The sequence below is a fragment of the Myotis myotis genome, unplaced genomic scaffold (assembly GCF_014108235.1).
Source record: "Myotis myotis isolate mMyoMyo1 unplaced genomic scaffold, mMyoMyo1.p scaffold_m19_p_12, whole genome shotgun sequence".
Classification (NCBI taxonomy): Eukaryota; Metazoa; Chordata; class Mammalia; order Chiroptera; family Vespertilionidae; genus Myotis; species Myotis myotis.
Genome location: NW_023416316.1, coordinates 47,944,640 through 48,072,598, shown reverse-complemented (window position 1 = coordinate 48,072,598; position 127,959 = coordinate 47,944,640). Strand labels below are relative to the sequence as shown.

General features: G+C 37.6%; 2 protein-coding genes and 1 non-coding gene across 4 annotated transcripts; 2 read left to right on the top strand and 1 right to left on the bottom strand.

The window, feature by feature from the left end:
- The first annotated feature begins 16,197 nt into the window (after positions 1–16,197).
- Positions 16,198–20,823, top strand: RANBP6 (RAN binding protein 6). Of its 2 annotated transcripts, XM_036331096.1 has the most exons (2): positions 16,198–16,436; positions 17,493–20,823. In XM_036331096.1, the coding sequence occupies exons 1-2, from the start codon at positions 16,242–16,244 to the stop codon at positions 19,557–19,559; spliced, it is 2,262 nt and encodes a 753-aa protein (XP_036186989.1). In that variant the 5' UTR covers positions 16,198–16,241; the 3' UTR covers positions 19,560–20,823. The 2 variants fall into 2 exon arrangements, with proteins under 2 accessions (XP_036186989.1, XP_036186988.1); XM_036331095.1 differs by having other exon boundaries at positions 16,198–20,823.
- Positions 20,824–23,451: 2,628 nt separating this feature from the next.
- On the top strand, positions 23,452–126,749 carry KIAA2026 (KIAA2026 ortholog). The gene is made up of 8 exons (XM_036331098.1): positions 23,452–24,124; positions 49,945–50,145; positions 71,046–72,472; positions 86,285–86,364; positions 94,200–94,289; positions 108,598–108,713; positions 120,998–121,185; positions 122,459–126,749. Exons 1-8 carry the CDS (start codon positions 23,538–23,540, stop codon positions 126,085–126,087), a joined length of 6,318 nt encoding a protein of 2,105 aa, XP_036186991.1. The 5' UTR covers positions 23,452–23,537; the 3' UTR covers positions 126,088–126,749.
- Positions 85,454–85,555, bottom strand: LOC118667859. Its single transcript, XR_004971435.1, has one exon. It is a non-coding gene; the product is annotated as a U6 spliceosomal RNA (small nuclear RNA).
- Positions 126,750–127,959: the final 1,210 nt, after the last annotated feature.

Below are 127,959 nucleotides of genomic sequence, written 5' to 3'. Positions count from 1 at the left end.
AATAAAGATAAATTTAAAAAACAAACAAACAAGTAATAGCATGGGCACTGACCAGTTCGCATGGATGCCAATCATAGGAAATCTGTGTGGCTGTATCAGCATCTAAGTCCTGGCAGTGACCATGAAATGAACAGGACGGTGTACTGTAGTTGCAGGAGGCAATAGCTATCATGCTATATAGTCAAGCATATACGTTCAAATTCCAACCCTACTCTTTATGGAGCCTCAAGAAGCTTTCCCTAGGCCTCAATGCCCCAGTCTATAAGATAATAATAATAAAGTCCCACCTACAGAGTGTTTACTAAGAACATTAAAGAAGATAATTCATGTGGAGCATTTGACATAATGCCTGACACATTGCAATAAGTCCGAGCTATTTTTATCTTATTTAGCGGCTATTCTTTTTATCTTCGTTTTCTTTTGGTTTTTTTTTTGCAAAATTCTTATAAACATTATCAAGCATTTCATAAATGTTCAGTTCCTGATAAACAAAGATCTATTTTAATTGGCCTGGAGTACAGCAAACTAAATTTAATGAAGACTATGTTAGCCATCTTTAGATAGAATTAGCTCTCTTCTTAAGGTATTTGTTTTTTATTTTAATAAAAAAAAACAAAAAAAAAAAAAACCACAGGCTCTGGAAACTAACTAAGTAGGTTTGTAGCCCAGCTCTTCCCCTTCCTACCTGGAAAAACTTGGGCCAATTGCTCTCCATCTTTGAGCCTCATTTCTCTCATCTGTCAATGAATATAATCTAAATCACTTACTTTGTAGATTCAATTATATACTTTAGAACATTCATTGATTTTCAATTTTTTTTTCAGAGAGAGAAAAAGGGAGAGGGATAGAAACATTGATGAGAGAGAAACATCATCAATCGCCTGCCTCCTGCATGCCCCCTACTGGGCATGGACCCCTCAACCCGGGCTGTGCTCTGACCAGGAATTGAACCAGTGACCCTTGGTTCCCGGGTCCACACCAACTGGGCTACTTTTGAACATCTAAAACAGTCCCTGGCAGCAGGGGGAATCATTCAGTAAATATTAGCTTTCATTGTTTTATTTTATGCTATTTCAACTCCTTTGTGAAGTAGAGATAGTATAAATTATAAACTTAACAAATAGGCTACTCAAGAAAGTTTTCACTACTTTTTCCATTACACTCTGTTCTGATTTTTTTTTTAAAGGCATAGATTCTGTAAAGAAATTGTTCATATTTATTTATAGTTGTACAAATAAGGATTCGAAGGGATTCATACTGTACTCTGATGTGTAGAAAACACATAATTTCTTTTTTGGTGTATAATTAATCTTTATATGCTCCAGTGATAGGTTGAAGAACAAGGGAAGTAGCCAGATGTTTGTATGACTGCCGGAAGCTAATTCCAGCAGGTCATAAATGCAAGCAGTTCATCAAAAGGTTGGTGGACCTTGAGCCTTCAGCAAGGGCTGGAAAATACATATTATTGCCTGTTGGAAGGGCATTTTCCCAAACCTGAAAAGGATGTATAAATGATTACTTGCTGTCACACAGCTGAGGGCATTTTAAATCTACATGTTATTGCCTCCTACTGGCCAAACACCTGAACAGCCATAGGCAATTCTCCCAATCTGACAATGGATTCTGTATACTAAACCTTGCCTTTGATATGTATATCTACTTTGCCTTAGGACAGTTTGTGTTAATAAAAAGCAAGGGGTCCTGAGACAAGGAGGACTTGGTTTCTCTAGCTAAGTCTCCTCTGGCTCCCCAAAATGCCTTCCAAAATTATGTTTCGCCTCTAGACTCTTTAATAATTTACCGCAGGCCCTTCTCCAGATTCCTAAACCCTTCTAGATGCTGAGAAACACACACCGGCATTATATGACAGCAGAGGTGAGATAAATGTCTCAAACTCTTGTGGTGGCTTCTGGATCACTGCTTGCCTGCCACCGAATGGCTGTTCAGGAATGCTCCCTGGTGAGTCCTGAAGGATCACGGTCCTAGTTCTGTGCATTCTCCTGCTGCTGCACATGGTGGTATCTCTCACCTTGATCAGAACCTGGTGGGACTCCCTAGATGGTTCACCCAACTGATGCTGAAGATTTCTTGAAAAGCCGGCCTTTCCCCTGTTCAGCGCTGACCTGTGGTGCTTGCCTAAGCTTATGCCTTTTCCTACAACAGACTCTGTGGCAGGCCCATCTTCTGCGTGCCCTTTCAGGGGTATGCAGGAAGTTTCCATGCAGGCCACTGGGAACCAAAGGCAGTTCAGAAAAGCTAAACTCAGACCCAGCCCTGTGCAGTCCATCTGTGCCACAGAGGTCTTTGCTGTGGCTGTCTGCAGGTTGGTGCAAGAGCTCCCTATGGAGCCCCGAATGTGGAATGAGGCAAAGCTTTCTGCCAGGGATGGTCTCACCCAGTCCAAAGCTCAGAGAGGGGAAACTAGGCCATTTGATCCTCACCCCATATCTCTCCTCAACCTATCTCCCTTCTTTTCCCTCACAATTCCCTAGGACCATACCATGGTTATTGTATGTATCAACATGACTGGGCTAAAGGATGCCAAGGTAGCTGGTAAAACATTGTTTCTAAGTGTGTGAGTAAAAATGTTTTTGGAATGGATTCGCATTTCAATTGGTAGGCTGTAAAGAAAATCGCCCTCACTGGATGTGGGAGGGCATCATCTAATCCATTACTAGCCTGAACCGGACAAAAAGAGGGAGGAAAGGGCAAATTTACTCTTTTTGGTTGGACTGTGACATCCATTTTCTTTTGCCCTCGAACATCAGACATTGCTGCTCCTAGTACTTGGGCCTTTGGGCTGGAGCTTAGACCATCAGCTTGGACTTGAACTGAATTACACCCCTGAATTTTCTGGTCTCTCCTTGTGGGACTTTTCAGCCTCCCTAACTGTGTGAACCAATTCCTATAATAAATCTCCTTTTATACATATCTATACAAAACCTACTTATTTTGTTTCTCTAAAAAACCCTGACTAAAACAGGCCAGAAGGGACAACATTCAAACTTTTCACCTTCTCTAAGTCATATCCTTCTTCCAGATTCCAATCTCATGACTGAACCTTAATGGTCTACATGATGTAGGAGGGAAAAATCAGTTTACCAATGAGACAATTTAAATCAGAGGTAATCCAAAATGTTACTTCCCTACCCCTCGCCCCCGCCCCCCAACACGTGAACTGAATGTATTAATCATTGGGTTATCAATTACTTTTGGTTTAAATAAAAATGCAGTGTATTACTGTTAATTGTTTCTTTTATTCAAGAGGATGGAGTGCTACTCTTATTTTGACAGAAAGTATGTTCTGACTCCACCTTATTCTTGTAAAACTAAAAATAGAAATGTCTTCTGTTATTTTTTCTTATGAAAAAATGTAAAAAAAGGGGAATTTCTGAGTGCTAAGAAATGTTCCCTCCCCCCTGTGGTTAGAGCAGAAATGGAAGTATTTATGCATAAAAAAGGGATTTTCATTTAACCTTTAAAAAATATTAAATCCCATAGATATATATTTGTAACAACCAGGAAGATTTTCTTTTATAAGTGGAGATAAAACAGACTTCTCAAAACAATTATCTTCAAGTGGATTATCCTATTTAATAAAAGTATAATATGCAAATCAACTGAACGGTGGAATGACCAGTCGGTGGGGGGGCGGGGGCAGGGCAGGTGAGCAGGTGGCGCCAGGCCAGCCAAGGAGTATGCCAGCGGGCAGAGGAAGGAGACTGTGATGCAGGGGGAAGGGCATTCCCTAATCAGCCCCCCCCCCCCCCCCCCCCCGTCCCCTCTCCCACCTGTCACCTCCCGCAGAGGGAGGCCAGACTGTGGCTTAGGCCTGCTCCCTAAGCCATTGGACACCCCCTGCAGGCTCCCAGACTGTGAGAGGGCACAGGCGGGGCTGAGGAATCCCCCTGAGTGCACGAATTTTCATGCACCGGCCTTTAGTAGATAATAAAAATAAATAAATCTTCTTATTTGAAAGATCTAAAAAGCTAATTGAGAAGAGGACAAACTTTCTTTCAGCCCCTTCGACTAAAAATGCTGAAGGAAAGTAAATCTCTTGTGTTTCCTAACTTAGTTCTTTGCTGACCCTTTCACCAATCCCTTAACTCCAAATAAAAGGCCAGAAGAGTCTAAGTCTCATAAAAATATATTTTTAGATCTGATAGAAAAGTGTTGTAAAATCTTTTCCTCACCAAAACAGTTTAATCTAAATGAGGATTGAGTAATACAAACTCAGCATCACACGTTCTTCCAGTTTATTCATTTCCTGTGCCTTACAACATCCTCCACATCAGCACGCATCCCTCTCTTATGCTAATTCTGTGGCTTGGTGTGTATTCTCACAAATAAGGCTCTGATAACCAAATATTCACTTATGTAGCCTGTCAGCATTTTATTATTTTATGTATGTGATCATTTTCTTTTTTACAAAAAATTTCAAACATATACAAAAATAAAAAGATCACTTTGCTTTAACAATTATCACATAGTCATCTTATTTCTTCTATGCCACCACCCACTTCTCACCACCACCTTCCTCCTCAGATTCTTTTGAAGCAATTGGTTTCAAATATAGGTTTCCCCCACCAAGTACAGTGTTCCTATGAAAACTTTTAAAAAATTTTTTTTATTTCTTGATTTAAAGGAGAGAAAGGAAGGGAGGAAAAGGGAGGAGTAAGGGAGAGAGAGAGAGAGAGAGAGAGAGAGAGAGAGAGAGAGAGAGAGAGAGCTATTTGTTGTTGCACTTACTTATGCATTCATTGGTTGTTTCTAGTATGTGCCCTAACCAGAAATCAAATCCGCAACCTTGACATATCCTGACAACACTAACCAACTGAGATACCCAACTAGGGCTCCTGTGAAATCTTTTGTAAGTCAAAATGGTGTAAAGCAAAGAAACTTATTAATTTATATGGAAATATTTTTTAGCATTCCCAAAAACATAACCTACCAAATCACATCAAATAACACATAAAACCTAAAATAATACTAACATGTAGTTAAAGCAGGAATGCACAAAATAAATTGAGATACAGCACAGAAGCTCACAGACACAGCTCGAAGCTATAGTGGCATCGTGATGGGAAGGAACTTGGAAGGCCACTCTTGCTGCTGCCTCTATAATGGCTAATTGCAAATCAAATGCTGAACGCTATTTTCGCCTTTTTTTTTTTTTTTTGGTAAAATCAAAAATCCTTTTCAGATTTGTTTCAGTTAGTGAAAACCAGTAGTAATGTAGGTCTTTCATAAAAGCGAAGTGATGTAACTTGAACTTGCAAAAAGTTGAGCATACCTGTATATATTGTTTTTGCTAACATAACTAGCTCTGTTTCTTCGAGGTCGTCGTGCAATATCCATCATATGATTTCCAGTTTCTGTTCAGGAGTTGGATTTCTACTTTTGAACTTGCCATGTGCATCTGATAAATGATTGAATCTAGCTGGAATTCCATGCATATAAAGAATGATGTCTACATACATAAATCCAGAATAGAGCTAACAGGGAAAATAAAACCCTGAAAACATGGGCAAGAAAAATGATACCACAGTGAGAGCTCTGTATGTTGAAGAAAATATGTAATATTGTGTAGAATAAATGTTTAGGGAATTGGTTGGCTAACAGGTCCTCAAAAGCTTGCATTTTTGTGTTAGATACTACTTTAAAATAGTAAAAACCCATTACAATACACATTTTATGTACTAGATAATAATGGATTTGCATTTTACCTGTTAGAAATGAAAACTTTCTCTTAAAATTAAGATTACTATAACTATTTGTAGCCACATCACCCCTTTGTTCCTCAAACTTCTCTAAGGTAATTTGTACTCTTGTTCAAAGAGCTTGACTTACTCGTCCTTACTCTTAAAACAATAGCACCACCCTGTGGAAATATGGAAATGTTTACTCACACTAGAACTTTTTAGAACTGTTCTTAACATGCCAAGTAACTCTTTAGCAGTCTGGTGAAGTTTTGGATGTCTTCTCAGATTAATGTTTTTAAATGAAGAAAATACAATACCAAGAATTACAAAAGAAACCAATTATATAAAAACATGTTGTAGCCAGGTGTTCACGGACTCCAGTTAAGAAGCTATAATAAGAGACTAGGAACATAAAATTATGGTTCCTTCAAAAGCAACTCCTCTCTATTATTCTTCTAATTAAGGATCTTTATTATAATTGAGTTTTCAGATATTCCTTCAGAAATTACATAATGGGTTTGGCTTAATGTCTATTAATATTTGTCTACATGATATATATTTTAAGAAGGTATTGGAGACTGAAGAGGAGTTTTTCGGAATAAAAACAGCCTGAACAGTGGAAAAATGTTAGGTTTTTGTATCCAGGTCCTTTAAATACTTGAAATTTGGATACTCTTGGCAAGAAGAAAGAATTGATTTCACAGTACTCCTGAAAGTGTCATCTTCACCATAAGGGCTTACTCTGTGAGCTTTTACGGGGCCCACAGTGGGCCAAGGTGGACAATTAATGCTATTATACAGCTCTGATGGGTAAATTCAGCTACGAAATGCCCAGAGTTAAGTTCCCTCAGAGGGCCAAAGAAGTGGCTCCAGCCCAACTGGCATGGCTCAGTGGTTGAGTATGGACCATTGAACCAGGAGGGCTCTGGTTCGATTCCCAGTCAGGACACATGCCCGGGTTGCAGGCTCAATCCCCAGTGTGGGGGGTGTAGGAGGCAGCCGATCAATGATTCTCTCTCATCATTGATATTTCTATCTCTCTTGCCCTCTCCCTATTTCTCTTAAATTAATAAAAATATATTTAAAATCTTTAAAAAGAAGTAGCTCCAGGTACCACTGCAGGGCACCTTGAGGACCCTGTTGCTAGTTAGGTGAGCAGTGGCTATTGGACTACAGCTCTCTGAAATGGGGGGGTCGAGGAAGAGACTGGGGGTGTGGGAAGAACGACAATTAGCACTGCAGATTTTAGCAATAATAAAGACTTACCAGAGGAAAACCAAGATGGCGGCATAGGTAAACACCGGAGTTTGCTGCCTCGAACAACCACTTCAAAAATACAACTAAAAGACAGAACGGACATCATCCAGAACCACAGGAAGGCTGGCTGATGGAAATTCTACAACTAGAAGGAAAGAGAAAAGCATACCGAGACTCAGAGGAGGTGTGGTGCAGAAGTAAAATACTAAGGTACAGAGGCGCACACGGAGTGGGCTTGCGGCTGAGGGCGCGGTTGTCATTTTCAATCGGGAGGGAGTCTCAGGCTCTGAGCTCCAGTTCCAGGTGAGTCTCTGGGGACCCAGACTCATGTGGGAGAAGCAGGACTGTCTGGCATCGGTCGGAACTTGAGGGCAGCTTTCTCTTGGAGGGGCTTGCAGCGATTGCCGAGACACTGAGAAGCTGGGCCTCTGAGAGCAGCCATAACTGCTAGCCCCGCCCTGTTGATCCCGTGGGACCCGCCCCGCCCAAGCCCTGCAGAGAGGCTTTTGCTGGTTAGCCTCAGGCAGAGGCTAGATTAGCACCTCCATAGAGATCCAGGAGCCAGTGTACCGAGAGGTCAGAGTGGGACCATCCAGTTTGCAGCTCCATGGAACCATAAAGGACACACTCAGGGAGCAGACTCAGTGAGCACCAAAGCCCCATTGAAGCAAGTCTTGCCCCGGAGGGGTGTCTCCAGCACAGAAGTTCTCCCACTGCAGACACAGCTGATTCTCACAGCCAATTGGCCTGGAGGTCAATTCCTCCCAGTGATACCTACAACAATCAAGGCTTAACTACAACAAGACTATGCACAAAGACCACAAGGGGGTGCACCAAGAGTGTCCTCCTGAGGTAATTAGGGAGGCTGAGCCACTGGGCCCTAGAGGACACCTAGCACAGAAAGCCACTCTATTAACACAGGGAAGCATAAAAAATGCGGAGACAAAGAAAAAGGACACAAATGACAGAAATGGAGGAAAGCAAACGACTGGATATAGAGTTCAAAACCACACTTTTAAGGTTTTTCAAGAATTTTCTAGAAACTGCCGATAAACTTAATGAGACCTATAAGAAATCTAATGAGACCCTCGAGGTTGTGATAAAGGACCAACTAGAAATTAAGCATACACTGACTGAAATAAAGAATATTATACAGACTCCCAACAGCAGACTAGAGGATCGCAAGAATCAAGTCAAAGATTTGAAATACGAAGAAGTAAAAAACACCCAACCGGAAAAGCAAAATGAAAAAACAATCCGAAAATAGGAAGATAGTGTAAGGAGCCTCTGGGACAGCGTCAAGCGTACCAACATCCGAATTATAGGGGTGCCAGAAGAAGAGAGACAGCAAGATATTGAAAACCTATTTGAAGAAATAATGACAGAAAACTTCCCCTACCTGGTGAAAGAAATAGACTTATAAGTCCAGGAAACGCAGAGAACCCCAAACAAAAGGAATCCAAAGAGGACCACACCAAGACACATCATAATTAAAATGCCAAGAGCAAAAGACAAAGAGAGAATCTTAAAAGCAGCACGAGAAAGAAAGTCAGTTGCCTACAAGGGAATACCCATACGACTGTCAGCTGACTTCTCAACAGAAACTTTTCAGGCCAGAAGGGAGTGGCAAGAAATATTCAAAGTGATGAATGCCAAGAATCTACAACCAAGATTACTTTATCCAGCAAAGCTATCATTCAGAATTGAAGGTCATATAAAGAGCTTCACAGATAAGAAAAAGCTAAAGGAGTTCATTACCACCAAACCAGTGTTATATGAAATGCTGAAAGGTATCCTTTAAGAAGAGGAAATAGAAGAAAAAGGTAAAGATACAAATTATGAACAACAAATACACATCTATCAACAAGCGAATCTGAAAATCAAGTGAGTAATCTGATTAACAGAATGAGCTGATGATTATAATAGAATCAGGGGCATAGAAAGGGAGTGGACTGACTATTCTTGGGGGGGGAAAGGGGTGAGGGGGATGCAGGAAGAGACTTGACAAAATTGTGCACCTATGGATGAGGACAGTGGGTGGGGAGTGAGGGAGGAGGGTGTTATGGGGGGAAAAAAGAGTAACAAATGTAATAATCTGAACAATAAAAATTTAATTAATAAAAAAAAGAAGACTTACCAAATATTTCAGGTTCTCCTGGGCATATATGGCAGGGTTGCACTTTCCAGCTCCTTGTAGTGAATGGAGTCATATAATAGGTGCAGGCCAATGATTTGTCAGTGGGAGTGACATGTTTCTCTTCTGGTTTAATTGTCAATATAAGACTGCCCAGAATTTTCTTTCCCACTGACATAGAGAAGGATAATATTCAAGATGGTAGCTACTCTGTCAGCCTGTATTCACAAAGATATATGCACCGCTATGCCTATTGCAGCATTATTCCTGGTGGCCAAGACATGGAAACAACCAAAGGGCCTTTCTATAGATGATTGGATAAAGAAGAAGTGGTACATATATACAATGGAATACTATTCAGCTATAAGAAAAGGAAGATGAAATACTGCCATTTGGACAATGTGGATGGATCTTGAGAATATTATGCTAAGTGAAATAAATCAGTCAGAAAAAGCTAAGAACCATATGATTTCACTCATATGTGGGATATAAAACTGAAATGCATAGACAACAGAATGGTGGTTACCAGAGGAAAGGGGGTGGGGGAGTAGTAAAGGGTAAAGGGGAGCAAATATATGGTGACAGAAGATGATTTGACTTTGGGTGATGGGCACACAATGCAATATACAGATTTTATATCTTAGAAATGTACACTTGAGACCTCCATAATCGTATTAACCAATGTCACCCCAATAAATTTTTAAAACATATTTTTATTTATTTCAGGGAGAGGAACGGAGATGGAGACACAAAGAAACATCAATGATGAGAGAGAATCATGAGAATCATTGGTCAACTGCCTCCCACAAGCCCCCTACTGGGGATCAAGCCTAAAATCTGGGCATATGCTCTGACCTGAAATCAAACCATGACCTCCTGGTTCATAGGTCAATGCTCAACCATTGAGCCACACCAACTGGGGTCACCCCAATAAATTTAATTTAAAAAAGAGAATGCACTGAAAGGATTATTTACATAGATGCAGCCAAGATTTAAAAAACATAGCAAAGCATGGGAGCTAGAAACCAGCACATACTGATACTCATGGTCTCTCACATTTCTGCACATCTCATTGTTGTTACTTCTTCCTGGTGGTACAATTTCCTCAACTTACCTAGAAAGTCAGATGCAGATAAAAATGTTTTAGCACTGTCCAAGCTGATCTCACCCAATATATTACCTAGTTCAACAGGTCTTATTTATATTTTGTCTATTACCTAAGAAGCTGTTTAAAATATTATTGGTAATTAATCAGATATATTGAATTTTGTAATCCTAATATTAGTATTAATAATAGTAGTAATAATACAAGTGACACTTTTTAAAGTATTTTATCTTTATAAGATAGTTTAATATCTCTACTTTGTCTATTTTCTTAAAATCACAGCTACTATAATTTACCATTTGGTGGATGCATGAACAAATTGTGGAGTATGCATATGATGTAATACTACTATGTTCATATGATGGAATGAAAAAGAACAAACAACAGAATGGGTGAATGTCAGAAGCATTGTGCTAAGCAAAGGCAGCCAGACACAAAGAGCACATGCTGAATAATTCCATTTACATGAAATTCTAGAAGAGATAAAGCTATAGAAACAAAAACCAGATCAGTGGTTGCTAGAAGCCAAGAGTGGGGAAACAAGATTGTCTACTGAGGGACACAATGGAACTTTTAGGAGTAATGCACATGTTCTATATATGATTGTGGTCATGGTTGCTTGGCTGTCAAAACTATACACTTATAACTGGTGAATTTTATTTCATGTAAATTATACCACAATAAATCTCACTTAAAAAGACTTCTTAGGAGCTATGAATGCATCACTTCTGGCCTGATAGATGAGAAAATAAACCACTTTATACTTTAAGAGATTTAATTTAAGGGATTGGTTAGACAGGTGTGAAAGACCTGAAAGAATAAATAAATAGCACTGAGATAACCAAAATCTATAACTAGAGGAACTATTACAGCCCCTAAAGCTGAGGGAACAAAATGGAACTGGTATCTGTAAGCTCAGAGAAAGGACCTCTCAGAGCTGTGGGTGAAGAAACCTCTGAGGAAGGAGTGCCCCTGGTTACTGCTGGTGTTTCTGCAAAGATGGAAGAGAATGGGTTTTTTGAGGGTTGTAAAAGAGAGGAAACTGCTGCCACCAGGAGGAAGGGTTACTGCTGGGGCAATCTAGACAAGAAAAGGAAAAACAGAAGGGATTCATTCTTTTTCTGTCCCTTTTCTATCCTCCAATCTCTAGTGTCTCTGTTGGCGGAAACTACCAGGCACCCAGCTGTGAAAAGAGAAATTTTGTTTCCAGAGTCTAATCTCAGCATCAGAGAACAAATTACAGGAGGTATGGATATGGAGCTGAAAGACGACAAGTAAATGACACCTCTCATTTATCCTACTTTTAATAATATTAAGATTAATCTGTAATTTCAGGTGGTTTCAGCCTAATCCCTCTATTATTAAATTCCCAACCAATGTTTCATTTAATGATTTTTAACATCCATTGCTTAGTGTTACATAGATAAATTCTTCCATTTGGGGTTATGACACAGCAATTTTCTGATTTTAGCATTCTTTGTGAATCTATTAGGTGGAATTCTATAAAGAAGGATGTACTCTCATCAACTAGTTAACCTGAAATACAGTTTGTACTAGAAAAACCTTGATTATATCTCTTCATCAATTTATAGAGTTTGTGACCTGATAACCTCCGAAGATGATTATTTTGGAGGTTTTTTTAATATTAGAAACTCATCACTTTTGTTTATATCTTTGATGTTTTTTTAATCCATGGCAGGCATTATTCTTTTTGATATTCAGATTGTCTCATTTTAGGCAAGTAGGAGCATTCATGGTATTTTTTTCTTTATTTTTTATTTATTCTGGATTATTCTTGTAAAAATGTCAAGTATGTCCAATTTAATTCTATCCCTCTCATTTGACTCTAAATCTCTCACATCTTGGAAGAAATTTGCAATTTATTTTGTTCTTTCCCCCTTTAGTAAGTTGCTAATAAACAGTTGCATTGTCTGGTATTGAGCCACCTTACAATCTTAAATGGCCTCTCGACAGTTCAAACAATTTTAAAAGCCAATTTTAATTACAAAATGTAACAAAGTTGTTTACCTCTAACCAAATCTGCAAGTCCAGTCTTGAAATCTTGGGCATTATTTCCCCCCTTAGGGGAGAAGAAAGAAAGGAAATGCCAGTGCAAAAAGTAAATATAACAGGATTATGCAATCTAAAAGGAAATACCTTAAGATTTAAATCAGTGTATGTTTTTCTAAAGTAAAATATCCAAATAATTTTCCTAATTTAGGATTCAGTTTAGCTCTTACTGTTGAAACAATGACTGCAAGTATAGCATGTGGGAGCAGCTAGACATGGATTCTGGGACTCACCTTCTTAAGGAAGCCTCTTTTTCCTCCAGAAAGAGTTACCAGTCTTTCGTCTGCATTAACACTTCGTTCATATATAGGTAAATAAATTGATAAATTACAACACCTCCAGCCAGATGCCCAGTCTGAAACTTGGGGTGATTTCTTAAGCTTCTCCTTCCCCTCTGAGTGCTATTGATGTGACTTCTTAAAACCTCTCCAATCCTTGCCCTCTTTTTCCCTCCACTACTCCTATAATTTAGACTTTTAGCTTAACTAACTTTTATCCTCCTCAACACCTCTAGTCTTCATGATATTATCAAAGTAATCTTTCTAAAAATTGATTATTTCACAGCCCTTGATTAAAATCCTTAAAAAGCTCCTTGTTACCTTTAGAAAAAATTTCTTAACATGGAATAAAAGGCCCTTCATGACCTTCCCTCTGTTTAACCATCTGTCTCCTTCCTGCCTCCTGTCATCCTCAGGCCCTCTCAAGTCCCGTACCCAATGCTCTAGCAGTACTAAAAATGGGCAGAGCTGGCTGTATTTGAGCAAAGATGTTTCTTCTATTTAGAACAACCTTCTTCTCTTCCTTCAAATAGTTAATGAAGATTCATTCTTCAAAAGTCAGCCCTGATATCACCTCCTTTTACTTGATTTCCTTCACACCCAAAGTAGATTAACTCCCTCCACAACCCCATGTGGTTTTAGGGCAGACTTACCATCACCACAGTGATCACTGTGCTATGTGACATTGACTGTCTCTCATGAACATTCTCATGCATTTCATCTTTACCCCAGCAAGCAACACCATCCTTTACTATACCCTCAATGAATGTTTGCTGAGAGAACAGATTAGTTATTGAATAATCTGAACCGAGCATTTTCCAAACATTTTTTTCAAACTGTTTATACCACTTTATTTGTACCACCACCAAAAATATAACTGAGTTCTCTCTTGTAACACTTCCTCATTAACCCTTGATATGTCACACTTTGATCGCCCTGGCCGGTGTGGTCAGTTGGTTGGAGCGTCATCGCGGGCACCAGAAGGGTCCAGGGTTCATTCCGGGTCAGGACAATATTGCAGGCAACCGATCTCTCTCTCTCTCCCTCTTGTTCCCAGCACTCTCCCCCTCCTTAAATCAATGAAGCATGTTCTCAGGTTAAAATAAATAAAGAAATAATAAGTAAAATGTAAAACACTGTGCTGGGTCTGTGGTGGCATCTCTTTATAGTTTTTAATATCTTTTTTCAATATATTTTTATTGATTTCAGAGAGGAAGGGAGAGGGAGAGATAGAAACATCAATGAGAGAATCATTGATTGGTTGCCTCCTGCATGCCCCCTACTGGGGGTCAACCACCCCCTCCCCCCAACCCAGGCATGTGCCCTTGATCGAAATCAAACCCAAGACCTTGCAGTCTGCAGGTGAAGGCTCTATTCACTGAGCTAAACCAACTAGGGCCAGTTTTTAATATCTTTAATGTGCTAATAGATGTAGTGTTAAGAGAAGCCTTTCCCTTTACATATTAGTATACTTATTAACATTTCCTGAATCAGCAACTGCAAAGGCCCTGCAGTTAGACTTTTTCAGGGAACAGTAAGAAAAGCAGTGAGTCTGGAGAAAAATGCAGAACTGTAGTTAAGATCTTGGAATCAGAACCAAAGCTGCCAATGGTTCTCAAATTTTGGTATTTATATGAAAATCCACTTTGTTTGTTAAAATTGAATACTCTGGGGTTGCATTCCCCGGAAATTCTTTTTTAATGTTTTTTTCTTTATTTTATTTTTTCCCATCACCATTTATCCCCCTATACCCTCTTCTACCACCCCAGCCCCATTACAATCACCACAATGTTGTTCTCTCTATGAATTCTTTTTAACTTTTTTTTTTTATATTTTGGTCAACCCCTCCACTCCCCCATCCCGACCCTAATCACCAGTACTGTCTGCCTATTCTTTATCTATGACCCAGAAATTCTGATTCAGTAGTTCAGAGCTTGGGACATAATATCTATATTTAAAAGTAATGATCTCAAGTTATTCTGACGTAGTTGGTTTTTCAGTCGACCGAATGAGAAACACTGTTTACAGATTATGGTTCCAACATTGTTACATATCACAGTGCAAATTATGAGACTGGCTACTTTGCGATTTTCTAACTTTGTGGCTATGTACAATAGCATTTTACAATATTAAAATTAAGCCCACTAGGAGAAGTTTAAGACCTACTTTGCAATAGGTGAAGACCTCTGATCATGATGCAAAACCAAGGATAATCATGGGCAAGTGATATGGAGAAAGAGCATTAGTGTTGCTTTCTGAAGAAGTGAATTTGACACTCAGCTGTGTCATCTTTGACAAATCCCTTAACCTCCCTGAGTTTCCATTTCTCACCTAAAATTATATTTTATTATACTTATCCTACCAACCTTGCAAACTAAGGTCAAAATGACAGAATGACAAAGTAATAATAATACAAAAATAAGATCCAGTCATTTTAGAGGAATAATTGTTTTTGAGTGACACACTTGCCTCAATTAAATAAATAATATTTAGCCTCAGAGGCATTTGTTTTTTGGAATACTCCTAGCAACTTCCTATTAAAAGGAAAACTTTAAGAGCATTTTACAGTTTAAACAACATTGCAAGGAAAACCTTGAGTGACATGACAAAGGATACAAAATTAATTTAGCGATAAGACCAGGATTCAAGTCTTCTGAAGTTCCTGATCGATTCGATATACTCCAGGTCACTTTCCACACCATACTTAGTTGTCTTTCTCATTCTTTATTATAGTCCATAGGCCAAATGATTCTGACACGTAGCCGAGTTTGAGCACCACTGCTCTGCTGCATTAGGTGTGGTGGTGGGAATTCTTTTTACCTTTTATTGCACTTACTTGATAAACAACTTTATTGAGGTATTGCTAGTATTCACATACCACACAATTCACCAATCTAAACTGTACAGTTCAATGATTTAGTGTAATCACAGAGGCGTGCAATCATCACCACAATCAATTTCCGTCTTCATCACCCGAAAAGAAACCCCATACCTGACAGCCGTCATCCTCCCTTCTCCCCTCCTCGCAGCCTCTGGCCATCACTAATCTGTAAGCCCTGCCTATTCAAGACCCCTCCTATAAACGACACCACACAATATGCGGCCTTTGGGGATCGTCTTTCACTTAGCCGGTTTTCAAGGTGTGTTTATTGTTTTAAAATTATGCAGTGGTTCTCAACCTTCTGGCCCGTTAATACAGTTCTTCATGTTGTGACCCAACCATAAAATTATTTTCATTGCTACTTCATAACTGTGATGTTGCTGCTGTTATGAATCGTAATGTAAATATCTGATATGCAGGATGGTCTTAGGCGACCCCTGTGAAAGGGTCGTTCGACCGCCAAAGGGGTCGCGACCCACAGGTTGAGAACCGCTGAATTATAGGGTAACTTGTAGAGACAGTTTAGAAATAAAGGGGGTGGGGTGGGATCACCCACAATCCCGTTCTACTACAATCAATGACATGCTTTTCTTTCCTTTTTCCCTCCTCTGCAGGTGCGCTTGGATCGGACTGGAAGAGTAGGAAGGATGCCCCTCCCCGCCGCCAGCTCCCCGCACCTCGCTCAGCTCAGCTGGGCAACCGCTGCCGAGGGCGGAGCGGCCCCGCCCCTCCCCGCCGGCGCCCCGCTTGCGTCACGGCGGGCGCCGCAGACCCCCTCCTCCCCGCCGGGTCGCGGCGGCTTTGACAGAGCGCGATGGCGGCGGCCGCGGCGGCAGGGGTCCCGGCGACCGTGTCGGGGAAGCCCGAGTTCTACCAGCTCCTGAAGAACCTCATCAACCCCAGCTGCATGGTGCGGAGGCAGGCCGAGGAGGTCTACGAGAACATCCCGGGGCTGTGCAAGACGACGTGCCTCCTGGATGCCGTCCGGAACCGGAGAGCAGGTTACGAGGTGAGACAAATGGCTGCCGCGCTGCTCCGGCGGCTTTTGTCCTCGGGGTTTGAAGAAGTCTATCCCAACTTGCCCGCCGACGTGCAGAGGGACGTCAAGATCGAGCTGATCCTGGCCGTGAAGTTGGAGACGCATGCCAGTATGCGGAAAAAGCTCTGTGATATTTTTGCCGTGCTGGCGAGGAATCTGATCGACGAGGAGGGCACGAACCACTGGCCGGAAGGTCTGAAGTTCCTGATCGATTCGATATACTCTAAAAATGTGGTTCTGTGGGAGGTGGCGCTTCACGTTTTCTGGCACTTTCCCGGAATTTTTGGGAACCAAGAGCGGCATGATTTGGATATCATCAAACGGTTGTTGGACCAGTGTATCCAAGATCAAGAGCATCCGGCCATCAGGACATTATCCGCCAGAGCTGCGGCTACGTTTGTGCTTGCCAATGAGAATAACTTCGCCCTTTTCAAAGACTTTGCAGACTTGCTTCCTGGAATCTTACAGGCTGTGAATGACTCTTGCTACCAGGATGACGACTCCGTGCTAGAATCCCTTGTCGAGATTGCAGATACTGTGCCTAAATACCTGGGTCCTTATTTAGAAGATACTCTGCAGTTGAGTCTAAAGTTATGTGGAGACTCTCGGCTTAGTAATCTGCAACGCCAGCTGGCCCTTGAAGTAATAGTGACCTTGTCTGAAACTGCAACCCCAATGTTGAAGAAATATACAAATATTATTGCACAGGCAATTCCTCATATATTAGGAATGATGGTTGATCTACAGGATGATGAGGACTGGGTAAATGCCGACGAAATGGAAGAAGATGACTTTGACAGCAATGCAGTTGCTGCTGAGAGTGCACTAGACAGACTGGCCTGTGGGCTGGGTGGAAAACTTGTCTTACCAATCACTAAGGAGCATATCATGCAGATGCTTCAGAGCCCTGACTGGAAATACCGACATGCTGGATTAATGGCCTTATCTGCCATTGGAGAAGGATGCCACCAACAAATGGAACCAATTCTAGATGAAATGGTTAACTCTGTTTTGCTTTTTCTTCAGGATCCTCATCCAAGGGTAAGGGCTGCCGCCTGTATTACGCTTGGACAGATGGCTACAGATTTTGCACCTAATTTCCAAAAGAAATTCCACGAAACAGTGATTGCAGCTCTGTTGCGTACCATGGAAAATCAAGGTAATCAGCGTGTGCAATCACATGCAGCTTCTGCGCTCGTTATTTTTATTGAAGACTGCCCCAAATCCTTGCTAGTTTTATATTTGGATAGTATGGTGAGAAATCTACATTCCATCTTGGTGATTAAACTTCAAGAGTTGATTCGGAATGGAACTAAGTTGGCCTTGGAACAGCTTGTGACAACTATTGCCTCAGTTGCAGATACAATAGAAGAAAAGTTTGTTCCGTATTATGATATATTTATGCCATCACTAAAGCACATTGTTGAGCTTGCTGTTCAAAAGGAACTCAAGCTTCTGAAAGGAAAAACTATTGAATGCATTAGCCATGTTGGTCTTGCTGTTGGGAAAGAAAAATTTATGCAAGATGCATCAAATGTGATGCAGCTATTACTGAAGACACAATCAGATTTAAATAATATGGAAGATGATGACCCTCAGACCTCTTATATGGTTTCAGCATGGGCTAGAATGTGTAAAATTCTTGGAAGTGATTTTCAACAGTACCTTCCACTGGTTATTGAGCCTCTTATTAAGACTGCTTCAGCTAAACCTGATGTTGCTCTCTTAGATACACAAGATGTGGAGAATATGAGTGATGACGATGGCTGGCAATTTGTAAATCTTGGAGATCAGCAAAGTTTTGGAATTAAAACCTCAGGACTTGAAGCAAAAGCAACTGCTTGCCAGATGTTGGTTTACTATGCTAAGGAATTAAGAGAAGGACTTGTGGAATATACAGAACAAATTGTAAAGCTGATGGTTCCTTTACTGAAATTTTATTTCCATGACAATGTTCGAGTGGCAGCAGCTGAGTCCATGCCATTTCTCCTGGAATGTGCAAGAATTCGTGGCCCAGAGTATCTTGCACAGATGTGGCAATTCATATGTGATCCCTTAATCAAGGCTATTGGGACTGAACCTGATACAGATGTACTCTCAGAAATAATGAGTTCTTTTGCCAAGTCCATTGAAGTAATGGGAGATGGCTGCCTTAATGATGAACACTTAGAAGAACTGGGAGAAATATTGAAAGCAAAACTTGAAGGGCACTTTAAAAACCAAGAATTGAGACAGGTTAAAAGACAGGAAGAAAACTATGACCAACAGGTTGAAATGTCCTTGCAAGATGAGGATGAATGTGATGTTTACATTTTGACCAAAGTGTCAGATATTTTGCACTCATTATTTAGTACTTACAAAGAAAAGATTTTGCCATGGTTTGAACAGCTGCTTCCATTAATTGTAAATCTAATTTGTTCTAGTAGGCCATGGCCAGATAGACAGTGGGGATTGTGCATATTTGATGATATTATAGAGCACTGTAGCCCAACCTCATTTAAATATGTAGAATATTTTCGGTGGCCAATGCTACTAAATATGCGAGATAATAACCCTGAAGTCAGACAAGCTGCTGCTTATGGCCTGGGTGTTATGGCACAGTTTGGTGGAGATGATTATCATTCTTTATGTTCAGAAGCTGTTCCACTGCTGGTAAAAATTATTAAGTGTGCAAATTCTAAAACCAAAAAAAATGTCATTGCTACAGAGAACTGTATCTCAGCAGTAGGCAAGATTTTGAGGTTTAAGCCTAACTGTGTAAATGTAGATGAAGTTCTTCCACACTGGTTGTCATGGCTTCCACTGCATGAGGATAAAGAGGAAGCTATTCAGACTTTGAGTTTTCTCTGTGACTTAATTGAAAGTAACCACCCAGCTATACTTGGTCCAAATAATTCCAATCTTCCCAAAATAATCAATATAATTGCAGAAGGAAAAATTAATGAGACTATTAGCTATGAAGATCCGTGTGCCAAACGCCTAGCTAATGTTGTGCGCCAGGTACAGACTTCTGAAGAATTGTGGTTGGAATGTATATCCCAACTTGATGATGAGCATCAGGAAGCCTTACAGGAGTTGCTGAATTTTGCTTGAAGCACTTTAATACCACTTGAATATCATCTACCATAAAAGCAACTCCAAATAAGTTTTGTGAATGGATTCCATTGTAATTGAGAGAACTGTTTTTTCCCTGCTAAGCAGTTTGTATTCCTTCCCCATGTTTCTCCAGGATTAGCCAGTGTTATAACCTTCTGTTCACCTTGCATGTTTTATCTTGTAATCATAGATCTTGGTGATGACCTGTGCTTCCACTGTCTTAGAATGTTTTTTCTCTTTCCCCTAGTTGATGTGAAGTATATAAATTGTTGCTATTTGTCTGAATTATTGATGCTGAGCAAGCATTATACTTGGTGTCAGGATGTCATACTGCCTATCACAAGATGCTAAGAGCTCACAGAGTTCGGACAGGAGAACTTCCAGGACAAACATCTTTGTAATTATGGGTGAAGAATATAGTGGCAGGCTTAGTCCTCCTTGATTAATAGTCCTGGTTTTCATGGTAATAGGAAAATGCTGAAATTGGGAGAGAGTTTTGAACTATTGCAGTGGATGTGGGGAATTTTCTCTATATTATGTATGAACTTTTTTACAATGCCTTCCTCAGAACTGGGTGAAACATCCACATTCTACTTCCAGCTGAGAGTTATGAGAACTTTAGAATTTTCTTAGTCAGACTGGTCTCTGTTAAGTTATCTAGGACTCTTAAGAACCGTGTTTACTGAAAAGGGTATCCTGACATCTAATATTGGTAGCATGTAACATACTGTAATAACACAGTTTGACAAATGGAAAGTAATATTTGTGGGAGTCATTAAATGTTATGTATTTGAGCAGAATATTGTATTGTGTATGTATGCTATTTTTCCCCTCCAAAGCAGCTCAACAAGAGGAGAAGACCTAATTTAAAGTGGAGTTTAAATAGATTTCTGTTTTGAAGAAGTTCTTAATAGATGCTATAGTAGCACTAAAGAGTATTCTATTGTGAAAATGAAAGGAAAGCAAAATTAATATTATCTTTAGACATGAAAATGTAAACAGCTTTGAGACCAATCATTTAGCATTAGATGTGCATTATAAGAAAACAGTACTAGAAATGTAGGGTTAATTATATTATTTGGAATGTCAGTCTTTAATGTTGAGCTTTTGTAGGGTAGAAAAAAGCTTTCTACTCAACAAATCATTGATCCAAAATTTAAAAATAAATACATCTATCATGATTTCCTGGTACTATTGTGAGTACTGTATATGTAAACTATTTAGCAAGTACTGGTAAGTGCTTAATAAATGGTAGCTATTATTGCTGTTGTTTGTACTTCTGTTTTTTAATGGTTTAGAATGCCTTTACATTAAAATATCCCTGATTTTCCACCTACCAGTTCAGATAAACAGGCCATCTAGGCCATTGTGGTCAGAAATATGAAGGTGAAATTGTAGGTATGCAATTCCTGTCCATTCCGTACAATTATTTAATTAAGGGGGGAAAGCAAAAGACACTAATTACAGTATAGTCACAATTTTAAGTTTATTTAAGATAAATTAAAAAATATACAAATAAATAGAAAAATCCCACCACAAAATATTAATAGAGTTTTTCTCTGGGTAATGGGATTAAATGACAATTTTTTTCTTGAAACTTACCTACAATCAACATATTTCTTATATATACATATTTTAGGTTCAAGGACCTAATCACAATCATCTTGGCTTCTCCATGACCTATGGCTTAGGTTCCTTCAACTCAGCCATACTTCTTTATCTTAATATTCCTTAATTAAGAAGCCCTTGATCAACATTTCTTGCAATTTCCTACACTCTTGTGCATGCACAATTGGAAATTCTGCCAGGTGACTAGTAATTAGGCCCCTGGAGAGTTTTGAAATATGACAGACCTAGATTTGAAATTTGGCAACCTAAGCATCAGATTCTTTATCTGTTAAATAGACACAATACCTAGCTGATAGGATTGTTGTGAGAATTAAAGGAGATAATGAATATAAAGTGTTTAGTACAGGGTTCAACAAATGCAAGCTAATATATTGGAGAGTCCTGAAATAGGGTTGGTGGTTAAAGAGGAAGGGGGTTATTTGCTGGTGTAGGGTGGGTCCAGATTTTTGGGATTTGTCAAAGGAAATGAGGGATGTCCAGTCAGACACTTTTTTGGTCGCCAGTTGCTGAAATAGTTTCCTGCCTTTGTACCTGTGAGCTGAAGTACATCTATAGGTTTTGAGGAGAGAATGCTGTAAGTGCCTAATAAATTGCAAATGTCTTTAAAGGTCCATATTAATGAGAAACAATCTCAAGAGTCAGAATATCTGACCATTTAGTTAAATAGCTGTTACTTTAAAAAAGGTATATTTCTCATTCTAAATAGAAAGTATTATGTGCATCTTTCAAATAGAACATGGGAAAACAGTAATGTCTGCTTTATGGAACCATTAATTCCTTTCTACCCACTTATTTTTAAGAAATGTGAAAATTAGTGTGAAGGATGAGTCCACTTTTAAGATATCTAAACAGTAATTATATAATGTGTAGTGAGATTACAAGGCCATGCTAATGACTACTTAATAGCTAACTAATGCTATACAGATTAGACTTGAAATATCTGAAAACTTTTTAGTCCCGAGGATATATTTTTTTAATGAGGTTCCATTCCCCTCTTTTATTCTTAGCAAATATCAAGAATCAAAAATGTGGAAATATGTTTTTTCATTTTAATGAAAAACATGAGGTTTCCAAAATAGGAATTGATGTTAAGAACTGGAGTTTCAGAAATCCGAGTTCTGCAAATCATCTTGTCTCTTGCATGTGCACATATGTTTCAGTTAGTCTAGTTATTAAACCTCCTTTTTACACTTTTCAAAATTCTAATTTATATTTAAAACCCGGCAGTCACAATGGGAAAGAAACTGTGTGCAAAGAAAAGGTAAATTTTATAGTAGGATAGGATTTACATTTTGTGTCTTCTTACTTTTCATCTGCTATTAACAAAAGTTATCTAGCAAGCTCCTTCGGGAATAATTTTAGTTTTTAGGGCTAGTAAGGGGCTATCGCAAAGAAACAATCCTCCCGCAGTTCTTGCTCTCCGAAGCCCTTCGGCCTCTGCGCAGGCGCCTGGCTTCCCTCGCCACTCCGCCCTTAAAATCGTCTGCAAGCTGATGACATCATTGGTGCGCGCAACCTACCAGATCTCGGGACCTGTAGCTACGCCGGAGTCCCTGCTGTCGCGTAGCGGGGCGGGACACGAGGGGGTGGGGCTGTCTCAATGCGCATGCGCATCGGGGATGGCGACGGCGACTCTTTCTTTGCCCCAGTGGGGGGGTGGAGTGGGGACCTGAGTGCCTCCCTCTTCTCTCTGCCCCTCCCCTTCCCTCCTCACCACCCCCCCAGCGCCAACCCGCCCAGCGGGGCTTCTAACTGACAGTTGTCGTCCAGCTCGGTCGGCGCGCCGCCTCCTCCTTGCCCGGGTTCCCCGCAGGTAGAGAGGGGCGGGAGGGGTGTGAGGGAGAGGAGGAGGAGGAGCCCGAGCCGCCGCGGCCCAGCGCTTCGGCCCCCTCCGGGGAGGCGAGAGGACCCGCACTTCGTCCTCGCCCCCTCCCCGTCCCCTCGCCGGCCCGGGAGGGGGTGGGGCGCCGAGGCCGCGGCGGCCCGGCCGGGCCCGGCGGGTGAAGCGCGGGCGGGGCGCGGAGGGGTGAGGCCGGCGAGGGCCGCGCGCGCCGCCGCCGCCGGGGGGAGGGGAGAGGAGGGCACCTAGGCTCTCCTCTTCTCTCCCCCATCCCCCGCGCGCCATGTAACCCCGCCCCGCTGGCGGCGAGCTCGAGACCCCCGCGCGCACGGAGCCGAGCCGGCTGCGGAGGAGAGCGAGGCCCGATGCGGCTGGGGCTGCGCGGTGCGGCGGCGCCCTGAGGAGGTGGCCCGCGCTCACGCGTCCCCCGGCGCCTCGAGCGGCCGCCCCGCATCGCCCAACCTGGTCCTGCCGGGGGCGTGAGCGCGCCCAAGACGCCGCGGGAGATGGAGCCGGCCGGGGAGGAGGAGAGGCCGCCGCCCGCAGTCGAGGAGGAGGACGAAGAGGAGGTGGCAGCGGCGGCCCCGGCCTCAGGGCCGGTCCGACGGAGGGGTGCCTCCTCGCGGGAAGACGCGGACGGCCCGGAGGAGGAGGCAGAGGAGGCGGCGGCGGCGGCGGCGATGGTGGTCGGGGGCAGTGGCTGCAAGGAGCAGGAGTTGAGCTACGAGCTGCAGCAGGGCTACCGCATCCTGGGCGAGTTCCTGCAGGAGAAGCACCGCGGCCTCACCGCCCCCTTCCTGCAGCCTTTGGGGGGCGTTGCCGCCGGAGAGGAGGAGGCGGCGGCGGCGGAGGGGCCGCGCGGCGGGGGCCGGGGCAGTCGCTCTGTCCCGCAGCCTCCCGGGCAGGGCCTGTGTCTGCTGAAGATGGAGGAGAAGTTCAGCAGCGGCCAGTACGGGGGCATCACCGAGTTCGTGGCGGACTTCAGGTCGATGCTGGAAACGTGCTACCGCCTGCACGGAGTGGACCACTGGGTCTCCAGGCAGGGCCAGAAGCTGGAGATGATGCTGGAGCAGAAGTTGGCGCTGCTCTCCCGGTGAGTGGACGCCGGCCCAGGTGGGACTGGCGGGCGGACAAAAACACACCCTCACACGTGTCCGAGGAGGGGCTGGGCCAGGGGCCGGGGGGCGCCGCTGATAGGCGCGGAGTCGGGGCTGGGGAGCCCTGGGAGGAGCGGCCGCTCGGGGCGGGGGCCCGCAGGGGTGTGGCGGGGCGGGTGTGGGAGGGCGAACCCCGCACCCAGGTGGGAAGAAGCGGAGAAGGGAGCCCAGGCCCGAACCAAAGAGCGGGCCAAGCTTGTAGATGTCAAGTAAAATGGTGCCCGTAGGGAGAAGGACAGGGGTAGGCGGAGGACAAGTTTCAGTGGGAGGGAAGTTGGATCCGTAGCTTTTAGAGAGTTTTTAGCGTGACAGTTTAAAAAAAAATGTTTAGGATGAAATGGCGTTAGGAAAATTAATTTTAGCTCGTGTAAAAAGGTGGTAGTTTCATACCATTAAAAAATAGTATCGTTTTTCTACCCCATTATCGGCCATCGGAGATTTGTGGAGTTATTAAATGGTTAATGATTACTCTGGTGTACTCCTGATCTTTTCTCTCAGCTTCATCTCAGGAGACTGAACTTTTGCAATTATAGTGGGTGCATCAACGCAAAATTGTTAATACGTTTAGATATTTGTGTGTATTCTACCACAAATCATTGGCTCTTCAGGTGGCACCGTGCTGCTGGTGTACTCCACCCATATATCTAATTTAGTAAGAGGAAATAATGGAGGCTACTAAAACGTATAAATTTCTAATAATTACGTAATTTATACACGCCAAATTAATTTCTCAAGTGGCAATTTTTTAGGAATAGAAAAATAATTGTTGCTGAAAATAGTTGAATGGTAGTCTGACTCTTTACTAGCTGAAGTGAACTTGAACAAGTCACTTTACTTTTTTGGCTTTAGTTTCATCATCTGTAAAATGGGGATAATAATAGTACCTACCTCATGGGATTGCTGTAGGATTAAATGAGTTACATGTAAAGTCAACAGTGCTGGTCCCATAGTGAGCCAAATATAAATGTTAATCTTTATAGTAGTAGTAGTTGAATAAAATGAATATTTTTCTCATATCTGAAATGGGGCATTCTACTAGTGTTTTTCTGGAGTAGTTGTTAATTTTTTGGTCCTTGATTTATAATTGTAATTTTAAAGTGATCTAATTTGTCAACTGGCTTCTTTATGCTGTTTTCACTACCATCAGTGACTTCTTTCATTGAAAACAGTAGGATTCTTCTTGAATCCTTTTATAAAGTAGAATTATTTGGTAACAATTATTCACAAATTTGCTTTGTAGATTACTCTATATACTCTTTTAGTGACATTATCCTTGTATGTAGTGTATTTGTTACCCTTGACTCCACAGTGTTTTGTAGTTATGACCGACATAAACTCAAGTTGATGTCACAAGATTTTAGATTGTGGAAGGACTCATAGATTTAATCTAATCCAAGTATCCAGTTTTATAGATGTAGAAATAGGATTTAGGATGAGGCAAGAGAATGGCTGTATGAAAGCGCTAAGAAGCAGCATATGGGTTTGAATGAATTACAGGTATTTTCAGAAGCATTGTGTGTATAGTAAATAATTTTCGAGTCCCACAAAAGAGCAAGGGAGACTATTTCTCTTTCACATAAAGGTATATAAAGGTAAATTTCTAAATGCTTAGAATCAATCCCAGGGGCTTATGCTCATTCTGACATGATTTAATAGCGTCCATACTTAGAATTTAAACTTATAAAGTCTGTTGTTTGTAAACATAATATATATGTGACATTATTTTAAGAGAGATAAAATTCTTGCATTTTAGTAGCAAAAAGTAATATGATGGTCTTAAACAGATAAAAGTTTTATAAATAATGGGTTTGCCAGACCACACTGGTTGATAATGGGAAGTCATTTCTTGTTATGTACTAGCCTACTCAATAAATGCTTTGAGTGGGCACAACTTTGAGAAAAAAGCATAGGTTGCAACTCTTCAGTATGCATTTAGGATATATAGATGTTCCAGAGCAATGTTCTGTAGACTGTCCATATAAATAAGATTTTCAGCAAATAGATGACCCAGATACCTTATATGTAAATAAGTGGTACATGGTATCTTAGTACTATAAAAAAAAAAATCATTTAGATATTATCACTTAAAGTATGTTGTGTGTTTTATTTACATTTTTATTTATTGATTTTAGAGAGAGAGGCAAGGAGAGAAACATCAATTTGTTGTTCCAGTTATTTATGCATTCATTGGTTGATTGTTATATGTTTCTTGACTGTGGATTGAACCCTCAACTTTGGCATATCGGGACAACACTCTAACCAACTGAGCTATGCAGCCAGGGTTCATTTAAGTTTTGTCCTGTCTTCTGTTAGATATTGAATTAGCTCTTATTTTCAAATGTACAGTAAGAACTTTACATCTGCTTTATATACTAGTGAGTCCTTTAGTGAGCACAAGACAAGTTAGATTAGGTTAAAAGGATGCTATATCCTATATAATAAAAGGCTAATGTGCAAATTGTCCCCTTGGGAGTTCAACTGACTGGGAGTTTGACCGCTCACTGTGATGTGTGCTGACCACCAGGGGGTGGCGCAGAACAAAGGAAGGCCCTGGCCAGCAGCTGGGGGAAGGAAGGCCCTGTTCGGCCCTGATCACCAGCCAGGCCTAGGGACCCTACCTGTGCATGAATTTCACTTACTGGGCCCCTAGTTAATATAGAACAGCCCAATGGAATTAGTACTTCGGACTCATTATATAACTTGAATCTGGATTCCTTCATCTGTGCTATGAGAGTGCTAGGCTAGATTTGTTGATTGTATATGAGGGTATCTGTCAGAGCAAGACATTCAAGTCCCTGAAATCAAAAGTTAAGTTCTCTGCTTTTAAATGGTTTATAGTTGAGTAGGGAAACGGAGACTTTAAAAAGATAATGATTCTGTAATGGATGTATAAACAAGGTACAGAGAAATTTAAGAAGGAGACATAAATCTGAAGGGAAGGGACAATTGAGAGGAAGAAGGAGAAAGGGGAAAGAGACTACAGTACTTACAAGACATCATATAGAAGTATACACTTGAACTGACTTTCTAAGTTGAATATTGCTGCTGGGATTTTTTTTGGAGGGTTTGAAATGAGCATTCCAGAATGCTGAACTTCAGTGAATGCAAGGTATGAAATAATATAATGTTTCTGGGAACTATAGTCTATATGGCTACAGTATGGTCTCCAGATAGTGTCTACAACCCAGGAGATATGCAGGGTGATTGATTGGGGTGAGGAAAGAAAATATTACAAGGTCAGTGTATTCAAACTAAGGGCCCGGAGCATGAAATTTGTGCACAGGTAGGATCCCTAGGCCTGGCCAGTGATCAGGGCCAATCGGGGCCTTCCGGCTGCCAGCCGGGGCCTTCCTTTGTTCGTGCCACCCCTTGGTGGTCAGTGCACGTCATCGCGAGCAATTAAACTCCCAGTCTCCTGGTCGAACTCCTGAGGGAACACTTCGCATATTAGCCCTTTATATAGAGAGATTTTATTTTATTTATTTAATCCTCACCCAGGGATATTTTTTCATTGCTTTCAGATAGAGTGGGAGGGGGGAGAGAGAGACATATTGATTGGTTGCCTCCAGCACAAGCCCCTATTGGTCCAGGGATGGAACCTGCAACCCAGGTACATTGCCCTTCAACCAGCAACCTTTTGGTGCTGGGTTCCACACTTTAACCACGAGGCAAAACCTGCCAGGGCTTGGCTTGCTTTTTGTAGTGTTTTTAATAGCACTATGTCTGTAGTTTATAAGTATAATAATATGTTAATATATGTTGGTAATATATACCAACATGTTATGCATATTTGTAATATAACTAGAACCAAGAAACAACATATCTATTCTCAGGAAGGTTATAGTTTTAGAAGGGATCTCATTCATTTGAAGCAACTGAAAGAAATATCAATTATCATTAAAAATGGGGAGAAAATAAGTGGAAAGGAATAGTGAATACTTAACAGTTAGGAAATTATGCACAAAGCTTTAGAAACTGTCAAATAGTAATAAGAATTTTTGACTCTGGCAAATTTTAAACCATGATGTTTTTGAAAGCTTTAAGAATATTGCTATATAGTCAGAAGATTGCTTTTTCTAGTTTTAAAAGGTTGTGGTTAAAGAAGAGGCATCATCAGTGATCCCAACAGAGCTAAACCTAAGTATTGAGTGCAGTGATGAAAGGGTGAGGGATTTTAATTAAGACATTTATTGAGTATATCTTAATACTGTGGTTCATTCTCAGATTTATTCCATTGTCAGAACACCTGGCAATCATGCAACTATTTGCAGGCTATCATGAAATATTGATATATTTGGTGGTATCATATGATTTTTTTTTTTTTTTGCTGGGGAGCCCAAAAGGCTTTGTAAAATTACAGGAGGAAACCCTTGATTGAAGAAGTTGTATTTAGTACCTTAGTTTTTCCTCCCTTACAAATGAGAGAACATAATCAGGATGGTAGATCTTGGTTCATTCAGCTCATGAAATAACTATATTACAAGGGTGCATACCTTGAAGACTACTGTGGTGAGCTTTATTATAAAGTATTAAGGGAGTGCAAAGGAGTTGTAACTGCAAGGAAGGAGGAAGGAGCTGGAATTGAAAAATACTTCATTAGATTTTATTCTAGAGGTTAAAGTTTTGGAGGGTGGATAGAATATTGATAGATGAAGTTGAGGAGTTCATTTAACAATTACTTGAACTATTATATGTTAAGTAAAGCCCTGTAGATACAGTGATAAATACGACATTATTTCTTATTTCAAGGTGGTAGATAAACAAACAATCGAAGGTATGGAGTCAAAGGAGTGCAGAGTATCCCAGAGGAATAGTTTATACCCAGTGATTAACTTAATCACTTAATCATTAGAGTATAGGATAATGAAGGGCTGTAGTGGCAGATATGTGTAGAAAGGTAGATTGGAGCTATAGAGAGTCTTAATTGCTTGCTAAGGAAGTTAGAATGTAGGCAGTATAGATCTATCATAGGTTTTAGCAAAGGGGCGACATGATTTTACTAGTATTGTGAGTTTGAAAGCTGACATGGAAGAACAGAGAATGAAGAAAAGAAACCAGTTAAAAGGCTATTGAGTTAATTCCATGAAAAGATAATAGGTAGTAGGAAAAAAAAGTGGATGAGGATATGAAAGGTATATTCAGCAGGTAAAATGGCAAGCTATTGGATGTGGGATGTGAAGGAAAGGATGATGTCCAAAATGAATTCAAGCCTAGGTGATGGTGGTGATGCTTCTGAGGGAATATGAGAGGAGGCATTTATTTGAAGATACTCAGCTGATAATTATGGGAAGGCTGCATATGTAGCTCAGCTGAGTGAGTAGGGCAAGATTCGAGAATATTTGATCAGGATTTAACCTGCAGAAAGGTGATGGTTGAAGAAACGGGAGTGAATGAGATTTCCCAGGTACGCTAGTTAAAATACAAAGGGGACCTAAAGGCAGAACTTTATATAAGTATTGAGTACATTTACTGGAAAGATGAAAGTTTAGAAGAAGATGATTAAACTGTGTATGATACATATTAAAAGCTGAAATGGTTAATTAAGAAGAGGCAGTTAATGAAGATGAAAAGAATTTATTCTGGAATAAGTAAAAGTTATTTTATATAGTACACTTATAGACTTTATTATTTTAGGAAATTTTGTTCCATTTGAAAATATTAATTTAAGACTGATTTAGATTTAATACAGTAAAAATGCACCAATAGATTCTAATGTGTTCTGCCTTCTTGTCTGTTTCTCATTGTATTTGTGCCTTTCTTAATCAATTTATAACTACATTTTTATTTCTAAGAAAAACTGGAGCAGGGGGAAAGAAAATCATGTTTTTGGAGAGAAGATTGGATCCCTTTCAGTAGTTGTGTTTTAGCTTTCAAGTCATCTGTAGGCTATGTCCCTGAACTTAGAGGTGCCCGGAATAAATCATAGCAGTTTTCATTTTCAAGAACAAATAATAGCAGTTTTCATTTCTAAGGAACTTGCATAGTGATATAAATCTTTAAAATACATATTAAGTTAATTGAGGTGCTTTTTTTAAAAATTGGGAATGAATAATAAACCCCAGTGGTAGTATTATTTATCACCTAGCCCTTTGTATATTATCTCCCACCTCGGACCTGTGAATATTCCAGAATTAATCATGCTTAAAAGCCAGGATATTAAGTATATACACTGAAAAAATACTTGGGCAAACCAAAAAAGTGTTAATAATGGCTATTGCTAAGTAGAAAGATCATGGCTATTTTTCATTTTCTTCTTTTAACTTTTCTATATGTCCTAGATTTTCTACAATAAGCATATTTTATGGTTAAAAGATTTTACTTAAAGGAAATTACTATTTACAAATTTGATTAAATTATGTATTGGTAAAATAGGGTTAACCATATGTATCACCGAAGTTGTAAGATAGTATACATTCATATTAAATGTTGTAACTGAGTAGTGGAACTGTAGGTGATTTTAAATTTTCGCTTTCACTTGATAATTTTTTCTACAGTTTTATTTTAATGTTCAAAATATAAAATCTACAGATTTTGTAAGTACAGTTTTAAGAACTTGAAATAGTGAGTGCTAAGAACTCACACAAAACTTTCATATTTAAGGCATTTGAGTACAGCTATTTGAAAGTACCTTCAGAAAAAAATAACTCTTCTGACAGATTTTATATTTCTTTTTTTAAAATATATTTTTGTTGATTTCAGAGAGGAAGGGAGAGGGAGAGAGAAACATCAATGATGAGAGGGAATCATTGATTGGCTGCCTCCTGTACGCCCCTTACTGGGGATTGAGCCCACAACCTGGGCACGTGCCCTTGAGCAGAATTGAACCCAGGACCCTTCAGTCCACAGACTAATGCTCTATCCCAGCGGTTCTCAACTTGAGGGTCGTGACCCCTTTGGAGGTCGAACGACCCTTTCACAGGGGTCGCCTAAATACATCCTGCATATCAGATATTTACATTACGATTCATAACAGTAGCAACATTACAGTTATGAAGTAGCAACGAAAATAATTTTATGGTTGGGGGTCACCACAACATGAGGAACTGTATTAAAGGGTCGCGGCATTAGGAAGGTTGAGAACCACTGCTCTATCCACTGAGCCAAACCAGCTAGGGCATATTTCTTTAAATGTATGTCTGGAAATTCATTTCTATCCCACTACAAGATAAAAAAAGAGAATACAGATTGTAATAACCAGTTTAAGGTAAAACTGCTTGATTAAATCTCTTGCTATATTTTTTGTTTTTAATATATTTTATTGATTTTTTACAGAGAGGAAGGGAGAGGGATAGAGAGTTAAAAACATCGATGAGAGAGAGAAACATCGATCAGCTGCCTCTTGCACACCTCCTACTGGGGACGTGCCAGCCACCAACGTACGTGCCCTTGACCGGAATCGAACCTGGGACCTTTTAGTCCGCAGGCCAACGCTCTATCCACTGAGCCAAACCAGTTAGGGCCCTCTTGCTATATTTTGTAAATACTTTACTAATATTTCTCTTTTGTGAGAGTTTAAACCTTCTAAATTAGAATTAGTGAAAAAACACTGCCAAGATATAATGCAGAAAGCGTTTGGTTTGTTATTTAACACATGAAGTATTTGGGGGATCTTCTCTTTCTCTTTCCAAAGGATATCCCCAACCCTCTCTCAGATACATCTCATTTGCTAGACTTAAGTTTTCTTTCAAATCTCAATTTATAATGACATTTGGGTTTGCAGAAACTTTAAAGGTAAACCGTTTTACTTAAATCTTACAATTTAGAACTACCCCAGTACATTGTCATTTATGGTATTGGTGTAACATTTTCAGTTGTATGAGATTGATATCAGAAAGAAAATCTCACCCACAGAAATGCGTACCATGATTAGAATATTGGGATTATTTTCCCTATGGCATCTCATATTTTATGTTTTGTTTATTTTATTAGCATCATGTGTTTCTCAAGGAACACAGTTTATCTTTATTTTTTTATTTTTATTTTTTTTCCCTTTTTAAAAAATTTCTTTATTGGATAAGGTATTACAAATGTGTCCTTATTTCCCACTAATCCCCAACCTCCCCGCCCCCTCCCCCATCCCCCCACTCATGCTCTCATCCCCCTGTTGTCCGTGTCCATTGCTTTGGCTTATATGCATGCATACAAGTCCTTTGGTTGATCTCTTCCCCTTACTTCCTCCCTCCCCTACTTTCCCTCTGGGGATTGACAGTCTGATCGCTGTTTCTCTGTCTTTGGATCTGTCCCTGATCATCAGTCTATGTTGTACTCTATATTCCACAAATGAGTGAGATCATGTGGTATTTATCTTTCTCTGACTGGCTTATTTCACTTAGCATAATGCTCTCCAGTTCTATCCATGCTGTTGCAAATGGCAATAATTCCTTATTTTTTACCGCAGCGTAGTATTCCATTGTGTATATGTACCACAGTTTTCTAATCCACTCATCTGCTGATGGTCACTTAGGCTGTTTCCAAATCTTAGCTATGGTGAATTGTGTTGCTACAAACATAGGAGTGCATATATCCTTTCTGATTGGTGTTTCTGGCTTCTTGGGATATATTCCTAGTAGTGGAATCACTGGGTCAAATGGGAGTTCCATTTTTAGTTTTTCGAGGAAACTCCTTAACTGCTCTCCACAGTGGCTACACCAGTCTGCATTCCCACCAGCAGTGCAGAAGAGTTCCTTTTTCTCCACATCCTCGCCAACACTTGTTTGTTGATTTGTTGATGATAGCCATTCTGACAGGTGTGAGATGGTACCGCATTGTCGTTTTGATTTGCATTTCTCATATAATTAGTGACTTTGAGCATGTTTTCATATGTCTTTCGGCCTTCTGTATGTCCTCTTTTGAGAAGTGTCTATTTAGGTCTGTTGCCCATTTTTTGATTGGATTGTTTATCTTCCTTTTGTTAAGTTGCATAAGTTCCCTGTAAATGTTGGAGATCAAACCCTTATCGGTGATATGATTGGCAAATATGTTCCCCCATGCAGTGTGCTTTCTTGTTGTTTTGTTGATAGTTTCCTTTGCTGTGCAAAAGCTTTTTATTTTGATGTAGTCCCATTTGTTTATTTTCTCTTTAGTTTCCATTGCCCTAGGAGCAGTATCAGAGAAGAAATTCTTTCAGCATATGTTTGCAATTTCATTGCCTGTGGATTCCTCTAGTATTTTTATGGTTTCCTGTCTTATGTTTAAGTCCTTTATCCATTTTGAGTTTATTTTTGTGTATAATGTGAGTTGGTGGTCTAGTTTCATCTTTTTGCATGTATCTGTCCAATTTTCCCAACACCATTTATTGAAGAGACTGTCTTGACTCGATTGTATGCTCTTGCCTCCTTTGTTGAATATTAATTGGGCATAGTAGTTTGGGTCGATTTCTGGGGTCTCTATTCTATTCCATTGATCTATATGTCTGTTCTTGTGCCAGTACCAAGCTGTTTTAAGAACAGTGGCTTTGTAATACAACTTTATATCTGATATTGAGATCCCACCTACTTTGTTCTTCTTTCTCAGGATTGCTGCAGCTATTCGAGGTCTTTTTTTATTCCAGATGAATTTTTGAAACGCTCGTTCTAGATCTGTGAAATATGCCGTTGGTAATTTAATGGGGATTGCATTGAATCTATAGATTGCTTTGGGTAGTATGGACATTTTGATGATGTTGCTTCTACCAATCCATGAACATGGTATGTTCTTCGATCTGTTTATGTCTTCCTCTGTCTCCTTTTTCAGTGTCCTGTAGTTTTTCGCATATAAGTCTTTTACCTGCTTAGTTAAGTTTATTCCTAGATATCTTAATTTTTTTGGTAAATGGGATTTACCAAAAAATGGGAAATGGGATTGCTTTTTTAGTCTCCCTTTCTGTAAGTTCACTATTGATGTAAAGAAATGCCTTAGATTTCTTGGCATTAATTTTGTATCCTGCTATATTGCCGAATTCATTTATTAAGTCTAATAATTTTTTGATGGAGTCTTTAGGGTTTTCTATGTACAGTATCATGTCATCTGCAAATAAGGACAGTTTTACTTCTTTTCCAATTTGGATGCCTTTTATTTCTTCTTCTTGTCTGATCGCAATGGCTAGTACTTCCAGTACTATGTTGAACAGGAGTGGTGAGAGGGGGCATCCCTGTGTTGTTCCTGTTTTTAGGGGAAATGGTTTTAGTTTTTGCCCATTGAGTATGATGTTGGCTGTGGGTTTGTCATATATGGTTTTATTATGTTGAGGTATGATCCTTCTATTCCCACCTTGCTGAGAGTTTTTATCAAAAATGGGTGTTGAATTTTGTCAAATGCTTTTTCTGCATCAATTGATATGACGATGTGATTTTTATCTCTCAATTTGTTTATGTGATGTATCACGTTTATTGATTTGTGGATATTGTACCATCCTTGCATCCCCGGGATAAATCCTACTTGGTCGTGGTGTTTGATCTTTCTGATGTACTGCTGGATCCGATTTGCTAGAATTTTGTTGAGTATTTTGGCATCTATGTTCATGAGGATATTGGCCTATAATTCTCTTTCATTGTGTTGTCTCTGTCTGTTTGGTATTAGGGTGATGCTGGCTTCATAGAATGAGCTTGGAAGTGTTCCTTCCTCTTGAATTTTTTGGAATAGTCTGAGGAGGATAGGTTTTAGTTCTTCCTTGAATGTTTGGTAAAGCTCCCCTGTGAAGCCGTCGGGCCCCGGGCTTTTGTTTGCTGGGAGCTTTTTGATTACTGCTTCAATTTCTTCCATAGTTATTGGCCTGTTGAGATTTTTAGATTCTTCCGGATTGAGTTTTGGAAGATTGTGTTTTTCTAGGAATATGTCCATTCATATTTTATGTTTTAAACTGCTCTTCAACTTTAGTGGTGGGCTGCCTAACAAATAGATAAATAAAGGGACACCAGTGTTCTGCTAAATACACAATTCCTGGTGAATTCAGGGTTTTTTCTCAAGTTTGTTTTAAAAATAAGAACAGAGTCCACTTCATTTGCACGGAAGGAGAGAAACAGACCATCTGAAAAACTTATTACATATAAATGTTTTCAAATCGAAGTGTAAATTTAAATTGTTTCTGTGCTAATCCATAGCTCAGTTTTAACATCTGAATTACTAAAATTGGAAGATAAATATATTAGAGTATAATCATTAAATAAAATTGAAGACATTTTATATTCTTCTTGAATACTTGTGCTTGAGGAAAAACAGGTTTAAAATTAATTCTCTTTGTACAGATAAACTAATTTCCTAGCTTCCTCACTTTCTGATTTGGTGCTACCTTATTGGTAAGCCTTTTCTGAGCACACTATTAAAGTAATATCCTTCTCCCTAGACATTATCTATCTTTTTAAACTTCCTTTGTTTTCCTTCATTTATTGCATTCTAACTTATAGTATGATTTAATTACACATATCTCTTTCTCCTTTCTCACTAGAATGTAAAATCTATGAGGGCTGGGGCTTTTTCTGGTTGGTTTGTTGTTTGACTTCTTTAAATGTTGACTTGAAGTTAAGCAGTAAGTGAACAGTTTTACATTCTATATGTTCTAAGGTCATTTTCAAAGGTTTGGAGGTTCATGTCTCTCAAAGGATGTTTCCCAGATTGCCAGCATTAGAATGGTGTTCAAAAGCACATTCCTTGGCCCCAGAATAACATATTTAAATCTGTTAATTCAGAATCTTAGAGCAGGGATTAGGAATCTACATTTTTAATAAACTCCTGAATGATTTTTTTTTAAAGTCTTTATTGTTGAGAGGATTACAGGTGTCCCCCTCTTCCCCCTCCCCCCAATTATCCCCCTTCACCTGGCTTACGTCCCGCTCCAGACCTTCACCTCCCTATTGTCTGTGGCCATAGGTAATGCATATATGCATGTAAGATCTTTGGTTAATCTCTTTCCACCCCCTCCTTCCCTCCTTCCTTCTGAGATTTGTCAGCCTGTTCCATGTTTCCATGCCTCTGATTCTATTTTATTCACTGGTTTGTTTTGTTCATTAGATTTCTTGTTCATTTATTTTGACTTATAGATTCAACTAGAGGCCTACTGCAGGAAGATTCCTGCAAGAATAGGGCTTCCTGTGGCCTGAGTGAAGCGGAGAAGGGAGCGAAACCACTGAGGCGGGCTTCCCTCCCGCCTCTGCCACCCTGCTGGCTTCCCTCCCATCCTAGTTGTCTTCAATCTTTGCTCCCCGCCTGCATATGCAAATTAACCACCATCTTTGTTGGGTTAATTTGCATACTCACCTGATTGGCTGGTGGGTGTAGCGGAGTGACACCAATTTGCATGTTTCTCTTTTATTAGTGTAGATTGTCGATAGATATGTAGTCATTTTATTGTTTGTTTTTCTTTCTCTTCTTCTTCTTAAAGAATACCCTTCAACATTTAATGTAATACTGGTTTGGTAGTGATGAACTCCTTTAGCTTTTTCTTGTCTGTGAAGCTCTTTATCTGACCTTCAATTCTAAATGATAGCTTTGTTGTAAATCCTTGCTATTCATCATTTTGAATATTTCTTGCCACTCCCTTCTAGCTTGCAATGTTTCTGTTGAGAATTCAGCTAACAGTCATATGGGTGCTCCCTTGTAGGTAACTAATTGCTCTTCTCTTGCTGCTTTTACGATTTTCTCTTTGTCTTTAAGCCTTAGCATTTTAATTGTGATGTGTCTTGTGGGGCCTCTTTGGGTTCCTCTAGTTTGGGATTCTCTGTGCTTCATGGACTTTCAAGTCTATTTCTTTCACCAGGTAGGGGAAGTTTTCTGTCATTATTTCTTCAAATAGGTTTTCAGTATCTTGCTCTCTCTTCTCCTTCTGGCATCCCCTTGATGTGAATGTTGATATGCTTGAAGTTGTCCAAGAGGCTCCTTATACTATCTTCATATTCTTTTATTCTTTTTCCTTTTTGCTCTTCTGGTTGGGTGTTTTTTGCTTCCTCATATTCCAAATCGTTGATTTGATTCTCGGAATCCTCTACTCTACTGTTGAATCCCTGTAAATTATTCTTTATTTCAGTTAGTGTGTATTTAATTTCTGACTTGACCTTTTTCATGTCTTTGAAATTCTCACTGAGATCCTTGAAAGACACACTAAGTTCCTTGAAGTTCTCATGAAGATCCTTGCGTAACCTTATAACCATAGTTTTGAACTCTGTATCCAGTAGTTTGCTTGGTTCCATTTCTTTCATTTGTGACATATTTCTTTGTCTCTGTCTTTTGTCTGTTTTCCTGTGTTTGTTTCTATGTATTAAGTAGCGCTGCCATGTCTCCTGGAATTGGCAGGGTGACCTGTGTAGTAGGTGTCCTGTAGGGCCCAGTGGCTCAGCCTCCCCAGTCACCTAAGCTGGGCACTCTAGGTATGCCCCTGTGTAGGCTGTGTACACAGTCTTGTAGTTGAGCCTTGATTGCTGTTAGTGTCACTGGGAGGAATTGACCTCCAGGCCAATTGGCTTTCAGGACCAGCTGCTACTACAGTGGAAGAGCTGCTATGCAGCCCCCCCCCCCGCCCCACCCCCCACCCCCCACCCCCCATGGAGCAGGACTTGCTTCAGTGCAGCTTTGGTGCTCTCTGAGTCTGCCTCTTGAATGTGTCACTTGTGGATGTGTAGAGTTATAATATGGTATGGTATGAAGCTGTTCACTGGATGCACGGTTCTGGGGGCCTCCTGGAAGGTGCAAAGTCAGCCACTGCCTGGGACCACCTGGCGGGAGCTACAGAGAGGTCTGCAGATAGCTGCTACTTGTATTGGGCTTGTGAAGTGCCCAGGCAAGGCCCAGCTGTGAAGCAAGGCAGGCTGACGCTAGTGCCAGGTCTTGGGCCTTTTTTTTTTTTTTTTTTAAATATATTCTATTGATTTTTTACAGAGAGGAAGGGAGAGAGATAGAGAGTTAGAAACATTGATGAGAGAGAAACATCGATCAGCTGCCTCCTGCGCATCTCCCACTGGGGATGTGCCCGCAACCCAGGTACATGCCCTTGACCGGAATTGAACCTGGGACCCCTCAGTCCGCAAGCCGACTGCTGGGAGCCGGTCCATGCTTGCTGTTTCAAGGGACCTGGCATATATGGCATACTGTTCTTAATATGTTTGCTCACCTTCTTGGCACTATGTGTTTTAACCAAGGTCTCTGAGAAAGGTTGTTTCCCCAGGTAGGGATTTTCCCCTGAAGTTAGGGAGGGAATAAAACCTCTTAACTAAATGCCAGGTGGGTAATTAATCACTTTAACTACGAACAATCATGCTTAAGCTACATAATCTTACTCCCTGGAATCGAGATAAGAAACGCCCTAACCTTTGAAATAGAGATTGATAGGATTGGAATCAACTGGTATAAATACAGATGTAACAAGACAGAACCTACACAGAACTAGAGACAGAAGAACTTCGCTGGAGAGAACATGGCAAAAGATCCTGGACTGAACCTGACTACAGAAATGGGCAAGAGAACCTGACTAGAACCTGGTGACTGAACCTGGCTGGAGAACCTAGCAAGAGAACTTGGACACAGAACCTGGCTGGAGATCTGAAGCAGAACCGCTCTGGAGATCCAGACCAGAACTTGGCTGGAGATCCTGGCTGGAGATCCTGGCTAGGCTGCTGATCAACTGAACGCTGCCTCCATGTCATTCCTTCTTTGCCGACTCCGTCCACACCTTTGGGGACCCCTGGACCCGCTGGGGCAGGACTCGGCAGCCGACGCTCTATCTACTGAGCCAAACCGGTTTTGGCCAGGTCTTGGGCCTTTTATTGGTAGGTTTGGAGCATGCTGACACCAGCTGCTGCATGTTTGAGAGATTTTAGCAAAGTCTGTAGCCTGAACCAGGACAAGCCATTCATATGTAAAAGCTGGTGCAAACAGCTTGGGTGGGGCTGCAAATTAGTTGGGTTGGGGTCTCAGGGAATCACCAGGGTGGAATGAACAGTGTGAGCCAGGCTGATGGAAAGTCAGACATGGCTGCCAGTCAGTTCTGTGACCAGGGAGGTCCCAGCACAGGAACAGTGACTCCTGTGAGCACCCCCTGTGGAAGAAAGTGGCCTCCAAGTTCCTACCCCACTGCCAGACAATCCAGTTCCTTCCCGTATGTCCTTGGGTCCCCCAAAGCTGCCTGGCACTGGAGATCAGAGGGATTGACTCCAAATAAGTTCGTGCTCTGGCCCTTTAAGAGAAACTCCTGGGTTTTCAGGAGCTTCCTAGTCCCGTAGCCACAATCTTCACTGGTTTTACAGCTCAAAGTTACAGGGACTTCTCTTCCCAGCTCTGGAACCCTGGGCTGAGGGTCTGGTTTGGGGCTGAGACCCCTAGCTCCTCACAGGAGGCCTTGGAGATATCCCTCCTGATTAAAAAAACACCACACATGGGTGTCGGACCAGCCCATTCCAAGCCTCCACACCTTCTACCAGTCTTAGTGTGCTTTCTTCTTCTCTAGTTATAGGACTTCCATTCAGCCAACTTTCAGATGGTTCTGAATTTTGATGGTTGTCCTGTATTTTAATTGTAATTTTGATGTGGGTGTGGGAAACAATGAGTACCGGCATTTACTTATGCAGCCATCTTACTGCTCTCCTGAATTGATTTTTATGCACAATAAGGTTTGAGGACTGATGTTTCAGGATATAGTTACATTGTTTCATGTTTGATTTTCACCTCACAATTTAGAATTTTCCTTACATTCAAGTATTTTTATTTTGCACTGCTTTTACACTTGTCAACCCTTAGTAGCATTGTATTTTGGGTTAGAGTTGGAATGAAGGGAAGACAGGAGAAAAGAGAAGCAGACTCATATGCTCATGTCTACATGGAATACACCTTGAAGAAGTAACTGGTAAAAAATGAAAGTGTTGTGGGGAGAGGAGAGTAAGGAGACATGATACCAGGTGTTTGAATTATTCCTCTGAAAAAGAATGGAGCCCTGGCTGGTGTGGCTCTATTGGTTGAGCATTGCCCTCTACACTGAAAGGTTGTCAGATCAAGGCACATGCCCAAGTTGCAGGTTCAGTCCCTAGTTGGGGTGTATGGGAGGCAACCGATCGATGTTTCTCTCTCACATTGATGTTTCTCTCTCATATTGATGTTTCTCCCTCCTTCCTCTCTCTCTCTCTGAAATCAATAAAAAAAAAAAGAATGGTGGGCCCTAACTGGTTTGGCTCAGTGGATAGAGTGTTGGCCTGCGGACTGAAGGGTCCCAGGTTTGATTCTGGTCAAGGGCATGTACCTTGGTTGCGGGCACATCCCCAGTGGGGGGTGTGCAGGAGGCAGCTAATTGATTTTTCTCTCTCATCGATGTTTCTAGCTCTCTATCCCTCTCCCTTCCTCTCTGTAAAAAATCAATAAAATATATTTTTAAAAAAAGAAAAAATAATGGTGGGACATTGAAAGTCATGAATTTGTCATAGAATATTACACAAAGCAAACTATTTTTAGATTAGTTTTACATTGTTTTAAAACTTTTAATCAGAGAATTTCTAACACATAAAAAAGCAAAACGGGCCTGGCTAATGTAGTTCAGTGGTTGAGCATCAACCTATGAACCAGGGGGTCGCCTTTCAATATCTGGTCAGGGCACATGCCAGGGCACATACGGGGTTGTGGGCTCCATCCCCCGTGGGGGCGTTCGGAGGCAGCTGATAGATGATTCTCATTATTGATGTTTCTTTCTCTCTTTCACTCTCCCTTTCCTTTCTGAGATCTAGACAAATATATTAAGGGAAAGGGGAATAAGCAAAATAGAAGGTTCGAACCCTCGTGCATGTTACCCAGTCCCAAACAATATTTATTTATGGCTGGTTCTGCCTCATCCATGTCTTCTATATACCTAACTTCTATATCTTTTGAACAGATCATTGACAGCAGATTATTCTATAAATGCTTCAGATTGTAACTCAGAGATGAGGACTCTTGTTTAAAATGTAACTATAATGCCGAATCAAACAAAAAAGAATTCTTAATAGCAAGTATAGATTTCCCTTTCTTTCCTTTCTCCTTCTCTCTCTTTATCCATACCCCTGTCCCCTTCTTTCTTGCAGTGATTTTGTTGGAAGAAACAAGGTTGTTTGTCTAGTCTCCCACAGTCTTGGATTTTGTTGATAGCATTTCATGTTTTGTCCTTTGTATTTCATATAAATTTGTGGTTGGTTCTAGCAGTTTGGTCGAAATCAAAAGCCTGAAGTTAAGTACCTTAGGTCCTATTCCCATCCGCTTGTACCTATTTAAACTTGTTTGTATGATCTTACATTACTTATCAGCTACTTGTGTTTCTCATTTGATTTTGGGGAGCAATGAAAAGAGATCCAAGGTTAGCTCTCAGAGCATTGCTCTGAATTATGTCAGGTAAAGTATTATATTAATTGACCTAATAGCCTTTTGATGGGTATTTTAATTTGTGATTCTCTTTTATAGTTCTGCATGAGTTCCAAGCCTTTATAAAGTTTAGAGCTTTTAACTGGAGCTCTAAACAGCCTTCCCCCACCCCCCACAGTATTCAAAAGTATGTGTGTGAAAGAGAGAGAGTGAGAGAGAGAGGGAATATGAATTTGTTTTTGTAGGAAGAGGGTGCAAAACTTTATTAGGTCAGTAGAGAGACATAGATCCCAAAAAAGGTTAAGAACCATATGTTTAAACCACAGAATTAACTAGTATCCAGTAAGTTATAATGATGTTTGGTTAAAGTGGAGAAAACTCCAATTAACTAAATGAAGAAAAAATTAGGCCTTTAACAGCCATAACAACAGAGAATCTAAATAGTACCTCTTGTATTATGCAAATGTTTATACTATTAGGTTTTTAAAGAGACTTTTTTAACTCTGACCTTTAAGTAATGGTTTTGTTCTGCATTAAGTTAGAGGAAGAATGTCTTGGAAATAGCTTTCTTGGTATTTAGTACATTGAAAGTCTTAATATGTGACTTACTATACTGAAGATGTCATACCTTTGAGAGTAAAGTGAGTTTAATTCTGGTTTTGCCAGTGACATTGTGTTGAATTAGACATGAGCTTTCTCCAGAATTCCATTTTCAGTCATTGGCCTTTAATTTTATCAAATTCAGAACAATTTTAAAACATCTTGAGTGCCTTCTCTATCTACTTAGAAGTCTCTTTCTATGTCTAGTGAAATTCTAATATTACTTAAGGCTCAGCTCAGATGACATCTCCTTTATGAAACCTGATGTAGAATTAATTGCTTTTTTCCTTGTAATCCATGAGTCTTTGTTTTGCATATGTTTATAGCTTTTTAGAAAAAATTATGTTAGGAATATATCTGTCTCCCTCTCTGTACTGTGTCTCTATTAGGGCAGAGGATATGTCTTCTCCACTACTGTATCTCCAGGGTCTTGGGCATACATAATAGTTGTTTGGTAATTCTTGAATTAATGAAATAAATGAGCATATGAAAAAAGATCAAATGATATATTTAATTAGATCAAGTAAAAATTCCTCTTCTTTAAAAAACTCAGCAGAGTTGTCATCTCCACAGGAAAACTTTGCACATCTCTTTCTCCCTCTTCTTTTCAGCATGGGTTCCATATATTCCTCTGTTCTTACAGAACCCACCTTTGGCGGTCATATTATTTATACTGAAGTTTTTGAATACCTTGATATTGGAGTTAACTGTTTGCATATCTATTTGCCTCACTAAATTTTAAGATTGAATTTGCATTTTTGTATCTCTTCAAGTGCAGAGAAGCTTAATAGGTATTGAATTGAATCATATCCTCCCTTCAGGGGTGAATATAGTATTTATATTAAATATGTATGATTAATGTAGTAAGACAGGTATAGTTCATTTTATTCAACATCTATATATATAAAAGCCTAAACGACCATCCGATCGGTAGCTATGGTGCACATTGACCACCAGGGGACAGATGCTCAATGCACAGGCATGGAAACATGGAACAGACTGATGAATCTCAGAGGGAAGGGGGGAGGGTGGGAAGAGATTAACCGAAGATCTTATATGCATACCAGAGGCCTGGTGCCAGGCCGAGGGAACCCACCGGTGCAGGAATCCATGCACCAGGCCTGTAGTGTATTTATAATGCTTATTATTTGATAGGTACTATGGTGCCGGGAGCCGGTCCATGCTTGCTGTTTCAAGGGACCTGGCATATATGGCATACTGTTCTTAATATGTTTGCTCACCTTCTTGGCACTATGTGTTTTAACTGAGGTCTCTGAGAAAGGTTGTTTCCCCAAGTAGGGATTTTCCCCTGAAGTTAGGGAGGGAATAAAACCTCTTAACTAAATGCCAGGTGGGTAATTAATCACTTTAACTACGAACAATCATGCTTAAGCTACATAATCTTTACTCCCTGGAATGGAGATAAGAAACGCCCTAACCTTTGAAATAGAGATTGATAGGATTGGAATCAACTGGTATAAATACAGATGTAAGAAGACAGAACGAGGAGAGACAGAACCTACACAGAACGTTCTCTAGAGACAGAAGAACTTCGCTGGAGAGAACATGGCAAAAGTTCCTGGACAGAAACTGGCCTCAGAACCTAGAGACAGAACTTAGCGAGAGAACATGGCAAAAGATCCTGGACTGAACCTGACTACAGAAATTGGCAAGAGAACCTGACTAGAACCTGGTAACTGAACCTGGCTGGAGAACCTGGACAGAACCTGGCTGGAGAACCTAGCGAGGGAACTTGGCTACAGAACCTGGCTGGAGAACCTGGAGAACCTGGCTGGAGAACCTAGCAAGACAACATGGATACAGAACCTGGCTGGAGATCCTAAGCAGAACCTCTCTGGAGATCCAGACCAGAACTTGGTTGGAGATCCTGGCTGGAGATCCTGGCTAGGCTGCTGATCAACTGAAGACTGTCTCCGTGTCCTTCCTTCTTCGCTGACTCCGTCCACACCTTTGGGGACCCCTGGACCTGCTGGGGTTGGACCCCGGCACTATGGAGGGATTCAAAGGTGAATATGGAAAGATAGGAGTTGATAAACTAAGTTGATATACAGGTCATTCCAGGCAACAAGAATAGCATGTTCAAAATACAAAGGCAAAAAAGCCACTGTACATAGTTAAGGAATACCAATAGTTTAATTTGGCTAGAGTATCCTATATAATAAAAGGCTAATATGCAAATTGTTCCTTCGACCGGGAGTTCAACTGGGAATTTGACCAGGGGGTGGGGCCGGCCGGCCAACCTCTCTCGGCCCCTCCCTCTGGCCGGCTTGGCCCAAACAACCCTAATCGGGTCGGGCGGCCAGACCCCACCCGTTCATGAATTTGTGCACCAGGCCGCTAGTAGTTATATATAGAAAAGTAGTGACAAAGTGTGACTGGGAAGGCCAAATTATGGAGCTAGATCATACAGGGCCCAATATGCTGTGCTGATAGTTTGATAGTCCATTTTAGTGAGTTACTATATTAAAAGTTTTTAAGCTAGAAAGTTAAAAGGGACACATATCTGAGATGAATTAGAGGAGAAAACTAATGTCAATTTAACCTTTTCCATCCCTTAATTTTCAGCTTCTCTCAATTTTAATTTGCACTTGACTTTGTTTCTCTTGGGTAATGGATTTAATGAAGGATTATATCAAAATATATCTGGAAAATTATTGTTTTACATTAAGCAGAATTCTAAAGTAATGCTGGAAAGAAGAGAAAGACAATACTTTCTTTTGCCAGATATTTAGATAATATGCTAGATTTAAATATATGCATAACTTAGGTTGGACTTAGTTGTTTTGTTTTTCTAATTGAATAATTTCTGTCTTCTTCCAGTTCTCAGGAAAAATATGTTATATACAGAACTTTACCCATTTAAGTTTTTGTCTACCAAGTTATTTTCAACAACTTTGTTTGCCAATAACTAAAACAATGGAATATGACAAACATAATTAAGAAATTGCAAACACATATTGACATCAGTTGCTTAATGCTTAATTTAACAGCTTGGTTTTTATAGACCCAAGTTTGTTACAGAAATATAATTACCAGAACATAGCCTTAAAATTAATAGCATAACGTCCTAAATAAAAGTTTCTAGAAATGACTAAATATAATGGTAGTTTGTGGTGATCCACAGACTACTGAATAAGGATGAAAACCACAGATACTCCAGTTTATCTAAGTCTTTGTTACTGTGCAATTGCCAATACATTAGTAATTTCTTCTACTTATTAATTCCATTATAGGGAATTTGTTAAAATTTAATTCAAAAGTTCTTAGTTATACTCAAGTGTTACTTATTTTTTAAAAAAATATGTTTTTATTGACTTGAGACAGAGAGAGAGAGAGAGAGGAAGAAAGGGAGAGGGAGAGAGAAACATCAATGAGAGAGAAACTTCAATTGGCTGTCTCCTGCACATCCCCTACTGGGGATGGAGTCCAAAACCCAGAGGTGCATGGGACAACACTCAACCAACTGAACCACACCAGCCAGGGTGCAAGTCTTATTTTTAAAACACTTTCATGGCAAGACTGCGTTAAGTTATAGAATAACAGACCTATTTTTTTATTAGCAGTTTAAATCTTTTTTCTAATAGTTAACATTCATTCATTCCTTTCCATATACTAAATACTAAGCAATCTACATGCTCTTTGAAGAAGATTTGGAAAATAATAGAAAACGGTCAAATATGTTATATAATAAAAGGGTAATATGCAAATTGTCCCCTCAACTGGGAGTTTGACCAGATGGGCCCCCGCGCCCTCCCCCCATTGGGGTGGGCTTGCCGGACCCTATCCGTGCACAAATTAGTGCACCGGACCTCTAGTTTAAAATAACCAGACAGAAGTAATCATCAGTTGTTAGCTTTTTTTTTTGGTTAATCCTCACCCGAGGATATTTTTCTGTTGGTTTTCAGAGAGAGTAGAAGGAGGGGGAGAGACAGAGGGAGAGAAACATTGATGTGAGAGGGACATGTCAATTGGTTGCCTCCTTGCGCTCCCACATGGGGGAGCTCTGCTCAGCCACAAGCCAGGCTGATGGCTGCCAGTACAGCAGTGGTGATGGGAGCCTCTCCTGCCTCCTCAGCAGCACTAAGGATGTCCGACTGCAGCTTAGGCCTGCTCCTTGCTGGCAAGTGGACATCCCCTGAGGGCTGCCAGGCTGCCAGAGTGATGTCTGACTGCCAGCTGGGGCCCACTTCCCCAGGGAGCGGGCCTAAGCCATCAGGTGGACATCCTCCGAGGGGTCCCGGACTGTAAGAGGGCATAGGCCGGGCTGAGGGACCCCCCCAAGTGCACAAATTTTTGTGCACTGGGCCTCTCGTATTTGTAATACAAATTATTAAAATTATTATGCATATAAAATACAACTATTGTGAAAATCTAAATGGTATAATTGAAGTGTAACTGTATTATACATGGACTTTTTTTTAGCAATATAGGGCTTAGTGTTTATTTTAGTAATTGTTTATTAATTGAAAAAATATGTATATCTAGTGGCAAAAATTAAATAGTTCAAGAGGTAATGCAATAAAAATGTCTCCCCTTCTCACCAGCCCCTTGGTCTCCTACTATCAAGAGACTATTGTGGTTACTATTTTCTTTTATTCAATTGGGTATCTAATAGCCATCTCACATTTTAAACGTATTCAAAACTGAACTTTTGTTGTGCTGGGGTCCAACCCCAGCAGTCCAGGGGTCCCCAAAGGTGTGGACAGAGTCGGCGAAGAAGGAAGGACACAGAGACAGCGTTCAGTTGATCAGCAGCCTAGCCAGGATCTCTAACCAAGTTCTGGTCAGGATCTCCAGCGAAGTTCTGGTTAGGATCTCCAGTCAGGTTCTGTGTCCATGTTCTCTTGCTAGGTTCTCCAGGTTCTGTAGCCATGTTCCCTCGCTAGGTTCTCCAGCCAGGTTCAGTCACCAGGTTCTAGTCAGGTTCTCTTGCCATGTTCTATCCAGGTTCTGTCCAGGATCTTTTGCCATGTTCTCTTGCTAGGTTCTGTCTCTAGGTTCTGTGTCCTGTTGTCTTGTTACATCTGTATTTATACCAGTTGATTGCAATCCATCAACCTCTATTCCAAAGGTTAGGGCGTTTCTTATCTCCATTCCAGGGAGTAAAGATTATGTAGCTTAAGCGTGATTGTTCGTAGTTAAAGTGATTAACTACCCACCTGGCACTTAGTTAAGGGGTTTTATTCCCTCCCTAACTTCAGGGGAAAATCCCTACTTGGGGAAACAACCTTTCTCGGAGAGGTGACCTTGGTTAAAACACATAGCGCCAAGAAGGTGAGCAAACATATTAAGAACAGTATGCCATATACGCCAGGTCCCTTGAAACATATGCTGTGCAGATGTTTCTTCCCTGCAGCGACTGTGTCAAGCAGTAAGGATGGACCGGCTCCTGGCATTGTTGTTTTGTTTTCCTTTACTAAGCCTATTCTTACCTTCTGAGTAAATGACCCCACTGTCTACCAAGTTGCTCTAGGCAGAAAAACTAGCTGAGACCTTTTCACTTCCCATATTAAGCATATGAACCAGTTCAGAGTTTTCTTCCTCTAAACTGTATTTTAAATCTTGTCTATTTTTTCCATCATCACTGAAGTACGGAATCATTTTCTCTTGCCTGGAATACTGCTGTAGTTTCCTGTCTTGTTTTCCTGCTTCTGCTTTTTTCTCCTATAGTCTGTTTTTTAACCAGCGGCCAGAGTGAACTTTGAAATATGTACATTAAGAGAAATCAGCACTCTGCTTAAAGCACTTCAGTGGCATTTATGAGCATAGAAAGGAGTTTGGCTTGCTGTTCTTTTACATACCTACCAAGCCATTTCTCAACTGAGGGCCTTTATACTTGTTCTTTCTTTTATCTAGAACACTATCTCCAAAGGTTTTTTGTTTGTTCATTCATTTGTTTTTGTTATGGTGGCTCCTCCTCCTATCACTACCTCAGAGAAATTATTCTTGGCTACCTCACAGAATTTATAATATCTAATTTTTAATTAGAACTTATGTACGTATTTGCTTGCTTACTTTTTATATATTTTTTTACTAGCATGTAAGCTTAATGAGGACAGGAATCATTATTTACCATTTTTATAGTACATTAAATTTCTATTGTATTTGGATCTTTTTCTTTTCTTTTTGTTTCCCACCCCCCGCTTATAAAACTTATAAAAATAAGTTTTTATTTTTGATAAATAATAAAGGATATTAATTTCTTTTTGGTCTTTGTTCTGAGAATATATTGTTAAAAAAGTAATTTATTAATTTCATCTTATAAGACTGAAGTTAAAGGATACAATTGAATTTCTGACTTTTTTACACAACAAATTTCCCATGTGACATACTATTTCCCTCAACTCAACTTATCTCCAGTGTTCTACATACACTGTGACCTCTGAGAAGTTACTGTGTTTCAGTTAATATTGTTTATTCATGTTCTCTTCTATTAGTATTGATGAGGAAGTGATTAAAATTACAGATGTAGTTAGTTCCCCAGTAAAAATTCTATACTAAAATGAACCCAAGTATATTAATTCAGCATACAGATGTAATGTTATTGTACATAAAAGAATCATAACCTTAAAAGTATGGATAGTTTAGCCTAAATTCTTCAGAATTACTCGAAAGCTAGTTTAAAAGTTCATTCCCTACCTAAAGCTGAATTAGTTAAAATATTATCTTCTTATAACAGAGAAAACACATAATAGTGCCATAGTTCAGTAGAACCTTGCAGCTATACCATTTGTGGGACCTAGGTGGCCTAAAAGTAAGATTGTTAAGTTTTTCTAACTTAGAGTAACAAAACACTGTAAATATAGTCCAAGATGGACAGGAGTTTAATTGTATTACATTCCATAAAGGCTTATGTTTTGGTGAACTTTTAGCCTGTTTTATATTGAAGCCTATAGGAAAGCAGGGAAATATGACTACAGGATCAACTTTGAATGTATATAAATTCTTCTCTAGGATATTGAATGCTTACTTTGAGTAGTGACTTGATTTTGCCATTGTAGAAACAACAGCATATACAAAACCTTCAGAGGCTCTGGCATTGTATACAAAGGTAGAAGAGCAGATTTTTTTCCCTCTGATGCTTTTTACAGTTACACATATAGATACAAATTCAGAAATATTTTTAGTCTAGACTTAAAACTTCGTTTAATGTAATGTTTCTTTTTCCAGTGTGAATGGTTTTAATCAGTTATTTAAAATTCATTAAGGGAATTTATGGACAATTAAGCAAATTGCTGAGAAACTTTTACACATCAATATCTTTAAAAATTAGGTCAGTATCTTAGTGTATTAATAAAATATTATAGACCAGGGAAACATTTGTGGTGAGATTGAAGAGGAATTGTTATATTCTTATAGTTTAGTCAGAAGATTTCCAAATTTATAATTAGATTGTAATACAACTTAAAATTATATATTTTAATGATTCATTTTTTAATAATTTCCTCAAAGTATTTATATATCATAAATTTTCTCTCCTAGAGTCTTTTTCTGTTGTACATTTTTCCACACCAATGATAGGTAGAATGAAATATATGAAGAGATATAAAGATAAGGTACATTTTAAGTTTGCTCACAGTAAACTTTCTTTAAAGAGGTAGTGCTTTAATAACTAATTTTAATACTTCAGTTATGTGTATTTTTTTTAACAAAGGGAAGGAGCTATCAGTGATTTCATGAGCTGAGTAAGGAAAATTTAAAATTATATAGGGAGGATAAAATGATCTGGAGCATAGTTAAGTTTGCTAAATACTTTTTATGTAGCTAGCAAAAGGAATTCTTAAGATGCTGGTTAAGGGGGCTTATTGCTTACTCAGGAGTTTTGACCTTGTGAATTGACTTATTCTTCTCCAAGGCACTTGAGAGAAAAGACAACGATAGCAGTTACATCTAGAGGCTATTATGGATTGGAGGATGAGAAGGGAACTGCATGTACTTCAACAAGGCGTCGGTCAACACCGCGAAGTTTGGCGGGCTTGACAAGTGGAGTTTTTGAATCTATAATGGTTCAAGTTTTGAGACAGGAAGAACAGCTGAGAGCAAAAGAAGAAAAAAGGTAAATGTTAAAAAAAATTAAATTCATGTTGTTCAAATTTCCAGGAACTACTTTCGAAGAGTAGTTGTGTAACTTCTGTGTGCCCATATCAAATTTCTGGGCTCATTTTAATAGTATTCCAAAATGCATTGCCACCAAAGTATGAATTTATAGTGAAATATCATAATGACATTTGTTTTAAAAGACAATTTTAGTTTTAGACCAAATTATTTTGAAGCAATACAAAAATAATTTTTTTTAAAGGTATTTTTATTGATTTCAGAGAAAGGAGAGGGAGAGAGAGAGATAGAAATATCTATGATGAGAGAGACTCATTGATTGGCTGCTTCCTGTGTGCCCCACACTGGGGATGGAGCCCACAACCCAGGCATATGCCCAGACTGGGAATCGGAACAGTGACCTCCTGGTTCATAGGTGTCCGACGCTCAACCATTGAGCCATGCCAGCGGGCCAAATAAAGTTTTTATAAAAGATTTCAGAATGCTTTTTACATTTCTAGATTTTATTTCAAATTAATTATTAATTTTAAATTAGGGGAATTTCATGTAGATTTGTATAGCTTAGAATAGACTCATAGACCTTTAAAATTAGGAGAAACTCCAGGGATGATGTAGTTCAAAATGACACACAGATTTCACCTCTGCCGTTCCTCCATTGGTATTAATTTCCTTGATAACTGTGATTATTCTGGGCTCATCAGGAAAGAATGTTGTGCTCAATCAGTGTTATCTTCTAGGATCTGGGAGCATAGACCGATGGCATTTATAAACGTTTTACTTATAATAAAAGAGAGTAGGGCCCAAACAGGTAAGTGAGTATTCAAAAAGACTGGTGACTTTTATACTAAATCAAGTCTCGAACTCTGTTAGGAGTGATTGCTGATATAATAGGGAACTGCTAATTCTACTCAAAGGCAATTGATAATATTTTTAAAAAATATTTTTATTGATTTCAGAGAGGGTGGGAGAGAGAGGGGGAGATAGAAACATCAATGATGAGAGAGAATCATTGATCGGCTGCCTCCTGCATGCCTCCTACGGGCAATCGAGCCCACAACCTGGGCATGTGCCCTGACCAGGGATCGAACCGTGATCTCCTGGTTCATAGGTCAGTGCTCAACCACTGAGCCATGCCAGCCGGGCCAATTTATAATATGTTGTTACTCCTCTCATAGTAATAAATGTAGCTTGCTTTGATATTTGTAGGATTAACACTTAACCTTGAAGCTTTCTACCACCATACTTTTATATTAGTGATTAATTTTGAACCCAATAGTGTGAGTAGATTGGAATGGCAAGAAATTAAAGAAAAGCAAGACTTGTAGGGAGGAGACTATAGTATTTTAGACCTTCACTACTGATGTCCAGAAATAGGGAGAGGTCAGATTGTTCTAGGAACAGTCAACAGGGCTTAGTACCTTTCTTGACATAGGGGGACCAAGGAAGAAACAAAGATGAATCAAGACATAATTGCAATAAAGACATTAGCAATAAGATTTTAAAAAGAGTGATTAACACATATTGAGAATGACTATTTGGCAGGTTTAGCCCTAAGAGCCTTACATATTCAACATTTATTCTGAGGCACGAAGAGATTAAGTAATTTATCCAAAGTCAGGCAATGCTTGAGCTATGGACAACATACAACCATAGGCAATTTGGCTCTAGAGCTTATGCTCTTAAGCAGTATGCTATCCTTGTAACTTGTAAAGTAGTGGAACCAGCAAAGAACAAAGAAGAGCTTGAATCTATGGTGTGGGGAAAGATCAGCAATCTTCAATTGTTTTAATAAGTTTGAAGTGTTGGAAACATTTAAGCATTCAAGTAGGAATGATTAGTAGGAAACTAGAAATATGACTGAATCTTTTTCTTTTCTTCAGTTTTATATATATATTTGTGTGTGTCATTGGTGAATAAGACCTGGGGGGAAATCCCTCTTTAAGTGTCTTAGTAACTATGATAATTTAATGGAATAATATGAATTAAGCTCTCTCTTTGGGTATAGTGTTTACTTTTTCTTTTAATTATATGTATTTTATGCGTGGAGTAAGAAATAAAATAAAATTATAATAAAGGCCCATATACTCACTTCCCAGCAGTTTTTAAAGAAATTAAGCATAGGTATAATCAAGCTCTCCAATATTTTTTCTGTGTTGCCAGAATAAACCATTATCCTGATTCCCATGAATTTTATTATTGAATTTTAACTATTCTTTTATATACTTTGTCAGATATATATATGCATTGCAAATATTTTCTCCCAGTCTGTGGCCTGCCTTTTCATTTTCAGTGTTTTTTTGAGGAAGAGAAAATATTAACTTTGAGTCCAGTTTTTTAAAAATTTTGTGCTTTTGATGACCTAAGAAATCTTAGCTTACCCAAGATTATGAAGATTTTCTTTTTCTCCCCAGAAATTTCAAGTTTTATTTTTTATGGTTAGGCCTATGAACCATTTGAAATTAATTTTTGTGGGTGATTTGAGGTAAGGTTAAAAGTTTATTTTTCTTCCAGATAAACAGTTGTTCCAGTATCATTTGTTGAAAAAAACTATTCTTTCATCACTGTATTACTTTTTCATCTTTGTTGAAAATCAGTTGAACATAAATACTTGTGAATCTTTCTAGACTTTCTGTTCTTTCCATTTATCTATTAGTCAGTACTAATGACTTGATTACTATGTTTTATATAGTAAGCCTTGAAATTTAGTAAATGAGTCTTCCAACTTTGTGTTTTATTTTCTGATTTTTTTTTTTCAAAATTGTTAGACTATACTAGGTTCTTGCTTTTCTGTGTGATTTTAGAATCATATTGTTAATTCTTACATAAAAACAAAAGCCTAAGGGAATATTGATTGAGATTGGATGTTATCGATCAGTTTCTGGATAATTGTTTAATTTTAATTTCTCTTAGAAGTATTTTGTAGTTTTCAGTGTTGTACACATTTTCCACATTTTTTTTTTCATTTTTTCCACATACTTGGTTAACTTTATCCCTACATATTTCATATTTTTGATGTAATTGTAAATTACTTTTAAATTTCAATTTATAATTTTTGTTGCCAATATATAGAAATACAAATGAGTTTAGTATAGTGAAAATCAAAATACTTTTTGTCTATTTCTCCTTTGACTTTGAAAGATTTTACTTCATGTAATTTGAAAACTCTGGTATTGGATACATACATAGTTATGATTCTTATATTTTTTTGATGGATTGGCTTTTTTCTTATGAGTGTCCCTTTTTAATCCCTGATAATATTTCTCACATTTTAAAATATTTGATGTTATCTCCACTATTGGCTTATTAGGTATACATCATTGTTTGAAAATTATTTTTAGTGGCTTCTCTAGGGTTTATAAAATGTGCCTAACTTACACAGTTAAGTTCGAATGTTATGTACCATTTCACAGTATACTACTTTTTACCTCTTCCCATCCTTTATGCTATTGTTGTCATACATTTTACTTCTACATGTGTTATAAGCCCCAATACATTGTTATTGTGTATGCTTTAAATAGTTAATCTTTTGAAGAAATTTAAGAAAAAAGTATTTTATATTTATCCATACATTTAGCCTTCCCATGATACTCTCTGGTGTCATTTTTCTACTGCCTAAAGAATTTCCTTTCACATTTCTTATAAGTCTCTTAGTGATGAATTCTGAGCTTTTATTTTGTGTTGACAGGTTTTCTGTGGGGGGAGAAGGGTATATTTTTGGTTGTATTTTTTTCCTATCAGCACGTTAAGCATGGCATGTTTTATTTACCATACTAGTTTTTAAAAATATATTTTTATTGATTTCAAAGAGGAATAGAGAGGGGGAGAGAGAGATAGAAACATCAATGATGAGAGAGAATCATTGATAGGCTGCCTCCTGCACGCCCCACATTGGGGATGGAGCCTGCAACCCAGGCATGTGCCCTGAACTGGAATTGAACCATGATCTCCTGGTTCATAGGTTGACATTCAACCACTGAGCCTTGCCAGTCGGGCTACCATACATAGTTTTCGAAGGGAAGCCTGTTCTCTTATCTTGTTCCTCTATACATAATGTATTTTATTTCTCTGATTGATTTTAAGATTTTATCTTTATTACTAGTTTTCAGCAGTTTAATTGTAAATGTGCCTTTGAGTTTATGTGTGCATGTATTGATTATCTTGATTAGTGTAATTGGTACTCAGGAGAGAGTTACAAAGAAGAGACTGTATTGAGATGATACCTTCTTTTGAAGGGCACTGCTCAAGGCAACCTCACAGAGAGGGAGCCATCGAAATAAATACTCCTCTGATGAGGTTGCCTATTGATGGATGATACAGATAAACTATACAGTGATGGGTAGAGCATAAATCTGAATGCAAACAAGATACTTGGTATAAATATCTTCAAATTAATTACATCTAAAATTAACTATGAAAACATGATTTTTTTTCTTCTAAAATTTAGTCTGTAATGCTCACTATCTTGGAGAGTGGCACCATTGATTTTCTTTTATAATATGCAAGTTAGGAACTTGGGATTCACACATGACACTTTCTTTTCCTTCATATAGAAATCGAAGTCATCCCCAAATCTTGACAATTTTATTTTCTAAGTCTCTCTTGAATCTGCCCACTTCCCTCTATCTTCTCTGCCTCAATCCAGAACCTTCATCTCTCCCTTAGACTGCTATTTTTTTCTCTTAATTGATTTAAGTGGTTCTGCTTACCTCTTTCCAGTCTATTTTTCACATAAAAGATAGAATAAACTTTTCCAAATGCAAGTTTGATCATGCCACTTACCTATTCCATTGCCTACTATCTCCCCAGAACAAAACAAGTACAGTTGACCCTTGAGCAACATGGGGGTTATGGGCGCTGACCCCCCTACACAGTCAAAAATCCAAGTACAGCTTTTATTTTTTTTTATTGATTTTTTTTTTTTTTACAGAGAGGAAGGGAGAGGGATAGAGAGTTAGAAACATCGATGAGAGAGAAACATTGATTCAGCTGCCTCCTGCACACTCTCCACTGGGGATGTGCCCGCAACCAAGGTACATGCCCTTGACTGGAATCGAACCTGGGACCCTTGAGTCTGCAGGCTGACGCTCTGTCCATTGAGCCAAACCAGTCAGGGCCCAAGTACAGCTTTTGACTCCCTCAGAGCTTAACAACGAATAGTCTACTGTTGTCCAGAAGCCTTACTAATAACATAGTCAGTTAACACATATTTTACATGTAATATATACTGTATTCTTATATGTAATATGTTATATGTAATATATACTGTATGTTATATGTAATATATACTGTATTCTTGTGATATAGTAAGCTAGAGAAAAAATCATAAGGAAGGGAAAATACATTTACAATACTATTACTGTATTTATCGATATAAGTTTACAGTCTGTTCATAAGGTAAATTATCTTTCAGTACCTACATCAGTATTGTCTTATATGATACAAAACACTGTAGGTGTTATATGTATGCCTAACACTAGACATCAAAATGAAGAGTATGAAAAAGAAATTCATATTTATTTATAGGTATTACTGGTAGCCCTGCACACAAAGCCGTGCGCCAATAGCTCGCCAGTAGCTCACTGCCTCCCTCTAGTAGCTCTCAACCCGCTGCCCCACCCTCCTGTAGCTCCCCCCGCCCCCCTCATAGCTTCCTGTCCTGCCCCCTCCTGTAGCTCTCCGCTGCGCTGCCCTGCCCGCTTGTAGCTGCCCCCTTGTAGCTCGATGCCCCACCCTCCTGCTGATCCGGTCGTTACTCGCTCAGTCGTTACATTTTACGGCGTAACGACCATTTGCATATTACACCTTTATTATATAGTATGATTCATATATTGATAGTAAAGAAGCAGCAATATGATTTTTTATGGTTCCTTTGTATAATTTATATGATCACTTCATAGTGGTAAGAAAATCTCCAGAAAATATTCCAATATATGTATTGAAAAAAAATTTGCTTGCAAGTGCACCCATGCAAACCTTGTTGTTCATGGGTCATCTGCGCACACAAAAAGTTTAATGGCTGAATATATAAGACCTTTCACTTTTGGGCCTCAGCTTATCTCTCTAACTTCATCCATTTCTTTTCCTCATTTTTGATATCCTAGCTATAGTGGCCGTTTTTCCCTCTCTTCAGTGCCAAGAGATTGCTAACTTTATGTGCATCCAAATTCAGAGTTCACATAAAAACCCATGTAAAATGTATGAAGAATGGTGAGACTTTTCTTTTAACCTGTGTTTTCTAAATTTCCTAAAATAAGGACGCTTTTCTTTTATAATTGAGAAGTATTAAAATAAGAAGTATTTATATAAGATAATAAATAAATATTTATATAAGAAGTATTAAAATTTGTAGTGTGCCCCATAGATAGTGTGACAGGCAGAATTTTTGAAATGTCTTTTGAACCTATCCTAAGATTTCTTTGTAGTCCTCAGAAGGAAAATGTGACATTTAGACAGCAACATGTGGTATAATACATGGGACTGCTAAACAAAGCCTCCCTTTGTACAAATTTCCTTACCATCTATAATGATATCTGAAATTCTATCATATCAATTCTGTCAATCTAATACCCTTCCAAGAGGCAGACTAGAAGAGATTATTGATAGTGTAAAATTAGGTCTAGAAAGGGACTTTGAAATCATTATAAGGAAGGGTCATACTGGAAAAGGTTGCAAAGATTATTTGATTACTGTAGTTGTGCTTTAGCCTTGGGCATAGGCTTTAAAAAAGAAAATTAAAATCTTTGATATAAGATGTGTGAAGATAAAATTTCCATCCTAGTTAGGTTAAAACAACTTTTATATTCAAGTTGGCAGCAAGCTGAATAATTGTAATACATATTTTAATGTGGTAATACTTTAGTTGTGTGATGGGCATTTGATTATTATTTTTTTTAAAATATATTTTATTGCTTTTTTACAGAGAGGAAGGGAGAGGGATAGAGAGTTAGAAACATCGATGAGAGAGAAGCATCGATCAGCTGCCTCCCGCACACCCCCTACTGGGGATGTGCCTGCAACCAAGGTACATGCCCTTGACCGGAATCGAACCTGGGACCCTTCAGTCTCCAGGCTGACGCTCTATCCAGTGAGCCAAACCAGCAAGAGCAACATTTGATTATTTTTAGCTGATCACCTGGGTAGATACAAAAAGTAAATTTTTTTTTTTTTTTAAGATATTTTAAGTCCAGAAATTAGGTCTCTGATTTGTGATCTGTTCCAGGTAAAGGAAGGGAATCTCCACTCTGTATTTTAATTTTTATACAGTATTTTCCCTTTTTTGTACAATATATGCCATAAAATAATGTGGTTGTTTTTTTTGTTTTGTTTTGTTTTTCTTAATCCTCATCCGAGGACACTTCCCCCGTTCCCCCCATTGATTTCTAGAGAGAGTGGAAGGGAGGGAGGGGAAGAAAGAGAGAGAGAAACATGTATATGAGAGAGACACATCAATTGGTTGCCTCCCACACACACCCAGCCCCTGGTTTGCAGGAATGAACCTGCAAACCAGCTACATGCCCTTACCTGGAATCGAATCTGCAACCCTTCTATGCTTGGGCTGACGCTCCACTGCAGTAATTTTTTAAAAATATCAGATTTCAAAAATCCTGGCATTCCTTCATTGCTGTCTTTATTTGGACAACATTGGAGATGGCAGATGGTTTGTGTTGAACAAAGAGGAATAAGTACTGAATATGGCTTGTTAGTCTTGCCATGTTCAAGTAAATGCATATAGGACACCAGGCATTTTTGAGGCTGATTGGTATAGAGAGGCACTATTGAATTAGGAGACAGCAACACTACTAGTCAGAGTTCTGGGGAAATGAACTGAAAGGGTAGTTAATTTATAGTTGCTGAAATAGTCATTAAGCGACTTATGACAACACTGCATTCTGTTTATAATGGTGACCTTGAGCCATTACAGAAAATTAAATTACATTTTATATGCCTTGTTTAATAAGCAGGAAAGTATATAATACTTTAGTTTTAAAAAATTTGGTTATAATCAAAAGTTAGCTCTCATGAAGTAAATTTCTTTTAATGTGGAATATAACATTACTAGGTAGCAGTTTTGATCAGTAAAGTCTACTTTAGCTGTATTGAAAATAGTGGATCTGTTCACCATTCTTTTTCGCAAAATTATTTGGTTTACCAGGTGAAATAGTGTGTGTGTTTTTAATACTCTTGTTTCATATATTTGTATAAACTTAATTGGTATTTTATTGATTTAGAAATCACGATTTAAAACAAAATTTTTTTGTGAAATAAAACGATGACTTGTGATTGATTTATTTTCAAATCCTCTGTAACATTAAATAACACTGACTTAATAAAGTAAACATTCATTATTTGTAGACCACCCAGCATTTTTGAACATCTTCCCTACATTTTGGTAATATCCCATATTACAAGTCCTAACTTCCCAAAGAAGCCAGAAAATTTGTATTCTTATACTCACAACTAAGGTAAAGGAATGTGTCCAGTCATATACTTCACACTTGATATTGCACAGGAGCAACATCAGGTGGCAATCTTGGGCAGGGGAGTTTAATTTTTGGCACAGGTGGTGGTGGGAACTTTTGATTGTTCTAGGTTTCTAGTATCAGAGGTGCCAAGTAGTGGTGGAAGTCTAGTATTTCCTGGAGAAGCTTCCAAAGAGTGTTTGGGATTTACATATTCGTATCTTCTATAAATTTGGCTCTCTGATCCTTAACAGCTTAGTAAGCTCTCTGCTAATCTTTAAATAAATTCCTTTTTTGCTCTAATGAACCAGACAAGATTCTTTTGTTGACACCTACGAAAGAAGCTTGACTGAACATTTAATCTGAATGGTTGGTTTTTCTAAAATACAGTATTATATATTACTCATTTTAGAAAATGAAAATACATGTATTGCTTTCCCTTTTCATGCCATTAATATGCATACATTGCATTAGTTCCTAAATTAATGGATTACTTTGGATTAAAGCTCCTATGTATATTTTGTAAACTCTTAAAGAGTGGTGTGCATGCTTTCACCATTTTGTATCCTCAAAGGACTCTAATGAAAGGCGGTAGCCTCACTTCAACTCACCTGCAAGTCTATGACTTAGAAATATCTACTTTTAACTTTTAGCCATTTCTTCTTATTTCCACATTTCTAAATACAGTGCATGCTTATATTGCTGTTTCTTCATTTTTTCAATTTGCCATTATCTATGACATTCATCTGTAGAAGATGAAGATTGAATTCTCTTTAAATTTGGAACTTACATGCTCAGTTTCTGTTCTTAATTATGATCTCTTCTTCCTCATCTATCTTACATATTATTGTTGATTAATAATTTGGCTCTGTCTCATTTTTACCTCCAAACTAGGCAATTATTGCTGTCTTTTTATAATGTTTTTTTTATCCACACGATTAAGAATTGATTTGTTCTCCAATCCTTTTTGAATTTTAGAACTTCTTCCTGTGATTTTTTTTTCCTGAAGTATCCTATCTAATAAAAGAGAAAGATGGTAATTGGCGTACGACCGCTACCCTTCCCATTGGCTAATCAGGGAGATATGCAAATTAACTCCCAGCCAAGATGGCAGCCGGCAGCCAGGCAGCTGATGCGAACAGGGAGGCTTGCTTGCTTCAGCGACAGAGGACTCCAATGTTCCCTGCCTGACTTGCTGGCCACTGAGCTGCAACTCTAAGCAACTATGTTGCAAATATAGAAGCTAAAAAACCCCCAGAAACCTGCTTTACTCAGTTGGGCTTCAGCCATCCGGACCGCAACATTGTATCAAATACAGACGGTAAACAAAGGCCAGAAACCTGTTTTCAGCAGCCGAGGCCTCAGAGCTAAAGCTGGCCCAGAATAAAAAAAATAAAAAAAAGAAAAAAAGGAGCGGTTGAGAGCTTCAGTCACCTGTCAGCCTGAAAACGGCCCTCAGCCCCTCAGCCAGACTGGCCAGGCACCCCAGTGGGGACCCCCACCCTGATCCAGGACACCCTTCAAGGCAAACCGGCCAGCCCCACCCATGCATCAGGCCTCTATTCTATATAGTAAAAGGGTAATATGCCTCCCAGCACCGGGGTCAGCGTGACGGGGGCAGCGCCCAAACCCCCTGATCGCCCTGCGGCTCTGTGCGTGACAGGGGGCAGTGCCCCAACCCCCTGATGGGCCCTGCTCTGTGCATGACAGGGGGCAGCGCCCCAACCCCCTGATGGGCCCTGCTCTGTGAGTGACAGGGGGTGGCGCCGCAACCTCCCCATCAACCCTGCCTTGAGTGTGACAGTGGGCGGTGCCCCAACCCCCCAATCGGCCCTACCCTGAGCGTGACTGAGGGTGGCATAAAAACCTCCCAATCCACCTGCTCTGTGCATGACGGGGGCAGCGCCCCAACTCCCCAATTGGCCCTGCTCTGAGCCCGACCAGGGGTTGCACCTAGGGATTGGGCCTGCCCTCTGCCACCCGGGAGCAGGCCTAAGCCAGCAGGGCGTTATCTCCCGAGGGGTCCCAGACTGCGAGAGGGCACAGGCCGGGCTGAGGGACCCCATCTCCCCCCTGAGTGCACAAATTTTTGTGCACCGGGCCTCTAGTATACTATAGAAATTTGGATAGTTTCTATTACTATCTTCAAGTTCACTAACCTTTTTCTCTGCCACACCTAATTTGCCAGTAGTCCCATTCAGTATATTTTCATTTTAGTTTTCATATCTAAAAGTTTGATTTGGGTCTATTTTATATCTTACAAGTCTCTACTTAACTTTTTGACCATATGGATTACTTTCAATGAATACTTTATTTGCTAATCTAGCATTTGTTTCCTTTCTGGGTCAGTTTTCATGGATTGATTTTTCTCCTCATTATAGGTCATGAGTTTCTGCTTCATTGTATGCCTGGTAGTTTTGGTGTGGATGCCAAATGTTGTGAGTGTTATATTGATGGGTGCCAGGTATTTTTATATTCCTATAAACTTTTTTGAGCTTTTTTCTGAAATGTAGTTGTTACTTATAAACAGTTGGATCATTTTGTATCTTTTATGATTTGTTACTTAGGTCCAGAGCAGTGGTTCTCAGCCTGTGGGTCACGACCCCTTTGGGGGTCGAACGACCCTTTCACAGGGGTCGCCTAAGGCCATCGGAAAACACATATATAATTACATATTGTTTTTGTGATTAATCACTATGCTTTAATTATGTTCAATTTGTAACAATGAAAATACATCCTGCATATCAGATATTTACATTACGATTCATAACAGTAGCAAAATTACAGTTATGAAGTAGCAACACAAATAATTTTATGGTTGGGAGTCACCACGACATGAGGAACTGTATTAAAGGGTCGCGGCATTAGGAAGGTTGAGAACCACTGGTCCAGAGAATGCTCTGTTCAGTCTAGGACTAAGTTATTCTTTGCTATCAAGGCATGACTTTCCTATTTTACCCAGTGTCCTATGCATTATGAGGTTTTTCTAGTATGGCTGGTGGGAATAAACACTATGTTTTCTAATATTTTGGGTGTCTCTCCCCCTTCCCCCCACTTAGCCTTGTGTTGTTTCTTTACATGCGTGCACTAATCAATATGCTGAATATTCAAGAGGGACCATCTGTACATCTTTGGTGTTCTCACTTTATGCAGCTCTCCTGTTGTTTGGTACTGTGTTCTGCAGACCCTAGCTGCCTTGGTGTAGATATGGACTGTTGGCTCCTTCTCAACTCAAGAAGTCTGGTGGGCTCATCTGGATTTTCCCTCCCTATGTCACGGCCTCGAAGTTCTCTCAATCAGCTGCAGCAGTTGTTAGTCTCACCTATCTGTTTCTCTCAGAGAATCACTATCCTTTGCTTGATGTTTAGTTTTTTGAAAACCATTGTTTTATCTATTTTTTCAGGGTGTTTTTGTTGTTGTTGGTTCAGATGGTAAAGTAAATCTGATTCCTGGTTATTTCATCTTGGGTAACAGAAGACACTTTAGAAGAAGTTGTTACTTTAGTTAGAATCAGTTCTGTTTTTTGTTTGATTGAAAATGTCCTCATCTATGAATGCTAGTTATTGCTTCTGGTTTACTTTGTTGCTACTGAAAAATTTCTCTACCTTTTTGTCATTTCTGTATATGTAATTTTTTCCCCTCTATCAGTAAGAGTTTTTTTTAATCTTTGATATTTTATTGTTTTACTAGATGCCTGGTGCACAAAAATTGTGCCCGGCCTGCGCCCTCTAGCAGTCTGGGAGCCCTCGGGGGATGTCATCCCATCATTCAGTCGATTTGCATATTAGCCTTTTATTATATAGGATTGTAATATTGTAATGTGCCTAAATATAGTTTTTTCAGTTTATTTTCTTGGGCTTCCTGAATTGAGAATTTGTGTCCTTCACCAATTTTGGAAAATTCTCATCTATTATCTCTTCAAATATTGATATCATCACCCCTCTTCAACCCTCCTTCTTCTTCTTTTTTTGTCTAAAGTTTTACATATGTCTCCTTTTTTCCCAATTGCCCCCACCCCAGCCATTCCCACCCTGGGCAAGCCCCTACTGTCCCAGTGTATGTGTCCATTGGTTACGCTAATATGCATGCATACAAGTCCTTTGTCAACTCTTCTTATGTATTCTTATTTTCTGGAGCTCCAATTGCTTGCTTGTTGGATTTAATTTGTCCTTCTGTCTTTATATATCTTTTTATATTCTACTAGAGGCCCGGTGCACGGGGGGGAAGAGGGGTCCCTCAGCCCGGCCTGTGCCCTCTCGCAGTCTGGGACCCCTCGGGAGATAACGCCCTGCTGGCTTAGGCCTGCTCCCGGGTGGCAGAGGGCAGGCCCAATCCCTAGGTGCAGCCCCTGGTCGGGCTCAGAGCAGGGCCAATTGGGGAGTTGGGGCGCCACCCCCTCTCATGCACAGAGCAGGGTAGATTGGGAGGTTGCGATGCCACCCCCAGTCACGCTCAGGGTAGGGCCGATTGGGGGGTTGGGGCACTGCCCCCTGTCACACTCAAGGCAGGGTTGATGGGGAGGTTGCGGCGCCACCCCCTGTCACTCACAGAGCAGGGCCCATCAGGGGGTTGGGGCGCTGCCCCCTGTCACGCACAGAGCAGGGCCCATCAGGGGGGTTGGAGCTCTGTACCCTGTCACGCACAGAGCAGGGTCGATCAGGGGGTTGAGAAGCTCCCCCCTGTCATTCACAGAGTAGGGCCGATAGGGGAGTTGGGGCACTGCCCCCTGTCACACACACAGCAGGGCGGATCAGGGGGTTGGGGCACCGCCACTGTCACACTCAGGGCTGGGCCTATGGGGAGGTTATGGCTATACCCCATCACACACAGAGCAGGGCCAATCAGGGGGTTAGGGCGCCGCCACTCTCATACTCGGGGCAGGGCTGATGGGGAGGTTATGGCTCTACCCTGTCTCACACACACAGCAGGGCCGATCAGGGGGTTGGGGCGCCGCACCCTGTCACACACAGAGCCGCAGGGCGATCAGAGGGTTGGGGAGCTCCCCGTATCAGGCACAGAGCAGTGCTGATCAGGAGGTTGGGGCGCCTTCCCCTGTCACAAACAGAGCAGGGTGGATAGGGAGGTTGTGGCCCCGCCCCCTGTCACACACAGAGCCGCAGGGCGATCAGGGGGTTTGGGCGCTGCCCCTTGTCACGCTGATCCCGGTGCTGGGAGGCATATTACACTTTTACTATATAGGATAGAGACCTGGTGCATGGGTGGGGCTGGCTGGTTTGCCTTGAAGGGTGTCCTGGATCAGGGTGGGGGTCCCCACTGGGGTGCCTGGCCAGCCTGGGTGAGGGGATGATGACTGTTTGCAGCTGGTCACACACCCTTCAGGGTGGGGGTTTCCACTGGGGTGTCTGGCCAGTCTTGGTGAGGGGCTGAGGGCTGTTTTTAGGCTGGCGGGTGACTGAAGCTCCCACAACTGCTCCTTTTTTTCTTTTTTTTTTTTTTTTTTTATTCTGGGCCTGCTTTAGCTCTGGCTCCAACACTGGTTTGTTTGGGTTCTATAATCGAAACACTGTATAACTCCAGCTCTGAGATCCCGGCTGGCTGAAAGCAGGTTCTGGGGTTTTGTTTAGCTTCTATATTTGTTACAATGTTTCAAACTGCAAGCTCAGAGGCCGGCAAGGCAGGCGGGGAACGTTGGAGTCCTCTGTCACTGAAGCAAGCAAGCCTCATGTTAGCTTCCAGCTGCCTGGCTGCTGGCCACCATCTTGGCTGGCAGTTAATTTGCATATCGCCCTGATTAGCCAATGGGAAGGGTAGCAGTCGTACGCTAGTTACCATGTTTCTCTTTTATTAGATAGGATAACTTTGCTTCTTGAAACTGAATTCTTTGAAATTCCTTTGCCCCTACATTCTTTTCCTGTGCACAATCAGCTATGTAACCTATACATTGAGTATTTTATTTTTGTGTTTGTTGTTTTTTAACATCTAGAAATTCCTTGTTTTTCTTTTTCAAATCTGCCAATGCCAAATTCAAATCCAAATATTCTTTGAAGTTTTCTGATCATTTCTTGTTATTTTATATTTTAATTCCCTCTTTTACTTCTTTAACATATCCTTTATATTTTGTTCCTAATAATTTAATTAACGGAACATTTTGAGGTGAATTCTTGTAGTGAAGTTAAGCTTTAAGACCCCAATTTTTCTATGGGGGAAAGTTTTAAAGTTATATTGTTTCTTTAATAAATACAGAATTAATTTTATTTTCATTTTTTGTGTGTCAGTTTTGTTAATTTTGTTTTCTATAAAAGTTGTGTATTTCATTTAAATTATTTCTTGGCAGAAGTTGCTTATAATATCTTATATCATTTATACCTATAGGATTTATAGGACATGCATATTTTCATTTTTGTTATTGGTTATGTGTGTGTGTGTGTGTGTGTGTGTGTTTTGAGCAATATTGCCGCAGGTCTATTGTTTTTATTAATGTTCTTAAAAACCAACTTTTGGATTTGATTGTTTTCTGTCATATGTTTGTTTTCTAGCTCATTGATTTCTGCTTTTTATTTTCATCTTTCCAGCTTTGGGGATTTGATTTGCTGTTCTTCTTCTAGTTATTTTTTTTCCTTTTAAAAGTCACATATATTTGATTTTCAACTTTTCCTCTTAACTAAATATACATTTTAATCTACAAATTTTCCTCAACAATACTTTGGATGCATCCTACCACTTTTGATTATTACTTTTTTCTTCCATATTTCCATCTCTACTAACTTTAATGCTATAAAGTCTCTTATTTTAGTAGCTACCTTAGAAATTTTTACATTCATTATTAACTTATCAAAGCCTAAAATTAGTATTTTTACCTTCTTCCTGATTAGTACAAGGATCTTGGAACACTTAACTCTAATAATTTTTCCCCCCAGCTTATTTGCTATTATTATAATGTACTAGAGGCCCATTGCAGGAAGATTCCTGCAAGAATAGGGCTTTCTCGGGCCTATTCCTGCAAGAATAGGGCTTCCTGAAGCTGGAGCGAAGCAGAGGCAGCTCCCGTCTCTGCTGCCTTGCTCCCTCCCATCTCCGCTGCCTCACTCCCTCCCGTCTCTGCTGCCTTGCTCTCTCCCATCTCCGCTGTCTTGCTCCCTACCATCTCCGCCACTTTGCTCCCTCCCTTCTCTGCCTGCCTCCCTTCCCTCTCTGCTGCCTCGCTCCCTCCTGTGTCCTCTGCCTCAGCTCTGCTCCCGTCTCCGCTGCCTCTGCTCGGTTCCCTTCTTTGCTGCTTCACTCCCTTCTGCAGCGCTTGGATTCCTTCTACGCTGTCTTCAATCTTCGCTCCGGCCTGTTGATGCAAATTAACTGCCATCTTTGTTGGGTTAATTTGCATATCACTCTGATTGGCTGGTGGGCATAGCGGAGGGATGGTCAATTTGCATGTTTCTCTTTTATTAGTGTAGATTTTATTTTTTTCTTGTCTTTTTTTAAACTCCACAAAACATTTTTATCATTATTTATGCCATGTCTATATAGATCAGCCTATTACTAACCTTGTTACCAGTTTTTTGCTCTTTTCACATCTCTGATCTTCAGAAAAGGATTACTGTCCTTCTATCTGATGTATGTCCTTTAGAATTTCCTTCAGCTGGGGTTCCTCTTATCACAGATGTTGAGTTTTTGTCTGGAAAGTATATACTTTTTGGTCTTCATTTTTGGAAGATGTTTTTGTTCTCAGTGAAAATTTACATTGATAGTTATTTTTTTTAACTTTTTATTTTATTATTTTTTAATATTTCTATTGATTTCGGAGAGGGAGAGAGAGAAATATCAATGGTGAGAGAGATTCATTGATTAGCTGCCTCCTGCACATCCCCTACTTGGGTTTGAGCCCGAAACCCAGGTATGTGCTGGGAATCTAACCGTGACCTCCTGGTTTGTAAGTCAATCAATGCTCAACCAGTGAGCCACACTGGCAGGGCAGTAGTTATTTTTTAAGTTCACTGAAGATATTCCATTGTCTGTGCTGGCTTTCATTATTGCTTTTGAGGAGATAACTGTAAATCTTTTTCTTTTAATTTTTGTATATTTTAAAAATTCTCCCCCAAGGATATTTTTTAATTGATTTTTTCTTTTCTCTTTTAAGAGAGAGGGAGAGTGAGAGCGAGAGAGAGAGAGTGAGAGAGAGTGAGAGAGAGTGAGAAAGAGAGAGAGAAAATCTATCAGTTGCCTCCCCCATGCACCCAACTGGAAATTGAGCCCACAACCTTTTGGTGCACAGGACCAAACTGAGCCACCTGGCCAGACCTAATTTTTATATTTTTTATATCTACATGTTCTCTTTAGTTCTATTTCAAACTGCTTTGTTGTTTTTAATAATCTCTTCCACTTTACCCATGTTTTAAATTTCTTTGTACTAAACATTTTATTTTCCATGTCCTGTAATTTCTATATCTAAAGTTTTTGGTGGGCCATATATACATATTTTTTCCTGTCCTCATAGTACCTTATTTCCTTTGCTACTCCCTCTGTCCCATAATAATAGTAGCAGTTGATGAATGTAATTTGTCCCATAATAATAGTAGCAAAAGAAAATAAATATAGAGTGCAACATTTATTATCAAAAAACTAGATTAAATTAAACAATAAATTAAAAATAGTACTCCTGATTTTTATTTGAGTGTTCAGATAGTTTCTGGATTTTTCAATAATTTCATTACTGCATTTTAAACTTGTAGGTAGGATCCCTTTGCCGCGAAGCTTTGCTTTCCCTATATGCGTGAGCTTAAAATTATTGGAGCCATCATTCTTCATTGCTTCCAGCATAAGTTGTTGAAGTGACAGAAACGTATTATCCAGTATTTCGGGAGAAATACTATCAAAGGCTAATATGGTGCCTCTTCTGCAAAGAGGAATATGTCTAAGTTTTTCTCCATAATCTTTGCATTTACATCCACAGTTTTGTTTTTTCAAAGAATCAACATTAGCATAAGATTCTCCTTGACAATTATTTTCGGAAGCACGTTTCCAAATTCTTGATATGGTCATTCTGTTGCACTTAAATTGTTTGCAGCTAATGTAATTGCACCTTTCTGCAACTTTTCCTTTTCCTTTTGATGCATCAAGAACTGGACAATCGCAACTCAATCTTTGCTTGAAAACTCTCTTTTTTTCATCTTACTTTTACAATGGGTTGATATTCAACTAAAATAAAACAATTCATTTCCATCAGCGGATGAAATTAGAAAAATAGTTATAATTCGTAATAATTAGATTAACCTAATATTTGAAAGATATGTCAAAACAAATGACAGATGTCATGCAACATTGATTTTGATAGAAGGCTTCGCAATTTTGCACTACAACATAACTTACAGCTGCATTTGCCAATAATTCCCGTTTAAATATTCACTTGCTACTATTATTATGGGACAGAGGGAGTATTATGTATCTTTGACTATGAACTTGTTTCTTGTGAATGTATCAGTAGGAGTTTCTGAAGATCTAGAACTAAGGTGCATTTCCTTAAGAGATTTAATTTTTTTTTTTTTCTGGTCAAATAGCTGACAACAGTTTTGGAATAAGACCACATTAAACTCATTTTTTAGCGTGATGTTTTTCTGAGCACCCTGAAAATGTGAATGTGGGCAAAAATTCCACATAAGAGTAAACTTATAGCTATAAATTCTTTTTTAAAAATATATTTTTATTGATTTTAGAAAGGAAAGGAGAGGAAGGGGGGGAGGGAGGAAAAGAGAGAGAGAGAGAGAGAGAAAGAGAAACAGAGAGAAACATCAATGATGTGAGAGAATCATTGATTGGCTGCCTCCTACACTGGTGATTGAGCCTGCAACCCAAGCATATGTCCTGACTGGAACAGAACTGTGAGCTTCTGATTCATAAGTCGACACTCAACCACTGAGCCATGCTGGCCAGGCGTAAATTCTTGAGATTTTTTTCCCTTCCATTTACCACTTCTATTTGAAAACAATTTTCCTTGCAGTTCCCTAATTGGGGACAGGGGAAGAGACTAATGTTTCTAGTATACTTTTCTACTGATTATGTGGGCTTTTGAGTCCCAGCTTTGTATCAGGAAGCTTGATTCTGCCGGCCCACCTTAACTAACTCCCCTTCAATGAGAAATTAAAACTCTTCAAAATTATAAGTACATTTGAAGAAAATTAAATTTTATTAAATGTAGCATTGTTTGGGTGTTCAGATGTCATCATATATGTAAATGTCAAATCACAAGTGACAGTTAATATTTTTAATGAACTAGGACCATTTGATCAAATAATTTGTTGTATCTATTATAGCAATGTAGTTGTAATGTGACCTCTCAGCCAAAAAGGTAAATGTAGGCATGTTCAGTGAAAGAAAACACCCTGATAATGCTAAAATAGTGTCTTCCTGTGTATTTGTTTTAACAAATTACAATATGATAGTATAGAAAATAGCCAGCGTCAGACATTATACCTAGGTTTTCATATAAAGCCCAAGAATTAGTCACATGTCAGTGTTTTTATACATCATTTCTAGAGGAAGCATTCTCGCTTTTCAAAATCAAGAATAAGATAAATTATTATATTTTCCCTCATTTGTTGTTGTATCCTAATCCCCCCCAAAACTTCATATGATTTAATTTATCTTATACAGCTTTCTTGAAATAAAATTTATACACCATTCAATTTACCTATTTAAAGTGTAAAAATCAGTTCTTAGTATATTCACAAAGTTGTGCAGTCATCACTTCAATCAGTTTTAAAACATTTCATTACTCTAAAAAGATTGTTAACTGTCACTCTCCATTATCCCTGACTTCCCTAATCCTAGGAAACTACTAATCTACTTTCTGTCTCTATAGACTTCTGGACATTGCATATAAATGTAGTTACACAATATGTGGTCTTTGTGGATGTCTTCTTTCACTTAGTATCATGTTTTCAAGGTTATCTATGTTCAGTAGTATGTATCAGCACTTCGTTTGCTTTATTGCCAAATAATATTTCATTGTGTGGATATGCCACATTTTATTTATCCACTCAGGAGTTGACAGACATTTGGCGTGTTTCCACTCTGGCTATTATGAATAATGCTACTATGAACATTTACATACAGGTTTTTATATGGACATAACTTTTCATTTCTTTTGGGTATAAACCTAGGAATAGAATTGCTGGATCACATGGTAATCTTAAACTTCTGAGGAAGTTTACACTGTTTTCCAAAGCAGCTGAACCCTTTACATTGTATAAAGTTTCCAATTTCTCTACCTTTTTACCAATACTTATCTCTCTTCTTATAGTCATCTTGGTGGGTATGAATTGGTATCTTATTGTGGTTTTGATATATATTTCTCTAATGGATAACAATGTTGAGCATCTTTTCATGTGCTTATTGTTCTTTTGTATACCTTCTTTGGAGAAATGTCTGTTGAGATCCTTTGTCTTTTTTTTAATCCAGTTATTTATCTTTTTATTATTGAGTTGTAAGTGTTCCTTATATTTTCTAAATACAAATCTCTTATTAGATAAATGGTTTACAAAAATTTTCGCCTGTGGGTTGTCTTTTCACAGTACAGAAGCTTTTAGTTTTGATGATGTCCCCTTTATTTTTTCTTTTATTGCTTTTGCTTTTGGTGTTATGTCTAAGAACACACTGCCTAATACAATATCAAAAAAGATTTACATCTGTCTTTTCACATAATTTAAAATTTTTAAATAAAATTTTGTAGCAGTATCAGTAAAGAGATGTTTTTAAGGGGGAAAAACACCCATAATCAATCTAGGAGTCATTTATTTTTGAAATGCTATAATGCCCTTGTCCAATGTATGCATATTTTTATTTTTTGCATATTTTTATTATTGCTATTGTTTGTTAAGTACTATGTTGTGTTCTGATACTTTTGTGTTTATATGTCATAGTCATAATTCTAATTTTAAGGCTACATAATATAGCCAGTTTATTTTCTAGTTGTGTAATGCAACTTCTTTATATTATATGATATATATTTATGATATATTTATTATATGATAAAACTGATTAACACAGACACATAACTTTTTGCTTGTACTGAATTATTTTCTTCATATAACTTTTTAGAAATGGAATTATAGGCTCAAAGGATGTAAACATCTTTACAGCTCCTATATGATGTCGCATTACTTCTAGAAAGCACTAAAATTCTTTTGTTTAGAAGACATGCTTTAATTTTTTTTTCATATATTTTAAAGTTGATGTACATTATAAGAGTTTTACTTTGAGTGGCAATATTGTCAGTGATAATCCTCTATCAAGAAAACTCATGATGAAGTTAAATGTGTATTTCTTCATCTGAAAAAAAAAAATGATATAGGCAATGGAACACTTTGTACTGATACTTCAAACTGGACCAGCCAGTTGCCTTGTTGACTGAAGATAAATATGACAAAATTTGTTATTTTATGGCATCTTCTACTTTAAGCAATAATAGTATATTTTGTTAAATTTCCTTTAGGCTTCGGGAGCAGGAGAGAAAAGAAGCAGAAGAAGCTAGTCAAAAGGAAATAGAAGAATGGGAAAGAAGACTTCTAGCTCAAGCAGCTCCAACTTGTATGGAGACCATGTGGGAAATTCCAGCTATTGGGCATTTCCTTTGCTTAGCCCAGCAAATTCTAAACTTGCCCGAAATAGTCTTCTACGAATTGGAACGTTGTCTTCTGATGCCTCAGTGTAATGCTTTTTTATCTAAAATAATGACTTCTCTATTAAGTCCTCCTCATCGCAGACCTACCTTACATCGAAGACCTACTTTGCCTTATAGGACCTGGGAGGCAGCACTGAGACAGAAAGTACACCAGTGGTACATTGCTGTAGGGCAGACTGAAAATCCCAATAACTGTGCTGAGAAACTTGGGTTGTGTCCTCAGTTTTTTAAAGTTCTTGGAGAAGTTAATCCATTGGAAGAAAAACCTTTTCATGAACTACCTTTCCACCAAAAAGTGTGGTTACTTAAGGGTCTTTGTGACTTTGTGTATGAAACACAAAAAGAAGTTCAAGATGCTGTACTTGGACAGCCTATTCATGAATGCAGGGAAGTTATACTTGGTTATGATTATTTGGAGAATGCATATGTACATTTCCCACAGTTCTGTGGTGCAGATGTACGTATTTACAAGCAGAGACCTTTTCAGGCCCCAGAATTTCCAATTCCACCCATTAAAATACAAAGAGTACCTCGGATTAAACTGGAGAAATTGAAGTGTGACTATTTTAGTACAAGTAATGGAGAACATAGGTGTGGTAGATGTGGTAGAGAAGGCCTGCCCTCTGCCTTCAAAAAAGAGAAAGAAATTAATTTGGATCCAACTTGCTGCCATGCTAAAATGAACTTGGATAATCATGACATCTCTGTTGAAATGGAAGTGAAATCGAACTGTGAAATTAGAATTCGCAGACCCTGCGAAATTAAGAAAACTGATTGCTGTAAAGAAAATTTAGAGAAACCAGGAAGTCCAGGTGAAGTTACTGGCTTTGGAGAGCCTCTTAGTCCAGGTGAAATAAGGTTTATAGAAAATCACGAAAGATATGGTGAAGCTTCTAGAGTAAAGCCTGAACCCAGTCCATTAAAAGAAAATGCTCTGAAATCTTGCCAAATACATGTAAATGGAAGTCACAATGATCACGCAGAAATTAGCTGCCCCAAAGTTGTAAGGGATATTTTATTAGAGCAGTCATTGCAGAGCCACAAGAAACTCAAGCTAACTAAATTGAGGGCAAAAAAGAAGAAAAAGAAAAAAAAGAAATTAAAAGATGCTTTGAATGAAAACTTACAGAGAAAGCGTGAAGGTCTTCATTCTCTTGCATTCAAGTCTTACAAACCTGAGATCCAGAATAAGTTATTGATCATCAAAAAGAAGGCAAAACACAAGAAGCACAAATCTGGTAAGCTAACACAAATCAGTGAGAATTACATTTATGCATACTTCAAGTTCTTTCAATTAGGCATCATAACAATGAAATGAACACGTATGTATGCGTGTTTGCATGCATATGTAAGGGTCAAGTTTTATATTATTCCCCATGATTAAAACCCAGAACAGAAGAGGTTTTATTATTAACAACAATAACAACAAAATACTAGTACAATACATTTGAATTTCATTTTCATCTGACAGTCTTTGGACATTATGTGTTTACATTTCTTTGGACCAGTTTCTCCATAAGTGACACTTTCCATCACTAATGAGAAGTGTTTATTTTCCCTGGGTAAGGGCAGTTACAATGCAGTGGAAAAAGCACTGATATCAGGGGATTGCATTCCCAGGACTAAAGTTCATAGCAACTAGCTTCTTAAACCAAGGCAGGCCAGATTATCTTTCTGGGTCTCAGTTTTTCCCCACATCATATATTTTTCAGCACTCTTTTCAGTTTGTATTTGCATATCCAGAAAAATGTTGTGAAATATAAGGAAAGAGCTATATCAACTAATAAGACAGGAATCATTTTTATAACAGAATTTGTAAGTTTGTCTTATACCTAATGTAAATAATGTATTTGTCACAAGCCTATTTAAAAATTAAAGCAAAAAAATCCGATAAATATACAGGGTGTTCCCCCAAAATGTGTATGCACTTTGAATGATTATAAAGTCGGTGTTTATTAACATATAGTTCATTTTCAAAATTTAAAAGAGTCTACAGAAGTGAATAATTTTTTTTTGTAATTGCCTGTTTTCGAACTGATGACAGTTCTGGTCCAGGCACTGGTGATAACACAAAGCCGTGGAATCTCAAACATCAAGAATCCTTTCTTTGGTATTTGTGTGCATTCAATTCATTGACATTTTTATACTGTAAACTTTATTTTTTATGTATCCCCAAAACAAAAAGTCTAGTGGCACTTTAGGATAAATTTTCTTTGTTCAAAGCTTAGTCTGGCTTCACCCATTTCAAATCAGTTAAACCTAAAAAGAAGTGAAAACTAAGTGTGTTATTAGCTGTTAAAGTGTGTATGCATACCTTATAGTATTCAGTGGTTGACTGCTCTGTTTTTTAATTGCTTTTGCTTTTCCTAATCTTTGCCATTTAATCAGCTTAAATGTCTCATTTATTGAGAGGATAGGTGAGATAAAAGCAGATGATTAACTTCATTTATTAATCCTAATAAAAAGTTGCCTGATTGGGAAAACCTTGAATTGTTTACTAAAATAAATTGTGGTTTATTGTCTTTATTTGTGGATTTCAGTTTTTTTCATTCCCTCAGTTACAAAGATAATTAAGATTTGGCGATAATTTGATAATGAATTGGCAAATGAGGGAATGAATTTAGTTTAACTGCTATAGTAGGTGTTATACCATAGTTATTTAAATCATTAAATACAATTAAATGTATTTTTAAATGTATATGTAATGTATCATTGATAAAGAAGTAGTATAACATTTACTATCAAGAACAGGTTTAATTTGTTGAACTGAAAATTGCAAAGTGGTCCACATTGAGCCAAGCAATGAAAAGCTACAATATTTTAAAGTAACTTTCAGCAATAAACCTTTTAAATTTTACAAGCAATCCATTAGGCTATATAAATTAAGTTTGACTTGAGTTCTCTGAAATCTTGGCCTCTGAAATATTAAATATTTTTAAATTTGAAAATGTTTCCAGTTCTAAAATATGTAATACTGTTTTATTAATACCATTATTTCCTAAAACCTTTTATTAAGTTTTTATTTATGCCCTACTATTCATGTATTCAAAGTTAATTATGAATTAAAGTGGTTTAGAAAATAACATAGTTATTAATGTAGCAGAATAAAAATATTAGTTGATGAGGATTAGTATAAAATGAATTTGTATTGTAAGCAAATGAAGTGTTCCATTTTTGAAATATAAGTTCAGAATGTAGATCAGAGAGAACATTTGAAAACTTCATGTCCAGTTCTAGACAAGTGAATGAAAAAAAGTCAGAAGCAAATTCAGCTAGTACTTGTGTATCTTCTGTGTGCCTTTTTAATTAAGGAGAGAAGTCTTTCAGGCATGAAATAGGAGAAAATAATGCACTTGCCTATATACTTTTTTGGTTTTTATGTTTCGAGCAAATTTTAGAGAGTCAAGTCTTCAGTAACAATAATACTTGGATTTGGCAAATACCGTTCTGTTGTTAGCACTGGGTAAGCATAGACCAGCTCTCTTTCATCATCAGTCACTAAGCTTCTTACTGTTTTACATTGTTACATAAAATGTTTTACTAACAACAGAAATTTATTTTACATCATTTTGCCCTGGGCTTCTTTAATAGGTATGAGCTATTATGTGGCCTTTTATCGTTAGTTTTGGGCATACTCTAATCCAGTATTTCCTTTGTCTTTTTAAGAGTGAGCTCCATGGTCCCAAGTTTGGGAGCTGTTCCTCGTATAGAGTCACATTATGCATTAGTACAGGTCCACAATGCATTTTATGAATCTCTTGTACCATTTATGTTTGGGGATTCAGAAATCTTCAGATTTTAGAAGGGTGTTAATGATGTATATAGTATTTTCAAAGGAACATCCTCAGTAGAGTTTGGAGCAGCCCTGTAATCAAATATATAATTTCTACAGAAAAGAAAAATGTATGAATAATCAGGCTAAATGAGATGAAGACTATAAAGAACCTCTTAACAGTTCAGGTCAAATTTTGCTACCATATAAATTATTTTTTTAATAAACTTTATTTTTCAGAATCTTTTAGACTTTAGAATTGTGAATAATTGATTCTGTGCCTGTATATTAAGGCCGCTGCAAGGTCTTGAAGAAAATAAAATGGTTTTGTTTCTTTAACTTAGTAATTTTCAAGTTTATTTGAACACAGGGCTTTTTTTCCTTTTTCCAAATAATAGTATTGTGTAGAATATGCTTTGGGATAAGCTGTGTCATCCATGACTGATTATTAACCTTAATTTAGGGTAGACTAAATTCTACATGTGGTTAAACTGGTTCCTTTTATGTTTTAATTTTTGGTTCCATCTACAAATTTAGTAAACCTTCCTATTGTGAGGGGAGATGGTTTTTAATAGAAGGCACAAAGGCAGATTGGTTTAAAATGATTTGATAATTTTAGTGCATTATAAGAGAATTTTGTAACGTTAAGCATTTTTATCTATTTTTCAGAATGGGAGTGTTCTTTCTGCCTTTTAAAATTTTGAATTCATTTTTAGTTAATTTAAGCCTGTTCCTTACTCTTGGAAACATTATAGAATAGAAAAACATTGGAATTTTCCTTAATGTGCATAATTATAGCATCAGATACTTCTCTTTCAGAATACTTATTTTATTAAATCTGTTCATAACAGTTATATTTTTTCTAAGTTATTTTGGTTATTATCTACACTCTGTTCTATAACATTCTTTTTTAGCCTTGATTAAAATTAAGGATTAAAATGATTAAACTATCAGGAAGTTTAATAATTTCCATAGCAGTAAATCTGAAAAGAATCGTAAGTTGTCAGTGAAAGTGCTTTTGAGAAGGCAAGCATTGCTTTACATAGATTAGGAAGATTAAAAAATATTTATATACCAGTCAAAAAAATGAGGTCAAACTTTTTTTTTTGTAACTTATTTTTAATGTATCTTGTCATCATTGAGTTGATTTTAAGGCTAAGTCCATTTTCTGAAAAGCCAGAGTTTCCTATAAAAGTTAAAAGTTTATTTAATGTAAACCTTGGAAAGACCATTGACAAGTAACTTTGAGACCATTAGTTTGTGTTAGAATGCACTACATTTATTTGTTAGAGTATTTATTATAGAGAGCAGAGTTTAATCACTTAAGTTGTAAACTGTATTTGCCACTGGAGGTTAGGTTTATTGCCAGCCTTGGGATTATTGATTCTTTGTTTATGACCTTTTTTTTTATTTCAAGAAAAACGATTTTAAATATAATAATATTACATGCAATAAATCCCAATTATTGAAAAAAAATGATCTTATATATAATAATATTTCAAGCAATAAACATTAATATTTCAAGAATCAAAAGGATTTTAAGTATAGTAATATTACCAAAACCTGTACTAACAATATAATACCACAAAAGTTGTAGGAAATATTAAAAATCTGCAAATAACAGGATTACTTTTATTATATTCTAGTATATCCCCCCGCCCCCTTGGCTCTATTTTTGTTCATCAGTTTATGTTGTTCATTATATTCCACTAATGAGTGAGATCATATATTTATCTTTGTCTGACTGGGTTATTTCACTTAGCATGATGCTTTTAAAGTCTATTTTGTTGGATATGAGTATTGCTACTCCTGCTTTTTTTTACTTTTCCATTTGCATGGAAAATTTTTTTCCATCCCTTCACTTTCATCCTGAGTGTGTCTTTTGCTTTGACGTGGGTCTCTTGTGGACAGCATATAGTTAAGTTATGTTTTTGTTTCCATTCAGCTACCCTACACCTTTTGATTGGAACATTTAATCCATTTACATTTAGGGTTATTATTGAGAAGTACTTATTTATAGCCATTTTAAATCTGTATGGCTAAGTTTCTCACTCTGTTTCTTCTCAACAATCCCATAAAGCAATCCCTTTAGCATCCTATCTAATAAAAGAGAAACATGGTAATTAGCGTATGACCACTACCCTTCCCATTGGCTAATCAGGGCGATATGCAAATTAACTGCCAGCCAAGATGGTGGCCGGCAGCCAGGCAGCTGGAAGCTAACATGAGGCTTGCTTGCTTCAGTGACGGAGGACTCCAACGTTCCCCGCCAGCCTTGCCAGCCTCTGAGCTTGCAGTTTGAAAAATTGTAACAAATATAGAAGCTAAACAAAACCCCAGGAACCAGCTTTCAGCCTGCCCGGATCTCAGAGCTGGAGTTCATACTGTGTTTCGATTGTAGAACACAAACAAACCAGACACCTGCTTTCAGCAGGGAGGCCTAAGAGCTGGAGCCAGAGCTAAAGCTGGCCCAGAATAAAAAAGAAAAAAAGGAGCAGTTGGGAGCTTCAGTCACCCGCCAGCCTGAAAACAGCCCTCAGCCCCTCTCCCAGACTGGCCAGGCACCCCAGTGGGGACCCCCATCCTGAAGGGTGTGTGACCAGCTGCAAACAGCCATCATCCCCTCATCCAGGCTGGCCAGGCACCCCAGTGGGGACCCCCACCCTGATCCAGGACACCCTTCAGGGCAAACTAGCCGGCCCCCACCCATGCACCAGGCCTCTACCCTATATAGTAAAAGGGTAATATGCCTCCCAGCACTGGGATCAGCGTGACAGGGGACAGCGCCCAAACCCCCTGATCGCCCTGTGGCTCTGTGTGTGACGGGGCAGGGCCACAACCTCCCTATCTGCCCTGCTCTGTGCCTGATAGGGGGGAGCTCCCCAACCCCCTGATCGCCCTGCGGCTCTGTGTGTGACAGGGTGTGGTGCCCCAACCCCCCCACCACCCCCACAGTCCCTGCTCTGTTTGTGACAGGGTAGAGCCATAACCTCCCCATTGGCCCTGCCCTGAGTGTGAGAATGGCGGCGCCCCAACCCCCTGATTGGCCCTGCTCTGTGGATGATAGAGGGTGGTGTCCCTAACCCCCCGCCACAAGCCCTGCTCTGTGTGTGACGGGGTAGAGCCATAACCTCCCCATCGGCCCTGCCCTGAGTGTGAGAGTGGCGGCGCCCCAACCCCCTGATCGGCCCTGCTCTGTTTGTGACAGCAGGGAGCTCCCCAACCCCCTGATCCGCCCAGCTCTGTGTGTGACAGGGGGCGGTGCCCCAACTCCCCTATCGGCCCTACTCTGTGAGTGACAGCAGGGAGCTCCCCAACCCCCTGATCCGCCCAGCTCTGTGTGTGACAGGGGGCGGTGCCCCAACTCCCCTATCGGCCCTACTCTGTGAGTGACAGCAGGGAGCTCCTCAACTCCCTGATCGGCCCTGCTCTGTGCGTGACAGGGTACGGAGCCCCAACCCCCCAATCGGCCCTACCCTGAGCGTGACTGAGGGTGGCATCGCAACCTCCCAATCCGCCCTGCTCTGTGCATGACAGGGGGCAGCACCCCAACTCCCCAATCGGCCCTGCTCTGAGCCCGACCAGGGGCTGCACCTAGGGATTGGGCCTGCCCTCTGCCACCCGGGAGCAGGCCTAAGCCAGCAGGGCGTTATCTCCCAAGGGGTCCCAGACTGCGAGAGGGCACAGGCCGGGCTGAGGAACCTCCCCATCCCCCCTGAGTGCACAAATTTTTGTGCACCGGGCCTCTAGTTTCTTATAATGCTGGTTGGGTGGTGATGAACTCCTTTAGCCTTTTTCTTTTTTTTTTTTTGTCTGAGAAGCTCTTTATTTGACTATCTATTTTGAATGATAGCCTTGCTAGATAAAGTAATCTTGGTCTCAGATCCTTGCTTTCCATTACCTTGATTACTTCATGCCATTCCCTTCTGGCCTGTAGAGTTTCTGATGAGAAATCAGGTGTCAGCTTTATGGGAACTCCTTTGTAGGTAACAGTTTTTTTTTCTCTTGCTGCCTTTAAGATTCTTTGTCTTTAATTTTTGGCATTTTAATTATGATGTGTGGGTCTGTTTAAGTTCTTATTTGGTGTTCTCTGTGCCTCGTGAACTTGTGTGACTTTTCCCTTTACCAGGTTAGGGAAGTTTTCTACGATTATTTCTTCAAACACCTTCTCTATTCCTTTCTCCCTTTCTGCCTCTTCTGGCACACCTACTATTCTAATACTAGAGGCCTGGTGCATGAATTTGTGCACCAGTGTGGTCCCTCTGCCTGGTCTGTGGGATCTGGCCAAAACCAGCTCCAACATCCCCTGAGGGGTCCCGGATTGCGAGAGGGTGCAGGCCAGGCCGAGGAACCCCACCAGTGCATGATCGGGGCCGGGGAGGGACTGTGGGAAGGCTCCAGGGTGTGTCCAGCCTGTTTCACTCAGTCCTGATCGGCTGGACCTCAGCAGCAAGCTAATCTACCAGTTCCGTGGTCGGCAAACTATGGCTCGCGAGCCACATGCGGCTCTTTGGCCCCTTGAGTGTGGCTCTTCCTAAGCTTTAGGAGTACCCTAATTAAGTTAATAACAATGTACCTACCTATATAGTTTAAGTTTAAAAAATTTGGCTCTTAAAAGAAATTTCAGTCGTTGTACTGTTGATATTTGGCTCTGTTGACTAATGAGTTTGCCGACCACTGTACCAGTTGGAGCGTCTGCCCCCTGGTGGTCAGTGCAGGTTTAGCAGCCTTAGCATATCATTAGCATATTACACTTTGATTGGTTGAATGGATGACTGGAAGACTGGACACTTAGCATATTAAGCTTTTATTATAGAGGATTGTTACGTTTCATATTGTCCCACAGTTCCCTTAAGCTATCTTCCTGTTTTTTCATTGTTTTTTTCTTTTTGGTTCTCTAGTTGAGTGATATTTCCGACTGTCTTCTAATTCACTGATTCAATCCTCAGCTTCCCCTAATCAGCTGTGTATTCCTTCCAATGTGTTATTTATTTGTGTTATGTCATTCTTTATCTCAGACTGTTCTTTTTTCATAGTTACTGTATCTTTTTTCATACTGTTGTGCTATTTTAAATAATTGAATCAGGATCCCAGTACAAGGAAATGAGCACTAAATAAGATCTATCAAATGTGTAAAAAACAGTATACTGGTTTATAGGGAATAACAGAGAAAGTAATGTAATCTACAATATTTGTGAAAAAGGTGGTATAGTTCTGTGTTGATAGCACTATTATAGCACTTACCTATGTGTGTCTTTATGGGGAAAACTTTTAGAGGACCAACTCAAGATGCCACGGTCAAAGAGAGTAAAAGGATAAACTGTACTCCATATCCTTTTATTTTATTGCCTTCTACTCTCCCACCCTATCCCACCCCCCACAAAAGTGAACACTCGTCTGTTGTTTAATGAATGCCAGGCGCTGTTCTAAGCCTTTATACAAATTGTCTCATTGAACCTTCATAAAAACTCCATGAAGTAGATACTATTGTTATTTCCTATTATATAGATTTTATAGATTAAAAAAACTGAAGCACAGAGAAGTTTATTCTGTGTCCAAGGTAACACAGCTAGTAAGTGGCAGGATTAGGAGAAAGGATCTTGCAAGGTAATTAGGACATCATTAAATAGCTATAAAAAGAAACTGACAAGATTTAGATGAAGGAGGTAATTTCAGAAAGAGGAAATTCTAAATCCAGATAAGAATTATTACATGACTTTTCTATCACATTGGCAGGAAAGAAAAAACATTTTGAGAAATATATTGCAATAAAAAGGAGAATTTGACAACTGACTCAGTATTCTAAATTAAAGGAGAAAAAAAGAAATAGGCGTTCAGCGGTTATTGAATTATATGATAGGGTTAAAAAATGACCCGTATGATGAAAAATTTGCTAAAGAGAATAGGAGGAAATCAGCTGTTTTGTTAAGGCCAAATTGCTTACTTAGAGAACATTCCAGAAATTTCTGTAAAATATATTCATTCAAAACATGCACTTTTAGTAAATAAAGGTCAAGTTTAGAATCCAGTTGTGGCCTCACATTCTAAGTACTTCCCAGATTTGGTATTTAATAATAAAAATGCCCTTTTAACAGTGATTAATGCCTTATTGTCCATTCACTTAAGGTTCCTAAAATGAAAACACTAAGAGAGTAGTGAATATGTTGGGAGAATTCTTATACATGGGAAGGCCAAATCTAGGAGGGCATTGGAGTGAAAGTGGAAGGCCAAGGGGTAAAGACAGGCAGGGCAGCCAAGTGAATGAGAGGGATAAAGATGAGTAATGAGAGACTGAGGAAAGAGGAGTTGGAGTAGGGATGATAATCATCTTCATTTTTCTGGTAAGTGTATCTGCATATTCTAGAAGACTAGAGTTTTGTGCCTGTATTTATAGTGTAAAATATATTTTTAGTTACATTTTTCCTCTCATGCTGGGCTTTCTTTTCTTGAGCTGTTCTAAGCATAGTTTTAAAAAGCTTCATTAGGCTGCATTTGTAACATTAATTACTAGACTATATTAAGGTTTTTATTCATTTTCTTGGTACAATTTGAGATTCAACTTTTTTCCCATGTCTATGTTTTAAGCCCAAGAATTAAAGTTGAAATTCCGTGTGTGTGTGTGTGTGTGTGTGTGTGTGTGTTTAAATGCTTCTTTATTTTTATTTTTTCTTAATATATTTTTACTGATTTCAGAGTGGAAGGAAGAGGGAGAGATAGAAACATCAATGATGAGAGAGAATCATTGATCCGCTGCCTCCTGCATGCCCCCCATTGGGGATGGAGCCTGCAACCCAGGCATGTGCCCTTGACTGGAATCGAATCCAGGACTCTTCAGTACGCAGGCTGATGCTCTAACCACTGAGAACTCGGCTAGGGCATTTTTGTGTGTGTTTTAACTGTTCCTGGCTTCAGCACAGTCCTAGATCTGAGAATTACATTCTATTTTTTGGTAACAGGTGACTTAGGGCAGTGGAAGCCCACTGAGAGGCAATATGTAACTTGCCCTGTATATATCATGCCCTGAAACAAAAACAGATTAGTAAGTAAAGACTGTGAGGTTTTATAGTACACAATGCTCTATTTTAAAAGTAAGTATTTAATTAAAAGGAAGAACTAATTTTTATTAAAGATACAGGAAATTTTTTGTTTAGATTGTTTTTATGAGTATTATGTAATAGTGAATATGTGAATCTTCCCCTAGTGTAAAGGAATGCTCAGAAATATGTCAAAAGCATATTATATTGCTGAGAAAGTTAGGAAGAACACAGTATTTTATCATTAAAAAGAGCACAGCTTTAACCCTGGCTGGGTGCTCAGTTGGTTAGAGCATCGTCCCAATATCCAAAGGTTGCAGGTTCAATCCCCAGTTAGGGCACATACAAGAATCAACCCATGAAGGCATAAATAAGTGGAACAACAAATCAATATCTCTCTCTTTCTCTCTCTCTCCCTCCCTCCCTCCCTCTCTCTCAGAAGTAAATAAAATAATGTGCTTTAAAAAAGGAAAGAGCACAGCTTTGATGTGAGACAAGTCTAATACAGATACATGCTCCAGTTCACGTTAGCTATAAGTCCTCCATCCATTTATTTGCCTGTTTATAGCTAGTTTGTTTATGTTTTAAAAAATGAGGTAATACCTACCTTGCTGTAGCATTACACAGATTAATTTGAATAGCAAAGCACAGTACCTAACATGGTGCTTGGCAGATTGTAAGAATCAATAAATGGTAACTATGATTTTTGAGAGGTTAGCATTGCATAATGGACCTTGGACTTAGGCGGTAGAATCCCTAGCTGCGGTGCTTACTTACAGTGTAACACTTGAGTAAGTAATCTTTTTTTCTCTTCAGTTAGCTCACATTAAAATGAGGAATTGCCTACCTTGGAGGGTTTTTTTGTGTGTGTTTGTGTTTTTGTTTTTGTTAAGAATTAACGAGATAATTTATATAAATCATCATGTTTGCTTATTACCACTCCTAGGTCACGCTGTGAAGCTCTATGGTAAATTGCGTTATTTATTTAAAGTCATTGTCAATGTTTTCCTCAGCCAATATCATATTCAATGGTGAAAAACTGAAAGCTTTTTCTCTAAAGTCAGGAACAAGAAAAGGATGTCCATTCTCACCACTATTATTCAGCATAATTCTAGAAGTCCTAGCCAGAGCAGTCAGGCAAGTGAAATAAATAGAAGTAGATGCAGATGACATGATTCTGTATATAGAAGACCCTAAAGACCACCAAAAATATTTGAAACAATAAACAAGTATAGTAAAGTTGCAGGATACAAAATCAATGTACAAAAATCCACTGTTTTACTATATACTAGCAATGAAACTTCAGAAAAATAAATGGGGGGAAAAATACCAATTCATTTGCAATTGCAACCAAAAGAATAAAATACCTAGGAATAAACTTAAAGGATGTGAAGGACCTATATACCAAAAACTAAAAAACTATTAAAGATTAAAAAAGGCACAATGAAATGAAAAGATATTCTGTGTTCATGGATTGGAAAAATCAACGTAGTTTAAATGGCTGTATTACCCAAAGATTTAATGCAATTCCCCATCAAAATCCCAATGCCATTAAAAAAAAAAAAGAACAAAAAAAATCATCAGATTTGTACGGAACCAAAAAGACCCTAAATAGCCAAAGCAATCCTGAGAAAAAAGAACGAAGCCAGAAATATCACACTACCTGACTTGCAAATTATACTATAGAGCTATGATAATCATAACACCATGGTATTGGCAGAAAAACAGACACATAGAAGAATGGAATAGGATTGAGAGCCCAGAAATAAAACCACATGTATATGGCAAATAATTTTTGATAACCCAAACATACACAATGGAGAAGAGAAAGCCTTTTAAAAAATGGCACTAGGAAAATTGGAAAGCCACATGCAAAAGAATGAAACCAGAAGCAGTTTGTCCCCATGTACAAAAAGTAATTCAAAATGGATCAAAGGCCTAAATATAAGATCTGGAACAATAAATTACATAGAAGAAAACATAGGTACTAAACTTACGGACCTTGGTCTTAGAGAAGATTTTATGAATTTGACCCCAAAGGCAAGGGGAGTAAAGGCAAAAATAAATGAGTGGGACTATATCAAACTAAAAAGCTTCTGCACAGCAAAGGAAACCAGTAAAACAAAAAGGCAATCAACTGAATGGGAGATGATATGTACAAACAACAGCTCAGACAAGGATTTTTAATATCCAAAATATATATAAAGAACTCATACAACTCAACACCAGACAAACAATTCAATTGAAAAATGGGCAGAGAACCTGAACAGCCACCTCTTCCAAGAAGACATACAAATGGCCATCAGATATGAAAAAATGTTCAACTTCACTAGCTATTGGGGAAATGAAAATCAAAACCACAATGAGATACCACCTCACACCTGTTAGAATGGTTCTTATCAACAAGACAGGTAATAAGAGTTGGAAAGGTTGTGGAGAAAAAGGAACCCTATTCATTGCTGGTTGGAATATAAACTGGTACAGCCACTATGGAAAACAGTATGGTGGTTCCTCAAAAAATTAAGAATAGGGTTACTGTATGACCCAGCAATCTCTCCTCTGGGTATCTACTTGAAAAACTCAAACATTTCATTTGCAAAGATATATATACTCCTATGTTTATGGCAGCATTATTCATGGAGGCCAAGATATGGAGATAACCATAGTGTCCTTTGATAGAGGATTGGATAAAGAAGATGTACATATATACTATGGAATACTGTTCATTTGCAACAACATGGATGGACCTTGAGAATATTATGCTAAGTGAAGTGAATCAGTCAGAAAAAGCTAAGAACCATATGATTTCACTCCCATGTGGGATATAAAACTGAAACTCATAGGCACAGACAACATTGTGGTTGTTACCAGTGTTAAGAGGGGATGGGGGCAGGTAGTAAAGGGGGCTAAATATATGATGATGGAAGATGATTTGACTTTGGTTGATGGGCACACAATGCAATATACAGGTCATGTATTGTAAAAATGTACACTTGAAATCTATATGATCCTATTAATGTCACCCCTATAAATTTATTTTTTTAAATTGTTTTCATGCAAGATCTTACCTGCATAGGATAATGTTTAAAAAGAAGCAATAGGGTGTATGTAGAGCAAAGTTACTTTATTTACTTAAACTCATTTTTCCTTTTGAAAAAAACAGTAACTTTTAATTTTCCCCTACAAATGATTGAGAATTAAATTAACTTTTAAGTATTTACAATTAATTTTTATCCCATTACATAGATTGTAAGCTCCTGAAGGACAGTTTCCATTTTATAATTCTTTGTTATTCCCATAAATTGTATAGTGCCCTATATCTCTTGTTGGATAATTAACAATCAACTTATTATTAGTTGATTTTGTTAATTACAAGTGGGGAGAAAACATATTTACTTTTTTCTTCTTTTTTAAAAAATATGGAACGCTTCATGAATTTGCATGTCATCCTTGTGCAAGGGCCACGCTAATCTCTATCATTCCAATGTTAGTATATGTGCTGCTGAAGTGAGCACAAAACATACTTACTTTTAACATGATCTGAACTATGTCTCTTGTCAGGTTAGATACACAGATATACTTCAATCTATGCTATGAATTTTATTTAGGAATATAAATTTATATTTCCCGGTGATTTTTGATTACACAAATGATTAGGTAGGTGCACTTTAAAGAGAGATGTTTACTTTGCTTTACAACTGGTCATTGAATACTGCCAAAGTCAGCATTTGAGGAAAGATTAGATGAGTGAAGAGCTAAAGGGATAGAAAAACTTTGTTTTCTGAGCTATTGAGAGGATTTTTACATTGGGTTGGCTAAATAGACCATAGTCTTCAGAGTATAATTCTATGCAGGTTCCTGACTATGTAAGTTATTGTTAAAGGTAAGATTTTTTTTTCCTTATGTGACCTCATTTTAAGTTGTGAATTAAATTTTAACTGAGTTGTAGTAATGTGACTCTTTTGATAAATCTTATTACAGTAAATTCTGATACTGTGCAGCACATTGGAGATTGAAATAATTTGGTTCTTATATAAAGAATTATGGCATTTGTTTATGTGTCTATTATAGGTAGTTATAGTTGAATGTTTGCTGTTACTAGGACTTGTTTTGATTCATCATTTTTATTTGACTCACTGGAATCCATCTGTTATAGTTTAACGTTCAAGGTTCTATGTAATATTTTTGTTAATGAAGGGTAATATTAACAGCATTATGAAGTTTTTCTCTTTTAATCTTGAAAGGAAAAAAATCCATATCTAAAAAAGCAATCACAAAGAAGAGGAAAACTGTCACAAAGTTACCTACTGTACCAGAATTTCAGGTAAGTGTTTTAGTTTTCTCTCAACATTTTTTTTTAAAGTTTTGTTTCAGTGTTTGTATTGTTTGTAAAGAAATTAGCTAAATTCCACGTAGCACACACATACTTTCAAAGAAATGTTTCCAACTGTGACTTTTTTCCCTACAAGTACAGACATAGCTGGTACTTATGAGTTAATCTGCTAGTATTTCAAACAAATTTTTATCTTACTTTTTTCTGATAGAAATTTCTTTTTTATATACTATACTGTTTTGTAGAAGTAGTTTAATAGAACTATATATAAAAGTAAACGTGTAAATGAAAGTATTCCAAGAACAAGCCATATATGTGCATGGAAATATTGCCAAGGTAATCCATTTTTATTTATTTTGGCACTGTAGAAATGGTTGAATTGTTAATATGAAAAACAAATCTTTTAACTCTTAGTTATTTATAAACTTTAGAAAGAATATTAAGTAAAGGTTAATTCAGTTGTCTTTAAACATTTCTGCAAGAAGAAAAATAATTATATGACTACCATGTGACTATATGAAGAGTTTTTTTGTTTGAAGCTGATACTAGAATAAGCAGAATCTCACCCTAATTAAATATTTTTATTTTCTGTTTTATAAAAGATGTTTTCTTCAACAAATGATTCTTTCTTTAAAAATTTCTTTGTATTGGTGTGTCCAGTTCATTTCCAAAAGTTCTATAACCTAATACTTCATTGCCACAAATAAAAATGATGTTAAAATGAGTTTCTATGAGTCAATTTAAGTAAAGAAAAAAATAAAGGTGTAATTTTGAAAATATTGATAGTATGTAAAGTGAGTTTAACAGTTACATATATCCAAAAATGTATACATCTACTTTTCAGTAAAAGTTCTGTTTTGGGGAGTATTTCTTTGGAAGTTATTATTTGCTAAAGTTACTAATTGTTCTTGGGAGACTTTCATTTATACATTTACTTTTATATATAGTTCCATTAAATTAATATTTTTAAATGAACAAAGAAAGAAACATGTTTTTCTCTTGGTATTTTAAAATAGAGTCTTAAAATGTTTTTTTAAAACATAAAGTAACTTGGTTCTAGCCTATTCAGTAAAATGTGTATTTACTTTTTATTTAGAGGCCTTTCTGTCATTGTTTGTACATGTTTTTAAATGCTATAATAGTATATTATCATTTTTCCATTGTTGTCATACTAGCCTTTGCTATTTCTGTTACTCATTTTTCCCTTAATCCTTCAAAGTATTCTGGCCCAATGTTGGTATTTGTCTCCATTCCTATCTTAGTGGATGGACTTTTATATGTAATGACTGACATAGACCGAGTTTTAAAATAAGCAGGTGGTATTCATTAGGAAACCATGAAACCAGTGGATTGCATGACCAGCATTTCTTTTATAAGCTAACAAAGTTAAAATAGAAAGAAATTAGAAGAGTGTGTTCAATATAATAAGGGTAATATGGTTTCATGAAACTTTGATTTTAATCGTGTGTGTGTGTGTGTGTGTGTGTGTGACACTGACATGCAATGTATTTTTTACCATGGGTTGTAAGCAAAAGAGTTTTAAAAACACTGTCTTAAGTTAGGCTTTTAGTCAGTTACTAACTATGTACTTACCACTCTCAGAAAGTTAAGGTCAAAAGTACATGTTTTGCTAGATTGTGCTATTTTAAATAAATGAGTGAAGGAAGAAAGGGAGGGAGAGGAGAGAGAAAGGGGAAGGGGGGGGGCTAAAGATGGGAAATAGACTATGACAATAGTGGTTCTTATGCCTAGTTTACATTTGAATACCATGGTATTTATTATTCATAAAGGAAATTGACACCTGTCTCCCAGGAAATAGGTCATTTGCTTCAAATAAGCAAAGAATAGTAGATAGTATTAGTCAGTAGTAAACTTCGTTAGAGTTTTGCCTCAAAATAATTTTATGTAAAGTTTGTTTTTTTAATTATTTGGAAGTTCCCCACATGTAAGAAGACTGATCATTATTTACTAAAGAAGTGAATTTATTTCCTTCACAGAAGTTCTAGCATTGTGACACTTAACACCTCAGATTCTGCAAATTATTTTATCCAAGTTGTTTGAAGTATCACATTTCTAATATTAAACATAAAAATACTATATAGAAATGGTTAGCTGGAAGATTTGCTTCATGGTATTTATTCTAAAATGCCTTCTTATAAGTCCTAATGAATTAAAGTGAATCCTATTTTGGCGTCAACTAAACTAGAAATCAAACTTGTCTGCCTATTTGTGTCCAGAAGAATCCAGGTTTATTTATATACCTACTTAATATCTATATCTCAGTTTAAGAAAATAATTATCCCATCCCTGTTTAAAGTTTACACTGTAGATATTCAAATGGTGGATTGGATTTATTCTTTTGTGTGTACTGTAAAAGGACTAACCATATCTATGCCACTTTTTCCTAAGTGATGTCAGTGGTTCTCAAACTTTAGATAGTATAAAAATAATCTGATGCCTTTATTAAAAATGAAAGTTCCTGGTTTCATCCTTGATTCAGTGAGTTTACCAGTAATCTGCATAGTGGTTAATTATGTGGATTCTGGAACCAGGCTGTTTGGGTTTGAATGCCAACTTTACCATTAACTCTGAAACTTAGGTAAGTTACTGAACCTCTTTGTAATTTCAATTCCTCATCTGTACAATGGATAATAATAGTACCTACCTCAAAGGGTTGTTGTGAGGATTAAATGATAGAGCTTACTATTTTCTCTCTTGGTATTATTTTTTTTTTTTTCAAATAAACATGCCATATGCTTTAGATAAAAAAAAATACTGTGTTATGAGTAGGAAAATCAATTAGGAATTGGCTCAAGAGCATGTATTAATTATTAGACCTTTACCACTTTCTCCAGCTGCTTAAGTTCTTGAAAGAAATCTTAGATTTGGTCATGTTTCATAAGTCATGAAATCTCATGATTAAGCTTATAAGAATTTGAAAAGTGAAAAGAACCAAGTAATATTATTTGCATCATTATATTTAACCAGAAGAAAAAACTTATGTTTAGCCCTACTCTAGTGTTGAGTTATACATTTGGCATATAGGGGAACTTGTCAAATTTTTTTTAGTCAAATGGTTGCAAAAAATTAGGAAATACCTTTATTTTAATAAAATTTTTACCAAAAGCCTTTTACTTTAATTTGTTTAATTGAGAAAGAAATCTTATATATGAATTCTCATTTTGTACATAATTATAACAAAGTCATAGAAAGTATTTTATTTTTTAGAAAGTATTTTAAAACCTTAGTGTGTCAAGCCAAAATAAGTTTAAACTTATTTTAAAACAAGTTTTTAAAATAGCTTAAAAGCCTTAGTTACCATGACTCCGCTTTTTATTGGTAATCAAAATCTTTCATATAATGCACACTTGCTCCTGTTCTGTATGTCATTTATCCTAAAGGCTGCTTTGCAGAGGAAATTCAAAATCCAGCTAAGACTTTAAGTAAAAGTATTGTTTTAAAATGTAAGCATAAACTCACTGAACCTTAATACCTCTAAAAAAACAACAACTATGTTTCTCCATTTAACCAATGAAGAAACTAAAGAATATGAAATAAAGTACTGCCCTAATGTAACAAATTGGGACCAAAATTAAAATTAGAGTTTTAAGTGCTTCACTATGTTAAGGATCTTTTGATTACATTATTATTTTGAATTGCTACCTCTTAAGATAAGTATTTCTAACTTCAGCTTTTTGTTTCACTTTTAACAGCATGGGTTTTTACTTATACCTTAAAATTCTTTTAATTTTTAAATATATATAGTACATTGAGAGAAACATCTGTTTTTAATCATATAGTAGTAAAAAATATTTTAACTTGTTAATCAGATTTATTTTTTACGTCACACAAGATATTCTTATTTGCAAGTTTTAAAGAACTCATTATTGCTGGTATGGTGATCATAAGAAGTGAGAAGGAATTTTCCTGTCAGTTTTAACAGATATTAATATAATTTTAGCTTAAGTACAGTATAAATTTTAATTTACACCATGCATGTAGTGTTTTGCTCACAATTTTCATAAGTTATATAAGAATATTTTATTAGAATGGTAGTGAACATGATCCATTTCATTTGGACCTGTTCATTTTGACTTTTCTGCCTTGTATCCCTTTGTTTTTTAATATAATTTACTATATTCTTTTATTTTTGTATGCTACCTTACTCCTTTTGGATATATAAAATACATATCTCTCAAACCTACTGAGTTTATAACCCAAAGGGCAAAATTTCTAACTTGAAGTAGTAATAAAGTAAGGAATGAATTATTTTGTAATTTTTCTGAGATGGAGTAATGGGGTTCTTTTGATCTCTACGGGACTTCTCCTCTACTACGCACACACATTTCTGCTGCTTGAGTTGAAGAGCGGGCCTTTTAATATTTGCCATTTAATAGAAGTAAAAGGTTAGATATAGTAAATTAAATCCTAAAACTATAATACACTTCCAGTTGTTAGATTTTGTTTTGTTTTGTTTTGTTTTGTTCTGTTTAGAAAGACCCTTTAAAGAACATGGTATAATAGAAGAAGGATGAATCCCAGGTTCTGTGGTTTTCCCTACCAGTGTGTTATCTTAGGTTAGTAACTATTAGTTTTAACTAGCATGTATACACCTTTTTAGCCTAGGCCAAGGTTTGGACCAAATTACATATTTTTGGTCCGTTTAGCTTGTGGTTGTGTCATGGATTGCATCAAGTGAAAGGTTAACTTGAGGGGAGATTGGGACTGCCTTAAAGAGGTTCTTCCTGGGGGATAAAACTCTTCTTGTAACCCCTGCAGTGTGACTGAAAACTGTCATGAATCTTGGCAATGCAGTCCAACTGTATATCTGAGCTGCTGTGGAGCTTTTCCCCAGCCCCTCCGAGGCCCTGAGCCTCAGATATGTTTTTTAAATTCAAGGTAATGAGAAAGAGGTTTTAATAAGGTGTTTTGCTTCATTCAAGAAATGCATCTGTTTTCCTCATTAAGGCGAACTTTAGTTATTGGATTGGTTGTATTTTTAAAAGCATCATTTGAAGTTGAGTTGAGTTTAAAGGCTACACATATGCCTTACTTTATAAATCAGAAGAACTATAACAGTTGCATAAATCAGATTTTTTTTTCAATATTAGTAACAATTAGAATTATATTCCTATACAAGAATTTGTAATAGTTTAATTTTACCCTATTTTTGGTATGTTACGTATGTAATACAAATTTATGTAGAGAGAGGTATGTATTAATATACTAGAGGCCCGGTGCACGCCGCAGCAACCACCTCTTCCTCGGCCCCCGCTGCCATGGTGGCTACCTCTGCCTCTGCCCCCTGCCACTGCGGCTTCATCCAGAAGGTCATCCAGAAGGACGTCCACTCTAGTGAGCATATTACGCTTTTATTATTATAGATAAAGGGTATAAATTGTTATGGAGATATTAAGTCATTTTAAGATAATATAAAAGTAAATATTACTAAAACTTTTGACTCTCAAATTCAACAAAATTTATGTTTAAAAGTCATGTCAGTTATTTTAAGAAACAGTTGTCTTCTCATTGTGCATGTAATTCAGTATTCCATCCCCTGTTTGGAAATTTATCTTTATGAATGTCCATAGTCATTAGCTCCTTAGTACCATAGGTTTCAGTGGCTATGCAGTTTTGTAATTCATAATCATTAAATATCTTCCTGCTCAAAAGTGTGATCTGAAGACCATACCTGGGAACTTGTTAGAAATGCAGAATCCTAGGTCCCACCTCAGACCTCATCAAAAACCACATTTTAGTAAGATTCCCGGGTGATTCTTATGCACATTAAAGTTTGAGGAGCACTGATTTAGTACAACGAAATAACTGGGTAAGCCACTTGAAAGTGTTATTTTATATAGCTCGTAGACTGTGAAAATCATTCATGGTTTGACTTCAGAACTGTTATTTATTCCTTTAAATTGAATATAAATATTTGTTGACCTCATGGCTAATTGTTAATTAAAAGATCTTTACTTTTTTTAGGGAATGTTTAGTTGTAGGAATATATGTTTTCATTGTAATTATAAGTTTCTAAAAACTATATGCAAAATATGCTATTATTTTTTTTTTGTAAAATAAGACAGCTAAGATGCAAGTGAAAATTCTTCTGAGCTTTGCTATCTGTGCAAATTAGGAATCTTTGCTATGATATGAACTAGTATACCAAGTTCAGTGAAAAGGGGTGTAACCAACCATCTGTAAGCTGTGGGCCAAATTTTACATGAGAGTCATAATAGCAGATTATATAGTGGGAAGTTTAGTTTCCACTGAATTCTCACTAAAAATCTGGTGTAGGGCCAACATTGTTCTTAGGCTTTAATAGAAATTGAAGACAATTTTGTTCTTGAGGCACTTACATGGTTAACCACTCCATTGCTTGACTATCAACATTTCTTCCATAACTCTAGACTGGCAAATGGGAATGTGTAGTTTGTAATAAATATTAGTTGTACTGTTTTGCTAATATATTATGTACTGTTTTCTACTCTGGAATTGTTTTGAGTTACTTAATTGTATAATCTTACCTGCTTTGTCAGTTCTGTGAGTTTGAAATTATATAGCTATTTCTAATAATGGTATTTTAATACTAATTATAATTTATATCTGTGATAAATTTTCCTTAGTCTATTAGGTTGAGCCATATTGCCATTTTTGTAGATCAAAGGCATTTCAGCAATTTCATATAATTCAGCCTAATAATAAAAGAAGTTTAAGGGGCTCCTAGTCTCCCATTTTAGTTATTCATTAGTCACTAGGAATAATCTTATTGTAACACTGTTTCCTTTTGTCATTTTTGTTTATTTGTTTCTTTTAAAAGAAAGTATGCCTTTTAGGAAAACAATATTCTTACACATAAATTAATGAATAAACAAGGGCTGAAAAATCAGTGAATTAATAGCTTTATAAGTATAGTATATTTTTAAAATTATCACACGTTATAAACATTACAGCGAGACTTTCATTAATCTAAAACTTTTCCTCTGTAGGTGGTTGTAGTTTTGTTTTAAAATATGAGCTTAAATTATTTTAGGAAAAATGTTAAGTATATTAAACGAATTGGAAAAACTCAGTATAATTTTACAAGAACTAAAATGTAGTTACTAATATTTTGTTGCTGACACTTTACAGTTTAAAACTTTAGTAATTAAGTCAAACTAGTTTGATTATTAATAATTAAAAACCAATTATTTTCGCCATTTTTTAATATTACCAAGTGAAATAAAATGAGCCACACAATTATGAAAGGAAATGTGTGGAGATGGTCTTACTAAAGGACTACTAAGATCATATTAAGAATGTGTACTTAATTTCATTTTTATCTTTGAATATATCACATGTAGTTGAAGTCCTTTATTAGCAATCCCAACACCAATAATACCGCTTGTTTAATTGTGTAGTTAGCAAACCAAAGCAAAGGTATGACAGTTCTCCAGGGGTGCATTTATTCACCTACTAGGAGACTGCCTGGTGAAGTATTTCTTAAAAGGTGATTCAGTAACCCGTGAAATCTAGGGTGAGTTTCCAGATCTTTGTCATTCTGGGCTGAAAGTTAAGAATGTTAAAGTTACCTGTATTTTAAAGCAAACTGAGGGATAGGGAAGAGGGGTGAAACCACTGATGTTGAAATTTCAGCTATTTTTATACTAAGCCTGAAGTTCATACATCATAAAAATATATTTTAAAGTATAAACTGCAGAGCTTTCTTTGGTTTTAGCTATTACAAATAATTGTGAATTCAGTGTGTGTTGAAACAACTTCTGTTACCACATTTTGGGTGTTTTATATTATGTGTTATCAAGCTGTGTTTTTGTTTTTTATTTTAGCTTATTTGCACTAATCTTGATGAACTCAGGGACTTAATCACAAAAATCGAGAATGAACTCAAAGATCTGGAAAACAGTAGAAAAAAATCGGTAGGTGTTGATCCAAAAGTTCTATCTATTATTGTCAGCATAAAAATTTATTCCTTTTTTCTAAAGCCTTTTTTATCTTGTTCTCCTGGATGACATAAAAATTTGCAATGAACAATAGAAACATTGTTTCTTTTATTTCTCCTGTGTGGTCTGCCTTTTATTTTTAATAGATAAAAATTGTGCCGGAGCAAGTAAATTAATTTTGTTTGCCTGGTTTATATCAGGTATAATTTTAGATATTTCCCAATATACTGGTTGGTCGTTGTCTGACTGGTTGTTTTTTGGGTAATGCTTACCTTGGAAATATTCTTAATAATTATGTGCTTTCTATGGAAGTTTATTGCTTAGTAACATAAAATTTTAATTAGCTGTGGCATAAATAACAGATGTAAATTGTTTAATCTTGCCCCAGATGTTTTTGATACATGCCTAAAAATGTCTTAAGAATCTTTGCCAGCTAAAGGTCTTCTTTTAACTTTCACTATATATTCTAAATTCTAAATTAATCCTTATTTCGTATTGTTCTTGAGAATAGAGTATAGGGGCATTATATTTATTCACTCAATACTTGGTAAAACACTCATTTGTTTAATCAGTACTACCTATTTAACTGGCATTCATAGTTCGGTAATTTCACAAATTTAAAAATCAGTCATCATTTTTAAAAATCGCTTTGTTTTATCCCTTAGGAATGTCATGAAGCCCTTTTTAGGTCTTTGCTCAGAACCTGTTAATCTAGAATTATGTATAAAATAAAGTTAGTGATATAGCAAGCTTTATATCAACAGATTTATAGTAGTCATTTTACATGCTGTTTAGAAAAGACATATTGGTAGCATTCTGAAGGGAGGAGACTGAAGTATCATAAAATTACAACCTTCCAAGATTATTTTAATACAGAAGTGAAACAGCTTTAAGCATATCCGAAGTCCCTCATGTGATACCCCTGAGAATATCGCTATCATCTAACAGAATAATGTTCATAATGATAGTCATCAATTAACAAGAAAATATTATGTTCAATGTATAATCTGAGAATGCAAAAAATATATATTATAAAAGTATTTCATTAAAAATTATTTATACCCTTATTAGAATCTTTTATTTTCATATATACACACATACACTTTTGGTATATGGACATTCTCTTGATTTGGAACACCAAATGTTGCTTTAAAATTTACTTCTGTGATATATTTCACAAACAACATTTATATTAGACTATTTTCTCCTCAGCCAAAGTTTTCAAAAATATATTTGATGTTATATGCTCATAAAGGACTGATGTTCTATAATAAGAAGAAATAATATTTTAATCAGGGTGTTACAGTTTTTTTGCAGAAGCTGTTTATTTTAGTGTTTATTATTTTCTATACTTTATGACTCCAAACAGAATTTTGTTAAGTTAATTTGCTAATTGGTTTTTATGCTTTAGTAAAACATAATATATCTTAATTTGTTCCCATATTATAAATTAGGGTTTTGTTTTTAAGCGTAATTGATTTATGTACTTATTTATATCATGTATTGTAAGAGAAAAAGACTTCTGCACACATCCTAGAGTTTTTCTATGAAGCCATCTACCTCACTTCCATGTGGTATTATGAGGTATAAGCATATTGCCTACCTTCACAGGAACAAGTAGAAGAGTGAAAAAAAACTATAAATTACAAATACTTAGCACTCTAGTCCTTGGGGACATGTAGGTTTTAATTGATTAGATTTCATGTCTCTAAATTTTTAGCTTGTCCATGACTCCTGGTATTTGCATATCAGTTTTAAAATATGATTTCTGTTCTTCAAGAAATAGAAGTTCTTGGAATTGTACTTAGTAGGGATAATCTTATTGAGATTACCAACGTATAGGCTGCCTAAAAGGTTTTCATGAACAGCTTATCCCAACCACTTAAATGGCCACATAGCGTTCTAAAGGAAATATACAGTTAAAAGTTGGCATCTCAGTATCATTTCTTTTTCTTTTCTTTTTTTTTTTTTTTTGGAAAAGCTAATACTGAGTGTGATAAATATTAGTTGCAGGAATTAACTTTATTGAATGTTTATGTTAATATTGAATACCAGTTTATTTGTCTGGTATCATTTGGAATACAGTATTCCACATAACTGAATTTTCTACATAACTGAAATTCATCATTCAATGGAAAATTTCCTACCTCCTTGTACTGTGTTGAACACAATTTAACCCTTTCTTGATTATTCAAGTATCATTATGAATACCCATAGTTGTACTAATACCCTAAAAATCTGTTAATATCAATAACTAAACATATACCAAAAGGCCTTAATGCTATGTATTATGAAGGTTTTTGTTTGTTTGTATTTTTGCTTTTGTTCTGTCTCTTCATTGTCAGTCTGTCATTTCTTGTGTGTGTCCATGTACTTGCCCTGCCTGATATATACTGTGGATTACAAAGCAAGTAACCACATTTATTGGAAGTGGGTTCATGGTAAGGACCTGAGGGACTTTCTTAATAATGAAATGCCTGAACTTGGTGATGGTAATAACCATTTTGACTGATTCTTTGCCTCGAGAGCTTCCTTCACTATTGGCAGATGAATAAAGTATTAATATTGGTCTTCATAAGAGGATATCACTGCCAAAACTAAAATAATATTTAGAGTCAAAACAGCTTATTATCATAAACTTTCCTATTTACAATAATGGCTCCAATAACAAAGAGGGTATATTCTTTTTTTTTTTTTTTTAATATATTTTATTGATTTTTTACAGAGAGGAAGGGAGAGAGATAGAGAGTTAGAAACATCAATGAGAGAGAAACATCGATCAGCCACCTCCTGCACATCTCCTACTGGGGATGTGCCCGCAACCTAGGTACATGCCCTTGACCGGAATCGAACCTGGGACCTTTCAGTCCGCAGGCCGACACTCTATCCACTGAGCCAAACCGGTTTTGGCACAAAGAGGGTATATTCTATATAAACATTCAGTTGTCATAAATGCCATTACTAAAGGTAGAAATTATATATGTGAGAGAGGATTTAAAATGGATTCATAAAAACACTTGGCTTCTTTAGGGAGCTTCTCTGCAGGGCCTTTCTAGACACTTTTTTTACCAAAGCAATAAGGAAGAATTATCCCATTTCCTCGCCCTAGCTCAACATTCCATTAAAAAAAACTTTTTTCCTTGGCTGCGTAGCAGTTGATTAGAGCATCATCCCAATATCCAAGGTTGTGGGTTTCATCCTGGACAGGGCTCATAAAACAATCAAACAATGAATGCATAAATAAGTGCAACAACAAATGGATATTTCTCTCTCTCTTTCCCCTCCCCCTTCTAAAATTATTTTAAAAATAATTTTTAAAAATCCTCACCCAAGGGTTTTGAGAGAGAGAGAGGATCATTGATGTGAGAGGGAAACATTGATCACTTGCATCCTGTATATAACCTGACCGAAGATCAAACCTGCAACCTTTTGGTGTGCGGGACAACACTCCAACCAACTGATCCACTTGGCCAGGGCAATGAAATTTATTTATATTTATATATATATATATATATATATATATTTATATATATATCTTAACCACTTAGAGGCTTTGCTATTTGCTATTGAGGTACTCCTCGTATTGGAAGATGTACAGTCTTTTAAAATCTAGATTGAGCTACTCGTTCTTGCAAGACAACTAGTTCTATTTATGGTTAATAATGTGAGGAGAGAAAAATGCTTTAAATTTCTTGAGTTTGCTCTAGTTCACTTGATCCCATACTTCATTTAGTAGCTTTTTCAAAAAAAGGCTTAACATCCTAGAGAGATGCTATACCTAATTACCAGAGATTCGTTTAAAGTCAAACAACTGGTTGAGGTAGAGGTATGTAGTCAAAGTCCTCTAATTTTTTCTTTCTCATTATCTAGATCATAGGATTCTTTAGTGAGCTAAAGGAAAAATCATAACATTTTATTATTATTTTTATAGTTTTAGTTGAGATATAGTTTGCATTTTGCTTAATTATATGGAAAATACCATTTTTCTATCTAGGAAGTTTATTAGTTTTCCAGAAAGATAGAATAAAGGTATTAATGAATTTGTCTGATCCTATTGTATTTTAAATTTATTCAACATTATTGCTTTCTAAATCAAAATTAGGAAGATTTTGCCAGGCTTATACAGAAATGGTTATATTTCTGGGTGTTTCATGTGACCCTTTTTTTTCATATTGGCTTTATTTCCTTTTTTAGAAAAATATATTGATTTCAGAGAGGAAGGAAGAGGAAGAGAGAGAGAGAAACATCAGTAATGAGAGGGAATCATTGATTGGCTGCCTCCTGCACATTGGACCTAGCCGCAACCCAGACATGTGCCCTTGACCGGAATCAAACCCGGGATCCTTGGGTCTGCTCTATTCACTGAGCCAAACTGGCTAGGGCATTGGCTTTATTTCCTTATGTTTTATGTAATAATTTATATTTTTAAAGAGGTTTCCATCTTTTTTAATAAGCAAAGATCTGTGTAAAGATTGGGTATAAGCGGGTAGGGGAGGCCGGGGGAATGTCAAGAGGGAAAAAAAAAAGGAGACATATGTAATACTCTTTGTAATACTTGAAGCAATAAAACAGAATTTTTTAAAAAAGGATATATAAAAAAAAGATTGGGTATAAGGGAAAATTAACATTTGGCAAAAAAAGAAATCTTATAAGAAAAGAAACCTTGTCTGGATTATATTATGACAAATGATGGAATGCTAGTCTTATCAAATAGATAAACTAAAATTAAAATATAAGAGCACATCTTTTCTAATACACCTTTTAGCAATTAAGCACTTCTGCACTGAGCAGGATTTAATACTTCTAAATATCATAATCAGTATATAAAAAAGCTATAAAATTGTCTATGCTCTTCAATCCTATAGTCCTATTTGGGATTTAACATTTATACCCATTTCACCCTTACCCACCCCCCAAAAAAGTAGTTTACACTATGGTGTGTTTCACAGACTACCTCTAATATTGGAAATTTGGAAAAAGCTCGTATGTCCAACAGTAGGGAGATGACTAACTGCCGGGGTCCAACCCCAGCAGGTCCAGGGGTCCCCAAAGGTGTGGATGGAGTCGGCGAAGAAGGAATGACACGGAGACGGAGTTCAGTTGATCAGCAGCCTAGCCAGGATCTCTAGCCAGGATCTCCAGCCAAGTTCTGGTCTGGATCTCCAGTGAAGTTCTGCTTAGGATCTCCTGCCAGGGTCTGTGTCCATGTTCTCTTGCTAGGTTCTCCAGGTTCTCCAGCCAGGCTCTGTAGCCATGTTCCCTCGCTAGGTTCTCCAGCCAGGTTCTGTCCAGGTTCTCCAGCCAGGTTCAGTCACCAGGTTCTAGTCAGGTTCTTTTGTCAATTTCTGTAGTCAGGTTCAGTCCAGGATCTTTTGCCATGTTCTCTCGCTAGGTTCTGTCTCTAGGTTCTGAGGCCAGTTTCTGTCCAGGATCTTTTGCCATGTTCTCTCCAGCGAAGTTCTTCTGTCTCTAGAGAACGTTCTGTGTAGGTTCTGTGCCTAGGTTCTGTCTCTCTTGGTTCTGTATTCTAAGTTCTGTGTCTTGCTGTCTTATTACATCTGTATTTATACCAGTTGATTCAATCCTATCAATCTCTATTACAAAGGTTAGGGCGTTTCTTATCTCCATTCCAGGGAGTAAAGATTATGTAGCTTAAGCATGATTGTTCATAGTTAAAGTGATTAATTACCCGCCTGGCACTTAGTTAAGAGGTTTTATTCCCTCCCTAACTTCAGGGGAAAATCCCTACCTGGGGAAACAACCTTTCTCAGAGAGGAGACCTTGGCTAAAACACACAGTGCCAAGAAGGTGAGCAAACATATCAAGAACAGTATGCCATATATGCCAGGTCCCTTGAAACAGCAAGGATGGACCGGCTCCCGGCAACTAACCAAACAGTAATACTAACACAATGGTATATCATAGCTAGTAAAATAAAATATCTGTAGATCATTGTTAGTACATAGAAGTATTTGTGAAATGTTAAATTTTTTAAAACATAAAAAATAATATGTGCGTAATGGTTACAATATATAAAAAGATATGTTAAAAGGAATTAGGAATTTCAAGTAATGAATGAAATTTTTATATGTTCTTACGATCATTTAAATTCATAATACAATAATACTTCTCCTGCCTAATCAAAGTCTATACTTTAGCTAGACAATGTTTTGGGGTCACAGAGTTCTTTATAAGCCAGTGGTTATCAAATCAGGGATAATTATGCACACCCAACCCCCGAGACTTTTTGGTTGTCATAGTTGAAGATGTGGTACTGGCACTTAATGGATAGAGGCCAGTGATACTGCTAAAAATATGCTACATTTTAATGATCCTATAATGCACAGGATAGCCCTCCCCCCATAACAAAGAATTATCTGGTCTCAAATGTTAGTTGTGTGGCCATTGCAAAACCCTGGCGGTAAACCCATATTTGTTAAGGGCTCTAACCTCTAATTTTGTCTGCTGCTGCCAATTTATTATGGTGATATTTTGAAAATTAGGTAAAAGTCAATAAAATCATATATCATATACCATAATTGAGAATATTTTATTGCATCATTTACTCCTAATTCAGGCCCGTATTTGATAGAACTTGTGACTATCAATGTTAACATTTACCCTTTATGATTCCATCAGATAATTTTAAAATATTCTTTTTTTCCACTTAAAAATGTTTTTATTAAGATATAATTGAAAAAATTAAAAAAAGATATAATTGACATTAAAACTAAATTTGAGGTGTGCAGTGTGTTGATTTGATACATTTATATATTGCTAAATGTTTAGCTTCAGATCCATCTCAGCTATCTTCATTATGATTTATGGCCTCCCTTAAGTTTGTTCACCATTTACCTTTTACCTTCCTTAGGAAATGAAGAAGTTACAGATAACATGCTTGTATATTTTCTTTATTCATTTTTAGAAATATGATGTAATATATTTTTAAAAGTGAAGATACAGTAAGGAATGAGAAGCACAGGTAAATGGAAAAATAAAGTCAAATTATGCATAAAATTTCACTTATATGAATTTATTTGGACCCAAAAAACATATGGGAAAAGTTTAATATAAGGCAAAGCAGTTATTATACATTCACCTTATTTTCTAAGACCTATAACAAATTTTACTCTATTATAATGAAAGGTTATGGGACTTTTTCCTCCTCCTTTCCATTTCATATCCCATTTGCTCCCAGTGAGGGAGGCATCAAATCAAAATTATCTTTATAGTTATATGTTTAGAGTACAAATCTATTTTATTAGAGTGTGTAATGAACTTTAGGTATATTCAGAGTTCTGAATATGCCCTAATTTTATTTAATGACTTTAGTTGTAGATATGGTTGCAGTAATCTCTAAATTGTCCTTAAGATTAGTATTAAGTTTTGACAATTGAGTCATTATCTGTATTGTTTTTTTATTCTAGATCTTCTGGTAAACTATTTAATGGTTAACAAAACTGAAAACTATCTCAACTGTTGGGGGATTACTTTATCTTTAAATAGTTATATTTAAAGCTTTTTAAAAAATTAAAGTGACCTTTTGAAAAACTTGGACAACAGATAAGTTCCTTTACTAATTTACAGATTCCAGTCTTATTAATTAATTAGGAAAATACTAGAGGCCCAGTGCACGGAATTCGTGCACGGGTAGGGTCCCTAGCATCTGCTGGCTGCTGGCTGCCGGCCAGGGCCTCCCTTCATTCCGTTCCGCCCCCTGGTGGTCAGCGCACATCCAACTCCCGGTTGGTCAAACTCCTGCCCTTGGGGACAATTTGCATATTAGCCTTTTATTATATAGGATTTTCTCAACATCTTTTGTGTCCTATGCATACTACCAGGAACTTGGTAGGGATCTAGAGATTGAAATTAAGTTCTTGTTCTCATGGAAATTACTTATAGAGCTTAAGATTCTATCCCCAAGCCCTGGGAATAAGTTATTAACTTTAATCAAGGGTTGGACTAGCTCCAGTATTTTTAAATAAAAGATTTAATCTTTTATTGTCAAGCTGTGTTTATTCAGAAGTCACCATGCACTTGGCTCACTTTCATTAATTGCATGTTTATATGTTATCTGACATGTTCAAAATAATAGTAAGAAAATAAAGCTAGATGACAGGAAATGTGAACCAGAACAATACATGACTGGTAAGACTATAGTCATTGAATTGTCTGAGAATGCATTTTCATTTATCTATGGTAAGTCTACTCTGCTCAACTAAGAAGGATTTGAACCCTTATTAAGAGTGTTCACTCTTTCTCCTTACTGCAATTTGGCGTAGTTTGAATCCCATCAGGGAAACTTTCATAAAAACAATATTGAAACCCTCTTTTCTTCCAAAGAAAGTTCTAATTACAAGGGGAAAGGGCTGTTTGGTATTTTTAAATTAGGCAAAGAATTAATGCTCTATATTTCCAGAATGGAGTGAGCTTAAAGCAAGGGTTAAACTGGGTAATATATCTTTCTATAGTTAGAGCTTCATAGTGTGGCTTGTATAATATGCCTTAACCTTTTGAATTACATATCTCACATGCTTATTCAAATATGAATAACATTTTAAATATCATATTTTTTCAAAGCCCCAAGTAAATTTATATTATCTTCTATTTAGTAGTGATTTTGCCACCTTTCTATGTCCAGAGTTCTGAACAATTGAATTTAAATCCTGGAGGTGCTTATAAATTAATTAACTTAAAATCAATCAATCAATCCTGGAGGTGCTTACGGCCAAAACTATGAGCTTCATCAATCTGGTAGTATTAGATTCCCTTTTCCAATAATAACTCTCTCACTAAGAATGTAATATGTCATCCAGTTTTTATTCTACAAATCCAAATGACACCAAAACTTGCAGTTTTATTGTTGATGTAGTTATCTTCCTGCTTTCTAGTTAAATGTTAATTTAGAAATGTAATGGAAATTGCGCATATGTTGTTCAATATGGGATTTCTTTAAAATAAAGTACAAATGTTTTCCTTCTCTATTAAATTAGTCATAGGTGAAAATGTGTAAGAGTACCTCAAGAGAAAATACTAGCATGTGATAGCTCATATTAGAACTTCTGGCAATGTTAAAGTACTTTTTAACTTTTTCCATATTATATGCAGACATTTCACTATACCGCCAAACTAGCACTGTTTCAGGGGTCTTTATCAAGATAAATGTGATGTTTTACCCCCAATACTGTGAATATGCAGGAATATTTGAATATGGTGGTATTTTCTTTAGGTAGGCAATATGAAAATAAGTAAACACTTACTACCTTTTCATGAAATATTACTTGGACTAGGAGAATACCAAGTGATTAGTTTATTAAAATACTTATAGATGATTTGATTTGTGCTGTTATTACACATCTGAATTTAAAATATTTGCAACCTTCCTTTGGATATTGCTAGTGATTTTAAATGAGACATCTTTGTGTATGAATCCATTTGCCTTTTCTGAAAGTTGTTTGCATTTTATTTGTAAAGTATGATATATTATTATTTAAACAAATTACTTTCACCTAAATTTAACATTCAAACCATCTAAATTTATTAAAATGTGCAAAATATGTCCGTAGTGGTGAGACAGTTGATAAATCTGGAATTTGTTTTCCTCTTTTTCTTCCTTTTAGGTGTCTAATGTCCCCAACATCAGTAGATTGCCAACTCCCTCTCTTTGCAACACCCCAGCCAGCATTATGCTGGTGCTGTCATGCCCATTTCAGATTATTGCAGCAGAATGGAGTTGTTCTTTAGTTGTAAGGTAAGTTTCCCTTCCCACTCATTTCACACACACAGACTCAGCTTTTCATTTTACAGTATTGTGCAGTTTTGTGAATTTTTTAAAGTTTCTTTTTCCATATGGTTCCTTAGGTTATTAATGTGTCACATTCAAAAACTTACAAAACTGCATAATATAATAAAGGACTTGCCTTGTGAGCATAGAACAACTCCTTTTTTATAGTAATTCCTATGAGGTTAGAAAACGTCCACTGTTTGACATTTGGGACATCTTATGGAAAGGGAGCTGGCAATCTGCAGCTGCTGTGGACATTGGATGAGAAAGTATTGAAAGGTAAACTTCAAATTTAATCCATATTGTATGCCTTTGGTTCCATGGTGTATGCTTGAAATTCATACTGTATTCTGTGTTAAACTTTATAATACATTCATTTAAAAATTACTTCCTCTTTTTTAAAGTGATTTTCAGTAAATGTTTGAATTATTAAATTCACAAACACATTGGGATTATCTTAGAAAATATTTTTTATCCCTGAAAATAGTGAGAATTCTAATTTTGAGAACAATTTATTTATCCTTATTTATATACCTGTTTATAAAGAAAAGTAAGGGCTAAATTTATATACATAAAGCTTATTAAATATATTTTATTAGAGAAACAGTTATAGCTCTGTTCCACAAATGATCTTTTATTAGTCCTTCTACCTACCATCTTTATCTTTGATTCTATATTGATCAGTGCTGACAAAGATTGTAAGAGCCTTCTAATTTTTATTACATCCATATTCTGTCTTACATGTTTGAAAATAGGGGAACTTGCTGTTTTCCTTATTTTTTAATTCACTTTTAAACTTTAGTTCACTATAATTTTAAGTACTGTTGTAATTAAACAATACATATGAGATTTTAATTTTGCATTACAGAGATACCTACCTGTATATACAGGTGCTTACAACAAGATAGTCTCTTTCTTCTTTAGGAATTGCCTTTGTATAGGCCAAGAAAAATAGCATAAGCATTTGTAAATCAAGTTGATCAGTCAGCAAAGCTATTGCCTATGTTTATTTAATGACCTGACTTAAAGTTCTGGCAATATTTGTTTGATTTTAATATTAGACCGAAGTTAAGGTAAATTGTTACCATCTCTGACTAACTTTTAAAATTTTGTAACTTTTCTTCTCCTTACATTAGTCCCATTGTATACTGTGACACTCTGAGATCATCTCTTATTAGAAAGGGACATATTATTTTAATTCCATTTGGTTTTATTGACCAAAGATGATAAATGAAACAAGCAGTGTGAGTTTCTCTTTTACTACCAAGTAGTTAAAATACCTTGCCTCAAATACCAATCCCAGAGCAGTGATTCTGAACTTGTTAAAACCTGTGTCCCCTTTTAATCAACCTAAAAACTATGGACACCCATACCCCATGGCAGGGTATAGGAATGCCTTTTGTCAAGGTCATATTGTATTCTTTATATGTATCTTATAGTCAAAACATTTTATCAGTCTTTCTATAATTTGTGTTATGTATGTAATAAACTTTTTGTTTGCTTCCCAAATACAGAATGGTTAAATATGCATTTTCAAATGTAAATGAAATATTCCATCACTATCTCAATTTGGGAATATGCAATATAAAGAAAGGAAAGAAGGCAAAAATATGTATATAAAGTTAGAAGGCCATAGACATTCCCAAACAGGTCAGTGGGTAAGACAGAATTATATTGAAGTTAGAAATCTATTCTCTGATTAATATTTACTGACTCCTTCCTGTGTCCATCAGCTAGTTCAGAAGTTTATTTCTGGGCATTGGATTAATTAAAATTTAATAAACCAAAATAAAACTAAAAGATAAAAATCTTCATAATATTTTAAAAATTCTCCTATACAAAAATTAATGTTGCAGTTTAGTAAAGACACAAACACAGATGGCAAATGTCTTGCAATAATGACATCCAGTTACGCAGTCTTCCCTTCTTGTGCCTCACTTACCTAGTTCTAAGGTCCCATAATACTAGTAGTCTTTCTGCATTCCCCATCCCATCCCATCACACTAATCCAGACAGCAGCCATACAACCCAAGTTAATTCTGATCTGCCATTCTGCCCCATCTGACCCCCCAGTTAAAAGGAATTCAGCATGCTTGGTGTTCCCTGGCCTTTTCACAGTTTTTCAATTAATTATACCCAAAGAGTATATTCTTTCCACCTTCATTCCTCATTTCTGTTTTCTCTCTGCTGTCTTTAACTTAGGAAAAGTTTACTTCTACTCTCACCATTTTATTTTTAAGCCAAATGACAGTTAAGTAGAAAAATAACATTGTTGACATGCCCTGTTAAAGGGAAAAGTCTCCACCTTTCGTATTTTCTTTTTTTTTAATTTTCTATTTTTTTTATTGAAATAAAAACCTATCTCATTCCTCAAAGGATTTATGGCAGCTGTCATTTGCCTTTTTACCTTCCGCAGTTAGCTTTCCCTAGATGAAAGTTTCTTCTGGTCAGTTTTATTGTTTATAATTTAACTAGAGGCCTAGTGCACGAATTCATGCATGGGCGGGGTCTGGCCCGCCCGGCCCCATTCAGGGCAGATGGGGGCTGGGCCTGTTGGGAGGAGAATATGATGGGAGGTTGGCTGGCCGACCTGCCCCAATTGGGGCCGATCAGGGGCAAGCTGATTGGGGGTGGGGCTGGCCCGGGGGGGTGGGTGGGGAAGGGAAGGGGCGTTTGGTTGGAGGCCCACTCTTGATCAGGTGGGAGAGTCCGATCAGGGGCAGGCCGGCAGTGGGGAGGGGCTGCGAGGTTGGCCGGCCAGCCCCACCCCTTGATCTGGCCAGGTTTGCTGGCCACAGTGGTTGTCATAGCAACCGGTCCTTATGGTTGTTATGGCCATTATGGTCACTGGCTTTTTATATATATAGTTTGTTTTCATGAGTTAGAATAAGCACTTCATACTATTTCATAACATTCCTTTTGAGGGGAACTTTTGAGGTATTAATTATTGTTAACTTGAAAGTATTTGACAAGAGGGAAGATATATCTACATTAGCATATTATGAAATAAAGTAATTTTTTTGAATTTTTTTCATAATGCTATGATTTTTCATGCCACTAAGAAGACACAAGAATGAGTGAGCCTGTTTATGTGCACGTGCACATAAAATCTAACATCTTCCTATTTTTAATAAACAGGAAGATTAATTTTTTAAGATTAAAAAAACCTCAGTGGTAAAAATGTACTGTAGTTATTTAATATTTTTATGTACATAGACATTCTGTTGGTTTAAAATACAAAAATTTTTAAGAATAGGAACTGTGCACTTAATCTCTTAGGTTTATGTGCGACTAAAATTTCCATGACTGAAATCTTGAAGGTTTTAGATACATACACAATTGGGAAATTTATGCACAGATTTAGAATACATTTTGCTTTAGGGAGTGGTAATTTTTCTGCCTTAATGTTCTACAAATGTGCAATTGGCTCAACGGTTGCTATGGGATGAAATCTAATTCTTTACATGCTAAATATGATCCATAACATATATAGTAGTGTGTATTTTGTTATTTAAAAAATAAAACAAATGGGCTATATGGTATGTGAATTATATCTCAAAGCTGTTACCCTCCGCGCCCCACCCCCCTCCCCCAAAAAAAGAAAAGAAAATAGTCTTTTTTAAAAAATATATTTTATTGATTTTTTACAGAGAGGAAGGGAGAGGGATAGAGAGTTAGAAACATCGATGAGAGAGAAACATCTATCAGCTGCCTCCTGCACACCCCCTAATGGGGATGTGCCCACAACCAAGGTACATGCCCTTGACCAAAATCGAACCTGGGACCTTTCAGTCCGCAGGCCAATGCTCTATCCACTGAGCCAAACCGGTTAGGGCGAAAATAACAGTCTTTTATATAACAGTAAATGATGATGATGGCGGTGGTGATGTTGATAGATGTATACTAACATTATGGAGAATAGGGTATAAGCTACCTAGAGATATAACTTGAATAATTCTATGGGTACTATTAAAACATATCTTTATTAGAGGTTTTTATAACCTATGTCAGATTGAATTTATATGATACAGTTTTTAAGAGATAGTGATGTAATTTTAAGAACTTGAACTTCAGCATCAGGCTGATGTGAGTTCACCTTATAGGACCTTAAAAACATTTATTATTTGTTTAGTGAGACTAAAGTGCACATACCTCAGAAGGGTTTTCATACAGCTAGAGTGCATATGCGCTGTCATACTCACTCCATCTGTCCCTTCTTCCCATCCCCCCCCCATATATGAATGAAATGCTTTTGAGTAATGCTTATTAGCAAATGGAGGGGTGTCATTAATTATTAACTCAGTGTAGCATTGCAGTATTGAAAATGATGACAATATATCAAATAAGGTTTATTACAGGGTACATCCCCCTTTCTGCAATCTTCTAGAAGAGATACTTATTTCATGGATATTGGTATTTTGGTTTTTACTCAGAAAATAAGGGTTGACATTCATTTTTAGATTAAATCTAAGGGATTTACTTTTAAAATTGTGTTTTTAGGGTAAATGGTATCATCGGAGGCAAGCTGTAAAAGAATTGCATAGTACATTGATACGTCTTTTAAATGAACTGCTGCCATGGGAACCAAAATTAATGAAAGCTTTTCAAAGAAACAGGTAACTCAAGCTTTATAATTTGTTTTATTTACTTTAGGGCTCTTAATTTAGGACTTATGAGAAGATGTCCTGGAATATTTAGTAGTTTTTATTGATTTATAATTTAGCAGCTATTTTGAGTGTCTCCTATATACAAGAGACTTCCCAAGCCCTGAAAAAATAATGTTAACAAAACCCTTTCTCTGTGCCTTACATTCTTTTTCTTTATTGTGGTAAAATGCACAGAATTTACCATCTTAACCAGGTTTAAGTGTGCAGTTCAGTGATTTAAATACATTAATAATGTTTTGTTACTATTATCCATCCATCTCAAGAACTGAAACTCTATACCTATTAACTCTGCATTTTCCCTGCTCCCTAGCCCCTGGTAACCACCATTCTATATTTTGTCTCTATAATTTTGACTACTATAAGTCCTTATATAATATACAATATTTGTCTTTTTGTGACTTGCTTATAGAATAATGTTCTCAAGGTTCATTCATGTTGCAGCATATGTCAGAATTTTCCTCCTTTTGAAGGCTGAATAATACTCCATTGTTTGCATTTATCGCATTTCCTTAGGTAACAATTTTCATGTTAGCTATTATGAATAAATTGTTATGCACATAGGTGTACAAATATCTGCTTTTAATTCTTCTTTTATATACCCCGAGATGGGATTGCCAGATCATATGGTAATTCTACTTTCAATATTTTGAGGAATCACCATATTGTTTTCCACAATGACTATACAATTTTACATTCCCTACAAACTGTGTATAATGGTTCCATTTTATCACCAACATCTGCTATTTTCTATTTTTTTATAGTAGCTGTCTTAATGAGTATGAAGTGGGTGGTATATTGTAGTTTTGATTTGCATTTTTCTAATGATTAGTGCTATTGAATATCTTTTTATTTATTTTTTAAAAATATTTTTATTGATTTCAGAGAGGAAGGGAGGGGGGAGGGAGATAGAAACATCAATGATGAGAGAGACTCATTGATTGGTTGCCTCCTACACGCCCCCTACTGGGGATCGAGCTTGCAACCTGGGCATGTGCCCTTGACCGGAATCGAACCTGGGACCCTTCAGTCCACAGGCCGATGCTCTATCCACTGAGCCAAACCAGCTAGGGCTTGACATCTTTAAATATTAAGTCTTCCCACTACAAAGAAAATTAGAGGCCAATATCCCTGATGGACATAGATGAAAAAATGCTCAATATTTAGCATTTTTTCAATCTGAATTGAATATTAGCAATCTGAATTCAGTAATACATTAAAAAGAACATACACTATGATCAAGTGGGATTTCTTCCTGGGATGCAAGGTTGATACAATATTCACAAATCAATTAACGTGTTATACCAAATAAACAAAATGAAGGATAAAAACTATATGTTTAGCCCAGCCAACGTGGCTCAGTGATTGAGCATTGACCTATGAAACAGGAGGTCACGGTTTGATTCCTGGTCAGGGCACATTCTCGGGTTGCTGGTTGGATCCCCAGTCGTGGGTGTGCAAGAAGCAGCCAATCAATGATTCTTTCTCATCATTGGTGTTTCTATCTCTCCCTCTCCCTTCCTCTCTGAAATCAATAAAAATATATTAAAAACAAAAAACAAACCAAAAAAAATGACAGCATGGTCTGTAAGATGGTACAATCCCCATTAAAAAAAATTATATGATCATATCAATAGATGCTGGAAAAGCGTTTTAGAAGATCCAATACTCACCCTCTGTAATAAAAGGGTAATATGCAAATTGTCCCTTCAACCAGAGTTTGACCAGGGTGTGGGGGCGGCCCACCGACTGCTGGGGTCCCTGCCCCCAGCTGGCCCCACCCCTGATCGACCCCCACACACACTGATCGGGGGTGGGGCTGGCCAGACTCCACCTGTGCACGAATTCATGCACCAGGCCTGTAGTTTATGATAAACTCTCTCGGCACAGTGGGAATAGAGGGAACATACCTCAACATAATACAGGCCATGTATGAATAAATGACAAACCTACAGCCAACATCATACTTAATGGGAAAACTAAAAGTGTTTTCCTTAAAATCAGGAACAAGACAGGGCTGTCCACTTTCACTACTCTTATTCAACATTACTGGAAGTTCTAGCTACAGCAGTCAGACAAGAAGAAGAAATAAAAGGCATCCAAATTGAAAAGGAAGAAGAAAAACTGTTGTTATAGTCAGATGGCATCATACTGTATATAAAGAACCCCAAAGTTTCCACTAAAAAACTACTAGAACTGATAAATGAATTCAGTGAAGTAGTAGAATACAAAATAAATATTCAGAAATCAATTACATTTTAATACACCAATAATGAACTAGCAGAAAGGGAAACTAAGAAAACAATCCCATTTATAATTGCATTAAAAATATGTAGGAAATTTTTAATCAAGGAGGTAAAAGACCTATACTCAGAAAATTATAAGACAGTGGAGCACAAAATTGAAAGAAGATACAAATAAATGGAAGTATATACTGTGCTCATGGATGGGAAGAATAACATCATTAAAATGTAAAATACTACTCAAAGTAATCTGTAGATTCATTGCATTTTCTATCATAATACTTAATAGCGTATTTCACAGAATTAAAAGAAGTAATCCAAAAATTTATTTATTTTTATTTTGTGTGTGTGTGTGTGTGTGTGTGTGTGTGTGTGTGTGTGACTTTTACACTGCTGAGCCGTGTCCAGCCCTAAAAGTGTTGTTTCCATCTTTCCCTCTGAGTCTCACCTCCTGCATCTCTTTGATGCACTAAGAATGCTCTCTGTGAATCAATGAAGAGATGCAGCCCCCCAGGCATAGAGCTATGACAGAAAATCAATGTACAGTGTGGACAGTTGAGGAAAACCTTAAAAAATGTCTTAAACAAGTCCGCACTCTTCAGTCCCCCACTGCCAGTGATGGAGACAGCTGGCAGGGAGCGGGGGGTCATACCTGCTAATCGGCACATTCTTTTTTAGTGTCTGGAGGTTTAGCAAAACCAGCAGATGAAAACTATAGTCAACATCATAATTAGAAAACATGTAGATTCACAGATGATTCTGATACTTTTCCCCTCCTGTCCCTATGGTGAGTCTATTTTAAAAATACTGAACTCAGCACTTTGCTTAAATCATGCTGAGACCTAATGTGCATTTTATTTTCTCTCTAAAAGCAATACTTAGCGACTTTTACTTGCTGGCATCATCTGGTACCAAGAACAATGAGAGTAATCCCAAAATTTATATGGAATCACAAAAGACCCTGAATAGCCACAGCAATCTTAAGAAATAAGAATAAAGTTGGATGTTATTATGCTACCTGATATAAAACTATACTACAAAGCTATAATAATCAAAACAGCATGGTATTGGTATATAAACAGACATATAGATCAATGGAACAGAAATAAACCCATGCCTATTATGGTTAGTAAATATAGGGTTCTCAAAAATGTATACACACATTTTGAAAAATTACAAAGGCAATGTTTATTAAAATACATTTCATTTCCAAAATTGAGCTATCAGCTGTTAAAGTGTGTTATACATTTTGGGGGGACACCCTGTATTTGACAGAGGAGACAAGAACATACAATGGGATAAAGACAGTCTATTCAATAAAGGGTGTTGGTAAAATTGGACAAATAGATGCAAAAAAAAATGAAACTAGACCACCTTTTACACCATATATAAAAATAAACTCAGGATGGATTAAAGACTTAAATATAAGACTCGAAACCATAAAACTCCTAGAAGAAAACATAGGCAGTAAAATCTCTGACATTTCTCTTGGCAATATTTTTTTCTGATAAATCTTCTCATGCAAGGGAAACAAAAGAAAAATAAACAAATGAAACTACAGTGGGGCCTTGATTTGTTCTGTGACCGAGCTCGTAACTCAGATTACTCGTACATGTCAAATCATTAAAGGGAACGAGTGAGACACGTGATGCTGGGCTGATGTTGTGGCGTTCACTGTGACGTTGGCTGTGCCAACTAGCAGTGTGGTATCTGAAGCTGGCTCGTAACCCGAATTTTAGCCCGCAACTCAAAGCAAAAAATCGGCCGAGAGACAGCTCATATCTCGAAAAACTCGTTAGTCGGGACACTCGTAAGTCAAGGCCCCACTGTACATGTTTTGCACAGCAAAGGAAACCATCAACAAAACAAAAAGACAACCTACTAAATGGAAGATATTCACCAGTATACATCCAATAAGGGGTCAATATTTAAAATTTATAAAGCACTCATACAATCCAACACACACACACAGACAAAATAAAACAATCCAATTTATAAATGGGCAGCCCTGGCCAATATGATGCAGTGGTTAGTGTCGGCCTGTATACGGAAGGGTCACGGGTTCAATTTTGGTCAAGGACACATGTACCTAGGTTGCAGGTTCCATCCTCGTTCCGGTCAGGGCACATGCAGGAGGCAACCATTCGATGTGTCTCTCTCACATTGATTTTTTTTTTTTTAATATATTTTATTGATTTTTTACAGAGAGGAAGGGAGAGGGATAGAGAGTTAGAAACATTGATGAGAGAGAAACATCGATCAGCTGCCTCCTGCACATCTACTGGGGATGTGCCCACAACCCAGGTACATGCCCCCGACCGGAATCGAACCTGGGACCTTTCAGTCCGCAGGCCGACGCTCTATCCACTGAGCCAAACCGGTTTCGGCTCACATTGATGTTTTTCTCTCCCTCCTCCCTCCCACTTCTTCCCCCCTCCTTTTCATTCTTTCTGAAAATCAATGGAAAAAAATATCCTCAGGTGAAGATTTTTTAAAAATATATTAAAAATGGGCAAAGAGGGCCCTGGCTGGGTGGCTCAATTGGTTAGAGCATCGTCCCATACACCAAAAGGTTGCAGGTTCCATTCCTGGTCAGGGAACGTACCTAGGTTCCAGGTGCATACCTCCTGATCACATTGCATTCAGGAGGCAACCAATCAGTGTTTCTCTCTTCACAGCGATGTTTCTTTCTCTCTGTCCCTCCCTCCCTTCCTATCTCTCTAAAACCAATAAAAAATATCCTCGGGTGAGTATTAAAAAAGTAATTATTAAAGTACCAATTGCAATAGTATGGACGTACCTAGGAGGTACTATGCTAAGTGAAATAAGTCAGAGAAGGACAAATATCATATGATTTCACTTATTTGTGGAATCTAAAGAAAAAAATAAATAGAAATAGACTCATAGATAGAGATCAAATTGATGGTCAGCAGAGAGGAGGGTGTTTGGGGGCCTGGGTGAAAAAGGTGAAGGGTCTAAGAAGTACAAATTGGTAATCACAAAATAGTCATGGGAATGTAAAGTACAGCATAGGGACTCTATGTATATATCTATGTATATAAAAGCCGAAGTGATCGTTATGACTGGTCGCTATGACATGCACTGACCACCAGGGGGAAGATGCTCAACGCGGGAGCTGCTCCCTGGTGGTCAGTGTGCTTCCCACAGCAGGAGCACCTCTCAGCCAGAAGCCGGGCTCACAGCTGGTGAGTGCAGCTGCAGCGGTGGGAGGTTCTCCCACCTCCATGGCAGCGCTACCAAGCAGCAGGTACAGCAGGGCTGGGATGAGCAGGAGTGGCGAGGCGCCAGCCCTGGCTCAGGCTCCTCCTTGGCTGCTTGCCACTTCATGCACTGCTATATCCCCCAAGTGGTCCCAGATTGTGAGAGGGTGCAGGTCAGGCTGAGGGACCCACCAGTGCACGAATGCCTGCACCGGGCCTCTAGTATAGTCAATAATATTGTAGTAACTATGTATGGTGCCAGATGAGTACTTAAAATATTGGGAGGACCACTTTGTAAAGTATGATTGTATAACCATTATTACTGTACTAGAGGCCTGGTGCACGAATTTGTGCATGGTTGGAGTCCCTCAGCCTGGCTGGCGATTGGGGCTAATTGGGGCAGGCTGGCGGGGGGGGGGGGGGGGGGACTGCAGGAGGTTGGCCAGCTGCGGGAGGTTGGCTGTGGGATCGCACTGACCACCAGGGAGCAGCTCCTGCATTGAGGATCTGCCCCCTGGTGGTCAGTGCACGTCATAGCTACCAGCCCATCATCTGGTCGTAATGATCTTTAGGCTTTTATATAGAGAGATAGCTGAAACTAATACTGTACAAAATAATATCGAATGTAAACTGTAATTGAAAAAATACACTGAGTGGCCAGATTATTATGACCACCTGACATTTGTAGGCAAATTAGCTATTGTCTCGCGCTGAAGTTGCTAGAGAGCCAGACCATTATAAATAGGGAAGCAGGTTGTTTACCACAACAGTAGAAGTGATTTTTTTCTGAAGATATGGGTAAACAATGCGGTTTAACAGCCTTTGAATGTGGGGTGATTGTTGGTGCTCGGAGCCATGGAGCAAGTATCAGCAAGACAGCTGAATTCATTAAATGTTCAAGAGCAGCTGTTGCTAAAGTGTTTAAAGACTGGACTGTCAGCTGAAAATCTGGGTCTGAACGTGCCAATTGTGGCCGTCAGTGAATAGTCAATGTTAGGGCAGAACGGAGAGTGGCAACACTGGTACAAGACAACAGAAGGGCAACAGTGCATCAAATTATTGCAGATCTTAATCAGGGATCCTCTCAAATGACGCACTGTTCGCCATACACTGCATCGTATGGGATATGGAAGCTGAAGGCCTGTTCAAACACCTTTGCTGTCGGCAATTACCAAGATAAAACGTCTCCAATTCGCACAGAAACACAAGGATTGGACAGTCGAGCATTGGAAAAAAGTCATGTGGTCCGATGAATCACGTTTCCATTTGCATCATGCAGATGGCAGAGTGAGAATTTGGCGGAAACAGCATGAAAGCATGCACCCCACATGCATGAGTACAACCCTTCAAGCTGTTGGGGGCAGTGTTATGGTTTGGGGCATGTTTTCCTGGCATGACTTGGGCCCTTTAATTCATGTGGAACAAAGTTTGAATAGCACAACATACCTAAGTATCAATTCTGATCAAGTTCATCCTATCATGTTGATGGTGTATCCCAATGGAGATGGCTTCTTCCAACAAGACAATGCGCCATGCCACGGTGCTCGTATTGTGCAGGAGTGGTTTTAAGAACATGAGGGAGACTTTAGACTTGACTTTGCTTAGGTGGCCCCCACAATCACCAGGTCTCAATCCAATTGAGCATTTGTGGGACGAAGTTAAAAGAGCCATCGGGCAGCTGCTTCCCCAACCGTCAAATCTCACAGAACTGGACAGTGCTATTCATCAGGCATGGTGTCAGATTCCTCGCATCACCTTTCAACATCTCGTGGAGTCAATGCCAAGAAGAATCGCCGCAGTATTGAAGGCAAAAGGTGGCCCAATGAAGTACTGATGGGGTGGTCATAATAATCTGGCCACTCAATGTATATCATCTTCCAATACGTTAATATGGTGTGTTTCTATTTACCTATGTCTTCTTTTAATTTCCTTCTTCAATTTTTCTTTTTTAGTTTTCATTGTACAGGTCTTTCACATTCTTGATTAATTCCTAAGTATTTTAATTTTCTTTTCACTTTGATCATTGTCAGTCTATAAAAATACAACTGATTCTTGTGTATTGACTTAATATCTTCCTACTTTGCTCAATTTATTCTAGCAATTTTTTTAGTTCTTAGTGTTTTTTTACATATATCTGTGAACAGAGATCATTTTACTTCTTCCTTTCTAACTTGAATGCCTTTGTTTCTTTTTCTTGCCTAATTGCTCTGGCTAGAATATCTAGTACTATGTTGAATAGAAGTAGCAAAAGCAAGCATCCTTGTTCCTGTGCTTAGAGGAAAATCTTTCAGTCTTTTACCATTGAGTATGATGTTGGCTGCGGGTTTTTCATGTATAGTGTGTGTTTTTTTAATGTTGAAGTAGTTTCCTTCTGTTTCTCATGTGTTGAGTGTTTTTATTATGAAAGGATGTTGACTTTTGTCAAATGCTTTTTCTGCAATAATTGAGATGATCATGCAGTTTCTTTTCTTCATTCTGTTAATGTGGTGTATTACATTAACCAGTTTTTGTATGTTGAATCATCATGGCATTTCAGGAATAAATCCCATTTGGCCGTGGTGTGTAATTCTTTCCATATGCTGCTGGATTTCATTTGCTTGTATTTTGTTGAGAATTTTTGCATTAATGTTTATAAGAGATAGCAGTCTGTAGTTTTCTTTTCCTGTAGTGTCTTTACCAGGATTTGGCATCAAGATAATGCTGGCTTCAAAGAAAGAGTTAAGAAATGTTTTATCCTTTTGAGATTTTTTGGAAAAGTTTGGAAAGGATTGGTTTTAGTTCTTCTTAGATGTTTAGTAAACTTCACTAGTGAAGTAGTCAGGTCTGGGGCTTTTCTTTGTCAAGAGATTTTTTTTGTTAGTGATGTGATCTCCTTACTAGTTATAGATTTAGTCAGATTTTCTATTCATGATTTAGCTTTGGTAAGTTTTATGTTTTTAGGAATTTGTTCGTTTCATCTAGTTACTCAATTTATTGGCATACAATTATTCATAGTACTCTGAATAATCCTTTTAGAATTGGTACTAATTGCCCCACTTTCATTTCTGATTTTAGTAATTTGAGTCTTCTCTTTTTTTTTCCTAAGTCTAGCTAAAGGTCTGTCAGTTTTGTTGATCCTTCAAAGAACTAACTTGATTTTTCTCTGCATTTCTATTCTCTATTTTATTTAATCTTTATTATTTCTGTACTGCTAGCTTTGGGTTTCTTTGTTCTTTTTTTTCTAGGTTCTTATGTTATAAAGTTAGGTGGTTGATTTGAGATCTTTCTTGTTTTTTAATGTAAGCGTTTGTAGCTTTAAATTTTCCCCTTAGCACTGCTTTCATTGTTCCATACTTTTGATATGTTGTGTTTTTATTTTCATTCATTTGTATTTTCCAACTTCCCTTATGATTTCTTCTTTTATCCCTTGGTTATTTAACAGTGTTGTTTAATTTTCACAAAATTGTAAATTTTCCAGTTTTCCTTTTATTGATTTCTAGCTTCATCTGTGGCTTATATTCTAATGAAAGAAAGGGACCAAGTCAAATGTTAGATGGTGATAAGTGCTGTAAAGAAAATAGAGCAGGGTAAAGGGGGATAGGAAATGCCTGGTTTGAATGATGATTGCTCTTTTACCAGGGTGTTGGAGAAATTCCCTGATAAGGTCATGTTTGGATAGAGACCTAAGGAAATGAGGGCCCTGACCAGTTTGGCTCAGTGGCTAGAGCAGCCGTGGGCAAACTACGGCCCGTGGGCCGGATCCGGCCCGTTTGAAATGAATAAAACTATTGAAATAAAAGACCGTACCCTTTTATGTAATGATGTTTACTTTGAATTTATATTAGTTCACACAAACACTCCATCCGTGCTTTTGTTCCGGCCCTCTGGTCCAGTTTAAGAACCCATTGTGGCCCTCGAGTCAAAAAAGAAAAAAGTTTGCCCACCCCTGGGCTAGAGCATCGGCCTGTGGACTGAAGAGTCCCAGGTTCGATTCTGGTCAAGGGCATGTACCTGGGTTGCGAGCACATCCCCAGTAGGGGGTGTGCAGGAGGCAGCTGATCGATGTTTCTCTCTCATCGATGTTTCTAACTCTCTATCCCTCTCCCTTCCTCTCTGTAAAAAATCAATAAAATATATTTTTAAAAATAAAAATTAAAAAAAGGAAATGAGGGAGAGAGCCATGTAGATATCTGAAGAAAAAGAAGATGCAGAAACTCTAAGGTTGGAAGCATGTTTGGCATTTAGAGGAGATGCAAAGGAGCAAGTGTAGCCAGAGTGAGTGAGTGAGTGAGTGAGGAGGAAAGTGGTAAGAATCAAGAGTGAGAGAGTAAAGATCATGTAGGTCTTTAAGGACTTTGGTTTTCACTCTGACTGAGATGAGAAGCCTTTGGAGGGTTTAAAGCAGAGGCAGGACATGTGCTGTAAAACTTAATGTTTAAACTCACTCTGCCTGTTGTGTTGAGTTTAGTATGTAGAGGGACAACGATGAAAGTAGGGAAATCAGCTACAGTCTAGCAGTAATCCAAGCAAAAGATGATAGTGGCTTAGATCAGGATAGTAGCAGTGCTAATCACAAGGAGTGGATGGATTCTGGATATATCTTGAAGGTAGGATTTTTTTTTTTTTTTTTTAATTCTCACCTGAGGATATGTTTCTATTGATTTTTTACAGAGAAAGAGAGGAAGAGAGAGAAACGTCAATCAGTTGCCTCCTATATGTGCCCTGACTGGGAATCAAACTTGTGACCCTTCGGTACAGAGGACAACAATTCCAACCAGCTGAGCCACACCAGCCAGGGCAGGATTGGTAGAATTTGCTTAGGGATTTGAATATGAAGTGACAGAAAAAAATGAGAATAAAAAGATGATCCTCAGTGTTTTGGGTCTAAACAACTGGAATAATGGAATTGCTGTTAGCTGAGTTAATGGGAACTGAAGGAATAACAAGTTTGGGGCAGAGGAAGAAAGAGATTCAGAGTTTGGATTTCAACATGTGAAGTTTGATATGCTTTTTAGACATCTAATTGGAGTTATTGAGTAGGCAGTTTAGTATAAGTTCCCAGTCTAAGGAAGTAAGCCAGATTTAAGTTTGGAAGTTGTCTGGATATAGATTATATTTAGGCTGTGAAACTGGTAGAAATTACCTTGTATGTGAACATAGATAAGAAGAGATACTGAACCCTGTGGCATTCAGAGATGGTGGAGATGAGTACTCAGCAGAAGAGACTGAGAAGGTGAGTGTTTAGTAAGATAGGAGGAAACCCAAGAGAGAGTAGTGTCTCGGAAACCAGGGAAGAAAATGTCCATGAGGCCTACTCATGATGCATTGAGGAATATGAGGACTAAGGATTTATTATTTAATTTTGACAGCATGAGATCATTGATGACCTTGATGAGCTGTGTTAGTAGAGAAGTGGGTAAAAGTTAGGAGTCTGTTCAAGAGAATTAGAGTAGAAGAATTAGAGTTTTGCTATAAAGTAAAGCAGAGAAATAGGGCAGTACCTAGAAGGACAATTGGAGTCAAGCGAAGTAATGCTTTGTGTTTTGTTTTTATTTTAATGAGAGAAATAACATGGTTGTATACTGGTTGAAATTATCTGATACAGAGATAAAAATGGACTCAGGCAAAGGAAGGTAGAATGGTAGAATGATATTCTTGAAGAGGTGAGACAGGATGCTTAAGTAGAGGAGTCAGCTTAGATACGAAGACAGAAAATATGAGTACAAATGAATGTCTGCAGTTGCAGATGAGGTATGAACATATGAAGGTTCTTGTCTGATTATTTCTATTTTCCCTGAAATAAGAAGCAAAGTCACTAGCTAAGATTGAGAAGGAAGGAAATTATAAATCCCATGTAGATATTTCTAAAATGAAATTAATTTTACCGTTACCCTTTGGTAACCCATTCTAGTATCTTACAACCCTTACCTACTTCATAAAACCTTAAGTATTAATTTAAAACTGATAAATTGAGAGTTATTATTAACTAACATTTATTGAATATTTATGTGCCACACATACTATGAGGTAAGTAGTTATTATTCTTATTGTACAAAGACGTAAACTGATGCTTAGGAAGTCTTGCCCAAAGTCTTATAGCTGTTAAATGACAGAAGTGAGACCTAAACTTCAATATGCAAATATAAGAACTTGTAGCAAAAATACATTAGAGAATGTATGTTCAGATTCTTTTTAAAAACAAAAAAAATAAAGGGTAAAGGTTAGGGGGTAGAACATAGAAACTCAGTTGAAAGCAAAAATGATAATAAATACAATGTAATCATTTGGAAATGTTTCCATTTCTCCATAGTTTCATTAAAACATAGCTGTTACATTTTAATGTGAAAAGGATCTCTGGAAGATCACCTTTCTGCTTTGTTTTCTTATGCTTAATAAAGATTTCTTTCTAGTAGACCCAAAAGTTTAGAAAAATTTACTCTCAGGATTAAATGATGGATATTTATTTTGTTTGTTAATCTCTGTAGATAGGTACTGTTTCTTAGAATTTCTTGATTAACTTTTTAATGAACTTTTAAAATATTATAATTAGTCATTTTAAGACTATCTAAAATCAATATTCTTAGAATTACCTTTTTCTCTACCATTAGCATTTAGAAAGACAAATGGGTGGAATGTTCAAACACTTTATTTTGAAGTTGCAGATATAATCTTTTCAATTCCTTATGCTATACCCTGGGTTTTGTCTTCTTAAATAATAATCATTGGAAAGACTGAACTAAACATGGGTATTTTGTTTGTTTGTTTGTTTGTTATCTTGGGCATTCTATTTCAGGAGCCGCCTAAAGAAAGACTATGATGATTTCAGAAGACAGCCTGATCATGATAAATTTACTAGAGAACTATGGACTACTGAAGAAGGTGAAGGAGACCCTGGAAAGGAATCTCCTAAAGTTGAAATCAGTAAGTCTGTAGACTCAACAGAACCTCTAGATATCCTGGAGAAAGATCACTTTGATTCAGGTATGCATTGAAAAAACATCAACTATGCATTACACATCTGTAATTCAGTCCCCATTGTTACTTTCAGAATATGGCTATTTAATTATTATCATGGAATTATAATAAATCAAAGACTATTACTTCAGTACTAATCAAAGAAGTCATAAATTTAATAAAAGTTTAATAAAAAACACTTTTTCTTTTAAATCAACACTAAAAGCTCTGAGAAGTTTTAGTATATTATATGGAGATAAAATATCATCTAGTTAATGACATGTATTGATTGGGGAAATCTGATGTTTTGAAGGTGTACTGTGTCCTTAATAAAAGGTTCTTTGAATTTATTACATTTCTGGGAGTTTCTGGAGCCAATGCTTGACTCCAAACTATATGTGTGTCACCGCTCATTACAGACCACACATTCTTGATCTGCACTTCCTTTGAAATAGGTTCAGCCTCTTCTTATCACTGTGTTTGAAGCACTATTTCTAATGTTTACTTTAAATGAGAACTTGGAAAAAGTCCCTAATACTGTGAAGATTATTTGTTAATAAGGAATGACCAAGATTGATGGCCTAATGATAACTGAGTGGACACACTATTCTTATATTAAAGGCTGGATTAGATTATCTGTAATTCATTTCAATTCATCAGATTATATTATTATATAAATCTAATTAAATTACTTTCTTTAGTTATATGAGGATTAGTATGAAAATTTGTGGTTAGAAATGAATTAACCTGTTGTATTTTATGTCTTTAGTAAATTGAAAAAGAGTAACTTCTTATCAACCCAGTTTGACCAGACATGAACATAAATTTTTTACTGTAGGGGTAATTAAACACCAGTAAAAGCTGGACACTTTTCATCCTTTAGAGTCTCTAAAAATAGATTAGTATGGAGAACCATCTCTCTTTGACATCAAGATTTTCCTGTGAAGAAGAGAACTAGACTAGATTCCTTTCCAAATCTAAATTCTTAGCCTTTAATTGCTGGCTTAATCTCTTTAAAAGATGTAAAATTTCCTTTTGCACTTACATGGTCAGCAGAATTAGAGAAGTTAACCAAAAATAATTTTCTTGTTAATAATAGGATGTTCTTGAAAATGTTTATTATATCAAGATTACTATGTCAAAGGTCATCTTACCTTAATTCCCATCAGTGGTGCTGACTTGAATCACCTTATAAATTTCTTAATAAATTGTCAATTCAAAGATTGACTTTTTAAAAATTGGTCTTATTACTATTCACTTGCAATTTATATTAACAAAATGCTTGTTTTATAATTTTCAGATGATATGAAATTGTCAGAAATAGAGTTTCCTATGGCCAGAAGCAAGTTGTTGAAAAAGGAATTGCCTTCTAAAGATATACTGAAGACACTGCCTAAAACACTTAAGCGACAGTCCAAACAAACTAGTCATCTGGATGATAGCACAAAAGAACTTTCTCCAAGGAAGAAAGCAAAGTTAAGCACAAATGAGACAACAGTTGAGAATGCAGAAGATGATATGCAGATGGACTATTTGGATGAATCAAAGCCTACAGAGCCACTGTTTCCAGAGTCATTTGCCTCAGTGGATTCAACACCAGTGTCTACTCTCCAGAAAGGGACCAAACCTATTCAGGCCTTGCTTGCAACGAATATTGGGAACAAAGTGACCTTAACAAATCAACTGCCCCCTTCCACAGGTAAAAGTGCTTCTGTTGTGGAAAAGCCAGTTATATCTCCTCCAGAAGCAAGCCCCATAAAGCCAGCGTTGACCTGCCACACCAGTACAAAAGGTCCTTTACAGATGGTGTACAAAATGCCCTGTGGCCAGTGGTTGCCCATAGATCTTCATAATAGCTCGGTAAAGATTCAAATGCAACCTATGCTGGATCCTAAGACAGGAGAAAAAATCATGCAGCAGGTCCTCATTCTGCCTAAGAATTTTGTGATTCAGCATAAGGAAGGAAAAGCAGTTGCAAAAGAAATACCACCACTTCAACAAAAAGGTACAGAACAACATGGTTTATCTTTCCAGCAGACAGCAAATGTAAACTCTTCTTCAGCAACAGTTCTTGTCAAGTCAGCAGGAGCTGTTTCTTCTACCCATCTACCTAATGCAGTTTTGAACAAGACAATTACACCTTTGTCAAATGTGAATAGTGCTAGACCACAGCCTTTGTCACCTGTAACCTCCATAAGTAATTTATTAACACCATCGGTTAAGAATAGCCAGAGTGAGGTAGGAAAAGTCAAAAATGCAGTTTCAGCAACCACATTCCCCCATCCCATTGCTTCACCCACCATTTCTTCCATAGTTCAGCCTCTATTATCAGCAACAACACTAAGTGGATCTACAAATCCTGGTAGCTCCCTCAACAGTTTTGCACAACAAACTTCTGATTCTTCTGAAGCAAAGCAAGAATTGAAAACTGTGTGTATCAGAGATTCACAGTCAATTCTTGTAAGGACACGAGGTGGGAACACTGGAGTTGTGAAAGTACAAACAAATACAGATCAAAATTCACCCAACAGTTTATCTTCGAGTTCAGTTTTCACTTTTGCTCCTCAGCTTCAGGCATTTCTGGTGCCAAAATCAACAACTTCATCCTCCTCTGCTTTTTCACCAGTAGCTGGAATGACTACTACATCTAGTCTTCCACCTTTTGGCCAAACACCAACTTCTGCTTCCATTCCAGCTGGCTCTAATCCATCCATGGGGAAAAATCTCAAACTTACATTAGGACAACCTCTTGTAAGTGATAATTTGGGCCACATAGTAGAGAAGACTTCACAAATGCCCTCTTCTCCCTTAAAGTCCTCTATTTCTTCTAGTACTCCGCTATCATCAACAGCAAATAGTTCAGTAAGTGTAATTAGCCTTCCACCAGGAAATTTTGGACAAACCAACGCAAATGCTATTCATACTCCAACTAAACAACAACAAGCAGATTATATCACCAAAAGTTACCCTGTTACAAGATCAGAAGCAACAGTGGCAACAAATGGAGATGTGATCAGTGGGACTACAGTTCAAAAAGTTATGTTGGTATCAGCTCCATCTGTTCTTTCTTCTGGCAGTGGAACTCCAATTAATGTGACACCTGCACCAACACCTACAGGTGTGTCTGCCCAGAAATTAGTTTTTATTAATGCTCCAATATCCAGTGGCACTTCTACTATTGTGGCAGAACCATTAAAACAACCTCCCCCCTTGAATAAAACATATGTTAAGACTCCAGAGCAGCCTCAGATAGTACTAATTCCATCTACAGTGGGAGCACCAATGAAAATAAATTCATCAACAACTGTGTCTCAGATAAAAGATGTGAAAATTGGTCTAAACATAGGTCAAGCAATTGTAAATACTTCAGGGAGTGTGCCGGCTATACCATCAATTAACATACTGCAAAATGTAACCCCAAAAGGAGAAGAAAAAAGTACCAAGGGCTATGTTTTGCCATTGTCAACAAGTGGTAATTCAATTCCAGTAAGCTCAAATTTTGTGAGTCAAAATATTACTCCTGTTAATGAATCAGTGGTTTCTGCAGCAAGAGCAGTAAACATGTTTTCAGTAACAGGAGCAAATGTATCTTTAGGTTCTCTTTCAGTGACCTCAACCTCTGCTTCAGCTGGGACACGACCTCCTGTTTTAGTCAGTGGAAATGATACCTCTTCAAGAATTATGCCTGTTTTGTCAAATAGACTTTGCACATCAAATCTCGGAAACACTGTGGCGATATCAACTGTGAAAACAGGACATCTTGCATCATCTGTTCTGATTTCAACTACACAACCAACAGTGTCTCCTAAATGTTTGACATCAGCTTTGCAAATCCCTGTTAATGTTGCCTTGCCTACACCTGTGACTATATCCCCTAAAATCAACACAGTCCCACAAGTGGCAACAGTATCAGGAGCCACACGTTCTGTATCTCTTTCTAAAAGACAATCTCAGACTTCTGTCCAGTTTCAATCACCAGGGATTTCAGCTACAGTGCCAACAAATATGAACACAAATAAACCTCAAACTGAATTGCCATCCCTTTCACCAAGTCCAAGTAAAATAGTTAATATTTCCAATGTTGCTTCTCTGCCAAACCAGCCAATATCCCCTGCTTTAGTAAAGTCATCCTCCAGTTGCAGTTCTACTCCAGGTGGCTCTGCCATTCACACTGCTACAGCACCATCACATGTAACTAGTGTGGTAGAAAGTCAGTTCAGTGAACCTTGTATTCAGCAAAAAATAGTCATCAACACCAGTACGCCTTTGGCACCTGGTACTCAGATCATGATTAATGGAACCCGGTTTATTGTTCCACCACAAGGTCTTGGAGCTGGCAGCCATGTTCTCCTTATATCTACTAATCCAAAATATGGACCTCCCTTAGTGCTTAACAGTGGCCAAAGCATTCAGCCTATACCAGTAGATAATCCTGTCCAAAAGACCACACTAACATCTAATAATTTAAGTGGGCAACCGGTAAAACAATCTCTAAGAACCTCTACAAAAATTGTAAACTCTCTTGGGAATGCAAGTTCTCTACCCACAGTGCATACACAACCACAAATCATAAACACAACTGCTCAAGTTTCTGTTCCACCTCCTGTACCAACGGTGTCATTGACTTCAGTAATTAAGTCTCCTCCAAGTACTCTTTTAGCCAAGACATCTTTGGTTTCTGCCATTTGCTCTAGTAATTCTCCACTGCCAAGTAGTACTTCAGTATTTCATTTGGACACATCAGTCAAAAAATTGTTGGTTAGCCCAGAAGGAGCCATTTTGAATACCATAAGTACTCCAGCATCTAAGGTTTCTTCACTCTCTTCATCTCTCTCTCAAATTGTTGTATCTGCCAGTCGAAAGCCTGCCTCTGTCTTCCCTGCGTTTCAGTCATCTGGCTTAGAGAAGCCTGACACACCTGCATCTTGAATTTAGACTAAACGAGCCAGTTTTTAAATAATGGGGCATTGTTTTGATTCCCATATAAATTTTAACTGTTTATTATACTGTTGAAAACATACTATACTTTGTGTGTGTGTGTGTGTGTGTGTGTGTGTGTGTGTGTGTGTGTGAATGTATCTTTTCATTAGCTTGCAACAGGCTTTGTTTTCTTGGGGAGGGAAATACCTGTTCCATTTCACTCATTGGTATATGTTCTCTGAGGTTGGTTGTTTAAAGTAGACAGGCTTTACCTGTCTGTATAACAAATTGAACAAAGTCAAGTTTGACTAGTTTGGATTAAGCTAGCCTTTTGCGCACTTGCATTGACATGTTTCTTCTTGAATTTGGACTATTGCAGCGTGTATCTACAATATGGTATTTTGTGTCATTAGTGAAATCTTATTTTTGTTTCTGTAAAAAAATATATATATATATTTATGCATTGTGAAAATGCAGTCCATGGTGTAAAATTGTACATATTCCTAAATTCCTAACAACCTGTACTAAACTATATGTACAAAGAACTATGCTGTCTTATTTATGTTTTGTTTACATAATGTATAGTTTTTTAAGTATTTTAGTAATTTTGGACCAGTGAACTGTTAGCAACAATGCAGAAGAATCTGCATGTAATAAACTGAGTTGCTGTATTTGTTTGTTTGAATACCATTTTTTTAAATTGCGTTCTTGTTCCATTGGGAGAATATATGATATAAAATGGAGATAGTCCTTTACAAAAAAGAATTGAGGCTGGGAAATTTGAACTAATAGCTAGCATTTGTATAGACTTTACAGTTTACAAACTGTACTTCCACATCTCATTTGATTTTCACGGTATTCTTGAGAAGGTTAAGTGATGTGTCCAAAGTCACCCAGCTAGTAGGTGGTAGAGTCAGGTTTTGAACGTGATGCTTTACATTCTTTTTCCATGATTTTACACTATTTCTGTTATAAAATTTTACTCTAGATTTCATTGTTTTAACTTTTTTCTGTAAGTCCACCACCAAATTCTACATTAATCAAAATAAGTAATCTTTCAGACCAATGTATTTGCTGTCTGTTTATACACTCCAGATAAGTTTTTATAAGCTTTTTATTTTTAAATAACTTTAGATTCACAGAAAGTTACAATGATAGCACAGAGAGAGGTCCCTTGAATCCTTTAACAAGTCCCCCCCCCCCCCCGATAGGTTTATTTTTATATTGAGGTGTTGGTTCATAGTGACTAATTTTCCAATTTTTTAAAACATGATTTTTTAGTTTAGAATAACAAATGTGGACACTTCAATTACTTGTAAGTACTCTTTGCTTTTTATTTGTTTTTGTCAACTACAGAGCAGTTACTTAAATTCCATTATAAAGCAATTTTTATTGGTCATTTCATTCTCAGGGTTCTACATTGTGGTATTTCAGGATATGCCTCATTTTACCACTGAGCCAAACCGGTTAGGCTTAGGATATGCCTCATTTTAAATAAAAGATTTTATACTTATTGGATCTTTATATCCATTATCTTATTTGGGACATTGTATATTCATCCACATTCCATTTATTATAATATTGTTAACCTGTGGTTGAAATGGTAGGGAAGAATAGGCCTACAGACTTCTTTTGAAACTACATTGAAACTTATTAGTTATCAAAGTGGGCAGTGAGGGTGGATATTCCTGGGAAGTTGCTAAAGGTTCTCAGAAACCTGTATTTGTGTTCTAAGAGCACTTTTACCAATCATGTCTATGTTCAACTCTGTAGTCACCTTCCCTTTCCCTGTCAGTTTAGAAAGACCATGGATTTCAGGGGGAAGTGGGTGATTTTGAAATGCATTACATTGTACATAGGCGGTCCTCAGTAAATGAATGT

What these genes read in the sequence shown, in the direction of transcription:
- RANBP6 (XM_036331095.1), top strand. Translation starts at nt 16,242, where the DNA reads ATGGCGGCGGCCGCGGCGGCAGGGGTCCCGGCGACCGTGTCGGGGAAG.
- KIAA2026 (XM_036331098.1), top strand. Translation starts at nt 23,538, where the DNA reads ATGGAGCCGGCCGGGGAGGAGGAGAGGCCGCCGCCCGCAGTCGAGGAG. An exon ending in AGAGCAAAAGAAGAAAAAAG is followed by an intron (nt 50,146 to 71,045) that starts GTAAATGTTAAA and finishes AATTTCCTTTAG; the next exon opens with GCTTCGGGAGCAGGAGAGAA. An exon ending in ACACAAGAAGCACAAATCTG is followed by an intron (nt 72,473 to 86,284) that starts GTAAGCTAACAC and finishes TAATCTTGAAAG; the next exon opens with GAAAAAAATCCATATCTAAA.